Source organism: Ambystoma mexicanum, chromosome 1p, assembly GCF_040938575.1.
Source record: "Ambystoma mexicanum isolate Mex_15411 chromosome 1p, UKY_AmexF1_1, whole genome shotgun sequence".
Classification (NCBI taxonomy): domain Eukaryota; kingdom Metazoa; phylum Chordata; class Amphibia; order Caudata; family Ambystomatidae; genus Ambystoma; species Ambystoma mexicanum.
The window spans coordinates 110,126,925-110,271,103 of NC_090921.1; the positions used below are offsets into that span (position 1 = coordinate 110,126,925).

The 144,179-nt window shown below is 48.8% G+C and overlaps 1 protein-coding gene across 2 annotated transcripts; it reads right to left on the reverse strand.

The window, feature by feature from the left end:
• Positions 1–12,063: 12,063 nt before the first annotated feature.
• Positions 12,064–107,143, reverse strand: TMEM102 (transmembrane protein 102). Of its 2 annotated transcripts, none has more exons than XM_069644448.1 (3): positions 107,057–107,143; positions 85,157–85,460; positions 12,064–16,896 (listed from the first exon to the last, which is right to left on the reverse strand). In XM_069644448.1, exons 2-3 carry the CDS (start codon positions 85,359–85,361, stop codon positions 15,638–15,640), a joined length of 1,464 nt encoding a protein of 487 aa, XP_069500549.1. In that variant the 5' UTR covers positions 85,362–85,460; positions 107,057–107,143; the 3' UTR covers positions 12,064–15,637. The 2 variants fall into 2 exon arrangements, with proteins under 2 accessions (XP_069500549.1, XP_069500558.1); XM_069644457.1 differs by lacking the exon at positions 107,057–107,143 and adding an exon at positions 106,525–106,757.
• Between the last annotated feature and the right edge of the window lie 37,036 nt (positions 107,144–144,179).

Genomic DNA, 144,179 nt, shown 5'->3' on the forward strand with positions numbered 1-144,179 from the left:
TTACCTGTAACTGTTGTTCTCCAGCATGGGTCTGGCATGGATTCACATGCTCATGAATATTCCCTGTCTTCAGGCTGGGAATCCTTGGTAAAAGAAAAAAAATATAGTTTATAAACGGTCTTTCTCCTATAAACCAATCACTGAGCTCTGCCCCAGCCAATGGCTACCCCCTCCCTAAACCCATCCTCTGGCAGCCATCTTCAGATTTGGTAGCACGTAAAGTGGCAGCATGACTAAGAAGCGGTGCAGAGGGGCAGAAGGGAGGGCTCACATGTCAATCCATGCCACAGAACAACAGTTACAGGTAAGTAACTTGTTCCGTCTCCAGCATGGGGTCTGGCATGGATTCACATGCTCATGACTAAAGAATACACAGCAGTACATATATACACAACCACAGAAGGTGGCAAGGCTCAACAGAAGCAATTACTCTTACCTCCTCACCAGGCTCAACTTTAAGCGAACAGGTTGCGTAGCACTGCTTGGCCGATCCTGGAATCTCTGTTGACGTAGCAAAATCTTGTGAAGGTGTCCGTAGACCTCCATGTAGCAACCCTGCAGATGTCCAGCAGGGCACACTAGACAAAAATGCCGCTGCAGTGATCGCTCTGGTGCAACCAGTGACAATGAGTGATACAGCTGGTGAGCCACCCGGAAATTGAAGCCTTGGACGGAGCCTTCCCATGGTTCACAGAATGTTGCAAAGTCTTCCGGAAACTCTTTGTGCGGGCCACATAAAACTTCAGTGCTCAAGCCACATCCAGCGAGTGCAAAGTCCTTTCAGCCTGCAACGAAGGCATCGGAAAAAACATAGGTAACACCAATGGCTCGTTAAGATGAAATTCCGACTGTAACCATGGGCATGAAAGAGGGGTGCGTCCGCAGCACCACCCTCGTCTCTTAGAAAGTTAAATATGATAGCTTACAGGACAGTGCCTAGATCTCACCCACTCTCCTGCAGAGGCGATTGCCACGAAGAAAGCGGTCTTTTAAGAAAGGAACCTGATAGGAGCCTAATGCATAGGCTCGAACGGGGACCCTATGAGCCTAGTCAGCACCACGTTGAGTTCCCACACCGGGGCAGGAGCCATCGGAACAGTCCTTTAATGAACTCCTTCACCAGACGGTGTGACCAAAGAGAACACCGTCTCGGCGCCCTGGTGTAGCGGGATAGAGCCGCCAGATGCACTTCGATGGAGGTGTGTGCCAGTCCCGACCTAGCCAAAGACAACAAGTACGGTAGGACTTGGGGACCGTGACCGCCAGAGGGTTAATCTTCTGCGACCGGCACCAAGTCGTGAAATGCTTCCATTTGTGCCTGTAGCACTTTAGAGTTGACGATGCCCTGGCAAGGACCTACTTGCAGTCCGCTGGCATCTCGTACCCACCAAACTCTAATGCTGCAGGAGCCAGGCCTTCAGGTTCACCGGTGCTGGGTCGTGGTGCACGATTGCGCCTCCTTCCCTGGCGAGCAGGTCCGCGACTGCTGGTAGCTTGACTGGAGATGCTCGGGTACCAGATCTGCATCGGCCATGCTGGCGCGACGACGGTCATCCTGCACCGTCTGAGTTGACGGATGACTCGTCGTAGTAGTGACAATGGAGGAAACGTGTAAAGTAACATGCCTTCCCAAGGGAAAGTGAATGCGGCCCCATGCTCCCCGGCTGGGGAAACCTGCTGGCAAACCTCCGGCACTTGGAGTACGTTGATGTCGCAAAGAGATCTATCTGGTGACTGCACCACCTATGGAAGAGGCTGTCCACTCTATTTTGCCGAAGCTCCCACTCGTGGCAAGAACGCAGCTCCCTGCTAAAAGAGTCAGCAACAGTGTTCTTTACTCCTGCGAGGTGAAAAGGAACGAGAAACATCCCATGGGCGACAGCCCAGTGCCACAGCTCCTGCACCTCTCTGGAGACCGCTGGTGACATGGTGCCCTCCTGTTTCCTGATGTAAAACATTTTGGTGGTATTGTCCGTGAAGACCATCACCACTTTGCCCTTGAGGGACGGAATGACTTGAGTGCCCAAAACACTGCCCGCAGTTCCAGGACGTTGATGTGGCGCTCCTTCTCTGGCAGTGACAGACCTGGGGCGTAAAAGTCCATGGTGACTGTCTCTGGAAATCCGTGCCTCCAGAGATGTTGGCGCGCACACACCCCACCACCTTATCGCTCGTTGAACGGAATCCTGTCTTGGTAGCTTCCAGACACCCGGATCCAACAGGCGTCAAAGAATTCCTGGAGTGGTCACATCAGATACACAACATCATGGCGAGCAGTGACTTGATGCTCCTCACCATGGTGATCTTCAGTGCTAACAGCCGTTGCACTTTGCCCAAAATGGCCGCTATCCCCTCTCCCGAGGGGGCCTCAAGGGAGGATACCCTGTTGAGCCTGGCTCCCAGAAACAGCACGTCCTGCTATGGAGTCAAGCAGAACTTTGCATAGTTCACCGAGAACCACAGATTCGTCAGCAGCCGGACGGTCCTCACCGTGTGATCGACGGTGATGTCCCTGGACTTGGCTGGGACAAGCCAATCCTCGAGGTACTGGTACATATGTATTCCCTGTAGGCGCACTGGGGCCAGGCACTTCGTAAAGACTCTGGGTGCCGACTTCCATCTGAAGGAGAGAGCCTTGAACTAGTAGTGTTCCCCCGTACGATGAAGCGCAGGAACTTCATTGTTTTTCATGAATGGGTACGTGGAAGTATGCGTCCTCTAAATTCAACAACGACTGGAAGTCTCCCACCTCCAGTTGGCCGAACAGATGCTGCAACGTGACCATCCCGAATTTTTGAGCTTGATGTACTTGAGCCGTCGTAGATCGAGAATGGGCCTCCAGCCCCGGTTCTTACTAAGAAGTATCTGCAGTAACTCCAGAGCCCTATAGTTGCTTCGGAACTAGCTCTGTTGCCCCCCCCATCCCCCTTTTTTTTTTTTTAAACATGGCCCGAACCTCCAGCAGCAGCTGAAGGATCGGTTGTTCCTGCCCGGCCACAGGTGGTATTCACAGACACTCGCTGAAACTCCAAAGTGTATCCGTGGGCGAGAGCGTCCAGCACCCATCGATCGGTGGAGATGTTTTCCCCAGACGCTAAGTTCGCCAGCCGGCCTCCCACTGCGGTGCATGGGTGGGGGACCCCGATACCTCAGTCGGTTCAATCCTACTTGGAGGCCGACGCGCTGTCGTGGGAGCCTTGCCGACAACCACCTCTGAAGGCCTTAGAGCGGTCCCTGTACACTTCCTGGGACGAGGAACAGAAGGGCTGGTGGTACGAGGCCGATCCTCCGCCAAAACCCTTTGAAGATCTTCGGGACTTCATTCCTGAGGAACGAAGACAGTGATGTTGCAACGTGCCCAGGGCACAGGCTGTCTCTGTGTAGGTCTTGATGGCCTGAAGAGATTCATCAACGGCAGTTCCAAAGAGATTGTCTCTGTCGAACGGCATGTCCAGGACCAGAGTCTGCACCTCTTACCTAGAGTTGGTGGCCTTAAGCCAGCCACAACGACAGAGACAAACTCTGTTTCCGCATCTGGCTGGAAACCTGTGTCCGCAATATCCAGGGCCACGGTGATAGCGTGGTCCGACGCCACCTCGCCCTCCTGATTCTTCGTTGCCTCGACCCATTTGTCCTTGGGGAGGAAATCCAATAACGGAGCCATCTTGTACCATGACTCCTGGTCGTACCTGGCCAGGATAGCGGTCTCCGCCGCCGAGTAGATAACCTTTCTACACGGCGTCCAACGTCTTTCCCTCCCTGTGCGGGGGAACGGATGCTGAGGATGATGGGCTGGATGACTTCTTCTGCGCAGCCGCCAAGAGCACTGAGTCTGGTGATGGCTGTGACTTCAGACACTTGGGTGCAGATTCCGGAACCCAGTATTTCTTCTCTAGCCGGTCTCTTTTCACAGAGGTTGAGGCAGGGTTCTTTAACAGCACCAGATCCTCATCCCAGACGTCATCCAGGAGGGGTACCACCATAATAGTATCCCTTTTCGCCTCCCAGCATTGATAAAGGAAGCCCTCCATCATCTCCTCCGGCGTGAGTTGGAAGAGTTCCGATGCACAGACGATCATAGAGGGAAAGAAACCCAGTACATCCGGGGGAGAAGCCCTTGGAGGCAGAGAGATGCCGCCGTCGTGTGTCCGTCCACGTGTCCCTTCGGTGTGGCGGGGGGAGGGCACTGGCAGCTGGAGAGGAGGCGTAGGGTGCCTTTTCCTTCGGTGGTGGTGGCCCCAGTGTCAATGAGGCAATTGCAGGTAGTGCTGTCGGTGGCGGATTCCTCTTCTGTATCTCCAACACCAGCGTGTGGAGGATTGAAAGAATGCCATGTAACAGATCTCTGGGAGGTGCCTGGGGAGTTGCGTCGCTGGGCCCAGCGCCTATGTGGTCATCGTCGTGGTCACCGCCAGCGGTAGCCACCTCAACATTTCCGTCGTCATCATCATCGTCATCATCATCATCCCAGCATTTTCCAGGATGGTGTGGACGGAAGCCTCGTCCTCCATGTCGGAAGAAATATCTGTGCTTTGGAGTTCCACTGCACCCCGCCTTTTTTCGGGTCCTGACTGGTCAATCTCAGGCAAAGGGACTGCATCCTCTTTTCAGGGGTCTTTTCCGCTGGTTTGGCCAAAGCCTCCCTCCTGGGAGGCAGAATCACCCTGGCCACCACACGGGTACCCTGGACCGGGTCAGCCCCTTTCGCCTTTTAAAGAGCGGCTGCCACCAGCTCGATAGAAGAGGACGTTTTAGCCTCTATCACCTGGGCCTTCAGGGGCAAGTAGGACGCCTTGTCCTGCTTGGGCTTCTCCGGTTTCTCCTGCATTTTCCCCTGGGGTAGCCGATTTTCTCTTTGACGAAGAGCTGCAGTGAGGACTGTAGCCTGAGGTCGCAGGAGATGAGCATGCACTGGCCGTCGTGGTACCCACTTGCGCGGCAACCCTGATGGAGCTGGACTCCCAGTGCTTGGCCTGGTCTAGGGACCCCATGGATGGAGCGCCCTCAAAGGACTTGGAAGCCCGCTCTGGCTGGCTGGAGTCAGAAAAGGCATGCCCCTGTGAAGCACACGTGGCAGGGGCCTTGGCTTTGAGCCATGCCACCAGTCTGATGTACCGATCCTTCATAGTGCGCTTGGTAAAGCCACGACAGATCAAGCAAAATTCTTCCTGTGACGGATGAAGACATTAAAGACACTGGGAATGCTTGTCCTCCAACAAACATTCCACAAACTGAGGCTCCATCCTTCTTCTCTTCCGACATGCTGCGGTGTAGGCCTGATGTCCTTCTGGAAACTGAAGAATCACACGACGATCCCACCCTTGAGGGGCGAAGAAAGGTGCAACAGATCCCAGTTAGTCGGATGTAGAAACGATAGAGCACACAGGCTCGATGGTACAAAAGGAACAAGTTACTTACCTGTAACTGTTGTTCTCCAGCATGGGTCTGGCATGGATTCACATGCTCACGAATATTCCCCGTCGTCAGGCTGGGAATCCTCAGTAAAGAAAAAATCAGTATCAGTTTCGTTTCTGATCTGTCTTTCCTAGTAGTAACCAATCACTGATCTCTGCGTCAGACTGACCACAGCCAATGACTGCCCCCTGCCTAAGCCCCGCCTCTGGCAGCCATCTTCAGATTTGGTAGCACGCGAAGTGGCAGTATGACCAAGTGAAGAGCCGCAGAGGGGTAGGCGGGAGGGTTCGCATGTGAGTCCATGCCAGATCCATGATGGAGAACAACAGTTACAGGTAAGTAACTTGTTCCTTCTCCAGCATGGGGTCTGGCATGGATTCACATGCTCATGAATATAAGATTAAATAGCAGTACACACATGCACAACCACGGGGGGTGGTAAAAGGCTCAACATTAAGCATCTCTTACCTCCTCACCAGGCTCACCTTAAGCGAACAGGTTGCGCAGCACTGCTTGGCCGACCCTGGACTCCTCCCTGGAATCCCGATCGACGCAGTAGAATCCCGTGAAGGTGTGCGTCGACCTCCACGTAGCAGCCCTGCAGATGTCCAGCAGGGGCACACCAGATAAGAACGCCGTAGTAGAAGCGATCGCTCTGGTCGAATGGGCTCTCGGATGGCCTGGCAGCGGTCGGTTAGCCAACCGGTGATAGTGCATGATGCAGCCGGAGAGCCATCTGGAAATAGAAGACTTCGAGAGAGCCTTCCCTTGATTCACAGGTCCAAAGTTCACGAACAGCTGTGACGTCTTCCGGAAACTCTTCGTGCGGTCCACGTAGAACTTCAGCGCTCTAGCCACATCCAGCGAGTGCAAAGTCCTCTCAGCCGGCGACGAAGGAGACGGGAAGAAACCAGGTAACACCAAGGGCTCGTTAAGATGGAAGTCCGACGGCACCTTGGGCATAAAGGAGGGGTGCGTCCTAAGCACCACCCTCGAGGCATGGAAAGTCAAGTACGGTGCTTTGCAGGATAGGGCCTGGATCTCTCCCACTCGTCGTGCGGAGGTAATGGCCACCAGGAACGCAGTCTTCCACGACACAAACTTCATAGGTGCGGAGTGCATCGGCTCGAATGGGGGCCCCATGAGCCTGGTCAGCACCACGTTAAGTTCCCACGCCGGGGCCGGGGCCTTCACCGGCGGGAACGACCGGAACAGTCCTTTCATAAACTCTTTTACCAGTCGATGGGACCACAGGGACGTCCGTCCTGTGGTTCTGGTATATCTGGAGATCGCTGCCAGATGAATCTTAATGGAGGCATGGGCTAGCCCAGCCTTCGCCAGCGATAGCAGGTACAGCAGCACTTGAGGGGCCGTAATCCGTAGGGGGTTGATCTTCTGTGCTCGGCACCAGATAGAGAACCTCTTCCACTTATGACCGTAACATTTGAGAGTCGAGGACGCCCTGGCCTTTGCAAGAACCTCTCTGCAATCGGCGGGTATATCGTAGCCTCCAAACTCTAGCGCTGCAGGAGCCAAGCCTGCAGGTTCAGCGACGCCGGGTCATGGTGGAAGATGGCGCCTCCTTCTCTGGAGAGAAGGTCCTCGTCCGCCAACAGCTTGATGGGGGGGGGGAACGTTGACAAGTCCAGAAGGTCCGGGAACCAGATCTGCCTCGGCCACGCCGGTGCGACGAGGATCATCCTGCACCGGGACCTCTTGAGCTGGCTGATGAGTCGAAGCAGCAACGGCAACGGAGGGAACGCATACAGGTATAGGCCGTCCCAGGGGAACGAGAACGCATCGCCCATGCTTCTCGGCTGGGGAAACCTGCTGGCGGACCTCTTGCACTTCGAGTTCGTCGCTGTTGCGAACAGGCCGATTTGGGGTTTGCCACATCGTCGGAAGAGTTTATCCACCTGATCCTGGCGCAGTTCCCACTCGTGACACGCGCGCAGCTCCCTGCTGAGCGAGTCGGTGTTGCTTTCTCCTGCCAGGTGGAAGGGAACCAGGAACATCCCCTGGGCGACCGCCCAGTGCCACAGATCCTGTGCCTCCTTGGATAGGGCTGGGGATCTGGTGCCTCCCTGCTTCCGTATGTAAAACATTGTCGTGGTGTTGTCTGTGAAGATCCGCACCACCTTGCCCTTGAGCGACGGGAGGAACAATTTGAGAGCCCAGAACACGGCTCAGAGTTCCAGGACGTTGATGTGCAGGAGCCTCTCCTCCGGGAGCCAGAGGCCTCTTGCGTGGAGATCTCCAGTGTGGGCGCCCCAACCTTCCAGGGAGGCGTCCGTCGTCACCGTCTCCTGGTACGCCGGCGTCTGAAAGTCCTTGCCCACCGTGAGGTGCGCTCGAACGCCCCACCACTGAATCGCCCACCGGAACACCTCGTTGAGGGGGACCCCGTCTTCGAAGGTGCCCGTCGCCTGTATCCAACGGGCGTCGAGAAATTCTTGAAGAGGGCGCATCCGTAGTCTGCAGAGGCGCACCAGGTAGATGCAAGAGGACATCATCCCCAGGAGGGACTTGATGGACCTCACCCTGCCCCGTCCGTGGCTAGCAGGCGCTGCATTTTGCCTAGAATGGTCTTCGTCCGTTCTTCCGACGGGGCCGCCAGGTGCCTCACTGTATCGAGCTTCGCTCCCAGAAACAGGGCCACCTGCGATGGCACCAGGTGGGACTTCGGGTAGTTTATGGCGAATCCCAGGTTTGTGAGTAGCTGGACGGTCCTCGGAGTGTGTTCGACGGCGAGTTCCCTCGTCCTTGAGCGGATGAGCCAGTCGTCCAGGTAGGGGTAGACGTGAATCCCCTGTAGGCGCAGCCGCGCCGCCTCTGGTGCTAGGCACTTGGTAAAGACCCTGGGGGTCGACTTCAATCCGAACGGCATTGCTCTGAATTGGTAGTGGCCTCCCTGGACGACGAACCTGAGGAACTTTCGGTGACTTTTGAGGATGGGAACGTGGAAGTGTGCATCCTCCAGGTCCAACGACGATAGAAAGTCGCCTTCCTCCAGCTGTCCTAGTACGTGCTGGAGGGTGACCATCCTGAACTTTCGTGATCTGATGTATTTGTTCAAACGACGAAGGTCCAGGATGGAGCGACAGCCGCCCGTCTTCTTCCTGACAAGGAAGTACCTTGAGTACACCCCGGAGCCCTGGAGCCTCTTCGGGACAAGCTCGAAGGCGCCTTTCCTGAGCATCGCCCGTACTTCCAACAGCAGTTGCGGGACGTGATTTTCCTTCCTGGCCACAGGTGGAACGTGAGGGCACTTCTTCAGGAATTCCATAGAGTGTCCTCTTGCCAGGGTATCCAGCACCCAACGGTCGGTGGAGATGGACTTCCACACGCCGACGAAATTCGTCAGCCGGCCTCCCACCGGGGAGCTTCGGTGGGGGCCCGAGACCACGGCCGGTCCAGTCCTGCTTGGAGGTGGTGGCCTTACCGCCCTGGCCACCTTGCCGACGGCGGCGAGGCGCTCCCTGCTTGCCGCGACCCCTGTAGGCCTCCTGAGACGAGGAGCGTGCCGCCTGGCGGTAGGACGACGAGCCACCGCTGGATCCCTTGGAGGCACTATGTCTGCCTCCGGAGCTCCGAAAGGGCCGTCGTTGCTGAAGGGCTCCTAGGGCGCGGGCCGTCTCCGTGTCCATTTTTATGGCTTGGAGGTACTCTTCCACCGCCTTCCCGAACAAGTTGCTGCCATCGAACGGCATGTCCAACACCCTGGTCTGGACATCCTGACGAAAGACGGTCGCCCGGAGCCAACCCCGTCGTCGTAGGCAAACACTGTTGCCAGCTGGCGGAACCCGGTATCGGCAATATCGGTTGCCACCGTTATGGCGTGGTCCGACGCCACCTCGCCCTCTTGCAGTATTTCCAGGGCCTCGGACCTCTTGTCGTCCGGCAGGACATCCAATATTGGGGCCAGCTTAAACCAGAGCTCCCTGTCGTAACGGGCCACGATCGCCAGGGCGTTGGCCGCTTTGATCGTCGTCGCCGCCGACGAAATGACCCGCCACCCCATGGCGTCCAACTTCTTTCCCTCGCCGTCCGGCGGGGAATTAGACGTCGAGGCTCCTGACCCCGCCGCTTTCTTCTTCGCCGCCGCCGAGACGACCGAGTCTGGCATTGGCTGGGCCCTGAGGCACAGGGGAGCGGTTTCGAGGACCCGGTACTTCTTCTTGTACTGGTCCCGTTTGGCTGGTGCCGTGGAGGGGTTTTTGAGAACCGACACGCCCTCCTCCCAGATGTCATCGATTAGGGGCACCGCGATGACCGTCTTCCTCTTGGCCTCCCGGCGCTGATAGAGGAAACCTTCCTTTTTCTGCTCCTCCGGGCAGAGCTGGAACAATTCGGACGCCCTGGCGATCATGGCGTGGAATGAGCCAATCTCGTCGGGCGGCGAGGCCCGTGCGACAGGAGACCCGTTCCGTCGTCGTCACCCTCAGAACCCGTCGTCGAGCCCAACGCACCGTCATCTCCCGACTCGTAGGAGGATGAGGAGGGAACTGTAGGCCTTACGGGGGCGAGCGGAGGAGAGGGTTGGGTCCTCCGTCGTTTGTTCTGAGGACATCCCGACAGGCCAGGTTGCGGGTCCTCCGGCCTGGGCCATGGGAATCTCGTCCTTATCTCAGAGCATAAGGACTGGATGGCAGACAAAATGGCCGCCGAGCCATCCTGAGGCCTAGGATCCGGCTGCGCCGGAAGGGAAGGCCGCTCTTCCTCACCATCGTCGTCCTCCTCGGTTATCTCCCGAGGATCTTCCTGACGGGATCGAACCTTCTCGAATTGGACTTCGAGGTTCCTCACGGCCTCGGTCAGTTCCTCCTCCGAGGTTGACTCGAGGAGGGCACCGTGCCCCCCCCTCGCTTCTTCCATCATGGCGGCCATGACGATGGGCTGAAAAGAGGATTCCCTCCTTGGTGGCAGGGAAACTCTAGTCCCGGAGGCAGTCTCCGCTGGCAGTGTCTCTGCCGGCTTGGCAAGAGTTGCTGCAATAGCCTCGATAGAGGCCTTCGCCTGCTGGGTAGGGGCCTTCACCACCTTAGGTGCGTCCCGGGCCTTCTCCTTCGGGGGAGGGGCGACGCCTCGCTCCCCCTCTTCTGAGATCGGACGGGGCTTCTCTCGAAGCTTACCCAGGGTCTCGGACTTTCTCTTCCCCGAACGGGAGCGTTGGCTCGTGGTCAACGGTGCCGGGGAAGGTGCACCCTGCCTGGCGACCGAAGAGCCCGACCTTTCGGCGCCAGCGGACTCGCGGCGCTTGGCCTGGTGTTGGGTCCCTGTCGCTAGGGTGCCCGCACAGGACTTAGAAGCCCGCTCGGACCCTTTCTTCTTCTCACTCGTCGAGCCCTTCTCCAACCAGCTTGCGAGACGGGATCGAAGGTCCCTCATGGTCCGCTCCGACAAGTTCTTGCAGAACTGGCAGTCCTTCTCTACATGAGTCTTGTCCCCATGAAGACAGTAGAGCATCGCGAATGTTCGTCTTCCTTAAACACATTCTGCAGCCCACATCCAGGGCAGCTGCGAAACAGCTTGGGTCCGGGCGACAAACTCGCATCCTGGGCCATCTCGAAGTAGGCCGCGAATCTTCTGGAATCCTCCAAGAAGTTGATTCGATGAAATCTTCACCCTTGAGGGGCGTAGGAAAATCCCGCAACGGGTAGCCGTTAACGGGAGTAGAAACGGTGGAGCTCGAGGCTCGATTAACCCAAAAAAATGTGAAAATTCACCTGAAAAAGCGCGAAACACGCAGTAAAAGCTCGAGAGCTAAGCACGAGGACTCCCACACTTGAACGTGTGGTAAAAATCTGAAGATGGCTGCCAGAGGCGGGGCTTAGGTAGAGGGCAGTCATTGGCTGTGGTCAGTATGACGCAGAGATCAGTGATTGGTTACTACTAGGAAAGACAGATCAGAAACTAAACTGATACTGATTTTTTTCTTTACCGAGGATTCCCAGTCTGACGACGGGGAATATTCATGAGCATGTGAATCCATGCCAGACCCCATGCTGGAGAAATAGGATTTTCTTAGCAAAAAACATGAAACACAAGGACTCCAAACACTTGGACATGCAGTAAAAATCTGAAGATGGCTGCCAGGGAAGGGGCTTAGGGAGAGGGCAGTCATTGGCTGGGAGCAGTATGACCCAGAGCTCAGTGATTGGTTTATAGGAGAAAGACAGTTTATAAAGAAAAGTGAAACTTTTTTCTTTTACAGAGGATTCCCGGCCTGACGATGGGGAATATTCACGAGCATGTGAATCCATGCCAGACCCCATGCTGGAGAAAGGGCTTTACACCACTGTTGGGCCGTTTGAAAGTGCTATATAAGCAAGGTTTCTGCACACTGGCAAGTGGTGTGATGCCTGCTTTATCCATCACTGTCCATAATCCAGCATTAACCATTATAACTGTTCTTTTATAACGCACTTAATACCAGAGAGTGGTTTCTAAGCGTAGAATCAGGTTTTCGAATCTGTGTTGCGCTACGTTGTCTTGCTGCCAAGACAACCGATGGGCCCCTGAGCTACCCCTGCCTCACCAACCATGAGTGTTGTGCAGCAGTTGGTATCAAAGCAAGCAATTATAAAATATGAACTCACTCACGCATACGCTCTCTAAACGCACCCAATGAAAGCACAGAAGGCAATGGATTGGAAAGCACTTTTAATCAACCATAATCTGCAAATACATTAGCATACCAAAAATAAATCTAAATTTTTACAAAATATTCTCCACAATGAAAATGGTAGAAAAAGCGACTGCATAGACTCTGCAAGAGCGCGCCAAGGAGGCTGCTCCAAGTGACAAGACACGCACGTTGTGTCAACGGCCACACACAAACACGGTTATCCCTGAGCTGTCCTCAACGACAGGACTTATATCGACAAACTGCAAGGGCTATTTTATTAAATGTAAAATCATGGTTCTTGCCGCAGGCATATCTGTAGTGCTGCCCAACCTCCATTTATAGAAATGTCAAGTTGGCTAATGCATGGGGTAAGTAGCTCAATTAGTCCTGTATTTACTTTGCATTCTGGTCTTTGTAGTCCAGTGTTTGTATGGAGACAATCAAACCATAAAGAAAGGGAAAATCAGTGGATGATCTACTCACACCTGACACAGGAATGCTGGAGCTCCCCGAATTATCAGGCCCATTTTTGTAGATTGCTACCCACAGCACACCTAACCAGGATAACTAGTTGGGCTACAGTGTAGGGACTAGTCAAGGCCATGTCAGTAACTGACTATCGATAGCTGGAGCCACAATCCCAGCTGTTGGCGTGTTGCAGTGCCACCGGTTATCACTGCTTAGACAGTCAGCAACATGGCTTAGGCCAGCACTAAGCACAGTTATGTTAGTTCCTCCACGAAGCTGCAGTGCTAGTTTTGTTATATGGATGCCAGCAGTAACCTGTTAGTATAAAGTGTTGGTACCAGCCCAGCCTGGTCAAGTCCCAGCAGAACTCAGCTAGCCCCAAAGGGATAGTTTAGTCCTGGACAGTGTCCGCATTATAGTCTAGTTAGAACGGTAGTCAACCACACCGCATGTGCTACCGCAGTGCGAGTCCGCAGCGTAGATGGGGAATTAGACAACCTCATTAGTACTGCACCTCTGAGGTCGCAAACCCATTAGGGCAGGAGTGTCTAGGCAACCTATGTCACAGGAGTTATTTAACAGCAGCATCTAGTGCACATGGATGCCAGAAAGACCTGGTTTTATTGTAATGATACCCGTCATATTAAAGCTAGGTGATTCAGCTTAGATGAACCCATTCAAAAAGTAGCATTTAATGATTTATAAAAAAGTTTAGAAGTCTGCGCCTTTCCCATTAAACTGTGGGATGTAACTTGTGAGGTTACTTGTACATTCTAGTTAATATGAACCAACATGGAGCCCAAAATCGGATCCACTTTGCTGATGTGGTAGCTTAGGCCCACCCCAATAAACAGCCTGTGCACACAAGTACAGCCCCCACTCAAGCCCTGGGGCCAGCCTGTAGTCAGGCAGCCATCGTCAGAGAGCCCCATTAATTAGTAACTTATTGCATCTTTCAGAAAGAGTCAGAAGACCCAGAGATAGGGAGAAGTGCATTTCTTTAGCAGCAGCGGGTTGTGTAGCGTTACCTCTCCGCACCCTCCCGCGTGTGTCTGTACTTGGGTAAGCATGTATGGCTGTCTATGCATAGACCGCTCAGTTACTGGGCTTTCAAGTACTGGGGTATGGAACAGCCGGATGTTGGCACATGGACCAACCTTCTCTAGGAATCTCAAAGTAAAGCTCTCAGGTGGGGGTCAAAGACTTAGACTGCCGCAAAATGGTGCATGGCAGAGTCATTGACCCCCCCACACTTATGCCTTGCTACTTCCCTTCTCCTGCGGCCCACCCTGTGAATTGTCAACAAGCACAATCATGGCTGATTTCCCCAGACGTAAGATCACTTTCCAATGTTGAGGGCTCAGTTGCAAGTCAGAGGGCAGTGCCTGCTTGTGTTGTGAGCTCTCCACCCAAAGCTCTCTGAAAGCACCACACCAACACCCTTCCCAAAAATCCACCAAGCTCCCTCTTCCCAAAATCTCTTGCCCGGGGTCAGCCTCAACACTCAGACTGTTACCCCATCTCTGGTACAGTCTATGGATGTGGTGAAAAATAGCTTTGGCATCCAATAAACTCACCGTTGTGTTGAACAGTGTGCAGTTCTTAAAACAAACCTCTTTAGATTGTGGTAGATCGGGCCAACTCATTCTGAGCGAGTGCTTAGAGGGTCGTTTACAGAGGTGCGTGAGACGGGGAGGCATGGTGGATGCTCCCCACCCCCATGACAAAGAAACTAAAGGTTGGCTAAGGTCATTCAAAATGAGTCAAACAAACCAACCATGATCTAAGGAGGGTCATTATAATCCCATTGAACCATGTACAACAACCAATTGGCACTGAATATTGTTCTCGTATTCTGAAAACAAAGCTGCTCGGACAGTGGTGCTTGGCAACAGACCAACCTTGTGGTTGAGGCCTAACAGTGGAGTTTCAACAGCTTTTGTTGTGGCAGTGCCATCCTAATTAGTAAGCACTGTTGCTTGGCAAGGTTACCCGGGCAATGCTAGGGCCTATGCTTTTAGCTCCCAGGTCATCAGCCATCATGATTATTGCGAGGTCGGTTATTTAGCCGATGCGTTTGTTACGTTTTTATATTCATCATCTGGTCTATTGTTTCTGGTTTTGTGTCAGCGACTCAAAACTAAAGTTTGCACTTAAAAAATAAATTAAAAATATACTATTTGCCCCCCTTTCGAGAGTTAGAGGTTACTCATGTTAATCCAGTCACCAGGTTCCAATTCCATTGGCGGGTATGTCCTCTCCCATATGGACAGGTGGTCTTCTCTTGCGGTGGACCCTCTCGAGACTGAAGGTTGTTTGCATACCCAATACAGTTTTCTTTTCCTAATCCAAATAACCCCTTTTGGCTGGTTGCAAAACATACATATTCCTAATCGCTGCCCACCCCGCCTAGGGTTAAGAAAACACAGCAGCCACAACGAGCACCTCCACAGTTGGAAGAGAGCTTGGTCTCCTACCCAGGACCTTCTCTACTAGTCTTGGAATTATCCTCTGGAATAATGTACCCCATGGACCTTTGGGGTTTCGTCGACCCCCAGTGCCAAGGTTTGAATATTAACACTTGCCCTGAGGTATCAGACTTGGTGGTGGGGAGGCATAGACCTTTCGGACCCCCTCCCCCACCACAACTCCAAGAATTAGGACACATCCTTTGTAGCATAAATATCCTACTCTTCAGATTCTTCAAAATCGCAAACATTCTATCAATTCTTTGGCGCCAATTAGAAAACTCAGATCGCTGAGATTTTAACAACACATCCAGACTGCTAAAAAATGGTGCCAGGTCAATAAGCTCCCGAATGGTTTATCCGCTGCACAGTATGGTGCTAGGACATGCACTGTGGAGTTTGGTAAGTTCATGTGGTAGGTCGCAGATGGCTTGGCAAGGTGCAACAGTGCTCTTGAAGCAGACATTAGGCAAGGACCATCAAGTAGGTGCAGCCTACAGGGAGGCCAAGGTGCTTCTTCGGATTTACACCACCCTAATGTGTATGAGAATTGTTATCGGAGGCGTTTGGTAAAGATGGGCAAGATTACAGAAAAGCTTGCTTGGGGGATGTCGTTGCTGTTGCCCCATTACCAACAACGAGTACCCCCAGGACAAACTCAGAAGAACTTGTCATTTATCCGGAAGTGCGGCCTCGTGACATCATCTGGATTCAGGAAGACCGAGATGGACTTCCCCTGATTCTCCGTCACCAACTGCTGGATCCGTCTGGTCAGTCCATCTTCTTGCACCTGCGTGGGTCCTTCCCCTTCGGCCGCTGGGTCTGTCACCTCCGGCAGCAGCATCGCCCCACGCAATTTGCCCGCTGCCTTGGCATGGTCAACAGCGGTGCTGAGGTGCTCAGCTGGCTCAGCCCGCACGGAGGACAGCTTGCGGGCCAGTAGCATAGCGGTCTCGTCGGAAAGGTGCTCAAACATGTTGCATTGTGGGAGGAAGAAGTTGGGGCAGCACTTGTTGAGCAAGCAGTAGTTCAGGTCGTCCACGAGGCCCAGCAGAAAGTGGGCTGCGTTTTGCGGCTCCTGGAGGTAGCTGGTGGGAAGACGGTCGCAGGCCCAGAGCATAATGGTTCGCAGATGGTAGGGGCTGATGGCTCTGGGCCTGGAGAGCAGTTTCACAATGATGGCTTTGCAGGCCTGGAAGGCCTGCAGCAGAGGAGTGGGGATGCACTTTTTCAGCTGCACTTCACTGCGGGAGAAGGCCAGGCGCCACTCAAGCTCTGCCAGGCCACTGCGGGAACAGGACGGGACCAGGTAGAAGCCGCCAATTACCTCCTCCTCAGTGATTTTTCCATCCCAGAAATGGTTTTCAGTCAGCCAGCCCTGAGCCACTGCTGGCCAACCCTTGAAAGAAACCACCGGAACAAGGTCATAGAGGATGCGGCTTGTGCCAGCAGTGAGGAGAACGGTAGTCAACTGCCCATTCTGTTCCGCTCGCACCATTCTGGGCATACCCCGCTTGGGACTCTGACGGATTTCCTCCAAGACGGAGGCCACAGACTGAAAAAACCAACCTGCCACCTTGGTGGGTGAGAAATAGAGGGCCCCAGCACCTGCTGGGTCAGACCCTTCCTCGCAGCAAAGGTCCCGCCAGCGGTCAATCGTGGAAGCATCAAAGAGGTGCAAGCTGAGCCATGTATGGCAGGGGGCAGACTGCCGCATGTCCAGGGTGACTGGCTGGTTCCGATCGTGCAGCTTCAGGGCTGGCACAAGCAAGGTGAAGTCTAGATCGTAGTCTGTACCCCGGGCGTAGTCACCCAGCTGGTCCGGCTCCATGTCCAGCACGCCCTCACGGATGCCGCCCGATAGGAGCAGGTACTCGTTGGCAACTGGGAGTCTGTGGTCCATCTTCTGTACCAGGCCTGCCGAGAGAAAGAGGAGCATGGGTCAATGAAGAGAAGGAGTGCAACACAGAACAATAGAGAAGTCGATGGCTTGGGGATTGGGAATGTGGCAAAAAGGGAAAAGGAGAGAAAGAAAGGAGCGAGAGGCAGGGATTAGAAGAATAAAAGCAGCAAAAGATTGGCTGAAAGGAAGGGCAAAGGAAAAGGGACTGGAGAGAGGTCACCTGCATGCACACGTTTGGCTTGTTATGTTATTAAGCTCGTACACTGCACCAATCACAGCCGTAGCTGCATTTTCACAGATTACCCCAGCCAAGGAAACTCAGACCATAGTCTGTGGAGCAGAGGGCAAGGCAAATGGCACCACAGGAAGACAGGCGGGTGAAGGGATGCACAGCATGGGAAGCGTTGATGGGGTACATACAGGGAATGTGACTGTGCACGTGTAATGATCAGCTCGGCCTCGGAGATAAGATATCTCATGCGAGAGCTAGGCGTGCATTTCTGCGGGATGGGGAGCTGGTCAGTGTGGTTATTCTGGGCTAGTGACCACACACAAAAAAGATTTTAATTAGTGACAAATGGTGTCCTGGCAGCTGCCTGTGCTGTAGGGTTTCATCCTTGTGTTTTCCCGTCAGTCTCAATTAATCAGGGATCAGAATTGCTGGCAGCGATGAAGCTCCTACCAGTAGCAAAGAAGAGACCGCCTAGTTTGATACCAACAGCTAAATATAACCCCAGGCACAGTGGTGGCTGATAAACAAACCTATGTGACATTAACCCTGAGCCTTTGGGAACTCTTATAAGGAGTATTTGAACACATAAAGAAGATATCATCTCAAGCAGAAATTAGATTAGCAACATGCTTTGAACTAACTCCTTGTGCCCTAGAGAACAGCTTCTTACTGGGTGATGCCTTCTATCCAGCAGCTGCTTTTATGTCCCACTCGGTTTGTGCCCTAATTGATTAATTCCTTCTGAAGCAGGCGTGCATCTTTTTGAAAGAGCCCATCAGTGGCTGTTCACTCTGCATCTCAGCAAGAAAAAAGCATACTCCTTTAACCTTTTATCAAGCACAATGTGCAGGAGTGATACTATTATTTTCCTCCTTCAACGTGGTCTTTAATTATTTTTCATTTTTTTTCCCTTGAGCGCTGTCGAGAGGCACCATTTGTGTCCTCAATTTTTTCGTTAACAAAAGACATAAGAAACTCAGACATAGTGAACGAAAACAGAGAAATCTCTGTTTTTACATGTACACAGGCATAGCAAACGAATAGGACTCCTACTTTGTCTAATGCACACAGAACAGGTTATGTACAATTAAAAATAGAATGTGAAAAGGCCTAAATACATCAATAAAAACTTCACAGATCTGTATTCATATGTAATGTAGTCCATTTTGTCCATGCTTGGAATGTGTGTGGACCTATCCTGGTTTAGTCAGAGGCGTAAGTAGACAGTAGGTTAAAGTGGCCAGAACTTTGTATTTCACGGTTAATGTGGTGGTCACCTGCCCACATCTGATGATTAGTCTAAAGTGAGGACAGCGTGATTATCTTTGTCTTGTTCAGCGAGTGATGGTTTAATCAGCCTCCATACGGGCCTTAGAACTGTTGGACCCCTGTGGTCGGAACATCAAACAGTAGGATTATTTCTAGAAGGGGGAGGGGAGGGAATTGACGCTGGTGTAGTGTGGTCATGTACATGCACATTATGGGGTGTCCAGTCATTTGGTCGACTGAAAACTGGTCGAATGACATTTGGTCGACGCAATTTGGTCGAAAACCAAATGGTCGATTTTTTTTTTAATTATTTATATATTTATTTTTTGGGTTTTCATTTTTTAAAAAAAGGGATTTTTAGAGAAAAAAAGGGGGTTGGGGGGACCCCCCCCCAAAAAAATAAAAAAAGGGGTGAAAATAAAAAATAAAAAAATTCGACCATTTGGTTTTCGACCAAATTGGTTCGACCATTTGTCTGGTCGACCAATTTTTTTCGACCAAATGTCTGGTAACCCCATGTGCACCTGTGGAGGGTGGAGGCTATAGCCCCTCACCGAAACGGACCTGACCGGTCCCAATAATAAATCTTTCTTTGGATCCCAGTCAGACATATGCGCCAGAGGTGTTGAATAGCAGCCAGGTGCTGTACAGTTCTCCTGGGTTCTTATCCTTGCCACTGATGGAAGGAGCCGGCTTTGGGTGGTACTGTGATGTAAGATACGGCATGGGTACCCATATTAGTATAAAGAAGAGAAAAGAAGCTTGTTGAACAACCTAGTGTCTGTGCCCGATTACTCCGTTAACAATATGATAAGTCCTCAAAAAATGGACCAAATAGCATGTGACATACCACAATACATATTTAAAAGCATTTGAATTAATTGCGCTATGCAAGAAACTACTTAAGTCTAATAAATAGACATCAAAATAATCTAATAGGCAAAAGTAAAAAAAGAAAATCACATAAAACAGCAAATAAACAATGGTGCTCTTTGACATAAATTAAACAATTAATCCCACAACACAAGCAGCGGTAAAACAGCATTTACAATATTCCCATTTGTGTAAACACTTTTCCTACATGTTCCTGTCCCCATCTCCAAATTAAATACACCAGACTTTCATCAGGGGCAGAGTAGCGGAAACTGATGGGATTTCAGATTATTTTGTGGACTTTAAGGAACAATTAGTATACCATTCCTAAGTAGACCCCTGCCCCTCCGTTCACTTCCCACGGAACACCTGTACACTAGCCTAGTTCCCCACGCGACGCAGAGATGCACAATGGCGCAGGCCTGGTCTAAAGCAATGTCAGGAGGAGAATTCATTTGCTTGTCAACAGCACATACCAAGGAGGAGGTCGGAGTCCTAAAATCCATTAGGCGCCACAATCTGCAAACTGGACGGTTTCCTTGCAAGTGTGAAGACCTGCAGTGTTTTAAAGGAGTCGAATCTGAATAGCAGCGGTCCAAGGCGTGTCAGAGGAGGAGTTTGTCACACCGCTATCCAACCCAGAGCTACCAGGGTGGGGGGAATCCTTATGCAAGAGAGCAGTATTGTGGCCTTCTTTAGCTGGACATGCATACTAAATGCCATGAAGACTACCAATATAGGAGTACAGGCCATTTCTGCTGCAAAACTCAGATGTTATCCAGGAGGAGGTGTGCGCCAAGAGCCAATGGGATTGAATTCAATTCTCACACTCATTGCCACACCTGGATCCAAGAAAGGTACAGCAGATTAAGCACAGAAAGAATTCTGCACCAGAATCTGCATGTTGCATATTTGCCTTCGTTGCTTGCGCTCTGCAAGGAGCGGCCCCTGGGTGAAGACCGGAGTCTATATGCCTGCTAGGAAATGCACTGACCTGCAGGTACCGGCTCACAAGGCGCGTTGCTGCGACTACTTAAAAAGCATCCCACCCAAATACTACATGTGCAATAATAAATGAAAAGGAATGATCTAAGGTATTTTTCAAGTTAATGTCCAGATAAATAGGCACATTTCACTCTTTGTAGGGACAGAGCTGTCAAACCATTCTTACTAGAATAGCTGTTTCTACAGCAGTGAATTATTGGGAACCAGACACTCAGGTTTGAATTCAAGATTATCTGGATAACTATTGTGCGAAAGTAGAATGAGCCATTTGAGCCATGCCACAGCGCCACCTAGTAACCATCACAAGTAGTTCACCTTCAGTTCAGAGCCCACAGGAGCAAAGCAGCGAGGGTATGCAAGTTAGCATGCAAGACTTTTGCTCTTTGTCTCACAGGGCAGTGCTTGTGTATACATTGCTTTCTAGCCTTGGGGTGATTAAGCAATGTGAACCATTCGCCAATAACTGGGGGGCGGGGACTGATTATTGATTTATTGGTGAGGGACTTTAGTAAGTGCTCTATACATTGTGGCCCTAGATGGCATGCTACATGTTAGAGTGCCCATATGAATAAGGGCCTTTCTTAGATTGGGCCTTGGCCGGTAATTTTATTACTGAGAAGCGAATGCAAAACATTAACTGCACAGATCATGTGATGCTATGTGTTGATGCAACATGATGCGACACTAGGATGGTAAATTGTCTCAAAGATACTTCCCATAAATGTTAGCCATTAATAAAAAGACGATTAATAACAAATCTAAAACCCATATGATACAGCCTTTAAAAAAATTAAAAGCAGCATCTAGAAATGGTAGTCCAACTCAAGGGCCGGGCACAGCAGATGCTCAAGAAAGCACAAGACTTGATTGTACCAGAACCTTGGCTGCTCATGAAGGCGCGCGCCTGCCTGCTTACTCCAGAAAAATATAGAACCACTGGGGAAACAAGGCCCAGATCACTGCTTGCAGTTTGCAGTGATGCTGAACTGAGGGTCAATGGGTAGAAGTAGCTCCTGCTGGTAGGCCGCACTCAAGTCCACCACACAAGGTCTTCCACACTGCTCTGAAGATGGCCATCTAGGCCATAAGTGGGTTGAACACCTACTTCCAAATTGATCAGAACTGCAGCTGTGTCATGAGCATTCTAAACTTGCTAAAGGGATGACCTGAACACAATAGGTCACCAGGCTTAGGATTAGCTACCCTGTGATGCAGGCGAGAGTAGTTCAGGTCTGTGTGCTTGCTGGACTTGTCCTCCTGGCTCTTTGTCAGAGGCACACAGGCGAGGGAAAGAGTGACACAGGCACAGAAGCAAGGGACAAAGAAAGAGAAAAAAAAAACACAGGCTAGGATCAGAGGCGAGACCATGAAGTCGCAGGCACGGGATGGAGATAGCGATGGGTTACATGCAGAGCTCAAAGTTGACATTAAGAACATGGGTGAGAGATGGAAAGGGGTGAAGTGGCAGAGCGCAAGGGTTAAGACATTAAAAGAGAACTTAGAGATGTCGGAAAGATCCGAGGCAACAAATTAAATAAAAGGTGCAAGAGAAGGTGATCAGCAAGAGGAGATGGTAGAGAGACTCCAGAGACAGATGATTAAGAGCAGGGCAATAGCCATGGACAAAAGGTAAGGATTGGGGTCAGTGCAGAACTAGGGCTAGACAGATGCATAGTCGCGGCCCGCTTCTCTATTGCCTCACCGGCACCTACCACACCGGTCTGCATGCCTCGCAAGTATGCAGTGTTATGTTATGTCTAGGCTGTTACAATAGCTTGATTGTTGCACTGTATTCACAATGCACTGTCCCCATTCTTTACAAACCTACAATGTGGATATCCCATTCAAACAGATGTGTAGACCCACAAATGCACGGAACTACTGATCACACATCCCTGTGAATCTAAATGCGGACAGAACCCTCTTCCCCATTTCCTATACTTAGAGGTGTGTGAATTTACAAAACTAAAAAAGCACCCCAAAAAAGATCACATTCTATACCCATTTCGAAGGTCAACACAGAGAAATAGGTCAAACCCTGGCACCCTAAAAGTTAAAACTAACACGTTCCTCCTCCGAGGACTTCTTGATGAGTGGGTGGAGAATGATATCCCCTTTGACTACGGTCACCTGTGCATATCCAAGAGGAAGGAACAGAACAACAGAACAATAGACCCACAGGCAGGAAGGCCTTGAAGCCAAGTACACTGGGCAGAGGAGAGGATGGAACCTGGGGCATGCCATATATATATGGGGTGGAGCCATCATGGACCCATGAGAGGGCTTGCATTACGCCTCTTCATATCTAGTGAAACAAACCAAATCACTCACTTGCCTCAGAGGCCCAGAGCCCAAAGGTATCACACAAGTAATCAAGCATGCATGATGCGCATGTGGGATGGGGAGTAATGTTGCATGTATATCTCGTGATGAGTCGTGCACGCCATAGGCGCTGCATAACTCCCATCTTAGTCTCCTGCTACAGTAGGGAGGGGGCAGGGGTTCCATGTAATAATCTCCCCGCAAAAATATCGCCATGAAAAAAAAAAAAAAACAATTGCCGAAAAATGGCGGACATTATTACATGGAACATGCGGGGGACACCTCCGAAACTCCCATACCTTTTATTTTCTTCATGGGGAGCGGGGGACACCCCCGCTGCCCCTGTCCCCATATATATGATCACCCAAATAATATTGCCACGACTGATGAGTCAAAATTTTGATATCATAGGAGTCAACTTTGTCACACAGCTGCTGGGGATTTATCTCAAGTCTTTGCCTTGGCTTCATGTGAAGTTGCCTTCCTGGAATGATCCTGGAGTCGTCGTGGAGTAGTCATTTCTACTGCTTCTAAGTCTGAGTGGGGGAATGGGGATGTGCACGTGACTGAAGATATGTGGTACTTTTCATTCCGGTACTGTGAAAGGTTTTGTCTCACAAGATGATGGCAGAATTGAAGGAGATAGTACGGGATGGGATGGAGGCCATTTTCTCTCACTGTACTTTTGGTCCGTGTATACTCTCGTGATGGTTATGCATAACAAGCATATGATGTTACAGCTGGGCATGGACAGGGGCGGAGATTTACACCATGATTGTCTGCTATATAATTTGCTGCACTGTCATTTGTTTTACTCTATTGCTGTTTTCATTTATTTTTTTTATTTTTGGGGGGGGGAGGCATCTCTCTAGTGATCTTTTGATTGTTACTGGAGTGGTCTGAAGGGTGTTGGGTATACTCATTTTGTTTTAGATATATTTGCTGTGGCAAACCTTTTTTTCCTCACCAGTTACATCAATATTTGGGATGCTTTTGAAGTGATTCAGGTTGTGTTACGCTGACATGTTACTTGAAGTCTGCATGGGCTCTTTTTAATTTTGGTGTTTTCTGGTTGGGGATGTTTATATATGATTGGGAGGGGTACCGGGGGTGGCTTGGGGTTTGTTAGTTCTTGTTGACGTTGGATTCATACTTCTGCAGGTGGGGGTGGAGGTGGGTTTTTGATTCCTATAAGTACAGAATTTTTGATCTGGTTTTTCGTTGTCTTCTTCTTTCCCTTGCAATGTCATCTGGGAGGGGTGACCAGTTGTCTGTTTCCTCTTAGAATATAAATGGTCTAAACAATCCACTCAAAAGGCAAACAATTTTTAACTGTTTGAATGATATGCACAGTGATGTTTATTTTCTTCAAGGGACCCATTTATTGCTGGATGAAGTTAATATGTTACGCAAGCGGTGGATTGGGGAGTGTTTTGTCTTGTGCTATTCGTCCAGGAGTAGAGGGGTCGCTATTCTGATACGGAAGAATTCCCAGATTAAAGTCTTACATTCTTGCTCAGATAAGGAGGGTAGGGTCATTGCACTCTTGGTGGATGTTCAAGGGGCTCAAACTATTCTTTGCAATGTTTATGCTCCCTTAGTGGATGATGGTTCATTCTTTGGAACAGTTGCTCAAATGTTGCAGGATTTTGGTTGCCGGAATATTATCCTGGGGGGAGATTTTAATTTGGTTATGGATAATGTCAAAGATCGTAGTGGATCCTGTGCTGTCCGCAGGAGGGATCCGACATTTTGTTCTTTTAGCTCACTTATCTCTGAATTTGCCTTAGAAGACGGTTGGAGATTACATCATTCTGATTTGAGAGAATATACGTTTTATCCTAGCTCTCATGGTTCACATTCTCGTATAGATATGTTTCTTACGGCTGGTTCAGCAACCTTAAACCTGGCAAGCTGTGAGATTGGTTGTATTGCGGTCACAGACCACGCCCCTGTGTTTATGAAGATGGGTTTGCAGTTTGATACTTCCAGATCATTTTGTTGGAGAATGAACACTTCAATTCTTCAGGATGAGACAATTGTGGATAAAATCAGATCTGAAGCGGATCATTTTGTGATGGAGAATAGGACAGATGGAATTGGTGTTGGGACAGTCTGGGAGGTATTTATTTATTTATTTTTTTATTGGGTTCATTACAAACCTTTAAAAAAACGAAAAAACACATCATCAATATTCATTACACATTTTACAATCTGTCCTGACAAGACGAATAGTGCCCCGTTTTTTTTTTTTCCCTTAAAAAGAGTGATTTTTCCACTACAGCATTTGTTAATTAAGACAGTTCATCACCAATTTAGGTCGCAGACAAGAGTTTCCGGGAGAAGATAGCTTCTAAGAAAAAAGTCAAGGCTATAGTAAGCCTTCTATCACTTTCGTCAAAAAGAACTTGCCACCAGTCCTCGAGACTCAATGATGGACGTGCATTGCTGAATTTCCCCAGGTGATTGCATCTTTCACCAGATAAGGCTGGGCATGTCATTATTAGATGTTTAAGTGATTCGTTACACAGTCTACATAATTCCGGCATAGTAGCATCGTTCACCCATAGGCTAGAACGTTCTCTCGTCTGAAAAGCATTTAGACGAAATTTCATATAAATTTTCCTTCGGCGTATATCCGGAAATTTCACTAAATAGTTTTGAATTTCATTAACACTTCTTTTCAGCGGAGGCAAATTCTTCATTATGCGATGTTTTTGGCATTGCTCACTCGTTAAAATCCAATCTTGTCTCCACAACTTTAATTTAACGTGGTTAGGATTTGTCTGCAGAGTGTGAGTGTCAGTGCCCAACTCCTTCAGGATCTTCTTAGAACGCTCTACCCACATGTAAAAAACAGACATTATCGTCGTTTGATTCGCCAGGTTCAGAATCTCAAATTGGGGGTTTTGGGAAGATAGTGTTATTTTTCGGTACAGGTTGAGCGTAGACCAACAGACTCTTGCATTGAGTGAAATCAGACTAAGCTCATGCCTGATGCAGGCGGTTGGAGTACCCCGTGGGAGAGATAAAACACAAGACCAAAACGTATTTTCCAGTTGGTTCCATAAACCTGCTGAGCACCCAAGAGCACACTCTGTTCCATATAGAAGAGCAGGTACAGCTTTCTGTTTATAGAACGCTAACACCGGTAGAAGCGAAAATTTGCCATATTTTTTGTTAAGCCAAGTCGCTTGATTTGATAGTTTCTTACATTTCGTTTTGATGTTGCTGAACCATGGTGCATCGTTTATGTTCGAATTAAACACAGTACCCAGATATGTAGTGGTTAGCAGTTTGTCACCCAAGTACCATCAAAGTTTTTGTCGGGTTCGTGCGTGGGAGCCTTGTAGCTTTTGCAATATAATGATCTCAGATTTAGTAGTATTAATAACCAAGTCATTATTTTTCACGTATTTTTGAAGGGCATTCAAACTGTGTTGTAAACCAATCGGCGTTAAATCGATCAAAATTAGGTCGTCTGCATAAATCATATGGCCAATATGACAACCATTGATTTTCGGGGGAAATGAGGCAGCTTCCTGCAAGGTTTGATCCACATCTGACAAAAAGAGATTGAGGAGGATTGCTGCCAGGGGCAGCCCTGTTTTACCCCACAAAATGTCTGGATGGCCTCAGTCTACCAGTTTTATCCAGCCTAATACGTATGTTTGTATCGGTATGTAGATCTTTAATGGCAAGGATTAAGCTGGCAGGACAGTTCCAATTGGACATCTTTTCCCATAGTAATTCGCGATTAATACTGTCAAAAGCGTGGGATAGATCAATGGATGCAATATAAATTTTTCCACCAACTTGGAGGTTGTTCATTTTCAACAAATTAATTAACAAAAGGTTAAGACCACAGCCAACACCTTTAATGAACCCAGTTTGTCGGATGTCTGTGTGATCGCTAGATAATGACCATCTCCGTAGATCTCGCTGTAGAAAAGTTGCATAAATCTTTCCCAAGACATCGAGTAAGGCAATGGGTCGATAATGACTAGGATCTAAGCGATTGCCTTTTTTAAAAATTGGCACGATAATAGCACTTTTCCAAGTGGTTGGTGTTATAGCAGTAAGAGCAATTTTGGTAAAAAGATCGTAGCAGAAGTCGGTCCATTCCACAGGGTTTTGTTTCAAGGTGAAATTGGTCAGACCATCAGGCCCAGGGGCTCTAAATGAACTTAATTTAGTAATGGTCTCCAAGATGTCAGATTTCTCAAATTTTAGGCCCCAACGGTTCAACTCTGGCACTAAAGATCTTTTGATATCGCCTTTGGAACTATAGAGTAATGTATAATGATTAATCCAGCTTTCCTCTGATACCATATTTTCTTGTAGGGCGTCTCGAGGAGCACTAAGATTATTTACAAGGTTCCAAAAGTCTCGGGTATTTTTATTTGCCAGTTTTGACATCATGGCTTCCGCATCAAGTTGGAGCAGATGGGCTCGATGTTGTTTTAACCAGTTTTTGTATGATTGCTTTATTTTTTTCCTTTGCAAGGTGGACATATTGGTTGAATCTCTTGGACAATGTCTAATCTCCATTCTCATTCGGCGTTTGCGTTTCAAAATATTCAAGTCAAAGACATGGGATCGTTGAAACGTTTGACTTCTTGGTCCCTTGTTAGTCTCTTTAAATTGCGTTAGTAAGTGCTGATATTCAATTTGATTCGGTTCTTTTAGGAATGCTTGATTTATGTTTTTAACCTCTTTATTTGCTAAACGCAGACGGATCCTGTTGGATTCGACAGAAATATCGTGTCTCCAATGAGCAAATGGCTTATATGCGGAAATTACCAATTTCAATAAGTTGTGATCACTTTCTTTTTTTTCCACCACCTGAAGTGACTGCACTCTAGCATGAAGGTCATCAGAAACGTAAAAATAGTCAAGATTAGATTTCTGAGCCATCCTTTTCCAAGTAGGTTTCGCAGGAATGTCTCCAGTAGTACATCCATTAAGCATCGACATTCCTCGCGCAGACATCTCTGCAACCCACAACAAGACATCATTTTGTATAGTGCTTGTCGCATCCATTGTCCTAGTCTGTGCTTTTAGGCAGTCGATATTTAGATCCCCGCACAAAACAATTTTAGGAGACAGTTCATTTTCATAGATGGTATCAAGAAGGGTTGAAATTTGATCAATAAACATATTTGCGGTAGACGCTTGATGTTGCCAATACACGTTAATGATTGATATTAAGTCCGCGGGACATTTTGCTTTCTTCTCTAATCTAACCAATACATATTGAAGATATGGTGTTATATTTCTACTCTCTGATTTGATACCCAGAGCTTTTCCTTATCATAGTGAGCAGACCGGCCATAGGTCTACCTCGTTTGTTCTGGATCGCAGGATTTAAGGCCACTTCAAACCCATCACATAGCGGAGACTCTGATAGCCATGTCTCCTGGATGCACACAAAGTCCAGTCCCATAAGCCTGGAGTGTAAAAACAAGTGGCTAAACCCACGAGAGTTCCATGATGCCAGTGTTACAAAAGTTTGTTTTCCAGGTTTTAGGCATTAACTTCGCTGATTATTAGCCAAGGATTTGGCAATCCAATCCCAATCATTCGACTGTGTAGGGCCGACAGCAATGACATCCGTAGCGCTGTTATTGTTTGCAGCAGATCCGACACAAGAAAAGGTTATTTGAATTTGTTCACTCGTCCAGGGTGCGTTTGTTGTCTTGGGAGGCAGACCATCATCAACATTGAGGCTCCTCGAAGGGTTGATTGCAATCCCCACGAGGGGGGTTGACCCAAGACCATCAAGGCACCCAACAGCGTCCTTTGATTGCAACTGTAAATCAGGTTGAATTGTCCTTGAAAGGATACAATCTTTCTGAACAGATGGATTGGTTTCTTGGGTAATTTGATCTTCTCGAATGTCAAAGCCCATTGATAAAAGAACAGCAGCAGAGTCCAAAAGGATGTTACGTATGATCCCAGAATCGATATGCAACCGGACAATATCGTTTTGTGGTTCTTTATAGAATTCCACAGTTCTAATATCCCCCGTTTCAATTGTCCGAAGATTAGGTACGTAATGGAGTAAACGGAGGACGTTGGTCCTATTTAGTGTAAGACCATCATTATTCTACGCTATACGTTCCAAAATCAGTTGGTATTTAGAAATAGGCTTTTTAAAGAATGGCAGTTTGATTTGATTCTTCGATGAAGATGCTTGTGTTAAGGCGCGCTCATTTGTTAGAGCTCTTGGAAAAAGATCCTTCCTGTTTTCACTCTCTTGTTTGTTAACAGACATAGTGTCAAAGGGAGTAATTATATAACTCTCTACCCGACTGTACACATCATTGGTAGTTGAGTCCTTCAGTTTGCCATGTTCGTACATTGATAGGTTTTTCCATCTTTCTCCCAAAGTAAGAACCTTCGGGCTTTCAGGTTTCAAAATACCAACGAGTTGAGATTCTTTCGTGGGCACAATGATGCAGTCTTGAATTCTGCAAGGGTTCAGGTAAGACGATGTTAGGAAGAGAAGTTCCAGCCAAGTTAGCCTGGTTTGTATCATTTGAACCTTTTGATTGAATTTCTGTCACAATTTCAGAGTCATCATTATGATCATGTGTTGAAAGATCTAACAAATCCACATCAGATTCAGGTAAATTAGTCACAGGTTTGTCAGAGTTGTCACAACCTGCAGCCTTTTCAGGCTCAACTAAGTTATCATTTTGTTCTGTGTTAATTGTAGCAGGATTGAGAGTAAAGCTTATAGCTTTTAAGTTACGCAAGAACTTGCGAGAACCATTCATAGCACGAGGCTTCCTCTTAGTTATATTCTTTGATTTATTTTGCTGGTTTACTTTCACACTCTTGAGTTTTGCATCCGGTATAAGCTTGGTGTTAAATATGTCAAACAAAGCCTCTTGTTCATCGGGAATAACAACGGGCTCTGTAGTAGTCTTATCTGCCAATGCTTCCCGGATAACAACCTTTTCGGCAACCTCAGGTGCTACATTAGATGTTGTAGGCTCCTGGATATCTTGGTTTGCACCATTATCAGGTTGCTTAAGACTTTGTAAAGCAGAAGAAAAGGAATAAACTTTACTTACTGGTACAACACTTCCCATAACACAGTCCTTAACATTAACGGGTGAATCAATGGGCTGTGTTTTATTTGCCGGATCTGAGTTTTCCACAGCACAGACTTTACCAGGGTCTGGTAGAAGAGTGAGATCTGGGGGCAATAGGTCGCTGGGTGCTGATGGAGAAATAGTAATTACTTCAGACACATTTAGTCGACCACTCGAAGAATTACAAGGCCTTGTAAGTGGTGCTTCAACACTAGGAAATGAGGCAGGTTTTGAACTTTGCCGTTGTAGGATATTTAGAGCCCGTTTGGCCACTTCAGCAAGTAATTTCTTGTCATCAGCATCTTTTAACCGTTGATCGTTCATGATTGTTAAATTGCTGTCCATTTTATCTGACATTTTACCTAACAACTGAGTGGACGACATACTTGCATGTTCAATTGCACACATTTTTGTATTCAAAAGTGCAACTAGCATTGTCAAGTCTTTCACACCATCTTGAACCTGCTCATATAATTTTACAAACTGTGAAAGTGTTATAGACATAGAAGACATCAGGATCGGTAAAAGTTCTTTAGAAATTTTTTCCGTCATCTGTGCGTAATCAGGCTCACAAGGAATTCGATCTACTGTTTTATAACAAGTTCTTCGAACTTTAGGAAATGCGCGTTCCATGATTGACGATTCATCGTCAGAAGAGCAGTCTGTTGTCTGACTCAACATTCTCAGTATTAGTTGGAATGGTTGATGTATTGCCATTTCTACTTACACCAATAGGTTGAGAAGACTGAACCTTAGAGAGAGAGAACTCGGGAGTATTTGCAGACTTGCTTTTAGAAAGTCTAGGTCTCGATTGTGAACAATATATTTCTGGAGATTTACTGACTTCAATCCTACTTCGTTTGATGGAACCAGAAAAACAATTAGTATCAGCTTCAACCATGAGAGTGCCTTGACTATTACTTATATTTGAAGCTTGTGTTGACTCAACAGGTCGGATCTTGTTATGTTTAAGACTAGCACGAGCAATGTTGATTTGTTCTAAATCAACCAGAAGCTGGTTTACAATTTCAATAGAATTCCGCCTGTTGGGAGGTTCAGGTAACGAAGAGGGAGATAGAACAGGATCCATTACAAAACCACACTCACCGGAGCAGTGGTTAAATTCCTCACCAGGCGCGTCTGAAACAGACACTGGTACCAAAATGCTCTCATATGACAGATGAGCTTGCAATTTCTCAGTCGCCATGCGAGCCAAAACATCCAACCTAGGTACAGCAAACACAGCAGAAAGTCTAACGGGAACAACATTAGGCCCATAGTCATTCGCAGCCTTCATATGCATTTTTATCTCTTTTGCCAAGACGCTGTCATGTGATAGTAAATTCAGTTCGTCATCAAGAGCAATCTGGCAAGGGGTGGTCAAGTCCAAGACACCAGCTCCTACCCCTAACCTACTTGATGAAAAAACATCTGCATTATATTGCATATCAATGGGCTCTTCAAGTGTCTCTTCCTCTACAGATCTTAATTGACTTGCTTCAATCACTCGAGGCAACTGGGGAGCGAGCGGTAATAGATGTTGAACGTTCCTCTCGTTCTCCCGGCGTTGTTGCAGACGTGTAGATGGATAAGACAAGGTCCTTATTTTTCGACGGGTGCCTTCTGTAGGGGCAGGCACCAGAGGTTTGGAGAGCAGGTCATTAGCCAGAGACACAGGCTGCATTTTGACGCCCTACAGCCAAACAGCAAAACAGAATCTCCTCGCCCTTGCTCCTGAGGGCTTACGCCGCAAGGGTGGTTCGCGGCTCAATTTGAGGTCGCTGTTTTCACACGTGATCAGTCACGTGACTTTTCTCAGGACCGCCTCCTCCAGGAAGCGGCAGCAGCGTCCAGCAAGAGCTCAATGCAGCTCGCAGTGCTGGCAACGTGAACGAAGAGAAAGCGAAGCAGCTTAGTAGTTCAAGCCTCCAAGGCAGGTATTTAAATGTACAATGCGGGGCTTGATTCTGGTTTTGTCCAGTAGCAAGCGGAAATGTTTGGAGAGGAAAAGTTTGGATCTGGAACAACGTATTAAGCAGCTTTCAAAGGATTTGATAAATGACTCCGTAAACCTGGAGAAAAGGAGAGCACTTAGGGAACTGCAGAGGGAGTTGAATGAAACTTTGAAAACATGGTCTGAAAAGGATTTATTCAAATTGAAATGTTCTTATTTTGAATATGGTGAAAAATGCGATTGTTGGCTTGCCTTTAGATTAAGACAGCAGCAATCAGAAAGATCTATCACTTCTATTAAAAGAGAGAATGGTCAGGGGACTTGTGATCCAAAACCGATTAATGAGACATTTAAGGAATATTATATGAAGCTGTATCAGAATGAGTTGGGTGTCAGTGGATTGGATAAGTCATTTTTGGAAGGGTTGGAGATACCTAGAGGGAATGAATTGGAGAAAGCCATGCTGGGAGAGGCTATGACTGTGGATGAACTGAAATCTGCGATTGGGAAATTGAACTCGAGCAAGTCTCCTGGTCCGGATGGTCTGCCTGCTGAATTTTATAAAATCTTGCCGGATTTAGCGGTGGAACTTCTGCGAGATGTATTCATGGAATCTAGGGTGGGGGGTTTGCTTCCTGCTTCTACTAGTCATGCCATTATATCGGTATTTCTTAAAAAGGATGGTTGCATGACTTCGAACTATCGTCCGATCAATTTGATTAATACAGATAAGAATTTGGCGAAATTATTTGCAGACTCTTCTTGTGAAGTTGGTGCACACTGATCAGTCAGGTTTCATTCACGGCCGGAGAACATCTAGTAATATTAGGAACTTATTGTTGTTGATGACACATGCACAGGATATGGAGGATGACGTGGCGGTGTTTTCTCTGGATGCGGAGAAAGTGTTTGATCGCGTTGATTGGAACGATCTTATTTCAGTATTGCGTGCTATGAATTTGGGAGAGGAATTTATTACATGGAATACCTTGCTTTATGCTTGTCCGACTGCCGCTGTCAGAACTAATGGGCAATTGTCAGACTCTTTTGTACTACAGAGGGGTACAAGACAGAGATGTCCTTTGTCCCCCCTGATATTTGTTTTGGCCATGGAACCATTGTCGATTGCCTTGAGCTGTGACGTGGGGATACAGGGCCTAAGTTTTTATGGTGCCGATCAAAAGTTGTGGTTTTATGCGGACGAACTGCTATTATTATTACGGAATTTAACTGTGTCCCTTCTGGCCTTGCTGGATGTTTTAGATAGATTTCATGCGGTGGCAGGATTTAAGGTCAATTGGTCTAAATCTTAGGTGTTGCCGATTTCAGGATACTGTGATAAGAATTTGATTACTGGACATGGGTTTCAGTGGTGCGAAAGGAAACTAAAATATCTGGGTATATGGCTGACCCCGCTGGTGGATGAGATGGTTGTGGTGAACATGAGTGAGGTATGTAGTGATTTGAAAATGAGCATTTTGAGGTGGTCTTTGCTTCATTTGTCCCTATGGGGCAAGGTGAACGCTATAAAAATGAATGCAGCTCCGAAGATTAATTACGCTCTAGGTATGCTTCCGGTGAAAATTGGCCAACATTATTGGAAGAAAATTGATGGTTTGTTGCAGTCCTTTCTATGGGATAATAAGCCGCCACGGCTAAAATTATGGAAACTTCAGTTACCATTGGAAAAAGGGGGCTGGGGGTACCGAACTTCAGGGCATATCATTTAGCTTTTTCAAATCATTTTATTGGACCCTTTTTGATGGATCTGCCTGATAAATGGGCAATTGCTGAGGCAAGTATGCTGGGCCCGCTCCCTCCAAGGGCAATTCTCACAGCAACGAACAAGTTGCGTAAGAAATCGCCTTTGACAGTTTTTCTGAGAGAACTGTGGAGACATGTACATGAATTGTTTGGATCGGTTGCTTGAAAGACCATTCATGCATCCATTTTGTTGAATCTGTTGATTTCTGTTGGGGGTAAGTCTTTATTCTGGCCGGACTGGTTTCTGGGTGGAGTTCTCTGGATTGATGATGTCCTTGTGGATGGGAGAGCGCGAGTTGCGAGAGAAGTTTCACATTGACAATTTCAGATCTGATTTCAGAAAATTGAAAAGATGCATAGGTAATGTGGCGGAGCAAGGGAGTGCAATGGTAAATCTCTTTCTTAAGGAAAGGGAGCCAGGTGGTTGTTCAATTGCTAGCAGGATATACAATTGTATCGTGTCTGCTTATAAGGAGAATTCTGACTTGAGAGATGAATGGGGAAGGAGATTGGGGTGCGAGATTTCACTCGAGATGTGGTTGAATATGTGTGCGAATGTTAAACTATGTGCTATTGATCTGGTGGAACGGTCAAGACCGATAAAGATCCTCAATAGAGTGTTTTGGAGTCCGGAACGAATGTTTAAGAGGGGGTTGGTGGACTCGGATGATTGCTGGTGTTGTGGGAATGGCCTGGGAAGTTTGGAACATCTACTGTGGGAATGTGTGCGTGTACGGGGATTCTGGCATGATGTTTGTTGTGTCTGCTTGCGTGTTTTGAATCTGGATGTTGAATTGGATTTTAGGACAATGATTTTGGGAGGAGGAGAGTTGCTGGAGATCTTTCTGTGTCACGGAAAAAGTTTCTGCTCCGTGGTGCTAGTCTGGGCAAGAAGTTGGTTTTGAGGGGCTGGAAATCACAGAATGCACCAGTTCTTGAAGATTGGATTGAGGGGATGTCTGCCCTTGAATCCATGGAAAAGGTGTTTAAGAGGCAAGGAAAGTTGAGATTGCATGGAAGGGTTTGGGATGACTTTCTGAACATTTACTAGTTTAAGGCTGATTATGAATATATAACGTTCTGCTGTTCTGTGTATACTTTACTGTTCTGCATTAATTGTTTTGATTGATTTACTTGTTTATCTATATGTAAAATCTTATAAATAAATCATAATAAAAAAAAATAAATATATAATATATATATATATATAGGAATAATATTACCTGATAACGGGGCAGGGAGGTGAACGCGACACATCACGGCCCCATGCATGCATGCTTGTCTATGCGTCAAAAGGCCAAGTGTGCATGGCTTAGCACAAACTAACCCTTTTAATCTCTGCTATGAAACCTAGGCTAAAATAGCTCTGCGTCCTGAACCTCAGCCTAGAGGTTCAGCTCCACGTGTAGTCCTTCAGTCTTGGAAGAAGACTGGGATGAAACCTCAATTCGTGGCTTATTGTAGCCAGGGAGGAGGGTGCCATGGGGCACCATGTGCTTCTTCTTCCCTCATGTGTATGTACAGTATGGAAATTGTACGCTATAGGAATCAGACGCGTCGTCTGGGTCACCCGTGTGATCATCAGCCTGCTTGGTTATTCTATGCATTCAGGGGCTGCAGCAAGCTTCCAGTCTAATTAGCTTCTACTTGTTCCCTAGAAGAGCCTGGTTAGCTTGACACCAACAACTCTCATGAGACATGCACACATACACCTACATTACAATTACGCTGTATGTTTGATCAGGTGAACAAATGAGCATTAGGCTACATCTAGAAGACAGGTATAGTACAATGGGTCAGATAAAAAAAGAAAAATCTAAACATTTAGTTTGAATCTCATGTGGAAGACAGATATTCACCTGCTATGAACTATTTCCTGCTTACCTGTTGATGTCAAACATCAAGATGCTGCTTTTAGCTCCTGCTCATCAAATCTGTATTCTGATCCTTACCTCAGCATCTATACAGGGATGAGGCATTTCCACCTTGTGTGGAGTTGTGTGTTGCAGGCGAAAGATCCCTATCCCCATTTGACGGGGGGCATTGGTTTTCCTAGCGGTGTATTTTCCATTCCAGCATCTGGTCTCCTCTGCAGACGGTGGGTCACTTGTGTCTATTGGTCAGTAAAGTTGAAGCAAGGTGCCTGCCCATAGAAAGCAGCAGAGTCGGTCCACATGAATGAGTGTGGCACTGTTTGACAGTTTTGCAGGAATCTGTACAATTCTAGTGGTTGCCCCCAGCCTTGTTGTCGTGCACCGTAGAAGACCTTGTTCGGGGTTCTCATAAATCGTTTAGCAGGTTCCTTGGCCTTAGGCAGTTTGGGGGGTGGGGAGGATCTGCAGTTGGGTTTGATGCCAAGCCCGTCCAGGTACATCTGGACTTCTCTACCTCGATTACATTGGCAATGCAGGAGTTGCCAAGATCCATGCCAGCTTTGGGATCACCACTGCCACACTTTCTGATCCCACTCCTTCTACCTACTGGTATGGTGAGCAGACATTCATGACCAATGGAAGGTGCTTGTCATCTGGCGGTGAGCCGACATTTGCGCTCACTTCTTCCCATAGTGAGTGTCCCCTATTGACAGCAGATAGGTGGGGAGGAGCGGCAGAGCCTGCGGTCTGACACGGGATGCAAGAGCCGATTATGTACTCGACCAGCTGGTTCACTCCAGGCAACCACGGTCTCCAACAGGCATAATTTGGTTATGACCACCCCTGGGTTCCCTTTGTGTGACAGCAGGACCACTATTGTCAGTGAGATGGGATGACTATTCAGATGCCGATCAGAAGCTGTCTTTCCTATGAGCTAAGCGAAGGAGATACACCAGGCGTTAGCCGCAGCGATTTCCCTCTAGACCTTTCGGAGTAAGACTGGCCTGTATAGTGAGACTTAACAGGAAGAAACTGCCTTGCTGCTGTTCCGACACAAAAGGGAAAGAAAACAAAAGGACAGATTTCCTCAGGAGTGTAAACAAATATCCCCCCTGGATGAAATCGGTTTGAAGCAAGAATTTTTCGTGGGCCCAAAGAATCGCCTATTGATCCCTAGGTTACCCGTCTTTATTTAAAGGAAGCGTGAGTTATGGGGCTCTTCAAATGACTCACCCTGTAATAGAATAACTGGTATGTTCTGAAGATGGCTCTAACAATTCAAAACGTGAGCACGTGCGTTCAAGTGCATCACGGTAAAAGAGCCGAAACACGTGTCGACTTACAAAAAAAAACAATTTCCTGGTTGTTTCAGAAACGATAAACACACAATGAAGCAGTGAATTGACTTAAAGGTGCAATAACCATCATAGAACTGTAAAAAATTACCACAGGTTTAAATCACACTGTAGTACAGACCATTGATCTCATTACTGTACAAATCAAGTTTCGCTGCATTGTGTTTTTCTTTCATAAGCGTGCACAATCATGGCATTGTAATCCCCAGTCACATCCCATCCGTTGTGTGATTCGTTGTGTTAAACCTCTTTGAATGGCGTTTAGTTTTTGTGAAAACTTCATTCGTTTTTAAATTAATTGTGTATGTTGAAAACATTTTTTGCAGAATAAAAAACACTCAAGTTTATGCAACATGCACTTTTTCGAGACAAATGACAAACAGCATAAAAAGTAAAAGGTTGTGGGCTCATTGATGCGTCTAAAGAGTAAGGGAGGGGTAACCAGTCTCCTAGAGTTAGATGACCGGGACAACTCCTTGAAAGGTCCAGCCATGGCTGCGTGATTGACTCTTTGACGTTCAGAGTGTGGTTAGGTTGCTAATGGAGCAAGGTTTGCACTGGCCTGACTTTAGAACCACTGGACTGGTTTGGCTGCACCCTACTTTCCTAGTCTTTTCTGAAGTGTGTTAAGATACAGTGCTATGCCCACACTCCCTTCAGTCACCGAGCATAGGCAGAGCGAGGAAATCACTGGGTTGTTGGTCTATGGGTGTTACTGGAGTCCAAAGTTGAATTCTTTGAGTTGGAGCATCTACTTATCAATCGTGGCCAGAGGTTGGGGTGAAGCGCCATGAAAGGCAGAGACAAGTGGTTTATGGTGGGCTGCTGTTTGATCCCTCATAACGATGCAGTGTTCTGTGAGTGTGCATTTGTCTGTCTGTGCAAGGAAGCATAAGGGGGTGGGAGGAATGGGTTGGCGTCATACTTATCTGTGTCCTTCCTGGCACTGGAGCATTCAATAGTGGTGCCCATCATGGCTCGATCATTTGATTTCTAGAATACACACGTCATTTCAGATTTGGGGAGAACTTATGACTGTTGCAAAGCTGCCTGCAGTGGTTGGCCACACAGAATTCATTCATATCTTGTCCAGCAGATGAAGTACCATTTCACTCAAAACATTTCTCTGGTGTAATGAAAATAGTTGTTGTAGTATGGGGTCTATGACTAATGGAGGTAATTCATCGTCTCCAGGGGCGAACCTCCACCTTTGAGGCTAGAGATGAGAGCTCGCTTCGCAAGTCCCTCCCTAGTGGTCTGGGCAAGTGGGACCTCAATGGGAGAGACCCCCTCCCTACCTCCTCCGGACTCCTCCCGTTCCTGTGAGGACCTCCACACTCATTCCCCATGGTGGAAAACATAGGACTATTCGATGGGAAGGACAGTATCAAATTCAGAGGATAAACTGAAGACAAAACGAAAAATACCAGGTTACAAACATGAATTAAGATCTGTCCTTTGGAGATCTCCATTTACTGCCATCATACCCAAGAGAGGCAGAGCCAAGGAGCCCACCACTTTCAGACTTGCTTTGAGAGTGAGAGCAAAATGCTGGAAGCCCAGCGCTGGTACAGAGCGGGAGAAGCAAGCAAAAATCCCAATGGTGGCGTGATCACAACTTCCTGGTGGGCAGGGTGCCCGTCCAACAAGGCTGAAACCACAGCGCAAAAATATATATATTTTTTTTTAAAAATCTAAAAAAAAAAATCAATCAGCTAACTCGCAGTGGTACGTGTCCACGCGGAGGGAAAAGGTCAGATAGCGGGACGCCATAGAAAACAAGAGACGTTCCTTTGCAGATTCCGTGTTAAACAAGGAGAATGTGAGAGCCCCGGGAATCGTTATGTAACAAGAGAAACTCGTTTCAGTCAAATTGAGAAGGCAGTAAAGTTGATGAAACTGAACGATAACAGTGAGAAAGAGAAGCACAGTAAGACTGTGAAAAGAAAGTATTAAAAGTGGGGCACAAAAACCCTGGGGAAATGGGGTCAAAGGTTAAGTAGTACATGTTTTCACCCCTTTACTTTTCCTGTTGCAAAGCACTCTGGTGACCTTACCTATAACACAAGATAGTTGGTGGGGACCAAGGATTGGTTCATTAAGGTAGGCTTAGCCTACACCAATCACTGGGACCCATTTGGCTTTAAAAAAAGAGGGCTGAGCCCCTCTTTTGACAGATCATATGAAGACTTTGATAGGAGTAAAAAGAAGGACTGATTTTGGACCCTGGCTGAAGGTACAGTCTGTCTTACAGCTTCCACAGTCAAGGAAGGCCAGGATTTCCAAGAGGGAACCAAGATTCCTCTCCAAAACATCTCCCAGGGAACAGAGGGAGACACTGAATCCAAAGACCCTCTAGCAGCTCCAGAAACGGTCCCCAGCCAGCACAAGCATGCCCTGCTAGCCTCTGCAAGCAAGCTTCCTAGGTGGGACGTGCCAGATAGTCTCTGAAGGACAAGGCCGCTGCCTGCAACACTCTCCTCAGCTTTCGCCTGTCCACCTTAAAGGACGACACAAGCCCAGTGAAGAAGCTAGGAGTGCACCAACGAGCATTAACCAGCGTCCGCCTTAAGGACATGTTCGAGCCAGTCAAGCCCCTCAAGCTGCACACCGACTGCACCCCCCACATTGTCATGCTGCAGTTGCTCCCGCCGTCCAAGACACCTCGACCAGTGCTTTAGACCCACCAGCTAGTACTGAGACAATGATTCCTGACACCGAGCCACCATGTAGGCCTGCCTGCAGCCGTCCGTCCAGCCTCGCTTGCCGCACTGCCTGCCGCCTAATTACCACAGCCGTCTCCCTTCTTGAACTCTGTCACAGAAGCTGAAAAGCGCCCTGAAAATGACTCGACAACGTTGAGCACCAAGAACTTCTACAAGCACAAGGGACATTGTGGTTCTGTCCCCCAAGTCCTTCTCCGAAGGCCCCCAATGACATTTTACAACCTATTGCTCCCATTGTGCTGAAACCAAGTATCCCTGAACTATTGAGATTAATTACTTTACCGACTACCCTCGCGTCAGTCTCCAGAGTGCATCCCCTTTCCTTCTTGAAACAGTCTGTCCTCTGCATTCCTTAACAGGGTGGGTTGTATTTTTTTGTGTGCTAGAACTGTCTGTTATGATAATACAATAGATATTTGTATACAACCTTGACTGGACAGTCCCTTTTATCATTGGGTAATAATTGTATTTTCGCTGTGTTGCAATTAAACCACGATCCATGACCTTGCGGAGATAAGCCTGCCTTTACCAAAATTGGACAAGGAGGTTTATAATTTGCTTGTGTTTCCAATCTGTTCGGATCCCTTCTGGTGTACTGGAGTTGTGGGGTTGATTGATGGTTTAGAAACCAGTATTAATCTCTGGACCACTGATGCCCAGGAAGTCGATTCTTCCGAATGTCCCTAAAAAGAATGGCAAGCTCAAAGAACTTGTGAAATCGTTACTTTAACTTTTACAGGTGATGTCAAGAGACTATTTAAAGTAAGCCTACTAATATGAAGTCTGAAACAAAGGAGAAACATTACAAGGAAAGACAATTGGGAGAAGAGAGACATTCTCCCATCCTTATTTTGTTAACATAGTGGTGGGGCAGGTTAGAATTTGGTTTTTGTGGACAGCAAACATTTTCATTTTGACGATGGACGAGCACTTTAGTTATTTACATAGGCTGGGAACACTGAGTATTCAACGAAAATAATACCGTATTTAAAATCCTGCCAAAGTCCCACATTTTGGGACAACAAAAATCTCATATTCCAAAATACCGAATTAGGGGAGCAGGCGTGTTCCTCGCTCCCCTAATCTCGGCATTTTCGTCTGTGGGGGTGTCACCCGCATACACATGTATAGCAGGGGACAAAAAAACAAAAGGAAAATTTCGAATTACAAAATGTGAATGTATTGGTTCATGATTTTGTAGTTCGAGATTTTGGTTTTCGTGATATTAACGTACATCCGGAACACCCACATAGCAATGCGGAAAGTTAGGCCGTCGATCTTATCGCTTAATAAATAACGAGTGAAAATGTCAACCCAGTGTCCCCTTCCTCCTCTTGACCTGCCACTGGCCCCACTGTCGGACCAACATCCTGGCTATCACATGGAGAGAGCTTTGCAAGACTTGCAGCGTGGTGTGGTTGTTCTGCACTTGGACCGAGTGGCTACAGGTGAGAGGAATTACGGGCAAGGAGTGTAAACCCAGGCAGGGTGTTTGCAATGACAGCTATACAATAATTGCATCAACAATATCACAGCATTGGTGTCCACACACAGATCGGTCAGAGGACTTCATCTCAGCAGCAAAGGACCAAACCCACCACCACCTATTGCAAGATTGGGATCCACAGACAGCTTTTCAAATGTAAGTAAATCAGGTCTGCAGCCACCCTTCCCTCACCCCAAACCTCGCTGTTAGACTGATTGGAGACAGACACAGCTCTGCCAGTGCACCTCAGTCATGACCTAAAGCTCTCTCTTCCAACCACCCGCCCAGAATACCTCCCAGCTACTGCAATATTGGAACTCACACACACCTGTGCCAATGCACGTAGATCTTGCCCTGATGCAAAGCTCCATTCATGCTATTTCAGTCCTCAGGCCTGTGGTAAAGTCACATTTTATAGGGTGGGTGATGGGACCGTGTAGGGCCACTGGGGCAGATGCACCACCTGCTCTGTGAAACAGCAGTCCATCACCAGTCTCAAGAATTCCACACCCAGGATGAATCTCGCCTCCATCCCCAGACAGGCCAAAACCAAGAGGGATCCAAAACATCGCACACCAGATCTACATACAAGAGGTTCCGAGTGTAGCTGGGGTATAGCGACCGATGGCCAGGGAGGGATGCTGGCCCTAGTAGAGAAACAATCCCCTAGGGTAATGAAACCACCCCATTCTCCGCTGAAAAGACAGGGGAATCCCTCCAAGCCATAAGCACTAAAGTAATTCCATTTGGCATTACCACAGTATACCACAATACCTGAGCCCACAAACAACCCCCTCTTGTGTGTTCAGGGCACTTACACCATTCCAAGAGCTTGGTTATTAGTAGAGACCGTGGTGTGCCTGACAAGTGGTTTGTTCCATCCCTACGATCCTACCCTTGGCAGTCAATGTAACACAAGAAACAAGACCAGGCAAATGCCACTCCCACCAGAGTACTGCTTTCGTGTGACCCACTCATCGATAAATATATATAGGTCCGCGCTGGCTCACGAACGAACATGTCCCACACTAGTTTCATATATGGTCATGTAAAGCTACCTTTGTCGCATACATTCACATGCCGGAGTAGACCATCTGCAGGGCACTCAATGCCGAGCCACAGCTACAATGAAGAACAAAATATGGGCTCAGTCTGTACAGAAATGCAGAACTATTAAGAATCTCCTGGGTCTCAGACTTCAAACCAGGAGAACCAATCACGACACTCAGCGTAAACAAGGAATCAGATAAGCAGAATTCCTCCCTTACAGGACTGTATAGCAGAAGTTGTGGAAGTTCAGGAAGAGTGAGGTTGCAGTGCTGTGTGACCAGGTGGTGGAGGAGAGAGGAGGGCAAACTTAAGGTGAGGCACACAGATTGCAAGAGAGGCAGAGAGAGAGATGGAAGGAGAGAAAGAGAAAAAAGAAACCAGACAGGAAGGAACGTGGGAGCGACAGAGTGCACGGATGAGGTGCTGGAGCAAAAGAAAGAGGAGGGGAAAGTGGTGAAGCAGAATGGAGAGGGAGAGAGAGGAGTCCAAAAAGAGGGCGAGATCAGAAGGGGTTGGACAACCAGGAGGTGCCGATGCAGAACGAGGCAGCAGCAGCAGGAGGCGATAAAAGTGTGGTGGCAGTGGAAGGTGATCAATTTTCCCAGGAAGCAACTCTATCTGCTGCCCAAGACTTGGTCATCTCCTACCTGGATGGTGGCAGTGCCCTCCTGTAAGGCCTTCCAGTTATCACCATGGCAACCCCTAAGATGTGTTCTCACGTGTAGCAAGACTCAAAGGACTAAGCAAATACAATCACCACTCCAAACTCATTCAACTGCACTGGCTCCCGCTGCAAGCACACACCACTGTAAGGGTGTCCCCAATTCTACTCACACCAGAATCAATACACCCCTCTAGGGAAATAACGTCAAAAGTGATCTTGTAAGGATACCAAGTTACAAACGAGGATGGTAGCAAAGGACTCTGCTGCCTGAACGGTCTTCTCTTGTCCCTCCTACCGTTCCTTCACACCAAAGTGGTCTCAAGCAGGGGTTTATATAGGTCTGGCTTGCCATGGTGATGTCACTGGAGCATGATCATGTCTTAAGCCAAATCCGCCCTTCTATAATAGGGATGCTCCAAAGACTTCTTTCTTTGTTGTACGCAGTTTTGTCAGGGCATGCTGTTCTACATTTTGCTAGCTATGCAAAAAAAAACACTGTAGCTCATGCTTTGCTCCATTTTGCTAACTATGCTAAAACACACTGCAGCTCTGCAGACTTTTACAAACCTTGTGGCCTACCCCAAAGAAAACAAAACAATTATATTTATGTACAAAAATGTCCATTCATTCTATCCATATTTCACTCATCCTGCTCATGTTATCTGTGTCCTGTAGTTTCCTCCACACTTTATATTTATAAATGTATCCCATTCTATATTTTGCCGCACAAAACATGAGTCCTATGTTTAACCTGCATGGACCCTTGACGGACTGTGGACACCTGGTGAGGCAGTTCACACTGGCCATAGTGAAGAACACCGCACACCAAGCACCAGTGGTCCATTTTGAATCCCACAGGCCACATTCCATCTGGGAAGGAGTGGGAGATTGACTTATCTACAGCACGAGCTAAGCTTTTAAAATGCCTGGGATCTGACATTACAAATGTCAGATCCAACTAACAGTTAATTGTGCCTTGTATTAGACAATAACTACCTTCTTCAGTGCTTGCCTATGTGTATGTGTATTTGATTATGCTTGCATGAAAGAGCCTTTCCAATGCTCCTCCTCCCCCCAGTCCATTATAGTGCATTAAACAGGTCTTGCCTAACTCTTAAAGCACTTGGGGGTTCAGGAGGACCCTGGTTCCTTCCAACACCACCTTCAAATCCTGCTGCATCATCTTAAAGGCCACAGTCCTCAAGTCGTCAAGCTACTTTGCTTGAAGCTCAGCATGTCCAGAAGCTTATGATCCACCAGAAGTTAGGACATGTTGAGCCTTGAACTCCACCGCTGCAGAATGTTAAGGACCAGAAGCTAGGTCTACGCCCCAACATTCTGGAACTTGCTCCCCGGCAATACCAGACTCGCCACCTCACTTCCACATTTCAGGAACAATCTCAAGACACTGCTCTTCAAGGAGTGGCTCCTCCGCACCGCCTAGGGTCCACACATCCACCACCTAGCCTGAGAATTGGCGATCTCTACTCTCCCTCCAGTTTTCACTCCTGGTTGCTTGTGGAGCCCTTACTGGCAAATTGCCCTTACTCCCTCGCCCCTGTTAGCTCCTAAACTCCTTGAATGGTGTACTTCCCCCAAGTTGTAAAGCGTGCTGTTGCTTCATGAAGCTAGGCCAGCTCTCAATAAAATTATAATAGAAAGTTAGAGGGAATTACAAGCATACCTGCTGGTAATAAGAACTTAGTAGGAGAGAAAGAAAGAGGAGACAAGTTATTTAGAAAGGAGGAAGGGGGCACCCTAGAAAGAAGGGGGTAGTAGGTTGCAGCAGCAGATTGGGGAGGAAACGAGGGTCAACATGTTAGAGAAGAGAGTAAAACAAAAATAGGGGAAGACGGCGTGAGGTTCGAGAGAAAGAAATGTTCAAGGCAATGGGCGCCAGCCTGGTAGTAAGCCTACCATGCCAGTATTGCTAGAGACAGTGGCAGAATCTGCCAACAGCACCAGCTTTGCCATTCCTGGGCCCAGAATAGTCGGATTCAACATTAAAGCTAATTGTCACAGTTCACAACCCAAAGACCCCACAAATCCAAGGTTGTGGAAACCTCTAAGGAGAGGGACATGCTGGAAAGTGCATTAAAAGGCTTGCCAGCAACTGAATCTAAGACAGTGGTACTGAAGATTTTTATTTGAACGCCTGGTGGATTCCAAGAGGAGGAAGGAATTAATGGACTGAAGTCCTGAAGAAAGTTCATACAGTGTATCCGAACCCTTTGCCATTTTTATTCTGTAGAATAAATCCTTGTATTCTTGACCCGCCGGACACAGATTTGTTTGTCGATTCGTCAGTCCTAACAACCCACAACACAGCTCTTCCAATACACTGCAGCACCAAATCACCCATCTGGTACTACAAATCTAAAATCTACAATCCATACACTGCTCAGCCAGGGTAACAGAATTCTACCTTGCATCGCTTTATTTCAATACCAGACCCAAAAATCACATCTATGCCAATACCTCTGAACACAGTGCTGGTAACTCCTTCCCCCACAAAACTGTCAATGCAACTCTGCCTAGACCAGCAATGGTCCTTGCTATTCCGGCGAGTCTTTATACAGAATATCAATGCACCTCAATCTGTGCCACACAATTGAAGTCAGTGCTTGAGCTACATCAATCTCTCGGCACGTCAACTACCCATCATAGACCAATCCCAAATAGGGCATAACAGAATGTAAATGGCAAATACATTTCAGTGATTTTTAAATTAATACTGAGGGCGTTTTATAATCCATCTAGTCATCCATCCACTAATCTACCTACTCGTATGCAGAAAAAAAGACTAAGAATGTCTGCAGAAAGGAATTGCTAGCACATGCTTTCACCACAAGACGGTGGCGGCTGGTGAATTCTTTTAAATTGGAGGTGTGAGGAATTTGTCCATCCGCAGGGTGGGTGTGCGTTCACCTTTTTTTTTTTTTTACATGAAATTGAATGATGGTAGACATGAAATTGAATGATGGTAGATCAACCTTAGGAAAATGTGTGGGGCTAATCCGCACACATTTTCGTACCACACGACATACACAGACCCGTGTTCTCTGGGTGGGCATAGCCTACAGGCGCCAACCCTCCTGTAATATTTAGTTGGGATGGCAGCCAAGAGTACACCAGGTCATCTCAGAAGGTGGAGGGCAAAACCTTCTTCCAGCCATGTCCAGCCTCCGAATGGAGGCATTGATATCATACTAATAGAGCATACTTTAAACAGGCCCACATGGGGCCTGGCTGCAGAGGTTTACAAAGGAGACAGAAAACCGCAACAACCTTTGATATACACTGTGTCAACCTGAAGACAGCTCCCGCCCTTTGCATCAATGGACAGTAAAATATCATGTCTGGGACTGCTTGTTGCAGTAGTTATCACCGCAGGGGTGGGCAGATTCAGAAGTTAGGAGTATGTGATTTGACAGAGACAGAAAGTCTGGTCCCGCCGCCACTTCAAGGGAGATCTGCCGCTTTAATCAGGGTCCACAGAGAGCTCCATTAACTAGAGAGCCCCTTTGACCTACAACAGACCGAAAGATGGGTGGGACTTAGCATTACATATTTTCAAACCTTTACCTTTTCTGTAGCAAAGCACTCTGGTTATGACCTCATGCATACAGGATGTTTGTGGGGACCCAGGATTGGTTCATTAAGGTAGGCTTAGCCTACACCAATCACTACAGATCAGCACAAGCAGCATAGCGAGGGAACCACCCTTACACCACATAAGAACACTCATCATGCTGGCTTTATTATAAATGCCCAGAATAAAATGTCATGCCACAGTAAGAAGTGGCTAGACTGGTTGCACATCAGTCCCAGTCTAGCCAAGTAATAACACTCATAAGCCATGTTAAGTGGTATGTGGCTGGACTGGAATATTATGCTGCAGCCAGTCGGCCTACATTTTCTGACTCTAGCCCGATATCATGTTTGTTTTTACTTTGATCCACCAGTATGCCACAGCAAGATTATGTGGCTAGACTGGCCTGTATTATTTCAGCCAGTCTGGTTAAGTTTTCTGACTCTGGAATTGGCATTTTTTTTTACCAGGCATCAATGTTAAAGCAAACCCATCTGCTTTAACACTGATGCCTAGTAATAAACGCAGCCACTCTCCAGCATCATCAATAGATCAGGCCTCCGATTCATCCCCAAATCAAAGGCCTGCTCATCAGCAAAGTGAACAGTGCCCACTGTGTTGGTGAGTGGATCTCTGCTAGATTCATTCCCCCAAATTAAAAGCCTGCTCATCGTGCCTCTCATTTGGGGGCACCAATGCACCCTCAAATCAAAGGCCAAAGAGTGGGTCTCCGATTTGGGGGTGTGGAGGGGAAGGGAGTGCATTTTTCACGCACGCACTCATATTCTCTCATCCACATGTGCACCCACACAACATACACTGTCATCCATGCACACTGTCTTTTCTTACCTGCAGCCCCGGTCTAGAATCCGCTCCTGCGGGCACCTTGACACTGTCCTGCTCCAGCAAACGTAGCAGGAACCAGAAACAGCTTTGTGCACATGTAAACCAGAGCATAGCCTGGATAATGCACCGGCAACTCTGTAATGTGGGGGACGTGCACGAGGACCCCCTCCCACATTCCAGAACTGCAGTTCCCCAGCATTCATTCCCAATGGGCCTTGTAAGGATGGGGGAAGCGAAATGCCCCGCCCATGCATAGCCTATTGGGCATGCGCGTTAGGGTACTACTGAACTGTCAAAGGGAGCGCATTTCCCTTTAACAATTCAAGCCAGCCAAGGAAGCACTCCCTCAGCTGCAACAAACAGTTGAGGGAGCACTTCGTGTCGGCATGTCCAAAATGGGCGGGGTGACCGCACTCACACATTATGGACGAGCCGCCACTGCCACTAGATGGCATCATGGTTTAAAGCACAAAGAAAGTCAACACTGGACGAACAGCCATGCGGGTGAAAGCACACAGACGCTGCCAGATGAAAGATGCAGGCCGAGCAAAGCACACAGAGGCAGCACTGAAGGGACGAAACATGCCTATGAAAGCAGAATTAGATTGAGGAGATGACTCGTAGGTCTTTGGGTCCATTCATGGGCGGGGGTTTGGGGTTTGGGGGGCGAGGGACCGGCTGCGTGGAACGGCCCGGATAGAGTTTACATGGACAGACAGGCCGGCGACCGTCACCCGAGTCGCCACTAAATTAAGAGCGCCGTGCAGCGCTTTACTCCCGTGCGGCGTCTGCGGGCCACCGGATAGCCCGGGTGCAGACATTACACCTATGCAGCGAGGAGGACGTGGACGATTTCTGGGGCCTCGGAGGATACTAAAATGCGGGTTGGGAGGTGCGGGAACAAGGGAAGAGGCACATGTAGAGAGTAGCGCCGTCGGCAAAACATTATAAGGTCCACATGCAGCAACTCCCGGGACGCATGGAATGGGACGGCCTCAGCAGCCGGGGCACTATGGGACTCCGCCCCAGGCCTTTGAAAAACGTAGCCCCCCCCCCCATTCACCACTGTGAGCGGCCATTTTTTAAAAAATTTAGTGTTGTTCATTAAGAACTTTACACAATACAACACACAAGAATAAAACATCGTATAAGCAAATATAGACCATATTTTCAAATGTCATTAAAACTCCACAATTCAAGGGGCAGAGCCAGGTATAACATTTTTTTTGGGGGGGTGGGGAGGAGAGGGTTGGAGGATAAATGTCCACCAAGGGACAGCATTTAGTCCTTGAACCTTTTCAGTTGAAATGGACTCCCGAGCAACTGCCCCGTGGTGGCAGTCTTATGAGATATGCAGCCATTAACCACCTTGCTGCATTCCTTTCACTTCGTTATTAATTTAAGCACTCCGCAGATGCCATAGCCTATTTCTCTGACTGTAAGTCTGGGGGTCCCCCAAATATCATCAAGAAATGGGCCCCCACCAGCCCTGACACACCTTTAGCCGGCCCACCCCAATTCTACTGATCCCCAGGAGGATGAAGAGATACAGAAGCTTTTTACTTTCACAATGCCATGCTGTTCATTGAAGGGTGGGCCATCTAAAAGCTGAGCCCAGCAGTTTAGACTTTAGACGCATCAAAGGGGATTTGTTGAGAACACCTTGGCAGGCTTTGTCCTCTGCACATTTGATACTGCTGCAGCACGTTAGCAGTGGTGAAGGACAAACTTTGGTCCCCCCTGCGAGCCATGCTGACTCCCCCCCCCAACCCCCAAACTTGGCAAAAAATAACAGGTCGTACCACACTCTGGGCCGATTACCTCCATGTTGCTCTTCCCAGTGCGTTCGCATAAGGTACCTTGCCTAGTCATAAGAGTGGGACAAGGAGTAATGAAGACTACAGGCATTACTTAGCCAGGCATAACCTCTATGTCCCTCTACTTAATCAAAGTACTTGTGCATGAGGCAAAGTGCCTCATAGGCAAGTACTGGGACGAAGCAGAGTAGGGCTAGGAGTAATGAAGATTACCAATAACTAAACAGGCATTGAACACACACACACACACACACACCATTCACTCACACACACCAGCCATCCGTACATTTACATGTGCACCCTTTCACCATAAAAATCACACAGGCACAAACACACACCCCCCCTTTTTTAAAATCAGTTTCGTCCAGGGAACGAGGCCACAGCCAGGAACATTTGTTCCCTTCATTGGGGGCCGTTTAACTTCAAAAAGAAAGTTTCTTTTTGAAGTCACTCTGCTTTTGTAAAGAAAAGATTTCCATTATGGAGCCCCCTCCCAGTACATGTGGCAACAGGGCCCCACACACCGCAGGGGTTCCGGGGGCCCCGCTACACCAGTGCACGTTAGCACTCGTTTGAACATAAACACATAACTCGGTCACAGGCTCTTGCTATCGGAGCAAAGGGTAGCGCATGCAAAAAAATGCTGTCTGCCTCAAACTGGGAGGGATTCAGCCCTCCCTAGCCAGGGGCGGCCCATGCAGCAAGGCCTCATCTTTTGCTGTTTTCTATTCATGTGCAAATATGGCCTCTGTTACTAGGATTGACAACTTCTCAAATAGATATTCTACGTAAATCAGTGAGATCACCAATTTTAACTTCCACACAGCGCTCTCAAATGTTACCTGGCCATGGGTAAGGAAGCCACCCAGCCCTGTTTTGCCATTTGTACTCTGGGCTGTGTAATTTTCCTACATTTAAAGCATGAAAGAAAAAAGAAACTCAGTCCCAAAACTGCAAGAAAATACAGTACTGCATGGCCTTCTCAAGCATGGCTAGGGACATTTGAGAACTAAACTAGGAGCATTTGAGTCCTTGCATTTGACATTGTAATATGGAGAACAGCTCAAAGAATCCCGCCATAACTGCAGGTACATACCTTCTTGACAACATCGACAGCGAATATAAACAAAGTAGTCTATTTATCCATGCATTACAGACAAGTTAAGTGCAGAGGGCCGGGGTAAAAAAGGAAACGGCAGGGGATATAGAAAAACACGTATTGGCAAAGGGGCTGTGTGCTGTGGGTACACCCTTTGGGTGGGACCTGTATGAATGGAGCCTGAAGTCTCACATTCTGTGTTGTGGGTGTCTGATTTTGGTGGGTGTGACACAATGCCTGGGCCAGCCCTGACTGAAACTGGAGTGAATGCAGTGTAGTGTAGTGTAGTGTGCTGAAAGGCTGGGTGCTTACTGCAACCCACGTTCTGTGTTACGGGCGTCTGGGTGGAGTGAAGGACCCGAATAACTGCAAGCCCGATTGGCTGGATGGCTGCCTGCATGAATGTACCTGAAGTACCCTGGAAGCTAGTGCTGCGTGCTTGCCGTCCTTGGACATCTTGCGTCGATGAAGTCCAGTTGTATCGCCCTTGGTCCGGAAGAGTGTTCGTGACCGGTGGAAGCCAGATTGCTGTCTACCGCCCAGAAGAGGAGGTACCCTCACGCAGTATCACTTTTTAAGTCTAAAGAAAGTATACTGCCTATTTTCTGAAACTAACCTGCCTTTCTTCTCTGATATGACCGTACACCTTACTTAAGGATTCACAAGCTGTTTAATCTCAGTTGCTGCATTTTTACTGAATTTAAGTCTAGTGTGGTACCACAGAGTTTATATCATATTGCCATTATTTTATTAGAATTGCTAAAGTGCTATTATTTAGATGTATATATTCACAGGAGCCTTATTCATGTAAATATTGATGGTAGTTAAGAACTGTGTTATCAAATAACAGTGTGTAGACATTCCTTTGTGGGGGCTTGGGGAATCACTGTACTTAAGAACCAGTCTGCATCACCTCCCGAGATCTTAAATGTGGCTGCTCGTCCAACGTTACCAATTGAGAGCCTTGGCTGTGGTGCTCTTTGCCTCTGTCCAAACCATATAGAGGGCAGAAGTACAGATACCCCCTCCAGTGTTTACACTGGTGGCAGCAGTGGGATAACTGGTTAAGACTCAGTCTTTAACCTATCTACTACAAAATATCCACACTTTTGTTAATTTAGGGTTTTAGTGGTGTATACCGTTAGGTTTATGCTTGAGACGCGCTGAAAGCCTGCAGGCATCAGGGCACACATATAACACAGAACAAGGCACAAAAACACAGACTGAACGCAGGGCCCAAGAGGCTAGAAAAATTGGAATTCCGGGCAGAGGGGTCGATAGGCAGGGCAGATATTCTATTTAAAGAACTAAACTCCTAAGGATCCCAGTGGAAAGGACAACATTTACATTTCTCCTCAGGAATCACTTTTGGTGCCCCTGTAGAGCTTTCCTTAGTGTCACTTGGGGCCTTGGACAAGTACTCAGAAGTACTGGCTACTATCCCACAGAATACTCGCATATGTTTGAGAAGTGTCCACATTAATGGCCAGCCTTCCACTCGTTTGAGAGACAGTGGGACGACCTTGACAATGGTGGACACGACTATGTGGGTGCTCCTCTGAGAACCACCATATTATGTGGCGAGGGCACCCCCAAACCTTCTCCTGTAGCCCTAGACAGCATTCAGATTGATGGCAAGACAGCAAAGCTTCCTGTCCTGGTTCAAGACAAATGTGCCTGCTAACACCTGGTTGGGGAATAACTTAGTAGAGATGGGATTAATTTTTGAAGAATTAGTCCCAACTGCTGCTGTACAGGGCCTGACTGATAGTCAGTTACCCAAGCCTAAGGGGAAACCCAAGGCAAGGAGGAAGAGTAAGAAGGCCACCTCTGTGAAGGGGGCTCCTTCTATTCCTGCTGCTTCAGCAGCACACACTGTGGTCCCAGCTCCTAAGGGACTAGGCCCAGTGGTGACCCTACTCCTGAGGGAGAAAAGCACGAGGACCCTCCTCGAGGAGAGGAATGTTGCCTGAAGGTGGGCTCTCTAGTGCCACTCTTGAGGGTCTGGGGAAACAGGCCCAGGCAAAAGTGAAATGCCTAATCTTAAGATTTGTTGGGAGGGTGAGCTCCTTTACAGTGAGCCGACTCAGCCTGAACTAGTTGCAGTCTAGAGATTAGCTGTACCCAAGGTATTCAGGCCCTTCTTTCTGCAGTTGGCACATGAGGCGCCATTAGCTGGTCGTCTTCGTACTAAGAAGTAAAGGCTCTTAGCCCACTTTTAATGGCCCAAGATGGGAATCGAAGTGGAAGCTCACTGCAAGACCTGCTCCACTTGACAGTTGTCTGGCAAAACTGGAGGCAGGGTCATTACCCCACTGCAGTCTTTGTCAGTGGTTGGCACAACATTTGAGAGGGTGTGCATCGACACTGTTGGTCTCCTCCTACAGCAGAAGACACGGCTTCATCCTGTTACTGGTAGATCATGTCACCAGGTACCCTGAGGCTATACCCCTTTGGACCATAACAACAGCCAAGGTGGTTGCCAGGGCTCTCCTGGGCTTTTCCACTAGGGTTGGTTTTCCTCAAACATTAATGTCTAGTTATATGCAAGTTATGCAGAAGGAATGTGGTGCAACTTAAACGTTCACCTCCTACCATCCTCAGACCAATAGTCTGTTTGGGAGGTTTAACAAAACTCTAAAAAGGCAGGTTTGGTGCTTTGGACGAGTTCCACCCATTGAAGGAGGAAATGGGATCTCCTCCTGCCATGCCCATTTGCTTATAGAGAGTTGCCTCAAGAGGGTGTTGGTTTCAGCCCCTTTGAGCTCCTCTTTGGACATCCAGTGAGGGGGACCCTTGCCTTAGTACGAAAAGCCACACCACCTATTCCCGCCAAGCAAGTGGGGGACTATCTGTTAGGCCTTAGAAGGACGATGGCACAGATGAAGGGCTAGGCCCATCTTAAGGCAAGCCAAGAATTGAACAAATACTTGGATGGCCTCTGGTCAGGAGATCCCTGTGATGGAAGCTACCAAGCCTCGAGATTTGGCAGATATGTAGACTTTGTGTGGACTACAGAGGAGTCAATGCAGTCACCAAGACTGATGCACACCCATTGCCCAGGGCTGCTGATCTTGTGGACATGATGGTTGCTGCCAGGTTGTGAGCACCTTTGACCTCACATCAGGCTATTGGCAAATAGCTCTGAATGACCAGGCTTTCTCAACACCAAATGTGCTTTACCCGTTTAGGGCTATGCCTTTTGGGTCCAAGAATGCCCCTGCCACCTTTTAAAGGTTGGACAATTATGCCCTCAATGGACCGGATGCCTTCTGTGTGGCTTACCTGGACAACAATGCTGTCTTCAGTTCCACCTGGTAAGAACATTTGACACAGTTGGATGAAGTGTTGCAGGCCATGAAAAAAGCCATCCTCACTATCAAGGCAACCAAGTGCCAGAAAGCACAGTGGAAGGAAGGTTACCTAAGCTGGTCATGGGGTAGGATGGGGGTCAAATCCAACCTCACTCTAGTAAAGTACAAGCTTTACTGGACTGGGAGACTCCCTCTATTCAAACCCATGTGAGAGCTTGTTTGGGCCTCACTGGGTACCACAGAAACCTCATGGCAGACTATGGCACATAGCTGCGCCTACGACAGCTACGACACTACCCAAACAGCCTATGAAGGATCATTGGAGTTAAGACTGTCAAAGGGTCTTTGATAGCTTGAAGGAAAGTCTGTGCAGGGCACCCGTCTTAAGTGCCCCAATTACAGCAAAATAATGTTTGCGCAAACTGATGCCAGTGACACAGACTAGAAATGGAGCGAGCACCCTATCATTTTCATCAGCAGGCAACTCAACGTAGATAACTTAGGTGGGCCACTGTTGAAGAGGAGTGCTTTAGTATAATTTGGGCACTTAGGCGTTTTAGACCTCCTCTTACTGCGTCTGCCTTCAAAGTCCAAACAGACCATAGGCCCTTAAAGTGGCTTATGCCGACGAAGGGTGAAAACCCTAAACTGCTTAGGTGACCCATTAGCATGCAAGGGCTAGACTTCACCATTGAGCATAGGCTAGGAAAGAGTCAAGACAATGCAGGTGGCCTTTCCAGAAGGTATTTTGACCGTCTGGATGCGGGTAACAAACCCGTGGGAGATCAGTCACCCTAACCTCAGTCTGGGGGACGCAGGGGGTCTTATTTGATGCTGCAAATGTCTTTTGGAGGGATAGGGCCTTCGAGTCCTTTTCCTAATGTGTGTTTTTTATTCGTTTTCTGCCACTGAGGTTCAGCTTGGACCTCTAGCAGTGCAGCTCTTTATGATTTCCTTTTTGTGAAAACAACCCAAGAGAGATCCCTTATGGCACTCATGGGTTTGGGTATGCCCATGCACCCCTTGTGTGTTTTTGGGCACCTCTGTGTTGCCCACAGAGCAGGATATGGGCTGGTGGCGACAACATGCCGACCTGGTAGTGGCTCTGGTTGTGTTTCCTTTTTCGGGACACCCAGGCCCCGACATAGGAATCAATTAATTCCTGAAGAAAGGCAAGATGGCCACTCTAGCCTCTTGGTTTGTATTGGCTTTACACCTTACTTCCCAAAGTACTGGGAGGCCCGGACTCTGTCCCTTTCTTCCTGACTGGCTGTTGGGTGGAAAGACCATAAATGGCTCTGGGGCTGCCTCCGGTCAGACTGACTGGAGCCTTCCCAGAGGCTATGCTTTGTGGGTACCCTTGGGGTGGGACCTATATAAATGGAGTGTGTTGTGTGTGGTCTGTCGGTCTGTTTATGCCTGGGCCAGCCACACTGAACATGGAGTGAATGCAGTGTAGTGTGCTGAAAGGCTGAGAGCTTACTCCAATTCACATTCTGTGTTATGGGTGCATGAGTTGAGTGAATGGGCTGAATGCCCAATTGGCTGCCTGTCTGCATGAATGCACTCGTGAAGGATTGGCTACCGGAGCCAGGCTCATCCTGAGTAAATGGGGAAAACATGTGTTTAACTAGATACCTCTCACTCACCAGTGTGTTCTGAAGCTTGAATCCCTGGTCCTGTCGTATGAAGGAGTCTGCACCTGCATATCGTCAAGGGATCCAAAGACTACTGAGCTGACCCAAGGATGAATCAAGAGAGGACCTGCATGGGAGACCTCTTCCCAAGCGAAATCTGACCAATTCATTGAAAAAACCACCTTGCTCTGCCCAATAGACATTTGAGCATCTCAAACCGCATTCTAGTATACTCAATTTGGAGACCGGCTACTTGTTATTCCCGCATGCAAGTACCTTAAATGGAGTTTATTGTATTCATGCATAAACATGTACATTTGACATTTTCAATGCGCTACTAAAGGTGGGAAACGGCTAGCAGTTAACCCTTTCCCCTTTGTCGAGTGGATCAGCACTAACAGACCTCTGCCTGGTGATGCAACCAGGGAATGACTTTGAGGACATTTCTCGAGGTATGTATACAGCGAGATATACCTTTGGCTCACAAAATAATAATTCTGTGCATTACGCAGAGAAGGAAGTCAGGGTGTGGGGGGGGGATATCTCCCAATATAAACACACACATTTGATTCAATTTTTGAACTCTATGATCCAGAAGCACATACGCTTATAAAATATTTCCCAAATTCTCAAGATGTACAGTCAATTTATATACCCCTCCCCTCACTACTTTCACAAATAAACATGGCTATGATTTCATCTGTTACCCTTCAGAGTATACTTGTCTTTAGAATTATATTTCACCCTTAACATTATATTTACATACAAATGTCTTTTGGCTTGCTCAAGAGACAGGTGGGAACCCTCTTAAGGGCAGGTTCCATTCTCCCCCTCAGTAACAGGTGAGAATCAGTCAGCAAAAGGTGTTCAACACTCCACAGCCCGGTGTCTTAGTGTGCCACTAGCAATCCAAAATGAGTCCAAATTAATGCAATCTATGCTATTGTCCTTTGGGAGGTCCATTCTCCTTTATCTCCTCCTTCCCATCAATCAATCAGCCAGCCAGCGCGCAAATCAGACAATGGGGTTGGACCTTTATAGATTAGTAACACTTCTCTTTACAGGTGTGTATTCGGTCTCTAATCCAATTGGTCAGTGTATGTGATTGACCAATGTTCCAAAACTGACATCAAACTAGACAATTAATGTCTTACTAATTGGACACATCAATGAAGTGGACAGTCTAACGGGAGTAACTTATAAGACCTACATTACTCACTGTAATGGTATTTTTGATGATTGCATCTGCTTAGATTCATATGCTGTGCATATAATCCAACATCTAGTGGTATTCGCAGAGTACTGCATCTTTTTTCAAAGATCGAAAAGGGTCGTCGACATGGGCATGACTAACACTATCCCCAACGTGATGTTAGTGGACCCAGAATCCTTCACGCAAGCGACTACCCCATGAGGACAGAATTAGTACCCCTGCCCAACACCATCTTACAACCTCACCCACCCCATGAATGCTACCAAGTGAGATACTTGGATGGAATTATGAATGTTAGCAATTGACACTTTTGGGCGGAGCTGTAGACGTTGGCATACGCAGAGTCCGGACAGAGTTGTGAATGATGGCAGATGCTGCGCCTAGACGTAGCGGCGAGTGCTGGCCTGTACCTCGCTTGGATGAGAGGGTGGTGAGTGATAGCCTGCATAAGCAGCTGGGAAGTATTTTGAATGCCGACCATTGCCACATCTGGACTACATTGGGAATGCTATTGAGGCCAGATTTGGATGGAATCGCGAATACCAGCTAGCCACACACAAGACAGGTTCCAAAAGAGGGGCAGGGGCCGAATTTGGGCACAGTCGTGAATATTCACGAGAGTCATTTATGGAAAGGATAGTGAATATCGGCTGGTACCGGTGCTAGATAGACATGCAGGGATGTCCGCGTGCCACACCTAGAAAAGAACATGGAAATGCAGCACATCGCTTCTAGATAGCGAAGCCAATAACCAATCCACTAACAATTTCACCCCTCTGCCTACACCTCCCAAACTCTAACCAAACACAACCACAACAAGCAGCACAAACTTCTCTACACAGCAACAAAACAAACCTCACATAGACTCACACAACAGCATATGAAGTCTACCGATCGGAAAACACCCCAAGTCCAGCAAACGGTGTTAACCATGTTGAGGCTGCCAACAGCACATCACTGCTCTCTTGCACTTTTCTCGCTTACTGCCACTAACTCCCACCGCCTAAAGCAGCAGTATTACAGCCTTCAGGACTTGTGCCAGTATCTTTGCATCACAACAATCTGGCAACCAGGATCATGGCAGAGAGAGAAGGGAGTGTGGAAGAGGGAGCGGTTTGTCAGCTTGTCTCAGCTGACAGTGTTTGTGAGTGCAGGTGGGACGGCACTGGGAAGAAGTGGGAAAGATGTGGAGAAGACAAAGCTTGAGCACCAAAACCAGCGAGCGGCCAGCTGAATGAAGGACGAGCAGGGGGCTAAACGTTAACCAGAAGTCTCGCTGGAAGTGGCAGGTGAGGGATGTGTGCTACGTTCTAACAACAGCGTTAACAGTGACAGTGCTGGCAAATGCGCAAAAGGCAGGAGAAGAAGCGTAAGCGAAGCCATAAGCTGCGCGTCACCTTCTGATGAACTCAAAGAATGCAGGTGACCTGAGGGGGGCGACTAAGAAATGGATCCCAAAGTAGTCATTCTGTGAAAGAAATATGAAATTGAGGAGGAGGTGGTTGAGGACTCAAACAGAAGGGGGAATGTAAAGAAGCAGACATGTACATAATTGATTAAACCCACCACTTCACCTTTGACATACTGGATGAAGGACAAGAAGACACTGCAGGATATCGGGTATCATTCCAATACTGCATCACGTGTACGAGAGACGATATGCACTCAGACAACTGTATCAAACGTACCCTCAAACTGAAGTGGTATAATTAGATTTGCAGATACCACTGAAAAATCGAAGAGCTGTAAAGGAAATCTGGCAGGTTCAAAGTGATGTCATAAGGAGAAGACACGAAGACAAACAGAAATGATAGAGGAATACTTAAAGAATGAAGATGTAACCAAAGAAGCAAAGTAAACATATATACAAGTGAGAAGAAACCATATATACAATGATAAGTAACCAGATGAGTAGTAAATGTATATACGCAGAAACGCAAGGTAGATAAGTCACAAAGAAGCTTGCTGCAGTAGAAAATATAACATGAGTAAAGCAGCCATGTTGAAAAGATGGAAGTCGGCTCTGAATAAAAGTAAGCGAGAAGCTTGAAGGAGTTAGACCAGGGTTGCAGAGCTGAGACACTGGAAAATGGATTCGCACACCAACAAAGGATAGCTGTTGGCCAGAAATCAAGGATACCACAGCAAGAAGCGACTGCAGAGTACAAAAGGGAGTCAACGAGGATAAGCAATATATGCAGGACATTCTCTTAAAATAAATGAGCGAACATTTGTAAAAAACCAAGTATTGAACAGTTAAAAATGCAGAAAGGATATGCGAGTCAGAGCAACCCGACATAATTGAATCAAATAGCACTAAATAGAAAGGCGAGATTGACAAAATCGTGGTTTCCTCACACGTGATCCAAGACTCGAAAACAAGGCCAATTCATTAGGCTCTAACAAAGGTAGCGATGTACCTCAACTCCCCTTGAATTTCTAGGGAACAGAACATTCAGCAAAAGCAAGCAGAAAGAAGAAGCCTGGGCTGATGAGAGATGGCAGTGCAGTAGCCAGACGCGGTTCTCTCTACCTGGGTTTACGTTTAGTTTATGTGCCAACAAGCCGAATTTCCAAGGTTGGAGAGAATGCCAACCAATCATGAGGGCCTATGTAATGGTGAGCATACATTGTTGCAGGGCCAATCCGCTGTTATGCTGCTATTATCTGTACTATGTGTAGTTAGAAGAAGGTGTTAAGTATGCCTGCCAAATGAGGGGCTTCCAAACATGTTATGAACACCTACATACACTATAAGTAGATATGTTCCCCTAACCAATCCCTCCATCCGATATTTGCCACGTAGGATGTCATAACTGACACACATCGAGGTATAAAGCCTTTGTGTAACCAAAATGTAACAGACTGTGTGGGCCACGATTTGTTCTTCGCCAGGTTTCTCTACTTTATTGAGCTGATAATAAAGTAGTATTTTGCCATATTCTTGGAGTCTGTCCGGATATTTGGGTCCAAGATAATTCATTATGGTAATCCCATTCTGCGCTAAGAATGCCCAAAGATGCTACTGTACACAATGGTTCCACTGGCTGCCGACAGTCTCCTCGTCCGAGGCGATGGTGGGGGAGCGACTCTTGGCCTGCATGTCGTAGGCCGTGCGCCTGTCTTTTAAGGTCTTAGGCCGAAAAAGTTTGCAGGCCTTGCAACGCCGCTCGTCATGATCATAAGCGAGGCAGCGATTGCATTGGCGATGGAAATTTGCTGTTGCAAGATGGGCAGAATTTAAAAAGGTGTCCTCTCCATAGCAGAGGGAAATGGCAGCCAGACCAAAGAAAAGAGAATAAGAGGGGCAAAGAAGGGGCATTCTCGAGAGAAAGTCAGTAATAACAGGGCCCCACTCTCCCTTCTGTGAGTCCGGGCTGGAGGGCCAAGGCAGCGTGGAAATCAGTCTCGTTGGTGGGGGGGGGGGGAGGATCAAGCCATACCAGAAGGTAAGCGCAAACCGCTTAAGAACTGGATCAGGAATATTAACTCTTACGAGCTCAGCATTTGTGCGACCGACTACATAGGAAAAAGAAAAAAAAAAAACAAGCTATGTGACCTCGATGCAAGAAACATTTTAGGTACACTACACGTCACATTAGGGATAGTGTTAGAGTCAAGCCCATGTCGACGTCTCTTTTCGATCTTAGAAAAAAAAATGCAATACTCGATTTCCACTAGATGATATGCACAGCATGCGATTTTAAGCAGATTCACAAGCTTCAGAAACCCAGTTTCCCACTCATTTGATTCAATGTCATATTTGGAGATTTCCACAAGAAATAATCGCAATTGTGACTTTTAGAAAACATCATGTTCCTCATATGTTATGTTACTAATCAGTTTGGCGGATTCCCCTCACTCCGGTGAATCCAATGATGCTAGCCTGATTTGGGCCCAAGGATCGAAATTAGGATTTGTTGACCAGAAGCAAAGAGCAGCTCATGTGTATCGGGCATCGCCCGTTAGGCCGGAGCTACCACATCATTATAATTGTTAATTTATATTTACACAGTGTGAAGCAAATGAAATGTGTGCACAAGATGCAAACTACCATTCTTTCCGTTGTATATTATGGAATATGTTTTAAAGGTTCCTTAGTTGGGTCCTTTATACACATTCCCAAATCCTCACAGTGAAGATCGCTTAGCTATGTTTGTGTACCGCAGCTTGCCTGGAGAGTCACAGTAGCTCCTGGCAGTGTTGTTTCAAACTAACCAGGCTTCCCACGGCTATAACCAGGAGCTAAATAGCTCAGACATTGTGGCAATTTTGATCCCTGCGGCAGGACATGCGATGTGTGTGTGACAGATATTTGCTTTTTATTGTCTGTTACTTTTACTCCAAGGTCCTATTTCCAGTTCAGAATAACGTCCTACCTGGCACGGATGCTAGGCTATATGAATCAGTATTGTGAGATGTTTCTGTACATTTGTCCAATTTGCATAGTTAAACAAATATTAAAAATATTGTTTTTATATCAGCCGAGAGCTTTTCACCCTGAATAATTCTTTTAAAAAAGCATGTTTCTACAACCTTTCTATCAAAAGATATAAACTAAAATATGATTTTTTTTTTCTATTGCATATAGTTGGATGAATCACGACATGAAATTGCGTTAACACCCCCTGCCCGGCAACAGAAGGTTTGGTATAGTTCTCTAGGAAGCTCAAAGCTAGCCTTTTAGGGCTACTGAACATGTAGTTGCCACGGGACTCCTTCTTGGAAAGTTCTTTGAGGTCAGACTGCTCCGGGCCATTTGCGGAGTGAGTCCTGCCCCTTGAGTGATTCCACCATCTGGCTGTCCCATGCGTCAGACTCTGGTGTCCAAAGCTGTGAATTGCTTCCTTCTAGAAGGAGCTGGCTGATGGGAAGATCTTATAAGTTGGGAGGGTGTGGGGTGGGGCGGTAGCCCCTGCTGTGAATCGCTTCCTTCTAGAAGGAGCTGGCTGATGGGAAGATCTTATAAGTTGGGAGGGTGTGGGGTGGTGCGGTAGCCCCTGCTGTGAATCGCTTCCTTCTAGAAGGAGCTGGCTGATGGGAAGATCTTATAAGTTGGGAGGGTGCGGGGTGGGGCGGTAGCCCCTGCTGTGAATCGCTTCCTTCTAGAAGGAGCTGGCTGATGGGAAGATCTTATAAATTGGGAGGGTGCGGGGTGGTGCGGTAGCCCCTGCTGTGAATCGCTTCCTTCTAGAAGGAGCTGGCTGATGGGAAGATCTTATAAGTTGGGAGGGTGCGGGGTGGTGCGGTAGCCCCTGCTGTGAATCGCTTCCTTCTAGAAGGAGCTGGCTGATGGGAAGATCTTATAAGTTGGGAGGGTGCGGGGTGGGGCGGTAGCCCCTGCTGTGAATCGCTTCCTTCTAGAAGGAGCTGGCTGATGGGAAGATCTTATAAGTTGGGAGGGTGCGGGGTGGGGCGGTAGCCCCTGCTGTGAATCGCTTCCTTCTAGAAGGAGCTGGCTGATGGGAAGATCTTATAAGTTGGGAGGGTGCGGGGTGGGGCGGTAGCCCCTGCTGTGAATCGATTCCTTGTATTTATAGGGCATTTGTTTCCTTGTTTCCCTCTGCAAATCTGTTCCCAGAATAAAGAGCATGCGGCCCACGGTTGAATCCAGGAAGTGTCATAAGATATAGTCCAGCTTCAAAGGCCCAGAGTTTAATTTCTCTTGGGAAAGCATCTCTCAGGCCTTTAGCTGTTGGGGGAGGGATTGCAATTTTACTTCATAGGCCACCGTTGCCGTTTTATTCACAATGTAGCAGGTCTTTCTTTTCCTCATTTCCACACTGTCATTGTCCCTTTAAACAGGGCAAAATTATAGATTTTTTGCAAACGACTCCTGTCAAGACACATGATGCTTTTATCCGTAGGTTTCCTTTTCTTATGTGGATTCTTAGCCCTATAAAGACGGCCCATTTTACTTTTCTATAAAACGATGTACTTTCCATCCCAGATGGGACTGTTCTCCATTTAATAGAAATTGCTGTATTCTTCCATGTAACTGAAAGGACTTCTTGGCCTGGTCATTTACTGTGACCAAATACACTCTTGTTGTAGATGCGTTGCTGCTTCCTTGCATGTGTCTTTGTTCAAATATTTGTGCAGGGTGTAGTTTAGGCGTTTTTGAACCAGCTATTTTTATCTGCATTCTTGTGTAGATTTTGTTACAAGGGACCATGCTCGAGAGGGCAAATCTAAACCGAGAGCCTATCAGCAACATATTGAGAAGTTCAACAAAACCTTAACATATTTTCAGGAAAGATGAGGGAGGGGTCAAGATGGCCAGGACAGAGATTTCACTAGCATGGGTCCTGTTCACTATCTAAAGACTCCTCAAACCTCTATAGGTTTTACCCACGCGGGAGGAACTCCCTTGGATGTGCTGGATATAAGGGAAGAATGTGAACAGGACAACAGATACCACCTTGGAAGGGCTCGTAGAGAACACCAGAGGACACACGAGGCTAGCAAGTGACCTTGTTTAGGAGGACTAAGACGATCCTAAAACAGGAAATCTGGGGTTATTACAACGCTCGTCTACACACCTCCAAGATTGGAGATATAGAATGGGGTCTGATGTCCAACCATGAGAACTAGCTATTCACCCAGTGGCAAGATTCCTACTAGATAATCAAATCCACTGATAATCTAGGATATCTGGTACATGAAACCGACTAAACGTAAAACAGAAAGTTGCATTATGTGAACAGGCTGAGCGCATGGAAAGATATGGAAGAAACAGACCAGTATACACATCACCAACCAAGGATAGGACAACATTGAGGAGTGGCGGGAGCTGCATCGCAAAGACTTACCACGGTACATATTGCCACAAATTACCAAAGTCCAGATTCTGTACACCGACTACCTGAGAAAATAAAGGTTGCTGCTCATTACTGGTACTCATCGCCCACTAGAGGCCATTTGTTGCAGTTCTCCACATAAACCTGTGCTTTAAAAGACACGTGGACGAACAATAACTAGGCCCATTGAGATGGAGTGGTTGTGCCCAATATGCTTTTGAATATTAAAAACACACCATATGCGTATACCTCACACTTCAATCAAACATTTTCCTGCTAACCAATGCATAGACGTATGTTTGGTCACTTTCCTGTTCCAGGTTTGCGATGGAGAGCAAAGACCCAGGATCTTTTCTTCTGATAACTGCATGCCAGACAAGCCCAATATCCAACCGTCGTACTAGAAAATTTAGTGATAAAGTGGGTCATCAAAACCCCCTTGGCTTATTTAGCTGGATGGCACTTCACAACCGTCACTGCCCTTGTGCCACTCGTATGGTTCTCACGCAACAAGGATAAAAAAGCCAACCTCCTGGATTATGATCTGACTCCAACCAGATCACTTTCATGTTGCCAACCGCTGTTCATCACTCTTCGCGTTGGTTTAACGTTGGTGACCAGGTTATCATTGCCCACCCAACTGCTCTCCTACCCGGTGTGGTCCAGTCACCCATCGGCTTGATCCCTTCTCCCCCCCCCCCCACCCCTATCTGCCTGACCTGCTTACTTGTCCCCACTCCTCCTTCCTCGGTGCCTACTACGGCTTCTTTCAGCCTCCTCTTCAGTGTGCGCAGTCTTCTGTGGCCGCCTGCTCTGTGCAGCCGCTCTTTTGGGCAGCAGTAATCACGCTCCAGAGACCCCACACATTATGATGGTCATTCATGTTGCAACTACGACACCCGTTGTCCAAGGCTGTTCAGTGATAGCACCCAGAGACCTCTTGAGAAAGGGGCATACTATAGACATGCACAAAATCAATCACTCAAAAGGAGACAAAAAACAGACACTGTTCTACCATGAAGCAATTGCACGGTTGCCAGACTTGCTGCCAGTGTCTCCAGCGTGTGTCCTCTCCAACCGCTTCTTTATATCCAGTGGGTGCAGCACTTCAGGTGGTTAATGAAGGGGACCATGGTCCACTTGCATTACACTCCGAATATGCGCCTTAAAATTGCCTCCCAACACAATACAGGTTATAAACAACCTGCGGAAATGTTATATGTCTTCTAGGGCCTGGACCAACGCCTCCAGGGTACAGATTGCCCGGGGCAAGGGGGTTGGGGGGGTCCATACATATTGAAACACATCAACCTTGTCCCCAGCCTAGACCACACAATGTATACCCTGAATGCTCTACGTCTTAAAAGACATGGTACGTGACTTTACTTTGCCATTACTGGCCATCAGCGTCCATAGCCTACACTTGTTCCGGTTACATGTCTTTATATCAAAATATTATATAAAGAATGATTATCTAAACTTTTATAACGAAAAGTTATAGTGAATGTACTTTTTTTATTGTGAGGTTCCACACCCACCCCCCCACCCCCATTTCCAACCTCTAAAAACCCTCCCCAACCATTTCACCAAAAATATTTAACCCTTTATCCCACCCCTAAATGCATTCACTAAAACCTTTTTCGATATACAATATTCGATATATGTTCTATGTAAAATATTCGCTATAAAACACTGCACACACTTTTTCCCGGACCTGAGAACTCACGGGTGCAAGTGTGGTGTACGATGCGAAACTGAACATGTCGCAACGACCCTCGTTTACAGTAAGAGACACTCGCCCACCTCCCCAGGAGAGAATGCCAGTCCCCTCTTCCCATTCATTTCTGAATACCCGTCCTATTTTCATGATCAAACATGCATGCCCACATGAACGCCTACATGTTGCATTGCCTCCTCTGCTCCCCACATTACCCCACCACAAGCAGTGATGGAAACGGAAAAGATTTGGAGGGGGATCCCACAAGGGCTGGGTCGTGGGAACGTAGTTTGTAGGTGGGGGGCGAAGCTGGCATTTGACCTCCAATCAAAGGAAATGTCCAAAATAATGGTTAAAAAACAGCGCTATTTCTTTCATGCTACTGCTTTTCCGATCAAGTGATGGGTCTGGGTGAGGGCGCTGTACCAGGAACAATTTACCAATACAATTCAATCCACTACTAGTCAATGTTCCAGCAATGCTAAGCCAACTGCGAGATTCGCAGGCACGTGTTCACCATAGAGTAGAGCAGAGTCATTAGTGATATCAATCTTGGATGATTAATACTGCCACTATCCGCTTCTCATTGGTTTCAATCTCTCGGCACTATAGATAAATCTACAGTATGGTCGCACACTAAGATTTACAATATGTTTAGGTTAATGTCTTCCTGCTCAAATAGTGCAGGACAAAACTTCAAATAGTGTTCCCACTGGTAAACCATGAAGGGACATTTTGGGACTGAAGGAAAAAAACAAAATAATGGCAATGCTATAATAAACAGCGGAAAGCCATAAAAAGAATATATATATATATATATATATATATATATATACACACACACACACACACACACATATACACACATATACACTATTAAATCTCGAGAGCGCTGCCACTATCAAGCCCCAGGATCACTTGGAAGAGCTGAGCTGAGTCAGCGCGGGTCACCAAAAGAAAGTTGGAGGGCAGGGGGAGGAGAGGAATTACTCATTGAAACTAAGTTTTGCAACTATAACATACAGGGGTGGACTGGGAAACAAAAGAGGCCCTGGAAATAATTTTCAAAGTGGCCCCATATTACACATTTTCACCAAGCCCAACCCTTTTCCTGTGGGAACATTTAGAAATGCAACACAAAAGTAGCCCAGAGTGCTGAGACCTACCAGGAAATCTCCAGAGTTCCCTATAGGCCAGTCCAGGCATGATAACATACAGTAATGTAATGTGATCTGTGACGGTGCAGATTAGATTACGGAGCCACCACCTTCGCGGGATCGATAATGTAATCTGTGGTGGTGCGGGCATGGTGTTAAATTGCTTACTAGCGACTGGAGAGGTGAGCCAGGTACCTGGCTGGCAGCAGAAGGTTGGATAATGGCGGCATGTTAGACGATGGCAGCTCTAGAAGACGAATGACAGCAGCTCCAGAAGAAAGATTACGTCGGTGGCGGCTCCTCAAGACATTGCAGTCCGAGCCATCCTAAAGAGGCCCTTTGGCCTGGTCTCCTGCTGCGCCATACATAGGGGGAAATGGAGCCAGAAGAGCGCTCATGGCACCAACGTGCTGTAAGCGGCTCTGCCCCCACTCCATACTGTAGCGTGGGAAGCGCTTTGTCTTGTTTTGTGCTCTTTTTTACAATCGTCGAGCGCTTTGGGCCAGAGGCTGGCCTGATCAAGAGATCCGGCTTCACATCTGATGAGAACCGGCCCATTGGCAAGCGGACCATATGTTAACAGATGCCACTCATGCATTCAGGCCAGTCCTGTTCATAAGTCTTCCGTTAGGAGGCAAGAGATTAAGTTGCCAATAGGGCCATGTGTGCCTTCTAGGTCAGGGGTATGCATCCTTTGGGTCTCCAGATGTTTTGGACTACAACTCCCATCATCCCCAGCAAGCAAAGTGAATGACAAGGGATAGTGGCCATTTTAGTGTCTGGAGAGTATCGTTGAAGACCATTATTCTAGGTCATACCATGGCCTGGCCGTCCATTGCCTCCTGAGCCCAGGTCAATAAAAAACAGTTTTTACCATCATTATGCAGCCCACTTCAGTAGTCAATCCAAGTGACGGAGGCATACAAACTCCCCCATAGCTTTTAGGGCCTTCACCCACCCAATCCACACACACACACTGTTGCCACAAGGTTGCACTTTTTGCTTCAAATCACTCCCCGCCGCCCATTTGTCCTTGGAGCAATGCGCTACTTTGTTAAGTCAATGGATATTTGTCTCGGTCTTCCGCTGCCCTCGGCCAGTGCGGGTACCCCCACCATCACATCATTACATGGCTTGTGGACCTGCCGACCTGGACATCTCGGAACATAGATAGTAAGGCCAGTATTCGTATTAATAATGAAGGTTCCATTTCTGAGCCAGTTGCTATTGCAAAAGGGTCAGACAGGGCTGTACCTCAGCACCCACTCTTTACGACCTTTTCAGGGCAGACTTTGGTGGTATCTTTAAAGCCAAGATGAATGCATTCCCCAGAATGGGCTCCCAAAAAATTGGCTGGATATGTTATGCCGATGATATTGTTATCTTTGATAACACTTATAGTGGCATATGCAATAGTGCAATGGCTGTATATGATTATGCAAGTGTGAATGGGCTCACTATCAATCTGGGCAAAACACAGTTTATGGCTGTGGGTCAGAACAGCTGTAGTAGGCTGGTAATACCTTGCTCCTTGGGGATGATCAGGAAAGTTAATTCCTATAAATATCTGGGCTACGAGCTCTGTGGGGATAGAGGAACTCTGAATAAGCTGGTCCAGCAGAATAAAAGAGCTAAAGTAATGGCCACTATCACTGCCGTCATGTCCTTTGCTAAAAAGACAGCTGGATATAGCCTGTTGGGAATTATTAATATATATAAGCAAAAGCTTGTGGCTATGTTTTTTTTTTATTTTTCCAAAAACAAAAAAAACAAAACACAATACAACCAACAATACAAACCAAACACGCAGTGCAATCCACAATTATTACATTCACATCAATTAACCTTTGTTCACTGCCTCCCCCCGGATCCCACCCCCCCTTTACGAGCCCGTTTGTCTTTCACACTCAGTACCTGCTACACACGGCAGGGCGTCAGTTTCATCAGATTCCCCTGGATCTGATATTGTTCCAAATAGTCCAGATATCAATGATTTCCATGCCATCAGAGTACCCACTTCTTCCTCCCAAGACATGCTACTTGCCTCCTGCCATACCACCGTTTCGGCCTCCGCCCATATCTGTAATTCCTTCCACCACACCTCCACCCGTGGCTTATGACACTTTTTCCATCCCATAGCTATCCTTCGCTTTGCAAGCACGTACGCCAAGTCTTTCAGTTTCCCAACATGCTTCAGCTTTCGTGGCCTAGGAAACCCTCCCAACAGGCAGGCCCAGGCTGTGTCTACAGCGAGCGTGACCCCTTTCTCTGCTGACTTTTGTGCGATTTCTCTCCAGAAACACTCGATCACTGGACATGACCAAAACATGTGTGTCATATCAGCATTCTCCTCATCGCACTTAGGGCACGCCTGTCTCCCAGCATTCGTGAACTTAAGCTATCCTCAGCGGGGTCATATACACTCTATGCGTTACATACAGCTGCATTTGCTGCAATCTAGCATTCCTAGATACCTTCTTATGGTATCCCAGGGCCCGCTCCCACATCCCATCCTCCATTTGGGCTCCCACCTCCGTTTCCCAATCCAATCTCAAATGTGTAAATTCCTTTCCAACCTTAGCCATTACCATCTCATACAATCTAGAGATCTCATGCCCCCCTTCAGCTGTGTCATATATAATCCCCATGATGGCGTCCGGTTCCTCCGCCAACACTGTCTCAGGCCACGTTATCCAGATCTGTCGCACCAACCTGTGATACGTAACATACTGGCCCCCATGTAGTCCTGCCTCCTCCCCAAGTCCTTCAAACTCCCTGATGGTCCCCTCCTGCCATATGTCTCCCAACATTACTATCCCAACCGACTCCCAGTAGGATCTGATAATCACCCTCAGTTGCTTATCTCCCCCCGCCAAAGCAACCAGAGGTACCTGTGGGGAACACGGGAGCAGGTCTCCCATCAATATACATACTCGACGCCACATTTTCCACCCCAGCCTCATCATCCCCGGGCGCGCCTTTATTTCTGACTCAGGCAACCAGATAATTTCTTTCAGGTAAAACGGGCACAGTCCTGCCCAAACAATCTCAATTCAGTGGTCGCTTCATAAGAGAGCCATTTGGCCACAAACTGTAATTGACTCGCTATATAATAGGCCTCAAAGTTAGGTAGTTTAATACCCCCTTTCTCATGAAAGTTCTGCAACTTCAGGAGCGCTACTCTATTCCGGGTACCATGCCACAGGAAGTCTCTACACATACCATTTAGATGAACAAAAAACCTCTTGGGAATCATATGTGGAATGTTACTAAACTAGTGCAGGAGCCTAGGTAGAACCACCATCTTAAGCATTGCTCCCCGCCCCATCATCGCTAAGGGCAACGTCTCCCAAAACCTCAGACATTTGCGGATTTTCCCAACAGCCATCTCGATATTAAGCCTATGTTCCTCTTCCGCCGTATGGTACACATCTATCCCAAGATAGCGGAAGGAGCCCACAGTCCATGGCACCTGCAACTCCGGCAACCTTTCCACAGGGATTCCCTTGTAACTACCCAGCGGGAAAATGCTAGATTTTTGGGGATTCACCGCTATACCGGACAACCTCGCATACCTTTCCATCACCTCCAGAATATACTGAAGATTTTCTTCCGGGTATCTCAAGTATAATAACAAATCATCAGCATTTAGGGATCTCAGGTGCCGTTCCCCTCTAACCTCAATACCCATCACATCGTATTGCTGCCGGAGGTATAATGCCAGGGGTTCCAGAGCCAGAATGTACAACATCGGGGATCAGGGGCACCCCTGTCTAGTGCCCCTGCTAAGTTGCCATCTCTCAGATATCACTGCTCCTGTCGCACCCTGGCCAGCGGCGCACTATACAGCATCTCCGCCCACCTAATGTACCCCGGTCCCATTCCATACTCTCCCAAAGCCACCAGCAGCCACGGCCATCTAACCGAATCAAAAGCTTTTACTGCATCTAAAGACACTATTGCCATTTCTCCTTCATTGTCACAGCCCCATTCGATCACCCGATATAGTCGCCTATGGTTGTGAGTAATATTCCTGTCCGGAACATAGCCCGTTTGGTCCGGGTGTATTAATTTACTAATTACTTTCCGCAGTCTATTTGCCAGGACAGCCGTTAGTATCTTGCTGTCCTGGTTCAGCATTGACAACGGCCTATACGATCCGCAGCTATGTCCAGGTTTATTGGGTTTAGGGAGCAGTATTATGATCGCTTCTCTGAGCGACTCCGGCAACCGTCCCACCTCAAACGCCTCATTGAGCATTTCCAGCATTGGGGGGAGCACTTCCGCCCCATATGCTTTATAAAATTGACTAGGTAATCCATCTGCTCCTGGGGTCTTACTAGTAGGCAGCTGCCTAACAACCTCCTCCAACTCCTCCTAGGTAATTGGTGCGTCCAATTCTTCTCTTTCCTCTACACTTATCTTGGGCAATCCTATATCCTGCAGAGTTCCCAGCATCTCTTGCTCCTCCTCTGTCATCATATAGTTCTCTATAATAATCCACAAATTCCCCATTGACTCCCTCTTGGGTGTGTGCCACCTCCCCATCTTCTCTGGTTATTGTCCTAATCTGAGGCCTAGGGGTTTCACTCTTGTATAGCCACGCCAATAGACGGCCCGTTTTATCTCCACCCGCATGTTGTCTCTCAACGTACTTTTTGTAATTAAGGTTGCAGAGCCGTCCCCAGTGTTCCGTACACTGCTGCTCTAATTTAAGCACCAGCTCGGTGTCAATGCTTTCATTTTTTAGTTCTCTTTCTAATTCCTCTTCCACCCTTTGTAGATCAGCCAGGACCCCACCCTGCAAGGCTTACGATTTAGCGATGGCCACACCCCGCATCACCACCTTGAAGGCCTCCCACAGTGTCCCCGCCGAGTCAACACTGCCTGTGTTCACCAATGATCTCGTCTCTTATATCCTCTCGAAAAACCGGATCTTATACGCCTCCGCACGGAGGCGCCATGTCGGAATTCGTGCCCTAGGCCGGCAGTATCGCCACCCCAGAACCAGGGTCGAGTGATCCGACAGGACCCTCGCTTTGAACAGTCTCCATCATTACATCTGGTGTGGAAAAAACATAATCAAGTCTATTGTGCAGCTGCTGTGGGGCCGAGTAATGTGAATATTGCCTTTCATTAGTATGCTTTGATCTCCACACGTCTATCAATTCAAAGTCGTCTAGCAACATCTGCAGTGCCCTAGCTGCCTGGGCAGGCCTGACCATCTTGTCATCCGATCTGTCCATTCCGGGGTCTAGCACACAATTAAAATCCCCTCCCCAGATCACCGCGCTACCCACAAACAAGCTCAGGTTGGTGCACATAGTCCGAAAGTACTCCGCCGTGTTTTGATTGGGGGCATATGTGTTTACAATGCACACCTCTTTATTCTCTACCAACCCTCTCACTATGACCAAACGCCCCTCAGTTTCCACTGTTTCCTGTATTAGCTGGAACGGGACGTGCGGCCCAACCCAGATCAGCACCCCCCTAGCATAGGCCGAGTACGAAGACCCTACTACGGTACCTTTCCACTTCCTCCCCACCAGCTCTAGTTTTTCCCATGTCAGATGCGTCTCTTGTAACAATGCAATGTCTATCTTTTGTCTTTTCAAATACAACATGACCTTATTCCGTTTTAAATAACTATGGAGTCCCCTGACATTCCACGTCACTATTCTAAGATCCCCCATTGGCTCGTCAATACCCATCTCCCTCCCTCTCAGCCAGTCCCATCCGCCTGCGCAGTACCGATGCAGTTCTAGGGCCAATCCCTGTAGGCTTGTGGTTAAACTCAAACTCCCCAAAACTATATACACATCAAACTCCCCACCTCCCTCCCCTCCCCCCCGCCCCGCCCATCCCTTCCCCAACAACACCCTCCCAAACTGTTGCCCAGCTCCATCCCTGGATCTCAGGCACCCCCACATCTAGCCCTGACTAACACGCTCAGAGCTCAGTAGGGTGAAGTCGCCCTAATGGCCACTTAACTATTAATACTAAATGGGGGTGTGAGGGCTAGCCCTGCAAGGCTCCTCAATGAAGCAACAGTCACAGTGCACACAATACATTATCTATTCTACTCTGGTTCCATCTGCCAACAGGCCACATCAATGACTATAATCAAGTCCCATGGTCTTAAGCGGCACCATCTTCCAATGCTCCCATTTACTCTTTACTTATCTCGTCCGCCTCCTTCTTCCGTCTGGATGTTGGGCTCCTGGGGGCAACCCTGCGTGTCAAGCCATCCCATGGCATCCTCCGGAGTATCAAAAAATAAAGTTCTGTTTTTATGAAAGACCTTCAACTTCGCCGGGTAACGTAGCATGTATTTCTGGCCCGCTTCCCTCAGTCTCCTCTTAACAGCCCCAAAGTTCATTCGGCTCCGCTGCACCATCAGGGTATAGTCCGGGTAGGCTGTTACGTTTGCCTCCCCTTGCTTGATTGTTCCACCTTTGCGAAAGTATTCCCGAATCCTTTGCCGGTCCCGATAGTTAAGGATCTTGGAGATGACTGGCCTAGGCGGATTTCCTGGCGGCGGCCTCCTCGTCAGAGCCCTATGTGCTCGTTCCACGGAAAATCCTTGAGACAGACCTCCTCCGGTTATCTCCTGTAGCAACATGTTTTCGACAAAAATTGGCAAATTGTGGCCCTCTGTTCCCTCCGGTATACCCATGATGCGGATGTTGTTCCTTCGGGCGCGTCCTTCCACTTCCTCAGCCCTACTCTCCAGGTTGCCCACTCTTTGCACCAGGGCATGCAGTTCCGACTTGTGTGAGGCACAGTCCGCTGTGTTCGAGCTCCCCTCTTTCTCCAGGCTCTCTGTGCGCTCCGACAGGGACCTTACATCTTGTCGGAGTAGATTCACCTCCTCCTGCACTTCACCGACCTTAAGGTCCAACACTGTTTTCAATTCAGACACAACTATTTCGAGCTTGACCTCGCAGGCCGCTTTCAAGTCTGCTTTCAGGTCTGCAATCGCAGCCAGGACCTCCCGATTCGTACCCGCAGCGGCCATGCTACCTGCGGGGGGCTTGTCTTTGCTCCTGGCACTTTCCGGGCCCGGCAGCGTTCTGGCAAATTCGTCCAGCGTAGGTTGCTTCACTTTTTGTCTGAGAGGCTTATTAGACAACTTGTGGCTATGTTTCTATATGCATTGGAGACCTCATTTGCCGATTGGTCAGAATGGGCGGATACCACTGAAGGTATCATATGGCGCAGGCTTTTGGGTCTGAATAATTATACACCTATACAGGCTGTTCGCTTGGAAGTAGGGCTCATCTCTCTGGCCACCCAAATTGAACACAATAGGGCCAAACTGTACATAAAAATTATGTTTGCACGCTCTGGTACTCTCCTACATATACTAAAATAGGGCCTGGAGGAGGGTAATATGGAGGCTCTTAAAATCTATTGGAAACCCAGATGGGAACACGGTGAAGGTGCAGTGTTAAAATCCCTAAAAGATGCTATAGAAAAGTGGGACTGGGTCTCCAGCCATGAGAAGGTTTCTAATATGAGATCACTGCAAACCTTCGCATTGATACCTTTTAGTTTTAAGGAATCGCAAAGATACCTCCTTCTTATGCCATCACAGCTCAATCGCAGAATCTTTATGGACATTAGACTCAATCGACTTGATGTCCTGGGGGTCCGTGGATCCTGGAGGGGGCTATCGAAGGATCAGAGAATGTGTAGACTATGTGCCATGAACGATAAAGTGGAAACTATAAGACATGACCTTACTTGCTGTCACTCGATGAGTTCAATCTATAACAAGTACTTTGCCAAACTTGATAGGGAATTTAATGATATTGAGAGTGAGAACTTCTGGTTGCGATGTCTATCTGGGAGGAGTAATCATCTGATTATTGCTATCACTCAGATATGGAAAGCGGCCAAAGAACGTCTATGTAAATTTGAAGAAGATGTTAAACTGCTTATGAGTCTAGAGAATAGTGATGGCTAGTCTTTTCACCTATATTTGCTATACAAAATGTCTAACTTTTTTCTTTTTCCTGATGTATCTAATAGCCTATTTGTAATTGTTGCTGAACTATTATTATGTTGATATGTTATTATATTTTATATCTGTATATGTGAAAGGTTCTTTGTGAACTTTAACTCAAAAAAATAAAAAAATAAATAATTTTAAAAAATGTAAGAACATATATGTGTTTATGGTGCCGGCCATAACAGCCCCACATCAGCAGGCAGAGAGGTAGGCATGAAATTGGTGCCCGAAAGGCCCTCACTAATAATACAGACAGCACAGGAGGTGGGTTGGTGGAGTAGTTGGGGGGTCAGCTGCAAGTTGCTGTGTCCTGGGGCCAGATTCTATCTCCATACACTTCTTTTCTAGAACAGTATAACTAAGCCCAAGTAGATCCACCTCGCTCTTCCAGCGCACAGATCCAATAAGTTAACGATTGAGCATCAGTGAGCCTTGGGATGGAAATGTCCAATACATCTCGGATAACGATTTTTGGTGAAAATGAAAACAGGGCCAAGATCTGTAGGACTCTGGGAAAAAGCACAGGCAAACAAGGCTCGGGGTACTTCGATCACCAAAATGCAAGGCTTAGTATGATGGCTAGGCCCCTATGCATCCTCGGGTTGGAGGGGTGCACCTACCTCTACTTGGTCCACTCTGGATTAAATTCCTGTCTTGGCTCTCTCAGACGGACGGAACCCTTTAGGAGCTTTACCTGGAGCTTGGAAAAGTATGAAGCAATCTTCTTCCTAATCGCATGCGAAGAGGCTGCTCGGAGCCTGAGGCAGGTCTGCAAAGAGCCCCTTTGCCAGAGATGCTTGGAGAGGTCCCCGCCTCTTCTTTTTCCAACCCTTCCTACTGCTTTCAGGAGCCCTTCCAGTTATTGGACAGCAAAAGTGGGGACCTACCTCGAAAGCATCTGCTATATCCAAAAGAGAAGGGGGAGACCTTAGTTAGGTTCGTCACCAGGAGGCGGCACGGTCTACAGAACACAGGGCAACAATATGAATTAGCAACCGGGGTGGCGGGAACAGCCAATCAGGTTCCATGAAATTCAGGCTGAAACCGCTGATCTCAGCCTGCGTTCCATACAACCCGCAGGCTGCCTCCCGTGCTGCGGGGGGCGCCATCTTCCGCCCACCCTCTTTTTAAAAATGGTTTTACTTTTCCCAAACCCCCTCCCAGTTCCCACTTAACTTTTGTTTTTGTGGCAGTGGTGGCAGCACCCGACGTGCAGCAGCTTCCATCCTCGCTTTTCCAACCGCGATGGTAATAGAAGAGGGGCTCTGTATGGAGCTCCGCCTTCTACAACCATGGTGGCCATTTCAGATATTTTCATTTATTTATCGGGACGCACGCAGCGACCTGTTAAATGAATTAAAAGGGTGTATCCCCTTTTTTTAGTACCCTGGGTGATAACGTAAGTTGCTAATGGCGTCAGCACCCTGTGCCAATGGCTGGAACAGGAGTGGAGGTGTAGCTAACGGCCTGGAGCCAATGTTAACCGCCCCTTTAAGCCCTAGGAACAGAGTGCTAATGCCACATAAATAGATGTATGTTACACAAGGGCCTGATAACTCAGCATGTTCCTGGTGCTCAAGCGCACACGGGTCCCCGATCGTGGCCCGGGTGCCCCGAGCTCCCATGTGCTTCCTTCCGGGCTCCAGGTTCACCCTCTTCCCGGCTCAGGCCTGCTCGCTAAAGTAACATGACAAGGACCACATGGATTCCCAAAGCAGGGTCAGCCTGCTTACAGCAGGGGCAGCAACGGGTACACAATCTGGACCTGCTTGAGGGCCCACAACGAGGAGCTGAAGCAGGCATCGCTGGTGCTTTTCACGCATTGCAGCAAAAATACATTTTTAAAATAAAAAAAATGTTCACCGCTTTAAAAATCGACAATTATAACTATTTTTGTTGGGTTCCCTGAAAAATACATTTACTCCATATATTCAAAAACTAGCAAGGAAAGTACCTCCATTTGAAAAAAAATAAAGAAATCGTCGAGTCCTGCTGACAGCCTGTTCAGCCCACCCGAAACAGGCCGGCGTGGCCCTGCAGTATCTACCTTTAAATACGGTAATTATGACCGATTGTTATGCATTCGTTTGTGAAGTGAGATTTCAAGTCTTTGCACAGATGTAACCCCTTTTCCTCAGGCACTGGTAGAACACCACCATTAGGCTGCGCCTTTTGCGGCATCAGCGAATGGAAGCCTTTTTCATAAATGATGAGCTCAGAGAAAATACCCACTATTTTTTACTGGGGAATTTAAGTTGGCGTCCGAAACAAGGGAGCCTCAACAGAAGCTGGAGCCGGTCATGGTTTCCCAAGACTCGAGATTAGACATGCCTTGCGTCCACGGCGACAGCTGGGGGTGGCCACGGGGCGTGCGCCGCCATCTGTAGGGCGGGTCTTTCTAAACGTAGGCCTTCGCCAATCATGACCCAGCGCATCGGATTTGACCCTAGAGAAAGCTGCAAGGTCAGCGCAAATGAGTTTTCGCCTACTAGCCATGTGCTTTCCCTGAGCTATCGCTAGGTTCTTGCTCAGCTGCTTAAGCCCAAGCCCAAGCCCTCGGAGCTCAGCCTGCAAGACACAGGTTCGCGTCCATGCGAGCCAGGGCTTACTTACATCACCCAACTTCCTTCTGGGGGTCACGCATCGATTACCAGAAAAGCGACTATTATAGCGCTTAGATGTAGAAGCAGGGGGAACCTGGCACCCAGTCCTTTAAAGACAGGATATCCTCATTCCGTACCCAGTGATTAATGCAGACTATTCACCGCACATACTTTTCAGTGGACAGTATGACTATATGTACAATTTTTTAAAAGGGTTAAGTGCTGGTGGCTGCCACGCTCTCCCTGCGGTGCTTGGGGGGGGGGGGGGGGCTGTGCGGTCCTTTATCCAGAGTACGCTGCTTCCAACGTGTGTGCCTGTGCGCCGTCGGATTGCTGCGGCGTGGCCCCGGCCCCTTCCTTCAGGGGCCTGGTTGGGGGCCTCACTGTGTGTCGGCAGGGGGTTTTCTTGCCATTCTGGGGCAGCGACGCTCGGCTTATCAGGGCGGCATAGGGTTTCTAGGTGGTTCCCGTTTTCCTTCCTGGGGAGACAAACTGGTTTAACTCCGACAGGTTGCAGCAGGATTAGTTTTGGCAGCTCTGATGGGCAAACGGTATGCTAAGCACAGGCATGTGGACACTCCAGGAGGCATGGATTCTCCCCCCCCCCCCTCAAGTCCTGACCGACACCATGCCAGGAAGAAACATTAAAAGGCAATGGCTCTAAAGCTCTCTTAAATCTCAGAGGGAGGTTAAGGCTCTTACGAAGCAGGCCATTACTGAGCTTGAGCATGTCCGTGGCAGGCCATTACTGAGCACGAGAATGTTCGTGGCAGGCCATTACCGAGCATGAGAATGTCCGTGGCAGGCCATTACCGAGCACGAGAATGTCCGGGGCAGGCGCAGGCCATTACTGAGCACGAGAATGTCCGGGGCAGGCGCAGGCCATTACTGAGCACGAGAATGTCCGGGGCAGGCGCAGGCCATTACTGAGCACGAGAATGTTCGGAGCAGGCGCAGGCCATTACTGAGCACGAGAATGTCCGGGGCAGGCGCAGGCCATTACTGAGCACGAGAATGTCCGGGGCAGGCGCAGGCCATTACTGAGCACGAGAATGTTCGGAGCAGGCGCAGGTCATTACTGAGCACGAGAATGTCCAGGGCAGGCACAGGCCATTACTGAGCAAGAGAATGTTCGGGGCAGGCGCAGGCGCAGGCCATTACTGAGCACGAGAATGTTTGGGGCAGGCGCAGGCCATTACTGAGCATGAGAATGTCCGTGGCAGGCCATTACTGAGCACGAGAATGTCCGGGGGAGGCGGGGATGGGGCCAGCCAGTCTTCTGTCTTGTCGTCTTCCACGTCTCCATCCACGTCCTCTGCTTCCATCCATTCATCAGTGGGATCGGAGTCCGATGTGGAGGCAGAGGGAAAATATCAGTCCAGGGAAGAAGTGGAGACGGTTATATCCCAGGTTTGGGACTACATGGGTTTTTCTGACTGTGGAGGGGGAGTTCTCGTCTTACCCGTTAAGGCAATATAGGCACACTCCAAAAATGGGATATTGGATATAAAAAACAAGGGGCTACGTGAATGGAAGGACCCCGAGCACATCTCCATGCCGCGCTTAATGGCATGACTCCTTTGAAGGGGGCAGAGGACTTTCTCCCAGATGCAGTGGCGGTCCCCGATATTTTGGCCAGTTTGTTGGGCTGCTCTTCGGGCCCTCGTAGACCGCAGGGCGAATCCCGCATTGAAGAAAGCTCATACGCGATCCCATCTTGCACTGCGGGCTAATGTCCACGAATCATATACGGCAAAGACTGTTCTCGGGGGCTCCTGGCTTCTCCGCAAGGCGATGGAAGATGGCTCAGACTGCGCTCCAGTGCTTGATGAAGTGCAACGGCAAGTACAGCTCCTTTCAGAGCTTTCATATGATGGCCTCAGTGGCACCCCCATGGCCATGGGTGCTTGCATCTCTGCTCGTCGTCAGTTTCTTTTAAGGGACTGGAAATCCGACAGCTCCCAGAATGCTGCCACTTTCAGCTTCCCTTTGTGGACATTAAGGTTTTCGGGGACTCTATGGAAGACAGTTCACCAGGTATCCTGGACGGGCAAGCATGCAGACCGGTTGAAGCGTAAGACTGCACCCCAGGTTAGACGTTCTTCAGGGGCTGTGCCTCGGAGCCGGTGGTCTGGAGGCAGGCATGGCCAGTTTCATTGCTCCAGAGGATTCGGTCCTCGTCCCAGGGGGTCGAAGCCGGCGTAGGGTCATCTGAAGCCCTGACAATTACTGTGGGCTAGTGGGGCCGCATCCCCAGTAAATTTGTTCCCAAGTGGGCGCTGTGGTCCGCCGATGCTTGGGTCCTGGAGATTGTCCGGGAAAGTTACTGGATCGACCTTTCTCCTCTTCACATGCCCTGGATTTGAAGCTACTCAATACATTAATCAGGGGTGTTTGTTTTTGAATGGAGTCGTTGCAGAAGATCATTCCTCTGGACAGGCGGGGGGCGGGGGAGAGGTAATTGGCTTGTCTCCTTGTATTTGCAGGATGCCTATTATCATGTGCCCATTCACCCGTCATATCTACAGTTACTCATCTTCCCTGGGGGAGGTGGGCATCATCAGTTCTGGGTCCTACCCTTTGGATTGTAATCCACACTGAGGGTCTTACGTAGGTGGTGGCACATTGGCATCTGCGGGGGATACAGCTGTTCCCATACCTGGACTGGCTGGTCAAGGCGGATCTCCTCTTCTGGTCTGTCAGTTGCTCCATTAGTGGGGATTCCTGATCCACTGTAACAAGTCTCAGATGGCTCCTTCCCAGGGCCTGGTGTTCATAGGTGCTCGGTCCTGCACCAGAAGGGAGAAGGTTCTTCTGCCTTGTGCCTGGGCTCTCTGGCTCCAGTCACTCCTTTCCGAGGTCATTCAATGTCCATGGGCATCGGCGTGGGAGCTCCTGGTGATAAGGGGGCACATGGCTTTTTGTGTTCTTCTGGTCCCACCTCCATCTTCGATCCCCGGTGCTACATCTTCTACTTCACTGGTACCCCCTCCTCCCAGTCTCTCGGGCAGTGGGTCCCGATTTCGAGCAATGCGCGGGTGGCTCTGGTTTGGTGTTTAAAAGATTCCTCCCTACTGAGGTGGGTGAACTTCACTCGCCTCCTTCGAGTAGTTCCAACCACCGACGCCAGCGGCTTCCGGTGGGGTGGCCACCCTGGGGTCGCGTTCTGCTCCGGAACAATGAGACATGGAGGGGCTCTGTCGATCCTGGAATTGGAAGAAGGTGGCAGTCATTCATCAGGATCTCCTGTGGTTTGCTCCCCTCTTGCAGAGTCTGGCTGTTTTGGTTTGGACCAGCAATTCCTCTGCCATGGCCTATGCCAACAATTGGTGGAGTTCGGGGGTCAAGGGACCTGAATTCTCTGGCAGGGTGCATCAGGGTTTGGGCCGAGATGCATTTGCTTTCCCTGGATGTGGTAGCAGATTGTCTCAGTCGGGTGTTCCCAGTCTGCACAGAGTTTGTATTGTCCAAACAGGTGTTTGTGGGAGTTGGTCGTCGGTTCGGGATGCCAGTGTTGGATCCATTTGCTTCCCTCTCATCGGCCACGGTTCGCTGGTTTTGCTCACGGTTCCATCAGTGTGGGTGTGGGGGGGATGGATTCCTTGAATATTAAGTGGCCTCAGGGCCTCCTCTATGCTTCCCCCCCTCTTGCTCTCATTCCCAGGGTGGCACAGAAGATCCACCAAAATTCTTCTCTGGTAATCTTGGTGCTTCCCTTTTGGCCTTGCAGGGGGTGGTTTACATCGCTCATGGATCTCCAGGTACGGGAAGTCTGGAGGATTCCTAGCTGGCTTTGCCCTCAAGGGGTTCCGGTGTTAGGGTTACCTGTGATCCTCTGGTCTGCTTGGCTCCCGAGACGGCAAGGGTGTTGCTCGGCTCCGGTGGTGGAGACCTTTCTACATTACAGGCGGCCTAGTACCTTGAAGGCCTGTGATAGGCATTGGGCCCATTTTCACTGCTGGTGTGAGCTGGCCAGGTTTTCCCCCAGGGTTGTGGTGTCCCAGCAGTGTTACAGTTTTTGCAGGATGGTTTCAAAAATGGGTTGGCAGTGGCCACTTTGCGGGATCAGTGGGTGGTGTTGAAGACCCTGTTGGAGGGTTCCAGAGTTCCCCTGTTGGATTTGGGTCTGGTGGGCCGGTTCCTTAGGAGCCGGGAATCTGCCCCTGGTTTTGCGATTTCTTCAGTCGGCTCCTTTTGAGACGATTGATCGTTTTGATGTTAAGCACCTTACGCTAAAGACAGGTTTCCTGGTTGCCATTACCTCTGCACGATGTCTGGGGGAGATTGGGGCTCTCTTTTGCCATTCTCCTTTTCTTTGAATCTTGTCCGACTGCTTGGTGTTGCGGTGTGATCCCGGTTCTTGCCTAAGATGGCCTCCAAGTTTCATTTGTCACTTGAAGTGCTACTCTGACCCACTATCTCCAGAGAAGTGGCACGATACTCCCGAGATGTGCAATGGGTCGGTCCTGGAGTAACTGACCAGGACGGACCTGTTCAGTCGTTTTGGGGCAGCTGGAGCGGGGAGGAAGGCGTTGGTCGTTTACACTCGTCGTTGGATTAAGTCAGTAATCTCTACGGCACGTCTTTCTCTCACTTTGAGTGTGCAGGGTCGTTCTAACAGGGTTATGGCTGCTTCCTGGGCGGAGGGTCAGGGTGTTCAGTTGCATGAGATTTGCAGGGCCGCTACTTGGGCATACCTAACGACCTTTACTACACATTACAGGAGGAATGTGGGCAATTCTAGGGATGGTTCCTTTGGAGTTGGGGTGCTGTCGTGGCCCAGCTATGATGTTCTGTTGTTCCACTGCACAATGAACTTTGGTGTTTTTGCATTAATTGATTCCTGGGTGTCCTCTTGATTTCCTGCTTCCTTTGGGCCCTTCCATTTGTTTTGGCTTGGTTATGCCTCATAGGCGAGTACTGGGATGAGGAAGAGGGACGAGGAGGTAACGTTCACATTACTTACCGGTAATCTTACACCTAGTCCTATTGTTCCTAATCATAATACTGCCAACCCTCCCGTGATGTGGAAGGGCCTGGGATCTTTCCAGGCATGCTATGTACTGGTTTATTGTGCGTAAGTAGGAGATTTATACCTCAGGAAGAAAAAAGTTCCAGTATGAGAGGCAGAGCCTTACAGCTGAATACTGTGACGAGGAAGAGTAGGACTAAGAGTTATGCAGATTACTCATACGCAATCTGAGTATTGCAGAGCTTGAAATAAGGATTTAGTAATTTAGTAAGAAAGTGCTAACAGCAGCTTCTGGCTATCGGCCTCTTTCAAGGCAAGCAGTAGCTACCTCTGGGGAGTAAGGACGTAGCATATTGAAAATTAAACTTACATGAGAAGATCTAGCTTTTTCTCCCTTACATAGAAACTAATAGGGTTTCAACGTCTTCCAGATGTGCCGCAATATCTCTTTATACATAGTCCCAACCAACACACAAAGTCAATGTCACATAGGTACCTTGGTCTGGGGAGTCAAACGTAGCTCCTAGCAGTTGTTGGGGTCAAGAAAGTCAAGCTCTTCATTGCATCAGGTGGTATATGATATGATATTTTATTTGTATCGTGCTCGTACACAAGTGTTTCAGAGCGCGACTAGGCAAGGAAGGGGAACAGGGGAGAACACAAAAAAAACAACAAGCTTACTAGGCCCAGTGACATTGAGAACGCGCAAGTGCATGGGAAAGGGGAAAAGGGAAAAAGTGCATGGAAGGGGGAGAGTGGAATGTGCGGAGTGGAGGAGAGCAGATAAATAATAAATAAATAGAAAATGGAGGCAATAAACAATGGTAGTGCAGCCAGCAAGTGGCAAGTGCTGTGTTTAAAGGCAGCAGACTGGGTAAGTCTGATAAGTGCATAAAAAGAAGAATATGGGGGTACATATACAGTCCTCAGTGCAAGGGCTGGCCAGGAGGCAGTGCAGGAGGGTGGCCGGGTGAGCAGGTACCTGCGCCCTGGGGACATTGGGTGGCCAGGTGCACAGTGCCAAGAGAAAGTAGATCAGCAGTGGAGAAGGGCAGCGAAGGCAGAAGCAAAGAGGATGGTCTTGAGGTGCTTCCAGAACCGGAGATGGTTCTCCTCAAGTTTTAGAGTGGCAGCGAGGCCCCAGCCGAAGATAGATATCTACCCCTAGCTCGTTTCTTTGAAAAATGATTGACCCAGAGGGAGTTAGAGGAGCGCAGAGCTCGAGAGGGGTGGTATTTGCGGAGGGATAGCTGAAGGTATTTTGGACTCAGGCCCCAGAAAGCCTTGTGGACAATGCAGAGGGTTTTGAATTTAATCCTTGCATCCACTGGGAGCCAATGGAGAGATTTCAGAGCTGAAGAGTTACGATCCTATGGCTTGAGGCCAAGGACAAGTCTTGCAGTCCTGTTCTGGATAAGTGGCAGAGGAACGGAGAGTAGAGGCAGGTAGATTTAGAAAGGGGCTGTTACAATAACCCAACCTAGAGAGAACCAGAGCTTGGGAGACAGTGAGCGTCTGAGGGAAGGAGAGGAATGGCAGAGTACCTGTGAGGAGGTGCAGTAGGAAGTTTGACTTTTTAGAGACCTCAGAGATATGGGCGGAGAAGGAAAGTGTGAAGTCAAAGATGACCCAGAGGTTCTTAGCCTCGCAGGTAGGGGTAGGAGGACGACCAAGGGAAGCCGGCCAGGGAGTGAGGGAAAAAGATGGAGATGGTGTGCCAATGAGGAGGATCTCAGTCTTGCTGGAATTCAGACAAAGATCATTGGCGGCACACCAATCTTGGATGGCAGTTAGGCAGTCAGATATGGGAGAGGGAGGAGGTGGTGGCCGAGGGCAGACGGAAAAAGAGTCGAGCGTAGCACTGGAAATTTGAGCAGAAAACGGCAATGCAGTGGGCGAGAGTTGCCAGGTATTGGTTGAAGAGCCAGGGTGAGAGGTTAGACCCCTGGGGAACCCCACAGGTAGAGAGGAAGATAGATGATAGGAATGACCCCAGTTGGACCTGGGAGGGTCGTTCAGAGTGAAAAGAGGTCAGCAGGGCCAGAGCCTGATCAGGGATACCCAGGTTATCACGAAGATGGTTGAGCAGGATGGTGTGGTTTACCGTGTCAAAGGCAGAAGAGAGATCAAGAAGGATGAGGACGGAGTGAATGTTAGAGTCCAGGTTGGTGAGCAGATCTTCACGGATGTTCAGGAGAGCAGTTTCCGTGCTTCTGGCCACTCTGAAGCCAGACTGCTGGTCATGGAGACAGCCAACAGAATCTGAATGAAAGTTAAGCTGAGAGATGGCCAGCTTTTCCAGGAGTTTGCCCAGAAAGGGGGTAATGGAAAGTGGACGATAGTTAGCCAGACAGGAAGGATCGGCTGTGGGTTTCTTGAGAAGAGGATGCACAAGGGAGTGCTTCAGAGGGGAGGGGAAGGATCCTGAGGCAAAGGAGTAGTTGCAAAAATTGGCAAGGGCCAGAGCAAGGGTGTCAATGTGGTCCTTGATGGTTTTAGAGCAACAGGGATGAACCTGTTTTGACAAGGCTTTCATAGAATGGACTTGTCAGGGGAGAAAATAGGGAAGGAAGAGACGGACGGTGGGGGGTGGTTAAGGAGGGGTCTGCAAGCACAGACAGAGGGAATAGGAGGGGCAGGGAAGGAGAGGGTACACAGGATGCCTTGGGTTTTTTAGATAAAGTGCGAGGCAAGGCATTTCAGAGAGCCTGGGAGGCAAGAGGAGTGGTGGAGACTGCCGCAGTGTTGGCATGCTCCTTGCAGATTTTAAAGAGTTTGGCCGAGTTGTTAGATGCCGCAGACACACAGGCTTGAATGTGGGCTCTCTTCTTAGTGCGGACAGAGAGTCAGTAATGCCTTTGGAGCAGACAACAGCCCAGTTTGTCAGAGGATGACCAAGAAGCCCTCCATTTCCTCTCAGTCGCCCCACACTAATGTGTAACTAGGTTTGAATCATACCAGGAATTGCACTTGGCTTTGGACTTCAAGCGGATCCTCATGACAGGGGCAAGAGCATAGAAAGTATCAGAGTTGGAAGAGTAGAGAAGGGACAGAGTTGTGTCGGGGTGTGAGTCAGCCAGCGGAGGAGGGAGAGAGGAGGTGGCAGCGAAAGCCTCAGCTGATACACGCTTCATAGGTCGGATGTCCGAGAAAGTAAGTGGCAGTGTTGGGGTTGGCTTGTTAGGGGGTGGGGGTGAACAGAGTGAGAGATAAGGCAGTGGTCACTCCAGGAGAGAGGAGTGGTCAGAGGGATAGAGAGGGGGCGGCCAGGGGAGATCAAGACATCAGTGCGTGTCAGCAGAGTACAAAATGCCAGAGGGGAGGATAGAGAGGGAATCGCAGAGGTTGCGAAAGAGCAGAGATGAGGGACAGGGAGAATCGAGGTGGATGTTGAGGTCACCAAGGAGGTGATAGCTCCCAATAATTTCAAACCTTGGCATGGAGCGAATCCTATCTGGCTTAGAGCAGAGCCATGGATGCTGAACACTATTGCTCTGAAAGGTCTGCATAGGCTGTGCTGAAGATGTATCAGCCCTTTCAAGGGTATCCAAACTCCACTGAGATAACTCATTTGGGCAGATCATCTTTTAAAGACGTCAACCAACAGGTTTTGATGGCCTAGCTAAATGGATCAATTTCCCTTACAGACACAAGCATTCATATGGAATGTAATTTTGTATTTAGTTTAAACAAGCCATTCCAATTGATTTTGTGCTGGAACTTTTACTTGTGTGCATGGGAGGAAAGAAAAAAAAAAGAAAACAAAATTCTGATGCCAAGGATTGGGTGGAAAAGCTGGGTGGGCGACATGCTTACCCAACATAGAGAAGATGAAGTCCTTGGCACTGTGCACCTCCAGTGCCCGCTGGTCATCGTAGTCTCGCATCTCATGCTTGCCAAACTCCTGGACCAGCTTATTGAGCTCCTCGATACGGGCCGCTGAGCGGAAATCCAGGTCAGTCAGCGGACGGGCTGGCGCGGGTTTAGGGATGGTTGCCGCTGCAGACCCAGAGAAAGCCATGCCCTGGCCCAGTGGGGGCGAGGGTATACCTCACGTTTCAGGGGTGTCCGCTGCATGTGGCCTTGCACAACACCTGCATTCTCGCAACAAGCTGTGCTCCTACGGGAGAGGGAAATACGAAAGAAAAATCTGTTACTTGCATCTTAATACATACAAACACTGCGCCACTATTTTTAAGCACCCTAACTTGTTGAATGTCAGTGTCTGCAAGGCTGGTCCAAGACTCCAACATGTTTTCTGATCTGCTTTGCCACCCTGGCACCAAGGATAGTCAATGAATTTATGGATTGTAGTCCTATCATAATAACATTTTCCTAAATCCTTTGCACCATCTGTTCCCTGACATGAGCTGGGTTCATGTGCAACCTACTCCCAGGCCTACTGTCTTTACGTATCACCTACACTCAGGCCTTCCTCGGATCTGGTGCTACATACTATTCAGCGTTACTGTGTTCAAGTTTCAAGGGCACCCTGGAATGCCTATGTTCAGGTTTCCGCCTAACCCAGGCCCACCTGCGTTCAGGTTTCCCCCACACGCAGGATGCCCAATTTCAGGTTCCCCAAACACGCAGACCTGTCGCGTTCCGACTTCCCCCATATACTGAATTGCCTGTGTTCAGGGATCCACTACACAGACATGTCTTAACTCACTTGCTTTTAGCAGGTGTCTCCTGCCACAGAGTCAGTTCATTAACCCGCCAAGCCCCTTGCCAGTCCATAAACTTCAATGGGCCATCAAACAATCAAAAACAAAATCCTCCGTTTTCACCCACCATGGCGACGCAAATGATTGAGAGGCATGTACCCGGTCCCACCTGTGTTCAGGTTTTCCCAACATGCATGCCTGCCCGAGTTCAGGTTTTCCCCTACACCCAGGCCGGTCTGTGTTCAGGTTTCCCTATACCCTGGCCTGCCTGAGATCAGGTTTCCCTCACCAGACCGGCTGATCTCTGTTCAGGCTTCCCATACTCCCCAGCCTTTCCATTTCCCCTACATCCTGGTGCGCCCAAGTACAGATTCCCACTAACTACACCTGGGCTGGTCTGTGTTCAGGTTTCTGCTACATTCTGGCCTGCCCAAGTTCAGGTTTCCACCTACACCCAGGCTGGTCTAGGCTCAGGTTCACCTACATCCTGGCCTGCCTTATGTGAGAAACCCGACGGTGTCTCACCTGCTAGTCCCTGGGGATCTGTCATCCAGGTGGCCAGGACACACCCGTCTCTTTGGATCCAGTTCCTGGTGTGGACCAGTGTGGGAGGATCACCTGGATGAGGGATCTTCAGGGAGTGGAAGTGTGGCACCGATGGTGAGACACAGTATTCTCTTCCCTGCAATACCTTTTCCCCATCCTACCAGGTAGGATGCTTAGGTACTCTACCCCTCCCACAGTTCCCGACACCCGTTCCCGACACAAACACTTTCTCACGGTCAGTTCGGCGTGAGCGACAACGGACTAACACCAGAGCTGTATCCTGTCCCAATACCATGGTCAGGCAACTACTGATCATTACACACACCTGACATCCATCACACTTCCCCACACGGATAAAAGGCGGAGCACAAAAGCACACTCTGAGCCGAAGAAAAGCACACAAGGAAACAGCAGTGCAAAGATGGCAGTTTAATACAAGGAGAAAGACGGCGAGACCAGAGAGGGTTTCAAGAAGGGCAGTGCCCTTGACCATGAAAGACTGTTACATTCGCGAACCTTCTCAAAATAAGAAGCCTAAGACCGGGAAGTAAAGCTGAACAAACCTACACTGGGCATCGAAGGTGGCCGGGGCTTTCCTGCATCGATAACCAAGGCGGGGGAAGAGCGATTGCTGCTGTGGCACTGTCCTTGGCTCCTACAACAAAGCCGCACCAGTAAAGACAGCACAGCCGGTGAGTAAGAGAGAAGGATACCACACCAGCTTGCGTTTGAACCAAGGTTGCAAGCGGCAACATTGTATGAAGAAATCCAAAGAGGACAGTGTGTGAAACGCATGTGACGAGCGACGCAAATATAATTGGAAACCAGAGGTGTGAATGAACTTTGGGAAGCCAAGTGAGATACTGTATACAGAGTAGTCCGGGGCCACGTGGGTGCTCATTCAAAGGTCTCGGTTAGGTATCCAACTTAATGGCAACTGTATTGTAAAACGTACGTTTTCATCGAAGCGGTCCTGCAACGGTCAAGCTAAATCCTGTGCACATTCGAAAGTCTTCGATAAACCAACAACTGCAATTGGTCCAACCCAGGCTGAGGGAGACTAATTGAAAAGAGGAAAGATCCGAGCTCGGCTTAGGGGGATGCGAGGAGAACAGAGAGTCACCCGAGAAACAAATAATCTCTGAACTTTGTAAAAAGTAGGCTCCGAGACCGGAAGAGGGGGTCCACAGTTACGATTGTAAAATAAAAGGGATCTGAGCCCGGTTGAGGGGGATCCAGGGTGAAGCACCCCTGCTGAATACATGTAAGAAGGAAATACGCTTGTATCTCATTTTTGTACATTTTGTACCTTTGAATCAAGGGACTTTAATGAGAAAAGCCTTGAACTGTGTTCACGTGTGTCGGTCTTACTGTTGATACCATACCTTCCTTACACTGAGCTGAGCTCAGGTTTCCCTCGCCACACCAGCTGTTCTGTGCTTCGGTTTGCCCTTCCCGAGTTCAGGCTTCCCCTTACTCCCCAGCCTGTGTTCAGGTTTTCCCGACATCCTGGCCTGCCCAAGTTCAGGTTTCCCCTTCAACTCAGGTCAGACCGACCTGGGTTGAGGGGGAAACCAGGTGTTCCTCGCCAGCCCGGCCGGTCTGTGCTCAGGTTTCCTCTACATCCAGGCCTGCCCGAGCTCAATTTCCCTCGACACACCAGCTGGTCTGTGTTCAGGTTTCCCCTACTCCCCAGGCTGATCAGTGTTCAGGGGTTCCCACTACATCCCAACCTGCCCGAGTTCAGGTGTCCCCTACTCCCGAGGCTGATCTGTGTTCAGGGCTCCCCTACATCCTTACCTGCCCAAGTCCAGGTTTTACTTAAATCTTGGTCTGTCTTCACGTGCCACCTAATGCATTGTCAGATGTGTCCACCATACCCTCCATCCAATGGGCCGTCTGTGTTCCTGGGCAACCTACTGACCAGACCGGACTACTTGCGTCAAGTTCCATTTACCCCTGACCTACTTGTTTTCTGAAGCCACCTGCACTTTTATCTGCCATTGTTAAGGTGCAATCTACTCGCCAAACAAGTCTTGAAGCAGCTTAGCACAGAAATAAACAAGCTACCTTAAAACACTCACATTTCATTTTTTATTTATTTATTTTTGTTTAAATGGGAAGGATGCTAATGTGCCCAGGGGTTGTGAGAAACCCGAGGGTATTCTCCCAAGTAGATCGAGAGAATCCCTTATTCAGGTGGCCAGGGAAGAACCGGATCTCTCAAATCCCAACCCCAGGGGTAGACGAAGGAGGCAGGATCACATGGGTAAGGGATCCCAGGGTTATGCTCAGGGGAAAGCCCCAGGTGAGACGCAGCATTATATCGAAGAAGAAGGTGAGGAGGATGGAGTCCCTGAGGCCACATCTGCCTCCCTTGCTCACGTCGCATCTCTCTTGCCCAAATCCAACAATGCCGTTGCATTTAGAAACTACCTCTCCCAGAAACTGTTTTCCTATGTCCTACCTGAATTCTCCCAGTCATTCTTATTCCCGTCCCTCCGATTATTATTTCCCACACACCCAATCTGCTCAGACAAAACACTACCATTCCCACAATCCCCCCCCTGTTCATTTCATGATAATAAATCCGGTCATTCCCGTTTTGTTTCACAAATCTCACCCTTCTGAATTTACCAACCTATTCCTAGTTCCTAGTACGAAGGATATAATTTCCCATGACATACCCCCTTTTCTGACACAAACTCTCACACCGTGAAAGACAGCGGACTAACCTAGAGCCGTTTACCAGACATGTCCCGACACAAGGGTCAGGCAGTCAGACAATGAACCAGAATCACACACACCCGACAGCCCATTCCTTTCGCCACAGGGATAAAAGGTGTAGCACGAGAACACAATACGAGCAAGGCAGACCACTCGACAAGAGAACTAACTCAGCATGGCAGTTCAAGAGGAGGCGAAAGACAGCGCAAACTGACAAGGAGAGAAGCAACCTTGCCCCTTCCGACCAAGGCCTGTGAAAGCTCAGCGGAAGGAATCGTAAGGCCGCAAACAATAGCCAGCATGTGTTGCAGCAGATATCAACGGTACACAGGGCCCTCCTCCGTTGATAACTAAACCGGGGAGAGACGCTTGCCACTTTGGTACCCGCCTTCACTCCAGGGACAAGAAAAGTCAATCGGTTCATCACAGCTGGTGAGTCGAGGTGAGAGCCGATAAGAAACCGAACTGTGTTGAACAAAAGTAGCGAACTGCTAATTGAAGAAAGTACAAGAACTGTTAATATGAGAGGGGAAAAACAGCTGCAGAGGAGTCTGGAACCACGTGTGTGCTCACTCGAGAAACTCTGGGCGATTACCCTATTGTTGAAACTACCATTACGTGAAGGCCTTGGGAACGGCACGAGAAAGGGGTCAAAGTGACCATACAGGGGTCTAGTAAAATCCTCTGTACCATCGAAAGTGTTTTACCGACAGATGGTTGTGAAGCTAAGGGAAGCGAGTCCTGCATTGTAATAACTGTTCAAGCAATTGCGTGACTGGAAAAGTTGGCAAGAGTGAACTCGACAGAGGGATGCCGATGAAAAGGGGGCGAAGCCTAAAAGTACTGAAAAACAGTGTACTGACAAGAGTGAATCCGGCAGAGGGAGGCAAACATTTGAAACAAATCTGTGCTTGGAAGAGGGGGATCCAGGGGTGAAAAGCCATCACCCACCGAAAAAGGGCCATAGTGAACCTGATGAAGGGAGGCCGCTATTCGAGCAGGGTCTGATCCCGGAAGAGGGGGATCCAGGGGTGAGAAGCAATCACCCTAACGACACATGAATGTCACGGATAAAAGTATGTGAATACAAGCCATAGCGAACCCGACAGAGGGAGGCTGATATTCTAGAGGGATCTGAGCCCGGAAGAGGGGGACCCAGGGGTGAAGAATCATCACCCCAAGTGCAGTCCGAAAGGAAATTTTGTTTATTATTTTGAAATGCATCCTCAGAGGCAAGCCACTTTTTGTAGAAAAGAGACTTAACCACCGAAGGCCCCGATAGCTGAGAGCGGAACCGTTATCTCCTAATGGGGAAGGAGTGTGCTGTGCTCACGAGTGCCACCTTGACCCGTGCCCAAAACATGAGGAAGGGGGACCCCGGCTTATTTGTAAACACTTCTTTCTTTCTTGTGTATATCATCCCACACACCTTTGTAGTTTGCGTAAGGGATGGAAATAGGTTTTTCTTAGTATAGGCCCTTTTATTTGCCAAGACACCACTAGGACTACCTTTTTATTATTTGATGGCTGTAGCTTGCTCCCATCTTAGATATAGGTTTAGATTAGGCGTTTTACCAACCATCCTATACAGTTTAATAAACATCATTGAACTGTGATCACATGTGTCTGTTTTTACTGTTGCCACCATGCGTTCCTTACATGGTAGGCTGGGAACCAAAAAAAAGGCCCTGGAAAAATTGTTGCCGCGCATTACACATTTTCAGCAAGCCAAACCTTTTTCCTATGAGAAAATGTGCAAATAAAATAGGATACCTCACAAAAGAGGTCCAGGGTGCAGAGACTTACCGGGAAAACTCCAGAGTTCCCTACAAGTAAGGCTTCCAGTTTTCTGTTTTTACACATAAATATAGATGAAAACCAATCTGCTTTTTGTCTGTATTTATTTATAAAATGGGAAAAAAAAATAACGGACAAGGTCTTTGTCTGGTTCTCTATGATGTCACTCAGACCTCACAGGCCAATCACACTGCAGATTGGCAGCATGGAGAGTGTAAAAGTTGTAAAAAAAAAAAATAGCATTTAAGTTCTTCAAATTGCTAACAGCATACATCTTAAGGCAGGTAGCAGCAGTTACAGGAGCAACCGTTTGTTGTCATGGGAAAAATGGAGCTAGCATTTCTTTCCTCTATGGCTGCATGTGTGCTTTAATAAATGACATTTTTTAATTAGAATAAATGTAGAAAAATACTCGGTGTGAATTATCTTCTTATATGACAGAAAATAAATGCGGATAAATACCATAAAAGCGGAAGCTTTGCCTATAAGCCAGCTCACTCCTGAATGTGCAGAAGAAGACAGGCCGTGTGTTCACACACGAGGGAAAGCCTAGTGTGTGACTTCCTGGTACATTTCTGGCGCTCCTTACACCAGATCAAGTGCAAGCCCTGGTCTAAAAGGAGGACTTTAGAGTCCATCCTGGAGTTACCTGATGATCATCGAACTACACTAGAAGTTATTCCCACATCATTAGACGTCTTCACGCTGTTAAAGTCATCAGCAAATGTCTCAGAATGGTGGGTGATGATTTCGGCATACGCTTAGGATGACTTAATGACTATGCTAACATCATTCCCATTTTAGAAAAATCTTTGTTCCCGAAGCTTTTAGGATGACTTGCTGATCACTTTCAAGAGATTGTACGTTTGTCTCGAATGATGGGGATGATTCTGGGATGACCTGCTAATTACTTCAAGAGCATCGCCATGAAGCAGATTTGATCTTGAAGATTTGGGGATGACTTGCTGATTACTTCAGAACAGAGTCTGTAGGCTGATATGCGTACTAATACAGATTAAAGTGTAAAGCTTGAGACTATATTGGGCCAAAGTGGAAGCCAGAGCCTAAACATAGCATGCACCCCCTGGGTGATAATCCTTTGCCATCCCAGTCAAAAGCAGGCACCCAGCACCCTCACAATCCCCAATGTGGCAAGGGTAAAGCTTGAGACTGTGTTGGGCCAAGGTGAAAGGCAGAGGCCTAAACATGGCATGCACCCCCTGGGTGAGAATCATTTGCCATCCCAGTCAAAAGCAAGAACCCAGCACCCTCACAATCAATACATTTCCATGCTGACTGAACCAATATATGCCAGTATTCACACACAGTATTCATGATTGTTGGATTATGCACAAAGCAAACAACAACCATAATCAAAAGGACCTCCAGGAATAAAAAACAAAACAACAAAAAATAAATAAAAATAAAAACCAGAGCGACCCAAAAAAAGAAAGAAGCAATAAACAAACGGACCCACAAAGTCCCATCAACCGAGGTCTCAACTACCCGCAACTGACCAAATACAGGCAACAAAAAACCACAAACAGCAAAGACTTAACACAAAAGACCAGGAAAAACACGAAATCAAAAGAGGACGCTCACTCAAAGGAACACAACCCACACATCAAGCCTCGCCACAAGAAAGACAAAGAAGCCAGAACAGACAACAGAAACAATAATAAAACCAAAATCACTCGGGAAGGCACCAACCGGCATGATCCCACAACCCCAAAAAACTCAATAAGCACTGCAGATGCCACCATACAAATAGTAAGAGCAAATACTACATTGCTTGCTACCTGTCCACATACGACAACATGGTAAACAAAAACAGCACAGCCAACAAGTGTCACAAATGCAGACTCAACCAGGACACCAAACTGAACATGACAACTAATAAAACCATCTCAACCCGGTCTCCACCATTAAAAATACCCCAACCAGAACAGGGGACAAATTGGAATCCATCACAATCTACACCCACTATTTCACCAAAACTGGAACAACAGAGGGGTAGCTACCCTATTTACCACCCGGAACGAACTGGAACCAACCAACCCCTTTCATTCGATGAAGAGACTGACCAACAAAGAACCACTCCACCAAACAGACTCAACTGGGGAAAACCCACCTGGAACGGAAAACAAACCAACAATACACCGGTCAGAACAAACAATACTAATAACAACCCGAAAGGGAAATCAAGCAAACTACGCTACAGCATCCTCAACGTAAGATCCATGGCAAAACACTCAACAGAAATCCATGACCTCGTAAGCGAAGGAGGCACAGACATGCTCTTCCTTACAGAAACCTGGATATCAGACAACTATAAAGCCATCATGAACGAAGCAATACCCGAAAATTATAAATCAATAAACAGAGAAAACCGAATGAGGCGGAATCACAATTATACACTAAGAACACGTCCGAGCTTCTCGAATCATCACAACCAACGAAGAACACTATAAATCCCTTCTCATCAAGATAGAACTCAACGACACATCCAACATAGTATTCCTCCTGATCTACAGACCACCTTCTTACAACTCCAACTTTGCAACAAACTAGCGTACGAGGCTGTCATGCTATCAACCCACCACGACAACCTAGTCCTACTTGGAGATTTCAACATTTGGGTCGAAAAAGAAAACAAGTACACAGTAAACTCAAACTGCGCACTGCTGGAAACCTTGCCGTTCAAGCAAATAATAAATTGATCCAACCACGACTTTATCCATCCACGCCGCCGGCCGCACCCTGGATGCAATTTTCTGCAGGGATAAAAACCCTCTTCCTGCAAAAACTCCATCACCCCTACACAAACACTTTGTGACATCACCAACCATCTGAGGGCAAAAATAGACAATACAGGAGACCATGAACCTAGCCGGGACAAATACAACCATGACCACAGACACCCGACGAAACACAGATTACAACAAAACATCTGCATGGAACCAATCACAGAGGAAATGTTCGCCATACTAACCGAGGAAACTAACCTTGCAGGATCTCCAAGGGACACCCGCCCCCCAGAGGTCTTCAAAGGAATCCTCAACAACAGAATCCCAGCGACATGCTTCCGGAACCTATCACTGAAAAGAGGACTAGTACCTTCAAATCAGCATTCATCAAACCACTGATAAAAAAGTTCAGAAAACGCAGAAGACCCAAGCAACTACAGTCCGATATCCAACCTACCCTACCCAGCGAAGATCCTGGAGGACCACGTCTACAAAATCCTTCTTAAACACATCAGAACATACGTAACACTCGACCAATCACAAGTTGTCTTCAGACTGATGAGAGTAACAGAATCAGCACTTCTATCGATATTGGAAGACCTGAAAATAAACACAGACGACGACACCCAATCGGCCCTCATACTACTGGACATATCAGTGGCTTTTGACACAATCATCCACGCAACACTAATAAAAAGATGGATGGAATGTGGCATACAGGAATCCGCATGAAAGTGGCTTACCTCGCTCCAAAAGACAAACCGAAAGAACCAACCTATCACCTACCTTCAACACCAAAAACATATCCTGCCGAGTCCCACAGTGTTTCAGCCTCTCCCCTCTAATTTTCAACCTCTACATGTGCCCACTGATGAAAATCATTCGATCCCATGGACTTACTGCCTACAACTACACAACCAATTGTGAAAAACAGAGCAAAGGAACAAAATAACCTCAACAACTGCCTCACAGACATATACAACTGAATGACAACAAATAACCTCAAACTGAATCTGGCAAAAACAACAATAATGCTCTCGGCCGCAGGATTCGACGGAGGGAACCCACAACTCGACTGGCCAATCGGCATGGGAACACAACTAGAGATTATCAATGAAGTAAACAACCTAGGAATACTCATGGACAACTGAGTATCGGAACCGCAAGTCAATGCAATTCCCAAAAAATGCTCCTTGCTCCCATAACTACTCAGTGGATTACTCACTACCACTCCTTGCCCCACAGAACCCTCACAATCATATCCTGGATACTCGCACGAATTGACTACGCAACAACCGCTATATAGGAATGCCAGAAAGACTCAACACGAAACTCTAAAGGGTGCAAAATACAGCAGCCAGGATCCTACTAAGCCTAAACACAAGAGACCACATCACTCCAGCACTGAAAAGCCTGCACTGGTTACCAGTAAAAAAAGCGCATCAAATTCAGAGCACTCTGCATCACCCACAAAGCCTTGAACAGACAAGGAGCGAAATTCCTCCAAAACAAGATTAGCCGGTATAGCCCAGAAAGGGAACTAAGATCCAGCAACGACAAGCAACACACAAAGGGAATTCGGCAGAACAGCTTTCTCACGTCTAATTGCTAACACCTGGAACAACATGCCCAAAGTAATTAGAACCACAGAAGACCACATCACCTTCCGGAAATGGCTCATAACCTGGCTAGTCAGCAGAGAATGACAACCTAGAAGCGACACCGGAAACAACAACACCGCAGACAAACTAGAGAGGAGACGAGAGGGGCAAAAGAACCGCAATCGAGAACCAGGCTAAATACTGTCAAGCGGCATCCAAAGGGCCGCCCCAGAGAGAGACCATAAACTGACCGACTTTCCCAACCCTCATCCCTTCCTTCTCCTCCAAAATTATGGATGCCTCTACACCAGATCTTTAACTAGCCACACTCGTAAACATACAGAGAACCATTACTATGCCGACATCCAGAGTGAACCACCCACTTAGCCCAATGCCAATACCATCTAAAATGCAACACACCAAGATGCCGGACTACCTTATAGCTACGACCACCTGTGACTCTGGATCTCTTATGGACACCATCTAACCAGTGCATACAACCAACCCATCGTAACCACACAACACTAACACCAACACCAACACAAAACGCTGCCACACGCGCGAGGCATGGAATATTACCCATATGGTTACATGCATGAGGTCACTCACAAATGACCACATGCAAAACAGACACCAGTTCTTCCTGGTTCTGAACCTAACCTCCCAGCCACTCCTTTTTTCAGAGCCACACAGACTGCCCCTGGGGAGTAGCAGCGCACGGTACACATCAACTGACATAACATACCCTAATTCCAGTAATGATACATGGCCACCATGGCTCTGCCACACACTCCTGTTGGCTTTGCCTTTAAAAATACCTTCTCACAACAAGAAAACATGTCCAAACTGGCTGCACAATGCATGCGAGTCTAGATGCGTAATAATGCTCACCGCGTTTTCTTTTACCCTTGATGCTCCATGAAAAAAGCCACACCACAGTAAGAAATGGCTTAACTGGCTGCCCGAAAAGTCAGTCTAGACATCCTGTTAAATTATCTCATGCCACAGCAAAGATTTGCTAGACTGGGTGCCCCAAAATTCCAGTGCAGCCACATAAAAGCACCGATTTGTTTGTAAAAGCATATATGATGGATACCCATTAAAAGGTGCATTGGGATTACAAGATGGCCACTGAGGGGAGAGCAGCGTGATCGTGGAGCTCTCATCCCCTGGGGCCAAAGACAATAAAGATAGATTAAAAGAGCCTTCTCCAGGCAGGGATTTATCGATGTAGGCTGTAGTGGTGGAGAACAGCAGCCCGGATTGCTGGGTGACTTTGCCAGAGGCAGGTGTGCGGCCTACGTCTCTACGGTGTAGGAGGTGCGGAGGCATTGCCTACCGCGCACAGTGCAGGCCGAGCTGAAAGACACGCTCGCAGAACGCGAGCAGGAAGAACCACTCAGGGAGATCCGGGGCAGCCGAGCGCCCAGTACGGCTGGGAGGTGGGGGGGTGGAAAGAAGCCGCAGTCGGACGGCAGAGGAGCCCATCAGGAAGCAGCTGCCTGCGATATTGGAGGCCACTGGGGCTGGGCTCATGGAGCAGGGGCTCCCGTGCTGGCGAGTGCCAGCAGGAAGATCGAGGCGGACCGAGTGCCACCACGCCAGAGAAGCAGCATCTCAGAGATCAGGAGGATCCGGGGGGGCCCCATGCCCGTAGCCCACTGCTGAGAGCTGCGCACACAGAGCGGCCAAGAGGAGCAGTACAGCGAAAGAGGGCTAAAGAGTCCATCTACATCCATGCTGGGCATAAGGTAGAGGCCATTTGCTCGGGCTCAGGGCAGAGTGATCCTGGCACAAGGCCAGGAAGAGGGGCATTTGAAACCCGAAAAGCGGCAGAGTGAGGAGGTTCCTATGCCCTGTAAAATTGTCCAGAAGAGGTCCGAAGGAAGCAACACAATATCAGGTAGAAGAGGAGGGGGCAGGGCTCTCCCCATCAGACCTGCCTACGCACTATGTCCAAAAACAAGGGATAGGACAACAAAGTTGCCAAGAGGGCAATCAGAGACTCTGGCGCAGAGACAGCAAGGTACCGGCTGGGGGAGAACAGGAGCACGGGGCAAGAGAGGATTTGAGAGCGCTGACAGGTACCGCAAAAGATTAAGTGGTCACCCAGGAGGTCCTTCGCCAATGCTTTCAGGATTTTGGGGAGAGGATTGTGAACACCATTCAATCACAGTGGAGCATGATGCGAGCAGAACTGTCCCAATCATTGCAAGAGGTGAAGGGGGGCATAATGAAACAAGAGGAGCGGACCGATCCAGCGGAGAGCTCCATACAAGTGGTCACAGAGGACAGAAGGAAGATGGACGAGCTGATAGAGAATTAGCAAAGGTCACGCAGAACCTCGAGACCCAGAGCGAAGACCTTGGAAGACCGCTTGAGAAGATCTAACTTGTGAATAAAGGGCCTCACTGAGGCCAGTGGCAGACAAGGATCTACGCACGATGGCGCAGCAAGTGTTCTCGGACCTGCAGGAGGTTGAAGACTGGTTTTGATAGAGCTGTACCGCATACAAAAAGGGGAGAGCCAGGGGCCAGACCCAGAGATGTAATGGTGGCCTTACAAGAGTACAGGCAGAAGGAGAAGGTGCTTGCGCTGCCAGGAGGGCCAGAACAATCAGCTACAATAGCTTGGAAGTTCAGCTATTCCTGGATCTAGCCCAGACCACCCTGGTGACGCGTAGGAGGATGGGCCCGGTGGTGCACACCATAATACGAGCGGACATACGTTATATGCACCAATGCACCTTTACCTTTGGACTAATATTCAAATGGGAAGAGAAACAGCATCGGTCACCACCTGCATGGAAAGTACGAGGGTCCTGAAGATTGAGAACAAAGGGTCACCAGGGCAAGAAGAAACGAGCGAGAGAACTGCTGAAGAGGAAAATGTGGGGGGCCAAAATAAACGAGGCCTAAGCGACACAGTTAAGCCCCCCCCCGATGAGGGGGGGGGGGGGGGGGGGGGGAGTGGAAAGTGCCCACACATCCATCAACACAGGAGCGCAACGTAGCCCGCCTGGGGGCGGGGAAAGGATGTCTTGGTTTATCTACATGGGTTTAGGGAGACCTGCATAGGTTTGCCCTGGGATGTGTCAATGATTCAATTCCAGAGATGGAGGGTTGGGGGGAGCTAGAGACTGGTTGAGCCCACCCAGAGAGGGGGCAGTGTGGAGAGGGAAATTCGGGGGGTGGGGGGAGAGAGCATGCCAACAGTAACCACTCCTTATTAGTGTGAGCCACATGGTAAGACAACCATGGGAAAGAGGGAAGTGCTTCGAGTGACTTCCCTAAATGCCAGGGGGCTTAATTCCCCAGTTAAGAGAAGGAAGGTGGAACAGTTCTTGGGGAGCGGGGGGGACGAGTTGGGAATTTTAGCCCTCCAAGAGACACACAGAGGCGAGTCAGGCATAAGCTGAAAATCAAGGGATATTGCCATCTGTTCCAATCCCATGCCCCAGGAAAGACAGGGGAGGGGGTGTAAAAATCGCTATTCGGGACATCCCATGCTCCAGGTCATAGCTACACTACAGAGGGGGACAGAGGGTAGGTATCTGGCAGCCGCTTTCCAATGAGAGAGGGGAACATATACAGTGGCAGCATTCTACGCCCCCAATACGGGGCAAGATGGGTTCTTGCAGGTGACACTGCCCAAATTGGAGACTTTTGCCAAAGGGCAGATAATATTGGTAAGCAACTTTAATCTGGTGTGGGACTCGAGAGAAGACAGGAGTGCAAGGGTGTTCCACAACCAGCTGGCGTCATCTGTCTGCTTGAACAAACACATGGGCCAATTGGCATTGGTAGATGGCTGGAGGGAACTGAGGGGGGCTACACATTTTATTCCCATGTTCATATAGCCTTCTCAAGGATAGATTACCCCTGGATTTCGAGGTCACTATTGGGCAGGGTTGTGGGATAGAGCCAGGAGTGATCGCCCTGGCAGACCATTTGCCCATTAACAATTACCTTAAATATGGGGCAGAATGAACCAGATCAATGGCGGTGGAAGTTCCCTAGCCACATCCTTAAGGAGGGAGTCCTATGCGAGGACATAAAGAATACAATCTTGGATTACTTTGCACGTAACACAACAGAGGGTATACGTGACCGGGTTGTGTGGGACATGCTTAAGGCTACATTGAGGGGGAGCTCATTGGGATGAAGTGCCAGAGGGACAAACAACTAGGTCTCTTACAGGGAGAATTGGAAGCTAAACTTAACAAATAATGGCTCAAATGGCAAATGCAGGGAGTACGCTGCAAAGGGAATATCAGCTGATTAAGGTGAAATTAGATATTTTGCAGACTAGAGCTGCAGAGCGTTCATTGCGCTACCTGTGAGAAAACTGAAGGTGTCTCCCTAGCTAGTCCCTGTGGATCCGTCATTCAGGTGGCCAGGACACGGCCATCACTATTGGATCCAGTTCCTGGGGGTGGACGAGGATCACCTGGATGGGGGGTCCTTGGGGAGTGGGACACAGACAGGTGGGTAAAATGTGGTATCCCCTTCTTTCAACTCCTTTTCCCCATCCTACCACGTAGGATATTCCAAAACACTGCCTCCCCCCCTTTCCGACGTGAACATTTTCGCACAACATGGAAGACAACAGACTATCACCAGAACCGTTTACCTGACATGTCCCAATACAATCGTCAGGCAAAGTCAGGCAATTGACCAGAATCACATACACACACACACACACCTGGCGGCCCTTGCCCTTCCCCACAGGGATAAAAGGTGGAGCAGGAGAGCACAGGATGAGCAAGGCAGACCGCACGGCGTGAGAGCTAACTCAGCATGGCAGTTCAAGAGGAGTCGAAAGACGGTGAATACCGGTAGGGTGACAAGGAGAGAAGTGACCTTGCCCTTTTCGATCAAGTCCCGTGAAACCTCTGCAGACGGAAACATAAGACTGCAAACAAAGTTCAACGTGTGTTGCATCAAGTGTCAAATGGTACACAAGACCCTCTTCGAAGCTGGTCTCCGTCTCCGTGCTACCAGCCTTGACTCGAAGGAGAAGAAAGCCAAGCAAGCGGTTTGTCACAGCTGGTGAGTCCAGGGGAGAGTCGATAAGAAACTGAACTGTGTTGAACGAAAGTAGCAAGCAGCTAATTTGAACTTTGAAAGTTTTAAAGGAACTATTGAAAAAGAGGGGGAAAACCAGCAACAGAGGCGTCCGGCATGACGCAAGTGCTCATGCAGGAAACTCTGGGCGATTACCTGATGGTGGAGACTACCGTAACCAGAAGGCCTTGGGAAGAGGTGAAGAGAGGTCAAAGTGGTCATACAGGGGTCTTGTAAAATCCTCTGTACCGTCGAAAGTCTTTGACCGACCAATGATTGTGAAAGCTAAGGGAAATGAATCCTGCATGGTGAAAATTGATATATGAACAGGTTGTTGACAAGAATGAACCCGACGGAGTGATGTCCAGAGTCAACCTTTTGGTAAAAGTTGGCAAGAGTGAACCCGCAGACAGAAGCCAACAAAAAGGGGCAAAGCCTGAAGAGCCGTTTAAAAAGATTAAGGTTTACGAAGGTAAGAACAAATGGAAGACCAGGGAAAGTGAATGGCCTCCTTGTCAGCCAAGTCCGAGTCCGACCGAGGGAGATCCAGGGGTGAAAGGTTATCACCTAAAGTTCTTTGAGAAAAGAACTGTTTATTTTTGTTGTTGAATACAATTTGTGAGGGGTCTGCACCCGGAAGAGGGGGACCCATGGCTGAAGCCATTACCCAACATATATGACTGGAACTGTACTTTTTGTTTGTGTGTTGAATGCATCAGGCCCTCGACGGCAAGAGACTTATTGAAAAGAGACTTAACCATCGAAGAACCCGATAGCTGGAATGGAACTGTCGGCTTGTGCGTGTACTGTGCTCCAAGGTCCTTCCTTATACCCTGCTGAAAACGTGGGGAAGGAAGAACCCTGGCAATCACATCGTGACTTATTATTTGTGAACACTTTTCCTTCATTGAGAATATTAGCCCAGACTTTAGAGTAAGGATTGGCAATCGTTTTTCTTAGTATATGCCTTTTTCATTTTGGCACGACGCCACAAGGACTGCCTTATTTTCATTTGATGGTCGAAGCTTGCTCCAATCTTAGATTTAGGTTAGGCGTTTTTCCACACTGCATTTACAGTTTAATAAACACCCTTGAACTGTGATCACTTGTGCCTGTCTTTACTGTTGCCACCATGAGTTCCTTACAACCTCCAACAGAGGTATTATATCAAAACCAATAAGGTGGATTGCCTTTTAGCAAGGTGGATTATGAAATAAAAAAGTGGCAAGGACAATCCTTAAAATAAAGGTGGGGAGGGCAAGAAAGCCCTGCTCTACCAGACATAATTTAAGTCTTCACAGAATATTATTCATACCTGTACCCATCATATTCTCAAGAGGAGGCAGCCCAAAGGGAATACTTGTTCTGGTGCCACTCCCTAAGATCAGTCAAGAACCGGAAGAACTTGAGGGAGACATTACTCCTGAAAAAAGGTAAGGGAGGCTATAGCTGCCTTGCTATTAGGAAAGGTCCTGGACCTGGACGGCTTTGCAGCTTGTTTCTACAAAACCTTTAGGGAGGCACTGATACTGCGCTTCAAAACCAAGGCTGTGCTGCTCCCAAAGCAGGGTAAGGAGGTCACTATATGCGGTTCGTACCGGCCGATTGCCCTCATTCATCTAGACACAAAGATCTACACCAAGGTCCTAAACTCCTCCCGAAACTGATTATGCATAGGCAGACCTCGGATAACAGTCAGTGGCTCCGTCAACGGTTTAAAAAAATAAATAAATCTAGAACCCCTGCATTTATACTAGCATCACCATTCCTCTTCCACAACATGGGGGTAAATTTCTTTCAATGCTAACAGCTAACTACCGAACTCCCTTGTTGCACCTAGCAAATAACAGCCAACTCCCAGAGGATCACAATCTCAGGAGGCACTAAGCAGGGTTGCCCGCTCTACCTGCTCTTATACACCATCCACCTGGAGCCGCTCTTGGTCAGCATTAGGGCCTTCCCGGATACAAGGGGGATTCCCTTTGGGGGTGAGGAGCATAGAGTTGCAGCATTTGCTGATGACATGCTCCTCTTGATCACAGAACCAGAAACCTCATTCCCATGGGGGTCGGGGTTGGCTGGGCAGGGTTATAAATAAATTCCCACAAGTCAGAGTGAGTAAACTTGACTGCCCCCTCAGAAATGGTTCAGGAAATGCAGGGTATGGTACCCAATAGATGGGCGGAAACCGGCATTAGATATTGGGGGGTCCAGATTACTGGTTCTCTGTGTGTTCTTTACCATGCTAACTATCTGCCTTTAATGGAAAATCTGCCACAGCTGCTGGCGGAATGGGTGCCATTATCAATATCCTGGATGGGGAGGTAACATGCCCTTAAAATTGTGATTTAGCCAGAAATCCTGTACTAGTAAACAGCCCTACCAGTGGGGGTTCCCCAAGGTTTCTTCAGGACTCTTCAAAAACATGTGGGGCCAGTTATTTGGAACCGCGAGAGACCCTGGGTAGCTATGCAGATGCTAATGTCTCCCAGAAGCAAGGGAGGGCTGTGAGCGCCAAACATCCGCCTCCGTTCCTTGCGGCTCAAATCAGAGTGATCCAGGATGGGTGCAGGGGCGATCGTGGGATGTTCTGGTCTTGAATGGACAAAGCAGTGGTGGGCTCGCTGCTGGGTGAGGTGTTGTGGCGCCCCACAGGGGATAGGCCTGCAAACATGTCCTGTAGCAGGATAGGGGCCCTAGTGGGGGACTCATGGGATGAGCTGGTGCAGAGGGTGAACTTGACCACCTTCTCCTCCCCGCTGACGTCGCTGTTAAGGAATCCCTAGTACACAGCAGGTATGAAAAGGGGTGCCTTCAATCGGTGTGAGGCGGCAGGGTTCCACAAACTATGTGACATGTTCTCGGGTTAGGACATTAAATCCTTTTCACAGTGCAAGCAGGACTTTAGGCTAGATGAGGGGGAAGAGGTATCGATACTCTCAACTGAGGCACTGGCTTACAAACCCAATGGTCAGGCCAGTGAATACCATGGATCTCACACCCATTGAACGGTTTGTAACGATGGACACAGGGAGAGGCATTTGGTACGAGCGTGATATGGGATTATAGCAGAAGGGGAAGGAGCCAGGCATTGCACTATATGGAGCAGTGGGAAACTGCAGTGGGGCAGTCGCTCCAAGGGGAATCTTGGAGTTATGGGCAGATATCGACAAGCTCATGCAGGCCATCCAGAGTCAGGAGATGTGGATTAAGAAAATGGCCCAATGGCATCTCACTCCAGAAAAACTACATACATTGTACCCAACTAAGTCCGTGCTCTGCTGGAGGGGATGTAGGGAACTGGGATTGTAGGAGCATTTCTGGTGGGAATGCCCAGTCAAACAGCTTTATTGGCACATGATCTGTGCAGCAATGACTAGTATGTTTGGGAGTCAGATTCCGGACAACATATGGATGCCATCCTTGAAATGGGCGAGGTTCTGGAAAATCTACCTCAAAAGCTCAAAGAAAGACTGATAGAGGCAGCAACGCTTGTGGTGGCACACAATTGGAAACAAAAAGCTTTCCCCACAGAACACAAATCGGTTAGTAAATTCTGGAACTTTGTGGCACTGCAGTGGGTTACCTATTCGATTCAAGGGGATCACCAAAGGTTTCTCTCGGACTGGGACATTGTCCTGCATCATCTGCAGCAGGACTCTTGGGCCGCATGGTGCCCTGGGAAAATGAGATTGCTGGGGCTGGTGCGATTACTCGCTCCACTTGGGGAGGATGCCTTCACAGGAAGCTGGGAGGAGATGTGGCTGAAGTTACTAGAGGGGGAGGAGGGGTGTTCTCAAACAGTGCAAGGGCCCGCACACCAGCTGGTAAGAAAGATGGCCACTCACAGAAGCCTGGGACCGGGAGCCATCTACAGAGATTATGGACTTGGGGGCGGGAACAGGACTGGGTGCGTCGTGGATTACATGGGAGGGGGGAGAAAAGAAGGGGAGGTTACATCTGGCCCAGTGTGTGTGTGTATATGTATATATATATATATATATATATATATATATACACACACACACACACACACACAACCTTCCCATACATTTCATATCCCCTGCACCTGTTCCAAATAGGCACAGATAAATGTTTTTCCCCCCTGTGCTTTGAAAAGTGCAACTCTTTTGAAAATCGTGATTTACTCGAAAATGTCCAGAACCCCCTTTTCCTCCTCTTCCTTGCGCAGTTGTGCATTTGGTGGGAAAAGAGCATCTCAATGTGCACAACCATGATGCATACATGTAAGCGTCCTTTGTGCACGGTTTACAACCTTTTTTGGCTCAAGTGAAATGAATGAGCATCCCATCAGTTGCACAAAACACGTTTTGAAAATCGTGGAACGATGGGTTATCCCTACTGATCAGTTCTTTACGCTGAACGTTCATTTCAGAGAGTGTGGTTCGACGTGTCAGAGGCTAATTAGGAATTGGAAAAGACAAACGAAAGGATGGCAAAGGAAAAGCGTGCATGGGCTTTTTACTGTTTCTACAGCCATTAACCCCAGATTTGCTCATGAGCAGGCATTGTATTAAATACCATTAGCTCCAGAGCAGATACTGTGACTGGAATCGTCAGCCCCAGAATACGTACTGTGCATGACATCATTTAGGTATTCTGTCATATGTAACAGATTAGCAGGTCCCATCAAACGTCATTAGTTCCAGGGCAGGTACTGTGTCTGGAATCGGTATCCCAAATCCGGTACTGTGTCTGTAATCATTTGTCATACGCCAGGTATTGTCAGATGTAGCTGATGAGCAGGTCCAAGTCATTAGCTTCAGAGCAGGTATTGAATCTGCACTCGTTCGCTCCAGCCAGAGGCTGGGATGGGCTTTTACCATTAGCGCCGAGAAGATAGTGCCTGCCGATATTCATCAGGTGTTGTTTCTGTGTCTGCAGCCATTAGACCTAGAACAGACACTGTGCCTGCGGTTATTATCCACAGAAGGGTCATTAGACCCAGAGAAAGTATCTGATCTGCAATCATTAGCCCTGGGCAATCATTATCTCCGAGTAGGCACTGGAACTGAATACAGTACACGTCCGCAATCATTAGCCGGCGCAGGTGTATATACATATACACTGCAGGGAATGAGCCGGAACAAGATGGAGCGGCGCTCTGGCCGCCAGACCTTGGGACCAGCACGTCTCACCCAGATCCTGCTGCCTCAACGAGCAGAACACTTCCAGAAGACTGCACAGAGCGCTGCCTAACCTTCTGAAAGCAGTTGTCCCGTTACATTGCACACATGAGTAGCCGGGTTTTCAACTGAGCTTTCAGAAGACTCAGCACTCCAGTTAGAAATGGCCAAATTGCAGCTCTGCAAACTAGTAATATGTCCTCAATGGTCGAAGTGTTAAAAAAATATAGTGGTGAACTATGTTCCCTCTGCCCCGCCCACATTTATGCGCACTCCCCCCCATATTCACCGTGATCCTCCACCCCCATTCAAACCCCATACCTGTGTCCTGCCTTTCCTCCAGTCCACCCTGCAACATTGTGTTTTACAACAATTCTAGTAGGACTGAAGAAAACACAATGCAAGAAAATGGATTTAAAATGATCACCATTAGTATTGTCCCACTCAGCATGCACCTTCATGCAACCTCACTTCACCACCCTCTGTTCGCACCGCTTAAAGAACATGGCCAGACACAGACACATCCCTCCCAACAAGTCTGAGCCCCTACAGCCATGCATACGCAGATCGCAATCAAGCTGGGCGTTTTTAGCTGCTTGGGAATGGTTTCTGTGTCCTGAGCAGACTATGGAAAGAAATAATACTTCTCCAGCACTCGAGAGCTAGCGCGGTGAAATGTTGCACTGGCTTGGTATGAGCAGGGCTCAGGTTCGAGGCCCCAGCAAGGATGAAATTAAAAAATAAAAAGTATTTTAATAAAAGTTGCCGGTATTCTGGGTCTCAAAACAAGGGAACGATGACGGGGTTTAGTTCCCACCCACTATGACCACCTGTTTAATAAAAGAAATGCATTTACAATCAGAAGAGCTAGATCTTCAGCACTCACCTGATGCTGCCTGGAAACTGAAAAAGAGCGTTTGGTCAACGGAGTCCTTAAGGTGCTGTCATTATCAATTGAAACACACATTTAAAGTCCATATGAGACCAGATAGCATTGTGTGTTTGTTTAAAAGTTGGCCGACACTTTATGAAATGCCTTGCAGGCGCCATGACGTAGTTCACCTATTTCTGAAACGCCGTTAAGTCGTCGTGGCTTTTTTCACGTAGGACGTCTACGTGCTTAGGAAGAGACTCAGGGCAGGTGTATTTAGGTGCCGTGCACGGGCAGGTGTAATTAGGTGCCGGTGCCCCGGTGGGGTTGTTTTTCCTCTTGGTTGCAGCAACAGCTGGTCTTGCAAATTCAGCTGCCAACAAGTCGGATTTCGTAGGCGTACTTACATGTTTTCCACCTCCAAATGGCAGGGGCTTTTTGCTGTATTCACGGGTTTTATACAAAATTGTACAGCGTATACACATCTTTTTTTTCCACCCTTATTTGCGCACCACGATTTTCACTGTTTGGACAGCAATGAACTCACCTAGTTGGCAATTAAGCCCTATGTCGATCCCGTTTTGACCACAGCCGCATGAGTGCTTCCTTCCTGCACACCTGCCTACGTTTGAACAGCAAAAACCCTGAGATTTAAGCCCCGCCTATTGCCACACAAGTCTGCGCCCAGTTGCACAAGGCTCCGCCCACATGCCCTTCCCAAGGCTCCGCCCACATGCCCTTCCCACGTGTCAAAAAGGTAAACCATATTGACTGTGATCGGCTATGTGCGTGCACAAAACTGCATCAAATGAAACTGCCCTTAAAAAAAACGCCTTTCCCATTTTTACAGTGTCCTTTTGCATTTGGAAACCTTGCACTGCTCCAGAGAGAGGCATTTTTGCTAACATGTGCAGGCAAGTCTTCTCAGCTGCAGGCAAGAAGGCTTACAAACATCATTTCGAAAAAATGCGAACCCTCACACCAGACCATTCGAGACGTCCTTCCAGCCTCTTTAATATACCCCTGGTTTCCCATTATAACTACGAATCCCAGAATGCAAAGTTAAAAAAAAGCCTGGACTCTCTTTACCCCGAATGGTTTGCATGTTTGCAAGACCATAACAATGAAGGAAAACTACAGCACTGAACATGAAAAAAGTGCGAGCAAGGTCGGACTCGGGCTTTGTCTCGGGCACCAATGAGTAACTGGCCCACAGTTTCAAATGCAACTTTTGTGATGGACTGTTTGATTAATACCCAGGGGGTTATTGGATTAAATGTGATGCAAATTGTGCATTTTAAAGATATTTATTCCGCAAAACTGCTAACCGAATAGTGAAGTAACACGTCAAAATGGCCCACACTAGCATTTTTCATTTTTGTTTTGGGCATTGCACCATTTCCTTACAGGCCAGTCGGAGCTTGAGTGCGAGTGAAAACTATCTGGAGTACTGTGATGCCAGCATAGTAGAGGTAGGTGGCTTCTCCAATTGTATGCCAGTGGTGCCACTCTCAATACTCCTCACATGTTAGTCCTAATTTTTGTAAGGCACCTCCTTGTAGTGTTTCTGATATCGATTGCACCAGTATATGCTTCAAAATGAAGATGGTCTCCCAAGATTACACCTTTCTTTTGAAAGGTTTTTTTTCTCAGGAAAAGACATATACGTTTCCTTTCTGTGTCATGTCAACCAAGCAGGCACGGCACTGACTATTATGCATTGTTAGTGGGGTATTTACTTCAGCATAGATGCAGATTTTAAATGCGAAACAGGCAATCCCAGTGAGCTGTGGCTTAACAGAGAAATGGGACATTCCCACACACTTGGCTGTATTAGCCTCCAATAAGAAGTGCCAAATGAGTTACTTATAAGCAACAAAGAGAATGATAGAAAATGCATGAAGCCTGTGAAGTCCTGCTGAGACATTGCTTTTAACATTTTATCAAGCCGTGATCAGCACTTTCCTGGCAGGAACCAATACAAGTAACCCTTAATTATAAAATCATGTATACAGACATGATTCACAATTTACAAGTGCCGCCATAGCCACTTCAAGGTTCACTGCTCCAGCCCTGAGGTGAAAACCTGGAGACTCCAAGCTCTTCTCCGGAGAAGAGCGTGAAACCCGAGTCTTCGGGCTAAACCCAGAGGTTAGGAGGTATGATGCACAGTGTCATGCAGGCTTGGTTGACTCCAGGGCGGCCGAGACCTCCTGCGCCAGGGTGATATATATGCCGCCACCGGAACAGAAGACGAGTGCAGCGGCAGCTGGGGACTCTGGATGAAGAGCAGCGGGTGATGAGCGCTACGGCATGAAGTTCCCTTGCCATGATTTCTGTAATTTTACTGCTTTTACGAGGTGAGGGGTTCTGATTTGAACATTACAGCATACCTCCTTACATTAGAGAAACAAAGACCCGGAGAATTACATCACACAAGCCCTGCCCACAACCCACAAAGCTCTGCCCACTCCCCATATTAAAAAAAAAAATGCCAAAAAAGAAACAATCTAGATTTCTAGTTATGTATGTCTTAAAAAATACCGGCCGACGTTAGAGCAACACAGTCTCATGGCCACCAAATGGCAGCAGAAGACTGGCAAAAAGCAAGGTCCAGGGACGGGCTAAACACCTGCACCAAGGCAGGCACAATTTCTATCAAAACAGTGTGGCATTCCGAACATGGAGCAAGCTGCTCAAAAATGTATAGCAGAGTGAGGCTCGTGTGGGAAGAGGTGCTCTCTTTCGAAGCAGGTAAGACTGAGACACCCACCCATCGCCCTGCAAAGCTAAGAGCATCAGAGAAAGACAGCATCAGCTTGTTATATTTTACCCTTTCTATTCCATGCTTGGAATGCTTTAGAAGTCCAGCCTGCTGGCTAGGGGTGTAGCGGTATACCGTTATAGTTACAGTGAACATCTTAATTGAACTATAATAACAGTCACATGTCATAAATGGCCCGCACCTTGGTCACCCACGCTTTTTCCTCCAGCATTCCAGGGTTCTTCCATTTTTGCGCCAGGCAGCATCTGGCTGCCACCAGCATGACCTGGAGCATATGATCTTGAGTGCCCTTTTGTCCATCCCCGATGTCGATTCCAAAAAGGAGGAGCCAAGGGCAGGAAGACCGCTCAACCTCGTCCACCACCTTGATCCAGGCCAGTACCCTTTCCCAATAGTTTTGGACCACTGGGCATCCCCACCACATGTGGATATAATCCCCCCTCTCAGTCCTGCAAAGCCATTCCTCTATCGTGACAGGGTCAAGGGGCCCATTATCCATGGCCACCCTCTGTTTTTTCGTACCTGGAGAGAAGTGATCGACCAAAACCCTCAACTGGGATCCTCTGTGATATGTCTCCAGGTCGGGGTAACCCACCCCCCCATCCTCCTTAGGCCTGGTCAACACCTCGTAGGAGATCCTATGCTTTTTACCCGACCAGAGGAAGTTGAGAAGGACTTGCTTCGTTTCCATAAAGAATGTTTTCGGAATCAGTACCGGGAGCATTTGGAAGAGAAATAAGAACTTGGTGAGGAGAACCATTTTTATGAGATTGAGGCGTGCCATTCAAGAGAGACCCGACCCCGCCCACCTCTCTACATCTCTTCTGATTGCGGACCAAAGGGGGGGGAAGTTGGCCGCGTATAGCTCCTCAAGGTGGTGTGTGACCTGTACTCCAAAATACCGGAATCCCGCCTCCCTCCGTCTAAAGGGGAGCCCATTCCGACAGGTTCCCACCTATAAACGCCAACGATTTATCTAGGTTGACTTTGTACCCCGATAGCTCTCCATAGCGCGAGAGGCCCTGTAACAACCGGGGGACTGTTTGGGACGGTCTGTTGACATAGAGTAGCGCATCATCCGGGAAGAGGCAGATTTTGCATTGCATGTCTCCCATCTGTACTCCCCTAATGGCCGCATCGTTGCAGACGGAGATCGCCCATGGTTCCATTACCAATGCATAAATTAGCGGGGACATAGGGCATCCCTGCAGTGTGCCGCGCTCGAGGGGGAACACTCTCGACTCTGTCCCGTTTGCCACCACTGTAGCCGAGGGGGAAGAGTAAAGCGCAGACATCCACCCCAGCCACTTTGGGCCCATCCCCAGAGATGTGAAAACGTCCCCCATCAAAGCCCAGCTGACCCTGTCGAAGGCTTTCTCTGCATCGAGGGCCAGCAGGAGTGCGCCCTCATCTTGGACCCCCCTTGAGGCAAGTATATGGAGTGTCTTCCGCAAGTTGTCGGAGCCCTGCCTGTTTAGGACGAATCCTGCCTGGTTAGGGTGTATCAGGCGGGGAAGGCAGCCCTTGAGTCTGGAGGCCAAGATTCTGGCGAGAATCTTGGCATCAAGGTTAAGGAGCAAGATAGGTCTATAGGACCCGCATTCCATCTGGTCTTTACCGGGCTTGGGTATGACGGTGTTAAGGGCTTGCAGAAACATCGGTGGAATTGAGTCTCGGTTCCTGATCTGATTAAACAATTTGGCCAGGGGTTTCAGCAGGATCGATTGGGTCTGTTTGTAGAAGTCAGCTGTGTAGCCGTCCCCCCAGGTGCCTTTCCTGCCTTCAGTCTCTTGATAGCGCCCTCCTCCTCTGATATTCCCCCTCGAGGGCCCCCAGATCCTCGTCAGACAGCTTAGGGAGAGGATGTTCCGCCAGGTAGGAGGAGATGTCTTCCATTGATTCGACCGCCTGCCTGGAATAGAGTTTGCTGTAATAGTCAGCAAAACACTCCGCTATTTCCGCCCGGCCCCCGTGAACCCTGCCCTCCCTGTCACTGAGCTGGGCAACCCCCCTTTCAACCCTACAACCCCGGGCCCTTTGTGCCAGAAGAGTCCTCACCCTCTCTCCCCGTTCATAATATCTTTGCTTGGTGTACCGCATTTTCTTAATAACCTCCCCTATGAGAACCGTGTGGAGCTCTTGTCTTTTGCCCTGCATCTCTTCCAGAAGAGCCTCACGGTCTACCCCAGGAACGCCCAGTCTGGCTCGCAGAACACCCAATTCCGCATGGAGCTTGCCATCAATTAGGCCCCTTTCCCGCTTACGCCTTGAGCCCTCAGCTATGAGGAGACCCCTAAAAGTAGCTTTTGCGGCTTCCCATACCATGGACATGTCGGTCTCGCCATTGTCATTCGTCTCAAAGTAGGCCAACATTTCTTGCTTCATGAAATCCCAAAATACGGGGTCCTTAAGAAGCGTATCGTTGCACCGCCATCGGGAAGATCTTGGGGCGACGGGCAGTGACCAGTTAGCTACGAATAGTTCATGGTCCGACCACGTTATGGCCTCCACCTTCGACTGTTGAACCACCCCGTTCCCCTCTTCCGAAATTAGCAGGAGGTCAATTCTGGTGTAGGTACAATGCGGGCGAGAGAAGAAGGTGTAACTGCCCTGGCCCGGATGCGCTTTGCGCCAGACGTCCACCCAGTAATGGTCCCTCAGGAGGGTCTGCAGGGCCAGATTATCTTTGGAAATTCCCTTGGCCGCCCCCCCTTCGCAGACCACCAGTCCAGACGGGGGTCCGTTATGAGGTTGAAGTCCCCGCCCAGTATCATGGCACCCTCTGCCCATTCGTCCATGACGTTAAAGATCTGAGTAAGGAACTGCACTTGACCTGAATTGGGTGCGTACAAGGTGGCCAGGGTGACGCGTTCTGCCTCACAGAATCCCTTGACACCTAAGAATCGACCCCCAAAACCCCTCTTGGTTTCTACCCCCGTTAGATGGAACGCCCTGCCCAGGAGAATACCCACCCCCTCCTTCTTGGAGCTCGTGTGTGAGGCCCAGTAGTTGCAACCAATATCCTTCCCATTAATTCTCGATTCTCTTCCCCGCCTATAATGTGTTTCCTTTACTTTTTACTTTTACTTTAATACATTTGTATAGCGCGTCCATGAACCCGAGGGCGTGAGGGCACTACAAGACAGAACAAACAAAAAATAGACCATGTTCATACAGCAGGCAACCAGATAATATAACAAGAGCATCAGGGTTGTCTAATGGAACAAATAGGTCTTTAACCGTTTCTTAAACATTTATAAGGAGTCCATGGATCTCAGCTCCAGCGGAAGAGCATTCCAAGCTCTAGGACCATTGGCAAAGAAAGCTAAGTTGGCTGCTCTAACAGTGTGGCACTTTGGTTCGAACAGAAGATGTCCTTTTCCTGTAGGAAAAGCACTGTTAGGTGTTGCTTGCGGAACATATTGCTCGTAAGGGACCTCTTATTTTGGGAGTTAAGGCCCTTGACGTTCAGCGTGCCTATCCTCCCCTCAATCATTATCGTCTTTTAGTTTGTGCACTTTGCACACTTCATAGCATCTACTTTTCAGAGCCTGCTGCGAAGCAAGTGTCTGTGATTTGAACTGGTTTTCCCCCACCCCTTTAAACCTATAAGGAACTCCATTTCTCTCACCTCCCCCCTCTCCTTACCCATTGTGTAGAGCGTTCGCCGCCGACTCCCCTGGCGGGGTTGTAACTGGCTACGAACTACCAGGGTTGCTGCCCCGGCCCCGGAAAAAGGGGAATTCTCAGTAGGACGCCTTCAGTCATGCCTTTCTCCATTTAATAGCGGCTCTTCGTGACTGGTGGCAGAAAGCCGGTGATGGTACCCCCCCTTAAATGCACCCCCAAACCTTAGCACATGGTCGGCACCCTTTGCCCCCCCGCGGGGCGTGCCGTCAGGTGAGGCCGAAGGCCCCCATCACTTCATGGTGGGGAGTTGCAAAGTAACACTTCTGTGGAACCTTATTGCAAACAACATCTCAACTCTGACTTAAGCCCGTTGAACAATGAACTCCCCATAAGATGTGGGAAAAACACATTTCGTTCTGCGAGGTCCATCCGGACGCCGCGGGGTCAAACGGGGGCTCGAATTGGGCCTTGCCCCGAAAGGTAAGCCTTGATTGCCATTTGTGTGATCATGTGGGATCGCCCTGGTCAGTGGAGGGGTGTCTGGTTTTCCGGAATTTGCGTGAGCCCTTGACCTTTAACTTCCCCTGGGAGAGGTCCGGGCCCGAGGGGCACGGCTGTGGTCTCCGCCGGCCTCAGTTCGATCTCCCAATGGTCCCGCAATGTCGCCCGTGAGGTCCTCCGTGGCTCTACGAATGTCTGCCTATGTGACCAGCTGGTATCTCTGACTCTGCCACTCGAACGCCAGGTGGAATGGGTGCCCCCAGCAGTAACGTATCCCCTTCTCCTGTAGCCATCTGGTGATGGCGCTGCACTTTTTTCTCATCTGAAGTGTGAGGGCTGAGAGGTCCTGGTATATCGTCACCCTGGAGTTGCCGTGTTGAATGTCACACAGGGTTCTCGCCCTCTCCAGCACCCTGGTTTTGTCCTTATAATAAAGAAACCTCGCCTGGACCGACCGCAGATCCCTGCCTCCACCACCGGCCCGGTGGACCCTGTCGAGCAGGAGAGCTTCGTCTGAGTCTGACCCCAGAAAATTCTGATAATTTCTTGGACTTTACTTTCCAGTCCCACCGGGGTCTCTTCCTCCGTTTCCTCCAGGCCAAAGATTCGCAAGTTGTTCCTCCTCTCCCGATTTTCCATGTCGTCAACCTTTAGGCGGAGATCTTCTTCGCGGCGGTGAAGTACCTGGAATTTGGTGTCCATTTGCGCTTCCAGAAGGTCCGTCGACGCCTGATTGCACTCAAACCCTTCCATTCTGTCTTCTAGCATAGAGACCTCGGCAGTGAAGTCAGCCAGTTTAGCCCCCATGTCCGTCCTCATGCCTCTGATCTCCTCAAGAATCATTTGGATATTACACTGCATGGCGTTCATGTCCGGGGGCTATGCCGTGGGAGGGCCAGTCTCCATTTTGCAGTGTCCTGGGGTAAACTGGTATTTTCTGAGAGTTTCTCTCCAGCTCATGGGGTGTCGATCGCCTCAAGCCTTGGGGACCTCGTGGGGTTTCTTCTGGAAGGGGCCTGGGGTCTTAAGTCGATAGGCCCGTTGTATGTGCCAAGTCCTTGGGGCTATTACCAGGTGGTGGGACCGTGTAGGTGTGACCAAGTTCAATTTGTGGGGCACCCCCTTGGTGTCGCCAGGAGTGCTGTCTCCCTCTACCCGATCCCCGGCCGTCCAGGTTCTCTGGCCCTCACTAGTAGTCTCTCTGGGTGATCCTGGGGGGCCCCAGACGGCGATACCACTTCCAGGGGTAGGTCGGGCCTGGTGTGGCGCCCGGTGTCCTTTCGGTGCGATAGGACCTTAGTGTCTGTGCCGTAGTTGCAGGCAGATACTGGGAGCCTAACGCAACCCCTTTCTCACCTGATCAGAGGCTGCTCAGCAACAGGGTAGAGGTGCGCCCGTGGCTGGAATCGGGGTGTAGGCCGCACGCCGCTCTGCTTAGGCCTGGTGCTAGGGGACCCTCTTCCCGAGGGTGCAGCCACGGCAGGTGGGCCGGCCAAGTGATGCAGGGGACCAGGCGCCTCCGCGTCGGCCTGAGCATGCTTCTGGCGTTTTTTCGCAGGTTGCAACCGCCAGGTGCTGTTTGAAACAGCGACCTCGATGAAATGGTGGGATGCGGGGGTGTGGGACCACCCTTGGCCCGCTCAAAGTCGCGATGGCGCGTCAGGCGCGGTTTGGTGCTCCGGCGGGGCTACGTGGCTCAGAGCCTCCCCCGAGGTGCCAGGGGGAGGCGGGAGGCTGCGGATCCCAGGCCGCCGGCGAGAGAGCAGGGCCGTCGATTGCTCCGAGATGTGTTCCGCACGGCCCCTCGGCCGTGAGCTCTTGATGCCGGTGGCCGTATGTCACCCGTCTCCTCTGTGGTGGCGTGCGCTGTGCTGTGTGTTCCGCGGGCAGGCACAGGCAGGGGGCCCGATTCCCTCCTCCCTCTGCGCGGTCCGGAGACACGGAGCTCCTTGCGCGAAGCTTCTGTGAGGATGTTTGGGGGAGGGGGAGGGCCGCCGTTCACATGCCGTCGGCAGGATAACGAAGGCGTTCACAAAGTCCGGACCAGCTTCAGAGTGTTCCTCATCGGTTCACCTCCGTAGATTTTGCTGGTATGTGAGGTTAGAAGGCGTTTAAGGCATGATTTTTGTCTCGTTTCCCGGGGCTCTGTGGGGAGCTTAAGGTTCAGGCAGCCATCTTGCCTGCGCCCCCAGGTGGCCTCCCTATAATATTTTTTTATTGTTCCTTTTTTCACTTCTATCATCCCATCTAGGACAGCGAAGTCCCCAGCAGCGGTGGCACCATAAAAAATCCTGACATCTGTAGTAGTAAAAACAACTGTTTATTGCTGTGGTTGAAGGTGGGGCAATTTTAAAGGTATAGTGAGGAGTCACAATCTGGGTTTTGAAACCTATTTTTGAGGCTGTTCCTTTCTCATGTCCAGTTTGGGGGAGGGGGGACTGAAAGTTCACGTCTCATACGGGAGTTGCATTTGCAGTGCACTGTGTACTTACTCTTGGTTTCCCAGCGTTAGGTCCTGTTTACTAGCTGATTACTATCACCCAGGAGCTGGTTTTAGTCCCTGATCATCAACTCCTAATTTTGAAGTCTTAAGTAGACCCATATATCCTTGACTGTTTTTTTTCATTGCACAGCATTGCTCTAAGTGTCAGTGTATCAACCTAACCACCTGTGACCCAGCAAGAAAAATCCAGTGAAGTATTTGACCCAGTCACGCAGGTAAGGATATATTTTTCAAATGTACCATTGGTTGAGTATAAGTGCTTAAGGTTTATATTGGCCCTGTGCAATGTGCATCCAGGTGTGGTTTTCACCACCAATCCGTGGCCTAGTACAGGCCCACATTTCAAAATACCCGAGATTTGACTCGGTCGCCTGCTTAAGAACATTGCAATGTTTCATAGCCACTGTGACAATGTGCCTATTGTAATATAAAGGGCACGATGGCGCTATGCTTGTAATTTTCAATATGTTGCCTAAACAGCTGCATTCTGGTGAACAGATGCCCGCTGCCATAGATTTCCCTTGTGTGTTTTGCTGATGTGTGGCACGTGGGAAGCGTGTGCTCCTTTGCAGCATCTTCAACATTGCTTAATTCTGAAGCAGGGTGCCAAGGGGCACAGTTTTGTTTGGCTGGTGAAGGCATGGCCCTGATTGACCGATGCCAGAAAAAAATCCCAAGAAAACTCTTGCAAGGATAACCAATTATTATTTCCATACAAAATAGGTATCGGCAAAGGACTCTGCTGTTACAGAACGTTCTGAGCTCCCAAACTGCGGGCAGCACGTTATAACTTCAAACAGCGTCACGTAAAAATCAATAATACATTCTACCATCCCTATTGGATGTGCACTGACATTGGTCCATCTTCATCTGTTTGTCTTCTTCCACGTAGGTGCTGCTGGGCTCATCTCCAGGGAGCCGAGGTCAGACTAGCAATTAACTTCTCAAGGCTGGTTACATTTTGAGGTGTGTTGCAAACTGTTTGTTGAGTCACCTTGTGGTACGGCGTGTGCTGCACACACCACCAGGTGTAGTCTCAGGCCAGGGGATGGTTGAAATGCCATGATGAATGCACGCTTTGATTCTTGCCTTCCTTCTGGTGGCACAGGGCACTTTGCGCTTTACTGTACCGACCCTCTAATAATTTGGTTTATCTATGTGTGTCAGGCCGTGGCACATGTGTGAGAAATCATGCCTCTGAAAAATGTACACGTGGCCCTGTTTACGTTTTTGAATGATTTTTCCACTGCTCATGAGCGCTGCACTGTTTCAGCTGCAGTGCATACTTTATGGCACAGTAGCAATGTTTATTGGGGGGTGGGGCAGTTCTGACCCTTCTGGAGGATATTGCCTGCCTCATATTGGCAAAGGCCTGCCTGCTAAGGTGCAATATTTACTTTTGGTTCCCCCAGTAAATATCACTTTGTTCATGGGTTCTGTCCCTGCATACCGTCGTATTTCTGGTCCCTATAATTTATTTACATGTTGCTGTCCAGAAGCTGGAACTCTCTAAGGTTGCTATTTATATTTAAGAAACTGAAACAGGTACTTGTCTTTTAAAGGACGCACACAAAATGACTCTGCAGCATTTTAGGTACAAGAGCTTTGCAGTTAAGAATCTATTGACTCTCCAGAACACCCGCGAGTAGGTGGAACTAGTTGAAGCCACAATGGGTTAAAATCTTGGAGGAATATACCAAGCACCAAGAGACGCGTCACTCACAAATATTGACGCATGAGGCGGAACATCCATAGCAAGCCCGCTATAAATTAATGGTTTTTGGTAACGTCAAGTCTGACAGATATTTGAGCATGCTAAATGTTTTTGTTCTTCTTTTTAGACAATAATTCAAATCATGGCACTCCAATGTGCTTTTCATTGATTCTGACAATTCTCTGTGTATTTGAAAGGATGGGGAATTTGAGCCATTGGCAATTCCTGGTGAAGTTAATTGTAAATGGGCGATAGAGGGTCTTGATGAAAGTAGAAGAGGAATACATGAAGAAAAGAATTTCAAAACAGTAGTGCTTTTCCAGTCAGGTAAGCAATGTGTTTTCTTTTGTCCATCTATTTGATGTTTTAGGGGAGGAGGGTACATATGACGTCCCTACCCAGAGGCATTCTCTTTTTTCACACATACAGATAGTGCTGCACAATTCCCACCATTCTTTTACAGTATCTCTTTCCTGTAGACTAACTCTCTAAAGTATAGATGGGTCTACATGATTTCTCCTATGTTATTGGGCAATTGTAGAGCACCGCTACCATTGGTATGATTTCAATGCGCTATGGGTTGCACGCCCTCGGGGACTGTAGTCCAGGTCAGAGTATGTGTGCAGCTAGACTGAGTTGTGGGTAGCTGCATGGGGAGGGAGGGAAAGTGCCAAGGAGCACAAGCATAAGCAAAAATGAAACAAAGGGGGTGCATAGCCTCACGCTTAAGGGGAGTTGCCCCAGTGTACAGCTCAAGCAAAAATTCTGTTGTATTGATTGTTACATTTTGAAGTTTTAACTTGCCTGTTTCTCACCCACAGCCAAGAAACGGTATTAAGATACAGAATGATGAAATAATTAAAACCTATTGTGATGCAGAGGGACTAATTCAGGCTTTAGGCAGAGGAGGAAAAGCACCTACTGGAATCTGGGAAGCACTGGAGAAAAGAGTGTTGCTTGAACTACAAGAAGATGTCAAAAAAACAAAAGAGAAACGTTATATTGTAAAAGCTGATGGGAGGAAACAGACTATTCCCAAACTTAGTAATGGCTGTTCACAGTTATGGCCACAAAAGCTGGAAAACCTAAGTGTTTTGGCAGGGATGGCTGGTGTTCTTTGTTCCTCCTACATTCCTGCCTCTGTTACTTCACCTGAACAATTGAAAGACAGAGCAGTACATCGGCAGATGTCTCTTTGTAATGTTGCAGTTCCCAAATATTGGACTATCAGGTATAAGTCAATTGTGTGATAGAAAAGTTTTGTCGGCAGATCTAATGTCACAAGCTCAACTCTATCAACGCGTCTTTTCAACAGTATGTCCTTGTTACAGTATGATGAGCATGTAAGATGCGCCCATTCAGATGGCCTTTTTCACCCCTTTGCACAAATCCAAATTTACAAACAAGATATGCTTTTAAATGTGCAGAAATTAATTGCAGGGCACTCTATGCACCTGCCTGCATGATAGGGTCTTCCTGACCTGTTCATACTTTTTATGTGTGTGAGATAGCAGAGTTATTAACCACTGTTATCTCACTTGCATTCTATTCCTCAAATAGTATAGAAATGCCATTTTTTGTGTCACATTTTACAGGGACAGGCCCCTTCAAGGCCCATCATGGAGAAATACGCTGTGAGCCTGTAGGACGTTGTTGGGAGAGCGCTTTCGACACAAACGTATTCAAGGCACCTGGCCAGCGGCCAACATATTTCTGCCACAGCTCAGCCCTGTGGAAATGCGCAGGTCACATTTGAGAATAAGGTGACCTACTCATTTCCAAAAAATGGGTTATCTAAAAATAGCATATAATTTGCGCTTTTTTTTAGATGCCCCACTTTTTGAGTATCTGGGCCCAAATCTAAATGGTCACAATATGAGAGGGAAATGAGAGAGGGGGTGATGGATGAGATGTGCAGTGGTAGGCAAGAAAGCAGAGGCAGAGCAGTGGGTCAGAGGGGGGAAGCGGTGGGTCAAAGGGGGGGGATGCAGTGGGCAAGAGAGCAGAGAGGAAGCAATGGGTCGGTGGGCCAGACATCAGTGAGGGACGAGCAATCCAGAAATCGGAGAGGCAATAGTGTTACAGAAACTAGAGCAGAGCGTGGGCTCGGGAGCAGTGGGCCAAAAAGCAGAGCAACAGTGGTTGGCCGTAAAGAGGCAGTGAGCTGCAGATTGGGAGAAGGGATGAGGGAAGAGTATGATAGAATGGGACAAAGAATGCAAGATGCATAAGTAGCATGAAAGAATGAAGCACTGTATACTGCAGGAGGAATTGGGGAGCGTAAGGTGTGAGTTGGGAGTATGATTTGGAGTGTGGGAGGGACTGGGGAGTGCAAATTGTGACATGGCAGTGTGACGGCATATGAGTATGTGTATGACAGTGAGAGGTTCGGAACACAAGTTGTGATGGAGAATTGGTGAGACGTGTGAGATGTGCTGTTGAGAGACGTGTGTGGATGGTTGGGATTTGCAGAATATCGTAGGGGAATATTTTTAGCATTACAACTGATAATGAGCAATACTGTCAATAATATTAAAAAAGGCATGCACATTAAACCAAAAACATAGCCAAAACCAACACTGTCCTGCCAAGCCAGAGATGTCTGGGACAGTTATGTGCCACAAAATTTGCCATTTCATGCAGCAATATCCTGGAGGATCTGAGTAATACCACTCGTGTTATCCCCAAGGGATACATCCTGGGGTAATCAAAATCCTTTTCCTAAATCTTTTGGAAGCATCATGAAATAACTCCTGAAGTTGTCTGCAATCATTCACAATTCCTATCCCATCCTAAAGTTGTCATGGAACCGTCTTGTAGTAATCACCCACCCATCCTGAAGTTGTCATGGGGTCATCCTAGATACTCTCCACCCGTCCTGAAGTTGTCATGCGGGACATCTTGGAGTAATCCCCACCCATCCTGAAGTTGTCAGTCATCCTGGAGTAATCCCCACCTATCCTAAAGTTGTCATTGGGTCATCCTGGAGTAATACAAGATCATCGCTGGAAGTAATCGGAACTCATCCTGGAGTAGTTTCTGGGGTAACTCTGGAGCAGGGATCGCCAAACGGTCAATCATGAGCAACCAGTAGCTCGCCCGAGCCTTTGAAGTCGCTTGCGGTGGTCTTTCAGGAAATAAAAAATGATGCAAGGAAGTGCTCTGACAGGGCTGCACATCTCTAAAGTATATAGAATGCGTCCAGTGATTGGCCAGAGCAAGGTCCTTGCTGAAAGCTGTGGTCCCATTGGCCAAAGTGGTTTACCTTTGTGCTCTGTGGGTTAGCCCGGGCTTTCTCTTTTTAAAAGCACTGTAGCGCACAGTTTCTGCATCTTGGAGCTGTGCTGGGGCTTGGATATGAGGACAGAGGCTGATGGAGGCTTACTGAAGCTGCATATTAGGTAAGGTGAGGTCGGGTGGGTCGGAGGAGGTGGATTGTGAATATTAGTTTGGTTTTTTGTGTGCCGATCTACTGCGGCTCCTCCTCCTTTCATGTGCGCACATCTGTTTGTGCTGTCGGAGGAGGGGTGGGCAGCTCGGCAGCAACTCTGCAGCAAGGAGCCCACGGCAAAACTGAGGCATTTAGCTATCGTGCTTAATGTCTCTGCTTCGTCCTGGGCTCATTTGCAATCATATAAGCTACTTTTAGATGGCAGGGCAGGGCTCTGGCAAGCAAGCCCTCTCAACACTTTCTCGCCGGAGCCCTGCCGTTTCTAAGATTAGTTTATATGACTGAAAATGAGCCCAGGATGTAGCAGAGACATTACGCATGATAGCTAAATACCTCTGTTTCGCCCTGGGCTCATTTTCAGTTACAGGAGTTACATTTGGACACAGCAGGGCACTGGGAGCAAGCCCTGCTCCTTTCCCAAGTGTGACAGGCTAAAACCGTGTCTGTGTGAAAGACAGCCATCCGGACACCGTTTCTGCTTGCCACACTTAGGAAATGAGCAGCGCTTGCTCACAGAGCCCTGCCATTCCTAATATTGCTCCTGTAACTGAAAAATAGCCCAGGATGAAGCGGAGACATTAAGCATAATGGCTAAATGCCTCTGTTTTGCTCTGAGCTAATTTTAAATTACATGAGCTACATTTGGACACGGCAGAGCTCTGGGAGCAAGCCCTGCTCCTTTCCCAAGTGTGACAGGCTAAAACCGTGTCTGTGTGAAAGACAGCCATCCGGACACCGTTTCTGCTTGCCACACTTAGGAAATGAGTAGGGTTTGCTCACAGAGCCCTGCCATTCCTAATGTTGCTCCGGCTCATCTGGGTCGGACTGGCCAGATTTCATAGGTAAAAAACTGGGAGAGGGCAACTAACATAAAAGTAGGACTAACTGTTGAATGTGGCTGTCGAGGCACTAGACTTCAAAAGCGGTTGCAGGAGAAGGAGGGTTTTAGTGATTCTGTTCAAATAAACACGTAATATAAATGATTAATGATAAACTAACACTATCTTTAGTTGTAAAATGCAGTATTTTGTCTGTGCGAGATTGTGCATTCCTGCCTGCCAGCTATGAAGACCTACTACCAAATTCTGGGACCACTGCAGTTTCCAATGGAAACATAATCTTGAGAATTGGGGACAGAGCACCAAATACCGGAACAGCCCCGGCAAAACCGGGACGTCTGGTCACCCTACATAAAATACTCTTTAAAAGCATACTCTTCTGTGAGATTTCAAGTCGTGTAGGGTGCAGTATACTCTTCTGTGGGGCTTCAGGTTGTGTATAGTGCAGCACACCCTTCTGTGGGGCTTCAGGTTGTGCAGGGTGCCGCATACCCTTCTGTGGGATTCCAGGTTGTGTAGGGTGCCACACACCTTTCTGTGGGGCTTCAGGCCATGTAAGGTGCACCATACTCTTCTGCGGGGCTTCAGCTCATGCAGGGTGCCACATACCCTTCTGTGGGATTCCAGGTTGTGTAGGGTGCAGCACACTCTTCTGTGAGACTTCAGGTTGTGCTGGGTGCAGCACTTCCTTCTGTGGGATGTAGGGTGCAGCATACTCTTCTGTGGGGAATCAGGTCATGCAGGGTGCCACATACCCTTCTGTGGGATTTCAGGTCGTGTAGGGTACAGCACACTCTTCTGTGCTGTGGGACGTCAGGTTGTGCTGGGTGCAGCACTTCCTTCTATGGGATTTCAGGTGGTGTAGGGTGCAGCATACTCTTCTGTGGGGCTTCAGGTCATGTATGGTGAATCATAGTCTTCACATTTTAAAGAGCACATTTTCTGAAACTGGGCAAAACCTACTAGCCACATAGTGAAGTAACCCCCAAAACTGTCCCACTTTCACCCCAAAAACTGGCCCACACAAGCATTTAGCATTTTTGGTTCAACCATGGGCCTATTGCCCATGGGCCAGTCCGAGCCTGCTGCTCTTGTAAGTGAAAATGAGCCCAGGATGAAGCAGAGACATTACGTTTGATAGCTTAATGTGTCTGCTTCATCCTGGGGTCATTTTCATTGTTATTACCTCCTTTCAGAAGCGTACATTTTTGGCAATTCCGGGCACCAATGAAGTGGCCCACACTTGCAAATGGCAATTCATTCCTTTTCTGGCACAGTGAGTAGTACCTGAGGGGGGCGGGGGGTGCATTTGAAAAAATGTGATCCAAATTATGCATTTTAAGGCAGATGTATCCAGTAGCACAGATCAAAACTATTATCCGCGTGGTGAAGTAACTTCTCAAACTGGCCCACATTATGATTTTGTGTTTGTGGTTCGGCCATTGCCCTAGAGGCCTGACCGACCCTGGGCGGGAGTGTCATTTTGCCCCTGTGGATATTCTGCATGTTTGTCACCAAAAATGAAAACAAAAAAGGTGTTGGTGCTCTGCTTTTCATTTACTTGGCGTAACAGGGTTTGTGTACTCCCCTCCCTCTCACCTCTTGCTGGGCTGAGATTTAGTGAAGTGTTAGCATGTATCTTGCTCAATTAACAGTGGGAAGGCTGCTTCATCAATATGGCAACTGAAGCTTAAATGCATGGTTGAAGGAAAGAGCTGGACAGGCCAAAGCTGTTTGGCAGGCGTAGAAGTAGTGAGGGGAAAGGCGGAGTTCCCAAAGCAGAATGCTGAGGAAAGACAGCTCAGCAGGTTAGACTGTTGCTAAATTGTCATGTTTAGACCTGCCTGTTTCCCTCAGTATGGGAATGTGTGCCACTGCACCCAAAAGAGACGCAGTGCCCATGCTAGGAGTAATTGGTAGGTTAGGGGATAGGACATGGCTCATTCTCACAGCAGTCCCTAAGTGGGGCTTAATATGTGAAGGAGAAAGGACAACCTGGTGTGTTCTCATGCTCCTGTTCATGGCCCCATGCTGTCGCCTACAATTGCTTTATTGTTGCACTGGCCCTCACGTAGTCCCATATCACTTGATTTGACAGGCAGATAGTTGCGCCATCCATTCATACCAGAGAATTTTGTATAGAGGACTGACTGTAGCAGGGCCAACATTACGTTTCTGCTATGATAATTTGTTTAATCAATTATTTTGGCTTTAGGACTTTTAAGGGCAGTCAACAAAGTAGGCTTTGACCTTCATCCGTGGCTAAATTCTGTGACTTGGCATAGGTGCAAGGCACAAAGTTGATGCAAGTGATACTGTCCAGCTGGCACTGTTTGCTCGAATGGGGTTGGAAGACTTCACCAACAAAGAGGAATTCTTGACGTTGTTGCCTCTGAAATCCACAGCCGGAGGTGTTGATATCTACAATGAGGTCAAGAATTATTTTGTCAAAAATTCTTCAACAGGTTGGTGGCAATAACAACTGATGGTGCGCCAGCAATGACCGGGCATCATTCTGGTTTTGTTGCGTGCTGTAAAGCAGACCCTGATTTTCCTCCATTACTGCACTACCACTTCATCATTCACCAGCAGGCAATCTGTGCCTAAATGATGGGGTTTCATCATGTAATGGTCCCTGTTGTGCCAATTATTAATTCACAATTTGTGCCATGGCCGAACAGCACAGAATGTTAAAAATATTCCTGGAAGAACTATCTGCTGCACGTGGTGATCTATTGCTACACACGGAAATCCGATGGCTTAGCAGGGGGAAAATACTACGTCGCTTTCTTTCACTTTTGCCAGAAATCAAAGACTTCATGAAGTCAAGAAATGAAGACATCGGCCAACTATGCAGCATTTCTTGGCTAATTGATTTGGCATTTCTGGCAGATTGTACTGAGGAATTAAATACCCTGAACTGTGAACTGCAATGCAAAGGTTTAACCATTGCTGACATGATAAGCGCAGTAAAGACATTTAAGTCCGAACTTAATCTTTTCAGTGAAGAAGTGGTGAAAAGGAAAATGCATCATTTCCCGTCTGTAATCCAAATGCTGACACTGACTACCAATAGTCTTGAACTCCTGAACATTGACAAATACAGCAGTCTCCTGAGCAGGCTTAAGGAGTGACCCGTTCAGGGATTTTGAAAGGATTGAACCGTGTGTGATGTTCATCTCAAACCCCTTTATGGAAGTCGAGCTGTTTAACCTGAGCAGTTTTGCTATGGAAATGGAGATTATCAGCCTGTACGAGGACATTCAGTTGAAGAGCAGCCAATCTCTCACCAATATCTGGAGCCTTGTTGATTACAAGGAGTACAGTAACCTTTGCACAGCAGCAATAAAAGTGACTTCTATGTTTGGTTCACCTATCTCTGTGAATCTGCATTTTCAGATATGAACTTCCTCAAATCGAAATTTCGAAGCTGCCTGACCGATGAACATTTGAGCGGCTCAGTCCGAGTTGCTGTAGCAAGTTATACTCCAGACTACAGAGCACTGCTGGTTGGCATGCAGTGTCAACCTTCACATTGAATGGCCCAATTGTTTTCCTACATTGTGAAAGTCTTTTTATGAGCTAGCTTCTAATAGAAAAGAATGCAATGAAGAGGGTTTTGAACTTATATTCGTGAAGGCATACGTTATTCCCTCTATTTATAAAGGGAAAATTAACAGCTAAAACAAATGAGTACAAGTTCCAATGTTTATGAACGTCCCCCACCCCTGATATCGCCCGCAAGTACCTCTCTGCTGTTGGCTCGCCACTGAAAGTAGATCAAGCCAACGTAAAGGTTGGAGAACCCTGCTCTAGAGTCATCTCATTTAAATATTTCGGTCTATACACATACTTCAGGATGGGATTTCAAATGATCTCCCTGAACTAGCTATGGATGACTCTAGGATGGATTCAGCGGATGATTCCAGGAAGATCTTCCTCTTTGACTTGGGAGTAATCTGTATTTGTTGCTCTACCACAAGGTGTTTTTCTAACTTTTTGCAGGTTTTCTTTTTGTCTACTCTTAATATTAGTTATTTATAAATCAGACATTACTGTGTCTTGGCACCAGAAATCCACTTGAGGGACTGCAAGCCCAAGTGAGACAACCCTTGGTGGTTTCAAACCTGCAGGCAGCAGTGGGAACCGAACACTCTGAGCTATATTTCTGGCTAAGTTAGAAAGTAGGAAATGGCCCTCTCAGTGCAAACCTACTGTACAGCCTCTACTGCCTGGGAAGGAATCCTTTCAACTCTTCATACAATACAAATAATATTACTGGCACTACATGTTGTACTTATGCTACACACATGGCAGTATGATGGGGTTATGCTTTCATCCTCCCAGCTGCTTGGAGATATTTAGCTTGTGTGCACTTTGCATGCTGGGCATTGCAGTCAACTAGTATTGCAAATGCTGGGAATTGAAGTTGGTCACTAGCACTTTTTGCATGTTAAGTGCTGTAATTTTCCCTTGCCTGCTAGCCATTCGGGGTCAAGCAAGTTCAGGCCTTTTTTTAACTTTGCATTCTGGGACTCGTAGTCTTGTATGTCTTGTATTTACAACAGGGAAACAAAGGGTATAAGTCCCAGAATCAACTCAAAGAGGAACAGAGGCTAGAAGGCCTCCTCCGAATGGAATTGTGTGTGGGTGCGTCTTTCAAAATGATGTTTGGAGGTTGTTGTGACTAACGTTCCTCCTAGGCTCCTGCAGAAGTCACGTGTAATGGGGACGTGTCATCATGCCAATAAAAGGGCTGAGCAGCTTCCCGCTTGGCAGTCTTATTCCACCATGACTCCGGCCTGCAGCACCTTATTCAGCGCGGTGGCAGCGCTGCGCACTAGGCCTACCCATCATGGCCCTCCACCACCAGGGCCTGGGACCACTGGGCACCTTAACAACTGACAAAGAGGAGGGGATACAGCGCCGAGCTGACCCCAAAGAAAGGGGACTCGACCTGTGGCCAGCATGGCCGAGCTCCCTCCTGGAGGAGTTAGAGCGGCTTAGATGAAGCGGTCCAACGACATGGATGAAGCTGTGGCACGCAGAGCACAACGGCCAAGATGGTGGCCACAATGAGGTTCAGCCAGTCCCTGCTCTACGACTAGCGTGGCGAAGTGTGCCAACGGCATTGAGGAAGCTGTGGAGTGTTGAGCGCTAACGGCCAAGATGGTGGCCACAACGAGGGGGCCGACCATCGTACCATGCGACTGGCATGGCTTTGCTTGCTCCCTGCTGGGGGAGTTTGCGTGAGGTTAAAGGGGACAAAGCCTGGCCTCCCCTGCCCTGGCAAAGCTGGCCCCTCAAGGGGCTGGAGCGACAATGAGGGTACTGAGCCCTACTGGACATCGGCCTCCCTAAAGCCCAACAGAAGATCTGCCGATCTCCCCGGCATCCCACGTACAACTTACTCCCTCCTGGGCGAGCCTGCCCAGTGTGCGGCCAGGACCGCTGCTGGCGATGGCTCCAGCTGCCACACCTTCATCCACGCCATTGGCCCGCTTCACCACGCCGCTCTAACTCCTCCAGGAGCGAGCTCGGCCGTACTAGCCAGATGACAGGGGCAGGTCGAGCCCCTTCTCTTTGGGATCGGCGTAGCGCCGTATCCCATCCTCGTCGCCAGTTGTTAAGTGGCCCTTGTAGTCCTGGGCCCTGGTGTTGCAGGGCCATGATGGGCAGGCCCACTGCCTAGTGTGCAGGCCTGGCGCTGCGCTGAATAAAGTGCTGGAGGCAGGAGTCATAGTGGAATAAGACTGCAGCGTGGGAAGCCGCTCGGCCCTTTTACTGGCCTTATTACATGTCTCCCACGTGTCCCATTACACGTGACATCTGCACGAGGTCAGGAGAGGCGTTAGTCACAACCGAGGCCTTCTTGCCTGCTGACTAGATATGCCTGCACATATTAGTAAAACAAACTTTATCTGGAGTAGTGTAAGGTTTTCAAATGCAAAAGGGCACTGTAAAAATGGTAGAACGCCAGAAAAAAGTTAATTCTTGAGTAGTCTGGTGGACACAAACCGCTGTTTTTTTGGGACACAGTTTGATTTGGTGCAGTTTTGTGCACATAGCCGATCACAGTGCCAATATAGTTTAGAGGACTGGAAGAATGAATTTAGTGCAACGTAGGCAAATACCTTTCTTTAGGGGAGTTAGCTGTGTGGTGCATAGATTATAATTGAAATGGGTTTCCTAAAAACAATTCCAATGGGTGATTTCCCTTGTTAGTTTTGGGTAGTCTAAGGCCAAACTATTGCATTGGGGTACAGATAGGAAACCGATGTGAGGAGAAGAGGGGCACTGCCTGTGGGCATTTTTTGCTTATTTACCCACTCATTGACCACCCATTGCCATATTAATCCCTATGCCCATTTCCACCTACTACATTTCCCATCCCACTCAATACACACCCTCCTAGGGTCTCTTGGAGTTAGTTCTGTTATTTAGGGTCCGAAAGTGTTATTGCTGAACAGCCTTCTATGAGTTAATGGTGTCATTGCTGCTGTAAATGAGCTTTTAGTACAAATGTCTTAACCAAGTGTGCCTCAGCCACTTTAAGCCAACTGCTTTGGCTTTTATTTAGGTATTTGGCATTTACCAGGCACTGACATCCTATGCTCAGGTATTCACATAAATTTCCAGCTGTTAGGTAGTACCATTATGGTGGTGGCTGGCTAATGTCTATTCCATGCCTACACAAAACCTAAAACCGTTGGCTTTGCCAATGCTTGTTTTATCATTGACGTTACATAACACAAAGCCACACCTTTACATGTATTAATCGGTAAGCGCATTCACTGCCCACCCCAAAAAGTGGGCATTGAAAGCAGGGTAAACGTGTCTGTTTGGAAAGGTCTGACTTTGACCAGCACATGTACATTTAAATTGACATAACCTTTAGTTTGTGAAGGCTGAGTATTCCTCATGAACACACCATCAGCCAAAAACATACACAAGGCAATGAAAGGAGGGAGTGAGGAGCTGCCTATATTTGAGACAAGATTAATTGGCCTCTGCCCAGCAGAACAAAAAAGGTGACCAGAGGCAGAGGTGAAACCCTTAATGAGCACTTAGGCTTTTTTTGTCAGAGGGCCCCACTCCACCCTAAGGTGTGGGAGGTAAAATTGAAAAGTTCCTGCCCCAGGCCCTGTTTTCATGGATGCTTTGTAGGGCCTTAAATAGCGTGACTTCAATGAACTGGGATATTTTGAGACTGGATCTTGGGAACAGGGGCTGGTCTAACAAGTTAAATGTAGGAAAGGGGTCTATCTGAAACTTTCCGTGGGTAGGCAGATATACTTGTCCAATTCTGTTGCCCCAAAGGAATGTTTGTGGGAGCTAATGTCAAATTATCATCCAATGATGCAATTTAAAGCACACTGGGCCAGTGCCATTGCCAAGCATGATAACTTTTAAATACAAAAGGCAAGTTTTGATGGTACCGAGCAGCATGTTAAAGCTGTGGTTGTGATGTGTTGCATGGTTGGCTTTGTCAGTTGGTATTTCATGGTGCATTTCCACCTCCAGGTACTATAATCCTCTAAGACTGAGTGACGCTACAGTTGTGTCTTTGAGGTGCCAGTGGGCAGTCAGATGGGAAGTTCCAAGGAAATGATTAGATACGGTAGGCCCTGAATTCATGCCATGTATAGTGTCACCTGACATAACATTGTAGAGACAGAATTGGTTGTAGAGGTGCACACTTGGTTAGTTAGACTAAAGGAATACTGATATGTATAGTATCACTTCGTAGTGCTCCCTGTTGGGATCTATGCTACTAGACCCAAATTGTAAAGGAAAAAGAGGGGAGGTATCGCAAAGAGCAACTCGCGATACAAACAGGGGCACAGACCGTAGCAACCAAATAGTTGCTTAAACACTTTCGTTCAAGCTCTTAATAATTTCAAATAAGACAATTCAAAAAAGCTTTTTTATTTAAGGTTTCAAAATAAATCAAGACAAATAATGTACTCTGAACACTTGTCAATAACGTTTCAACAATCTCAAAACACAAATTTCATATAAAAGAATATCCACATTATGTTTGTCAAAAATATATCTGGTTTATACATTCAATTGTTGACAAGCTGTTTCATTCAAATGATATACACTGATATCTAGACGTTGGTCCCACTCCAGATCGCCATTATATTCACTATTAACATCCACCTTTTAGCTTGACAGTAAGTTGTAATTTTCTGTCATCTTTAGGTTCAGGAAGTCCACAGAGTGAACCTTTTGCGAATATCGACCCAGATTATTTACCTTAAGTAGAGGTTAGTTAAGTAATTGGTTATCACAGCCCCTAGTCTTGTTTCTTTTTCTTTTCTTGTTTTTCCAATAATCGTAGCAATTTGATATTCTGATAATTACCTCCTATTAATTTTACAGAAAGAATTATCTGATATCATTACCTGAAGAAGGGTTAATGTAAACCCGAAACGCATAGTATAGGACAGAAGACACAACAACAACAGCATTTCTCTGTCTAGATATCAGTGTATATCATTTCAATGAAACAGCTTGTCAACAATTGAATGTATAACCCAGATATATTTTTGACAAACGTAATGTGGAGATTCTTTTATATGAAATTTGTGTTTTGAGATTGTTGAAACATTATTGACAAGTGTTCACAGTACATTATTTGTCTTGATTTATTTTGAAACCTTATATAAAAAAGCTTTTTTGAATTGTCTTATTTGAAATTATTAAGAGCTTGAACGAAAGTGTTTAAGCAACTATTTGGTTGCTACGGTCTGTGCCCCTGTTTGTATCGCGAGTTGCTCTTTGCGATACCTCCCCTCTTTTTCCATAACATTGTAGAGAAGCAGACCTGTATATCATTGATAGAACCCGTCCCACTCACCTCCTCCATATTGGATGAAAAACAAGTAGACACTGCATGTCACAAGGTACTATTCCAATGATGCATCGAGTATATGAAAGACGTTATGCACTCAGACAACCATACCGAATGTACCCTCAACCTGAAGTGGTAGCATGAGATTTGCAGACATCACTGAACATTGAATAGCTGTAAAGGGAATCTGGCAGATACAAAGTGATGTCATAAGGAGAAGATATGGTGAGAAGATATGATGACGCAGAAACGATATAAGAATACTTCAAGAATGAAGCCGTAACTGAAGAAGCAAAGTAAACATGTATACAAGTGAGAAGAAACCACATATACAAAGAAGATAGGTAACCAGATGACTAGTAAATGTATATTCGCAGAAACGCAAGGTAGGTGAGTCATGTAGAAGAGTGCTGCTGTAGAAAATATAACATGGGTAAAGCGACCAACTGAAAAGATGGACACCGGCTCTGAACAAAAGTAAACTAAAAGATTGAAGGAGAGAGACTAGGGCTGTAGAGCAGACAGACGCTTGAAATACAAATGTGTGCATGAACAAAGAATAGCTGCTGGCCAGAGATCAAGGATGCCACAGTAAGAATCCAATTGTAGGGTACAACGGGAGTCAACAAGGATAAGCCATGTACACAGGACCTTTTCTTTTAGATTAAGCAAGTATTGAACAATTAAAAGTGCAGAAAGCATGTGAGACGGAGCAACACGATTTGTTTGTTTATAATAATAACCAAAATAATGAGCTACATTTTCAGTGACACTTTAATAGTGAAAAAAGTCACATAAATTTGGGGGTGTCCCCCAAATCCCTGGCCCATTTGTACAGCTTTTTTGCCCTCCCACCAACTACCTCCACCCCTTATAATCCCTTACCATACCACCATATATATATACATTTACTAATACATTTGACTTTTTTGTCGTCATTCAGGTGTTACTGAAAATGTTTGTCGTCATTTATTTTTTGTTATTAACACTGTATTCCCTCTCCAGTGGCTGAAGTGGGTAATGACACCCAATATAATTGCATCAAATAGCACTAAATAGAAAGAATAAATGGACAAAATCAAGTTCCCTTCACATGGGGTGCAAGACCAGAAAAAGAGGCCTATTCATACACCTCATACGAAGATAACGATGTACCTTAACTCGCCTGAAAATTTCAGAGAACAGAACATCCAGCAAGGTCAAGTACAAAGAAGAGGCCTTGGCTGATGAGAGACTAATTGGGCAGTGTTCCGACATTGGTCTCTGGGCAAGTGGGCAGTAGTCTGATGTTATTCTCTGTACCTACGTGCTAAAAAGCGAATGTCCAAGGTTGGGAGAGAATGCCAACCAATCGTAAAGGCCTGTGCAATGGTGAACATACAATGTTGCAGGGGCCAATCCGCATTTGTTATGCTGCTATAATCTGTATTATACGTAGTTTGAGGGAAGTCCAAGGTATGCCTACCCGATTAGGGGCAGCCAAAGATGTTATAACACTTAGTTAAAGTTAAAAGTAGATATGTTCCCCTAACCAATCCCTCCGTCCGCTAGGTTTTATTATTTGCCACGTAGGATGACGTCAAACCTGAAGTACATTGAAGTATAGAGCTTTTACGGAACTAAAATGTATAGCGTGTGGACTTCAATTTGTTCGCCAGGTTTCCCTTCTTTAAGCGGATAATAAAGTAGTATTTTGCCATTTTCTTTGAGTCTATCTGGTTATTTGGGCTTGATATAATTTATTATGGTAATCCCATTCTGCGCATAAGAACGCTACTGCACAACATCCCCATGCCTAACACATCTCGACCCACAACTTCAGCATCACCGCAATACAGGTTACACAATACAATGTACACCACCCAAAGGTACTAATGTTCCCCTAATGCAACATTTTTCCATCACAGATACACCAACACAATTCTCCACAGTCCTTAAACACCACTCTAATAGACCCCACAGTCTATACAACACCCACAATTTATGTTAGCAAGCTGGAGCGCAAAATAACCACAGCTCCAAACAAGTCGCAACATATTTAAAACATGCAGAATACAGAGCGCCTGATCTACACGCATCAACACTTCAAAAAAGCAACATGGCCCAGTTCCAATGTTAATCACCTAAACCGCTGCTTACAGATAAAGATGCTACAACAAACTGTAAAATGTTAGGTTTTCTATGCAAGACTCAATCACCTAGGATAACTGGGCATAGCAAAGAGCTTCAATCATTCTCATTTGGGGTAGTATTCTGAACGGCCCAGGCAACTTCTGTGAATGGCAGGAAATTAATCTCAGTCTGCTGTGCTACAATCTCTTGCGCGTGACCGGCTGGGAAGACTATGAGGGTAATTCATATAATTCAGCGCACAAGTGGTGCACGCGGCTGGCGCACAGTGTGCGCGTGTGAATTTCTGCGCCAGCCGCGTGCGCTAAAATCCATTTCCACGCATAGCGTATTCATGGATTTTAGTTTCCAAAACCAGCCGTGGTGCAGAGTGGCGCAGCGACCCTGCAGCAGCGCCAGTTACGCCCCCAACCCCTCACCGTGCGCCATGCACAGCGCACAAATCCCATACATGGCGCACAGGCCCCCAACCACAAAAACGCCTGTAAAACTCCCCACGCACCCCTCCGAATACACGTACCCCGCTGCACGGGGAGTGTCATATGCGATTGGAGCGGGGTACGTGTATAACAGGGGTTTGCGGGAAGTTTCATACGCGAAATGCCCTGTGCGAGTGGGGTACGTGTATTCCTGGGGTGCGTGGGAAGTTTCACACGTGATAGGCAATGTGTGAGTGGGGTATGTGTATTTCGTGGTGGGGGTGGGAAGTTTTACACACGATTGGAGAGGGGAACATGTATTTTGGGGTGCGCGGGAAGTTTCACACGTGAAATGCCCTGTGCGAGTGGAGTACGTGTATTCCTGGGGTGTGCGGCAAGTTTCACACGTGATAGGCCCTGTGCGAGTGGGGTACGTGTATTCCTTGGGTGCGCGGGAAGTTTCACACGCAATTGGAGAGGGTAATGTGTATTTCGGGGGTGCGCGGGAGGTTTCACACGCGATTGGAGAGGGGAACGTGTATTTCGGGGGTGCACGGGAAGTTTCACACGCGAAATGCCCTGTGCGAGTGGGGTACGTGTATTCCTGGGGTGCGCGGGAAGTTTCACACGCGATTGGAGAGGGAAACGTGTATTTCGGGGCTGCGCGGGAAGTTTCACACGCAAAATGCCCTGTGCGAGTGGGGTACGTGTATTCCTGGGGTGCGCTGGAAGTTTCACATGCAATTGGAGAGGGGAACGTGTATTTCGGGGGTGCATGGGAAGTTTCACGCGCGAAATGCACTGTGCGAGTGGGGTAAGTGTATTCCTGGGGTGCGCGGGAAGTTTCACACGCGATTGGAGAGGGGAACATGTATTTCGGGGGTGCACGGGAAGTTTCACACGCGATATGCCCTGTGCGAGTGGGGTACGTGTATACCCGGGGTTCGCGGGAAGTGTCACACGCGATAGGCCCTGTGCGAGTGGGGTACGTGAATAACTGGGCTTCACGGGAAGTTTCACATGCAATTTTGCTGTCAGAGCGGGGTGCGTGAATTTCGGGGGTGCGCGGGGAGTCCTACACGTGAATTGGCAGTGTGGGTCCTCCTAGGGGTTCCCTCTACACCCTCCATGGCCCCTGCAGGCAGCCCACACCACAGGGGACTACCCTGCACCCCTGGTCATGTCCCGCAGAGAGCCCATCCACCATGGGCATGCCCCCCAGCCAAGCCACATGTCACCTTGCACTAGTGATCACCAACTCATGTCCCCCAGCACCCCCACCCCACAGCAGTCAGGGGCACCTGCCAGCAAGCCCCTTCTCATGTCCCACTCATGTCCCCCAGCACCTCCATCCCCCAGCAGTCAGGGGCACCTGCCAGCAGGCCCCCACTCATGTTCCCCAGCACCCCCACCCCCCAGCAGTCAGGGGCACCTGCCAGCAGGCCCCCACTCATGTCCCACAGCACCCCCACCCCCCAGCAGTCAGGGGCACCTGCCAGCAGGCCCCCACTCATGTCCCCCAGCACCCCCACCCCCCAGCAGTCAGGGGCACCTGCCAGCAGGCCCCCACTCATGTCCCACTCATGTCCCCCAGCACCCCCACCGCCCAGCAGTCAGGAGCACCTGCCAGGAGGCCCCCACTCATGTCCCAATCATGTCCCCCAGCAACCCTAACCCCCAGCAGTCAGGGGCACCTGCCAGCAGGCCCCCACTCATGTCCCCCAGCACCCCCACCCCCCAGCAGTCAGGGGCACCTGCCAGCAGGCCCCCACTCATGTCCCCCAGCACCCCCACCCCCCAGCAGTCAGGGGAACCTGCCATCAGGCCCCAACTCATGTCCCACTCATGTCCCCCAGCACCCCCACCCCCCAGCAGTCAGGGGCACCTGCCAGCAGGCCCCCACTCATGTCCCACTCATGTACCCCAGCACCCCCACCCGCCAGCAGTCAGGGGCACCTGCCAGTAGGCCCCCACTCATGTCCCCCAGCACCCCCACCCCCCCAGCAGTCAGGGGCACCTACCAGCAGGCCCCCACTCATGTCCCACTCATGTCCCCCAGCACCTCCATCCCCCAGCAGTCAGGAGCACCTGCCAGCAGGCCCCCACTCATGTCCCCCAGCACCCCCACCCCCCAGCAGTCAGGGGCACCTGCCAGCAGGCCCCCACTCATGTCCCACAGCACCCCCACCCCCCAGCAGTCAGGGGCACCTGCCAGCAGGCCCCCACTCATGTCCCCCAGCACCCCCACCCCCCAGCACTCAGGGGCACCTGCCAGCAGGCCCCCACTCATGTCCCCCAGCACCCCCACGCCCAAGCAGTCAGGGGCACCTGCCAGCTGGCCCCCACTCATGTCCCCCAGTACCCCCATCCTCCAGCAGTCAGGGCCACCTGCCAGCAGGCCCCCACTCATGTCCCAATCATGTCCCCCAGCACCCCCACCCCCAGCTGTCAGGGGCACCTGCCAGCAGGCCCCCACTCATGTCCCCCAGCACCCCCACCCCCAGCAGTCAGGGGCACCTGCCAGCAGGCCCCCACTCATGTCCCCCAGCAGTCAGGGGAACCTGCCAGCAGGCCCCCACTCATGTCTCCCAGCACCCCCACCCCCAGCAGTCAGGGGCACCTGCCATCAGGCCCCCACTCATGTCCCCCAGCACCCCCACCCCCCCCAGCAGTTAGGGGCACCTGCCAGCAGGTCCCCACTCATGTGCCCCAGCACCCCCACCCCCCCAGCAGTCAGGGGAACCTGCCAGCAGGCCCCCACTCATGTCCCACTCATGTCCCCCAGCACCCCCACCCCCCAGCAGTCAGGGGCACCTGCCAGCAGGCCCCCACTCATGTCCCCCAGCACCCCCACCCCCCCAGCAGTCAGGGGCACCTACCAGCAGGCCCCCACTCATGTCCCCCAGCACCTCCATCCCCCAGCAGTCAGGGGCACCTGCCAGCAGGCCCCCACTCATGTCCCCCAGCACCCCCACCCCCCAGCAGTCAGGGGCACCTGCCAGCAGGCCCCCACTCATGTCCCACAGCACCCCCACCCCCCAGCAGTCAGGGGCACCTGCCAGCAGGCCCCCACTCATGTCCCCCAGCACCCCCACCGCCCAGCAGTCACGGGCACCTGCCAGGAGGCCCCCACTCATGTCCCAATCATGTCCCCCAGCACCCCCACCCCCAGCAGTTAGGGGCACCTGCTAGCAGGCCCCCACTCATGTCCCACTCATGTCCCCCAGCACCCCCACCGCCCAGCAGTCACGGGCACCTGCCAGCAGGCCCCCACTCATGTCCCACTCATGTCCCCCAGCACCCCCACCCCCCAGCAGTCAGGGGCACCTGCCAGCAGGCCCCCACTCATGTCCCACGCATGTACTCCAGCACCCCCACCCCCCAGCAGTCAGGGGCACCTGCCAGCAGGCCCCCACTCATGTCCCCCAGCACCCCCACCCCCCAGCAGTCAGGGGCACCTGCCAGCAGGCCCCCACTCATGTCCCACTCATGTCCCCCAGCACCCCCACCCCCCAGCAGTCAGGGGTACCTGCCAGCAGGCCCCACTCATGTCCCACTCATGTCCCCCAGAACCCCCACCCCCCAGCAATCAGGGGCACCTGCCAGAAGGCCCCCACTCATGTCCCACTCATATCCTCCAGCACCCCACCCCCCAGCAGTCAGGGGCACCTGCCAGCAGGCCCCCTCTCACGCCCCACTCATGTCCCCCAGCACCCCCAGCAGTCAGGGGCACCTGCCAGCAGGCCCCCACTCATGTCCACCAGCATCCCCCCAACAGTTAGGGGCACCTGCCAGCAGGCCCCCACTCATGTCCCACTCATCTCCCCCAGCACCCTCACCCCCCAGCATTCAGGGGCACCTGCCAGCAGGCCCCCACGCATGTCCCCAGCACCCCCACCCCCCAGCAGTCAGGGGCACCTGCCAGCAGGCCCCCACTCATGTCCCCCAGCACCCCCACCCCCCAGCAGTCAGGGGCACCTGCCAGCAGGCCCCCCTCATGCCCCCCAGCACCCCCACCCCCCAGCAGTCAGGGGCACCTGCCAGCAAGCCCCCATTCATGTCCCCCAGAACACCCTGCTCCCAGCAGTCATGGGCACCTGCCAACAGGCCCCCACTCATGTCCAACTCATGTCCCACAGCACCCCCACCCCCCAGCAGTCAGGGGCACCTGCCAGCAGGCCCCCACTCATGTCAAACTCATGTACCCCAGCAACCCCACCCCCCAGCAGTCAGGGGCACCTGCCAGCAGGCCCCCACTCATGTCCCCCAGCACCCCCACCCCCAGCAGTCAGGGGCACCTGCCAGCAGGCCCCCACTCATGTCCCTCTCATGTCCCCCAGCACCCACACCCCCAGCAGTCAGGGGCACCTGCCAGCAGGCCCCCACTCATGTCCCACTCATGTCCCCCAGAACCCCCACCCCCCAGCAGTCAGGGGCACCTGCCAGAAGGCCCCCACTCATGTCCCACTCATATCCTCCATCACCCCACTCCCCAGCAGTCAGGGGCACCTGCCAGCAGCCCCCCTCTCACGTCCCACTCATGTCCCCCAGCACCCCCAGCAGTCAGGGGCACCTGCCAGCAGGCCCCCACTCATGTCCCCCAGCATCCCCCCAACAGTCAGGGGCACCTGCCAGCAGGCCCCCACTCATATCCCACTCATCTCCCCCAACACCCCCACCCCCCAGCAGTCAGGGGCACCTGCCAGCAGGCCCCCACGCATGTCCCCAGCACCCCCACCCCCCAGCAGTCAGGGGCACCTTCCAGCAGGCCCCCACGCATGTCCCCCAGCACCCCCGCCCCCCAGCAGTCAGGGGCACCTGCCAGCAGGCCCCCACTCATGCCACCCAGCACCCCCAGCAGTCAGGGGCACCTGCCAGCAGGCCCCCACTCATGTCCCACACATGGCCCCCAGCACCCACGTCATGACGATCCCCACTCATGGCCACCCACACCACACCCCACGCCACCCCAGCCCAAAGACCCAAACAAGTATTGCATCCACCCACAGAGAAATGGCCATTACATGATACAACCCGAATGGCAAGTATGTACATGAACACATGTCTGTCACACACACACAATGGGTGCAAGTGAATGTGAAAACCCATATCATGACATGCATGAAACCAACGAGAGAATACCACACATCGAAGTATGAAACAAAAATGTATTGAACACAACATGAATGTAATGAATAAAAAAAAACAATAATGGGAATAATAAATAAAATGCAGCATGTCCGGAAAAAAATAAAAAATATGAAATCCGAATCCAAAGTACTCCAAATGAAAATTTGTCCAAAGTCTCAGTCCAACAAAGCAAATCCAAGGGAAAAAAATATATGAAATCCATTGCGCCATGGTGAAATAAAAATAAAAACGAGAAACATCCACTGTTCAACTATGTAAAAATCACCAATCCAGGGTCCATGAGCCCAACAAATTAAATGAAACCTACAAAAAACCCTACCTAATAATGAACTATATACAAAAATGTGGTGCATTGTCCAAGTGGCCCAAATTAAACAAAAACAGAAAGGAAACCTAACACTATCTAACTATTTACAATGGCAGCGGGCTAGTCCGACGGCTCACTTATTGATGTCCCGGGCCAGGGCATCATCGAACTCCCGCTCAATGTCCTGGAGGCGGTCCTCTTCCATGGCCCTGAGGGTTCGCAGGAATGATGACATGTTCACCTCCAACTCCCTGCGAATTGCCTTGAGGCACTCGGCCCGCCTCAGTGCCCTCTGCATGGAGTTCTCCACCCTGACCATTGTGAGCCGTGCCTCTTCCGCCCGCTGCCACTCCGCATCTATGGCATGGCCCAACCGCTGCCACACGGAAGACACTTGAAATCCGGGGTCCTCCTGCCCTATGGCCGATGCCTGACCCTCTGATATTGAAGTCCCAGAGCCATCATTGCTCCCACCATGTTGCTGCGGCTGCTGTGCCTGTGCCTGGGCCCTGGCTCTTGCTGCCTGCATGTCCTCCTCCGGCTGGGGTGAAGTTGTCGTGGTGGCCACCCCTGCTGGACGTCCGACTCCCGACTGTGGCAGGGATGTGTCCTCCACCAGCCGAGGGTAGGTCCAAGAGGCAGAGGTTGGAGGTGGACTCCTCGGCAGCAGAAAGGGCAGCTGAGACCCTGCAGGGTCCAACGGAGGAAGATGGCACGGAGTCATCCAGGTTGGTGGGGGGTTTGGTGGAGGAGGAGGCCGCGGAAGGGACACACACGGGGTCTGGAGGTGGGTCAGGGGCAGCTCCACAGGGTACCAAGGTGACACATGGGTGGGAAGATGGCATGGAGGACGACTGGCGCGTAGGGGGTTCAGGTGAGGAGGGGGTCACAAGAAGGTCCAGCACACAGAGGAATCCAGCACCGGTGACCCATCCCAGTAGGTCAACGTGGTCAAAGAGGCATGCGAGACGACTTGCAGTCTCTCCACGAAAAGAATGCAGGTCACCTCGCATGCCCCGTTGACGCAACGCTATCCCACTCAGGACAGGCTCAACACGGTCCCGGATAGCCACGTCCGCAGGGAGAGGAAGGCCAGTTGTTGTGCGCTCATCCCCTCCCTGAAAACAGGTCTGGACGTAGGCATCCCTGCTGGTGCCAGATGATGCAGTGACAGGATCAGGGACAGGATTACACACAGGCACCTCCGCGGCGGCCTGTGCTGCCTCCTGTCCCTGCCCCTCCTCTGCACCACTACCACCAGTGGAATCCCCACCTCCAGACCCCGTGTGTGTCCCTTCCGCGGCCTCCTCCTCCACCAAACCCCCCACCAACCTGGATGACTCCGTGCCATCTTCCTCCGTTGGACCCTGCAGGGTCTCAGCTGCCCTTTCTGCTGCCGAGGAGTCCACCTCCAACCTCTGCCTCTTGGACCTACCCTCGGCAGCTGTGGCCTGGGACGCGGCACCAGACTCTTCACTCCCCGACGAGATGACAATCTGGGAGGGGAGCCGGGCCTTGCGTCTCCGGCTGCTGGTGCGATCCCTGCCGCTGTGCTCCACAGCACCCTCTCCGCCCTCTTCATCAGTTGACGCTGCAGACAGGGAGAGATAAAACACAGACATCAGGGCACTGTACAATGGACTGATACACACATGACAGTTGCACATGAGTGGCAGTGTCAAACTTCAGACATGGCATCACGCTCCACGACACACATGTAATTTCAACTCACACACATGAACATTTACACAGCAATATTGCACCAGGCAGCGACATCCATACACATACAACAGCATGAACAGCTGAAGGTGAGCCTGACATCACACGAAACACAGGGAGTGCACTAGACATGCACACACGCCACCACACTTACATGCATGTCTACATCTCCAACTGTCGCAGTGATGCAATCGCCATACATGTCACATCTGGCATTCAGCCTTCCACATATCAGTGTCACGTGCATCCATGTTGCATCACAGTTGCACACTTGTCAAATACACACACATGCACATGTACACAGTGCAGATACATGCAGCAGGAACCACCATCCATGTGTGACACCACAACCATGCTAACGTACATACACAGAAATTCAAACATGTGTGCTACCACACCTGCATTTGCCCAGCATGCTTAGCAACACATACACCATTGATGTGTCTCACACCTAAGAGGACTCACATGTGGCAGCCTTACGCCCCTGTTCATACACATCCCTACATGGCCCTATGAAAACACATGTGCAACCTGCACACTACTGACACACCACCACACGCACAGCGTCCAATCAGTATGCATGTACACTTACTGCTCGACTCCAGATGGGTCTGCCTCTCAAGGACCTGGACGTGGAGCACTGGGCATATGTGTTCCAGGACTCTCATCTGGTGGTCGGACAGGTGGCCCCGGTGCCTCTTGGCATCCGCTGCCTTCAAGAGGTGCCGGGCCTTGTTGAGGGTCCTGGACCTGAAGTCCTCCCAGCGCTTCTTGACATGGTGTAAGTCGCGGACTGCCACCCCCTCCGTGTTGATGGCAGTCATGATGTCCATCCAGATCCTGGTCCGTCCTTCATTGTCGGCGCACGAACTTCCAAAGAGGGCATCATACTGCCCCAGGACTTGCTCCACCAGGACACCAACTTCCCTGGCACTGAAGCTGGTGGCCCTCTGCCTCTCTGGCTGGGGGTTGCCAGTGGTGCCAGATGGTGTTGTGCCCGACATGGCAACCCCAAAGGCAGGAGTGGGTGGGTAACTGGGTCCTGGGGCTGGGCTGTGGAGCGATGGTATCCCAGTTGGGAGTCTTCGGTTCCAGCAGGGGTGGTCACAGCAACTGCACCCCTGGCTGACATGCAGGCAGCTAATAGCAGGGCACGTGGGCAGCAGGCAGTCAGGCAGCAGCAGATGGCAGGTGGGAGCGTGCTCGGGGCTCTGGGGGGCAGTAATTAGACCTTCTGGGCAGGAGCGTGGTCTTCCGTGTGTTGTTGCGTGGCCAGCTTGATATGGAGTGATTTGGCACGTGAAAATCTTGCACGTCATTGTGTAATTCGAGGAAAGGCCCTTCGCGCCTAAGCGCGTCAGAACACGTACGCGGTTTCATTGGACCAAAGGCCCTTAGCGCGTAAGCGCTTCTGTGACGTGACTCGTGCGGGCGTTTCCCTCGTAACGTGGGCATAGTGGTTCGGCACGCATGGAAAAACTGCACGTCTGCGTGTGGATGCGTGTAATCCGAGAAAAGGGCCTATGCGCGTAAGTGACGTGAGGCACGCGGGTGTTTCCATCAACACGGGTGCATGTTCATCGTACACGTCCAAAAACTGCACGTCTGAGTGTCAGCTCGTGTAATTGGAGGAAATGGCCTTAGCGCGTCCACGCGTAAGTGACGCTGTACGTGTGGGCTGCTTTAAAAGGTACGTGTAGGACCCCATTCCCTTGTACATGCTTTTCGTGGAGAGTGAGTGGGTGAATTCTGTACTTCTTGGCGGTTCACACGCGATTACTTCACAGCGTTTCAAGTTCGTACTCCCTGTTACCTCTGACAGCATTCTTTATTTTTGGGCCTGTTTCCTCAAACAGCGTTCACTTCTTCTTTTGTCCTGCCCCCTCAGACAGTGTACAGTTCTTCTTTTAGCGGGGGTGGGGTGTTGCCTACGCGCACACGCGCGTTTTTTTCACATTCTTTTTCCAGGCAGACGGTGAGTCGCGCATGCATTTACCAACTGTGCTTGCCCCGTGTGTCGCGTACCCCTTCAGAGGTCATTGTATGCTGCGTGGAATACGCGTACGCTTGTTTTTGTGTTTCTGGGTGCCAGTGTAGTGTGGGTTCATTTTTCCACGCACGTGGTCTACGAGGGGTTGCATGCACGTTACCTTTTGTTTTTGGGGTGCCTGTGCGTTGCGTGACCTGTCATCTTCCCCCAGGGGTCACAGACAACCTTGCTAGAGCACTAGGGTACGAATTCCATCTAGTACCCTACCCCTTTCACCCCCAATTGCCCAGGACAATTGTTTACTGCAACTCCCATACGCACAACAACATCAGTGCCATGGTTGGGAGGTGACCTGCCGGTAAGGGAGGCAAAGGTGGCCGACCTCCAAAAGGTGGGCGTGGTGGGCAGGTAGGGGACGTGGCCAGGATTTGCAGGGTGCCCCTAGACACCCATGTGTGGAGGACCAATCAGGGACACCCATGCCCCCCCCCATGGTTTAGGGAAACGTGGCTGACACCATCCCAGCTCAGCCCTTGTTGGATTAGCCCATTGTGGCACCTGAGCCAGCACAGGATGACTCCCAAGCTGACTTCCAGGTCAGCAAGCCTAAGCCACGTGTGTCGGTGCAAGTTGCTGTCACCAGGCCACGTGGATCTGGGGCAGCGATGTCATCTGCTGCCCCAAGTAGGCAGGTTGGGGAGGCTGCAGGGGCAGCTGCAGCTCTATCCACCCCAGCTTTGAGTCTTCCAGCCGGGACAGTGTCAGTCCTGGACCATCAAACTGACGTTGCCCCTGCCAACATCACACTTCAGCCAATGCATGCACCAAGACCTATGGTCATTTTGCCTTCGCACACTCCCAGTAACCAGTCCTCCTGTGCTTCTGCCCCTACTGACCAGAGCGGCGCAAGCCACTCAGGCTCTGCTCCACCTTTGAAGAAGAGGAAGAAGGGTGCTCTGGCACTACAGGCTGTGACCCCAGACACGGCTACACAGTCCGGCACGTTAAGGAAGCCTAGCTTTAATGACCCCGAATATGGTCAGCGCTGAGATTGTTGTCTGACCCGGGGGGGATTGGGTTATTGGGTTACCTATATTCAAAACAAACACGCTCTCCCTATACGATTTGCGAATATGGTAACTCCAAACTACCAATCCTACATCTTAAATGACTCGCCTCGGGTACTCAATGACATTATTCAAGCGATTGGTAAGATAAAAAGTTCCCGTGCTCCTGGCCCAGACGGTATTCCTCCATGCCTGATTAAGGCCGATCCTATCTTCTGGGCCACGATATTGAAGAACAAATTTGATACTATTTATCTTACAGGTTCCATCCCGCTGTCCTGGTGTTCGGCAAACATTACCCCTATATATAAAAAAGGGAGGTGGGATGACCCGAATAATTTTAGGCCCATCGCTTTGATGGACGCCTCAGCAAAGATATTTACTTACCTATTGCTGGAATCTATCCAGCTCAATATCGATCAACTGGATGTTTTGTCTAGATTTCAGGTTGGCTTTCGAAAACAATTAGGATGCTTGCTTAACGTATTTATCTTAGCACATCTACATTCCCAAACAAAAGGCGAACACTATGGGCCGATTTACATGGCTGCCCTCGATCTAACCTCAGCTTTCGACTCGATTATTCAAGCCGTGTTTTGTGAAA

Coding starts and splice junctions, on each gene's coding strand:
- TMEM102 (XM_069644448.1), bottom strand. CDS start 85,361: ATGGCTTTCTCTGGGTCTGCAGCGGCAACCATCCCTAAACCCGCGCCA. Junction 16,897..85,156: donor CTTCATCTTCTCTATGTTGG/GTAAGCATGTCG, acceptor TTCTCTCGGCAG/GCCTGGTACAGAAGATGGAC.